Genomic DNA, 144,179 nt, shown 5'->3' with positions numbered 1-144,179 from the left:
TGAAGAATGTGGTGAGAGTCCTGAGAATGCCACATCTCAGAGATATTCATAGGCTTGAGTCTGAATAGGGCCCCTTTGAAGGATGGGACCTCATGAACCAAAGGGGCAGCAAGAGTCTGTATTAGCTCTTTTGCACTCCCGCACTAAAGCTGAAATGACTCTAGCATTTCTCTGCAGCAGCTATGTCTTTGATCCACACAAGCCAGATTGCTAAATTGAAGGGGAAACAGCGATTACAACGATGTTTTCACAACGCACTTCCATTACACGTGATTGTTACAACGACCGCGTTGTTTCTACGCGATCCATTACATTGCAAGTTGTTTCAAAGATTTGCTGTAGGAGGCGTGCTAACCTAAGGAATAGTATAATTTACTATTCCAACACCTTCCCTACTGTTGGAGTTGGAACAGTAAATTATACTATTCCTAAGTCCAGCGTGCCCCCTACAGCAAGTCGTTGAAACGACTTGCGATGTAATGGATTGCGTAGAAACAACGCGGTTGTTGTAACGACCTTGTTGCAATGGAATGCGTTGTTAAAGCATTCGTTGTAAAGGCCCATATTCAAATTGAAGTCACCAACAGGGTTACATGGCAAGGAAGTGGTTGAGGCATTTAGTATGGACCTGAATCATTGCCAGGAAGAGAGTCACTGATTTGAGTGCAGTACCAAACAGGGCCATACTGGCCATAACGGGTACCAGGCATTTCCCTGGTGGGCCGGAAGCGTGGGGGTGGTTTTGTACTGGTGGGGGCTGTTTTTGTTGCTGGGTTCGGTTTTGCAGTAGTGGTGCAAAATCAGCCCCTTGTAACAAAAGCGCAGCAGCAGTGCACCAGCAGTGCTCCAGCTCTGGCAATTACATCCAACGCCCATCCCTTGACCCCCCCAGGGGGCCTGTCAGATGTAATTGCCAGGACTGGTTTACAAACCCAGTCCAGCCCTGATGCCAAAGCTGCTCTACACTACTAAGTCAGGAGAGAAGTCAAGAGCGGCCAGTACCAAGCATTGCCTTTACTATGCAAATCTTTACCACACATATGTTTTTACCACGCATGCCTTTACAACTAAACTGAAAGTAAACATCAGGTAAGTGAAACCATAGATAGATAGATTGGGTAAGTGTGCTTTAAGGGTTTAGTGGTGTGTAAGGTTATAGGGTGATAAGGGTGATTTTAGGGATTAGGGGTGGGCAGGGGTATTGGTTTGTATGGGTATTATTAGGCACCAGGTATGGTTAAGGGGTATAGGGTGGTGATGGAGCAGAGTTTTGAGAAAGGAAAAAAGAAAGAAGAAAACTGCTCGACTTGACCACCCCCCGTAATACTTACTAACAGTGTGCAGTGAAATATTAACATACAAATCACATAAAATACACGGGAAACCGCTTTGCGCATGCGTGCACTAATGTGAACTAATGCATGAAAAGATTAGGCCACATTTTGCATCTTACACCTTACTTTAAAAATAACAAAAGGTAATGCCGCTTTTGCTTAAAGCTGTGCTAAGGAAAATATTAACATGGGATAATGCAAAGGTAGGTGGTAAACAGTGAAAAGTGCATTTCCATGTAATGAATAAATGCTTATGTTTTATTCGTCATAGTGAGCTGAAATGGCCCTGCATTTTCCTAAAATTGACATGAAAGATTGGGGGCTGGAGAAAAGCATGAATAACCTGATAAATAGACAGAAAATCTGAGCACTGCAGAAAGTGTGAAAAGCCAAGGTTGATCAGCTACAAAAAACATTGTTTTTCTGCCAAGAGACGAGACTGACCGTGGAACCCAAGACTTCTTCCGCGGACGTAGCAGAAAAGCTCATGTGAATGATGAAATTGTTACATGTATTATAAATAATGGAACAAGTCAAGAACTACGTAATGTAAACAATGTAAAGACAAAGAAGACTGTAGAATTATGAATGTGATCGTGGTGGTGTGATTAAACACGCCCTAAACCATCCAATGAGAAGTTGGATTTTATAAATTGTTTGAACTATTGTGGGTTGGACCTGTAGGTTTTTGGGTATAACTGGGGTATCGAGAGGGGTGTGGTTTTTACTAAGTTAGAACGAGGAAGGAGAGGAGCGCATTCAAAAGATAGAGGAGTGATTTGTTGCTGTCCGTCGGTTTGCAGAGAGGCCTAGCTGTTCCTGTCCCTTTCCTGTATCCTGAAATCTTTGTTCTCAGACTCTAATTCAGGGGACCCCCACTACCTCCTTGTCCAGGGGGGTGGTATTTCTCTGATCCTTTTGGTTAGTATATCTTAATGATTCGTATTTTGCAATCATTTGCAAATGTATTTTATTCTCTGAAACTTATGTCTCTTCACCTATCCACTCTTTCATATTAATTTTGATGAGTATGACTCTGTTTGCATTTTGCTGATGTTTTTCTCTCCCTCTTTGTGAGATTTTCATGGTTTGCTTTGTAACCTGTATGCCATGTGCATTAATTTTCCACATTATTTTGCGATAAACTTTATTAATCTTAGCGAGCGTCTGTGATTATTTAGCTAACTAGATAGTTAGATAGTACACCAACTTCTCAACTAATGGTCCATCGACCAGAGGAAAGAGAGTTGATATACAGGTTCCTGTTATGTATTTAGAAATGTTAAATATGAACCTGTAAAGAAAACCACTGATTACGTCATTAAAACTTGACCCCCCGCGCAACAGGGATTTCATGAGTTGGGTGAATGTGTATGGGCCATTGATATGAAGTGTTATTGAGTATTGATACCTGACTAAGTGTAGCACCGGATCAGTTTTCTGGTATCAGAGGACGGTTTAATTATTGATTAGTTTGGCAATATTTATTGATTATTTGATTATATGTTCTTAACATGAAAAGTTAGTGTCCTATTCTATGTTGTCTAGATGTACAGGTACAGAGTTACCTGGGAGATCCTGGGATGGAAATTTTTGCCTGAAATACACAACGGAAAAGTGTGGATAAAGAAATCACACTGCAGCAGTACTTTGTCTGTTGTTCTAATACTGTACGGCGGAAGGCTATGGGTGTTCTATTTAGGGACAATTTCGTATGTGAGTAGAGTAACTGAAATAGTGAAAGGTCCACTTTAAACTCTGGCCTTATCCCCAGAGGAGTACCAAAACCTCTTTTACACCAAAAAGTCCTCTTGTGAAACTTTGGCCTTATCCCTAGAGGAGTACCAAATCCACCTGTAGCTTGTTTGGGCGTAAAATAGCGCTGGTCGTTGTTTTACTCTAAGTGTAAGAATCTCCCGTACACAATCAAAAATATCTCTTTATTTATTGAAAGAGACAAGGTAGCATTGTTTTATGTTGTTACTAATGAGATTTTTGTTAAGAAAACTTAGAAAATACATTGTTGTATTATTTTGTAAAGGGAGTGTCAGTAGAAGGAGTAAAACTGACGTCAGAAAACGCCACGCTGGCATTGGTCAGATAGTGAGAGCTTGGAGAGCTGTTATTGGTAAACTCTTATGAGTTGTGTTGGTATTGGTTGAGATATTGCTTACGTAGGAGTGCTCTGATTGGTTGGTTGGTATGAGCCGCGCTGGTAGAGGACGAATTCTAATAAATAGAATAGGTAGAATTACATAAAGGTTTCCTTGTTTGTTTTGCTGAGATACATTAGCGTAAAAAGGTTGGAAAATGAAGTTGTTTAAGAAAATAAAGAATTTCTTTAAAAAGGACAGACCAATAGTGACTAGAAAGGGAATTCCTATTCCACCTCCAAGAACGCCTGCTTCCTTTATGATGTTGGAGTGAGGATACCATACGCGTACTTGGTTAGAGAATTGGGTGGAATAAACAAAGGATGATGGTGTTATAGCTTTCCTACAGCATGGTTCATTTAATGTAAAGATTTTACAGAATTTGAAAGATCGAATGAATTCACTGGAGCCATATCACAGACCTACACAGTATGACGCACTAGAGGAATGGGAAGTAGAGGCATTTGAAAGAGAAAGATATTGAGGCGGTAGGAGATACAGAAAGTTAATGACTAGATATCCTTTTGAGGAAACGGAAGATAAAATGAAAAGATGGAGGAGAGCTGTGATAACTGAGGGTTTGTACCTAGTTTTAGTTGCTGAAGACCAGGCAGGAGGTAAATGTAAAGAGAAGAAGAAAAATATAGAGACTTCGAGAGTAAGCTATGACCTAAACGATTCTGATGATGAGTTGTTAGATGACATTTTGATCAAAAGACCTCTACCATATCAGGAAAATTCAGGTGAAGTGACTCCAAATGCACCACTAATGGGAACCCCATTAATTCCACAAGTCCCAAAAATAACTAGAGTAGTACAAGAAAGTGAAATGGACATGTTGAATAAGGCAAGAGAAGAGCTGACTCAGAAAATAAATCAGTTGAGTTTGAATGTAGAAGCATTGACGGTACCGGTAACAATCGGTCCCATAGTCCCATTGTTTGGAGAAAAACAGAGTATATCAAAAGTACATATGTTGGCAGTTCCAAGGAGTAGTGTCAGGACTGAAATGGTAGCAAATGAGGATGGACAGGCTGACACAAATACTTCATTGTTAGATATTCCGGTTTGTGCGATGATAACTGAAACCCCTAAGAGAAGTATATAAATAGACCCGAGGAGAAGAGGGCCGAATGTCACTCCAATGACAGGGAGTTCAGTAGGTCCTTCACCAGATGAATTAGATGATTGGATAAAAGGAATGGAAAAACGAAAACCTCAACCACAGAGTATAAATGTGAGCCAATTGAGAGTAGATTTGGAAGAAATTATTATTGGTATAATAAGTCCAGACAGACTAGGGACTTACCAAGATGAAGAGCTGTTGTTTTTATGTAAAAATATTACTCGGAGAGCGAGAAATCTTCATGAGAAAATAACAGAGGCTGCTAGTGAATATGGAATTGACGTAGGGAAATTGAAGGTGTTGCAGAAAACCTACAGGTTGGATTTTACTGATAAGCATCTGAAAAGTTTAAATGCGTCTGGAAAAAGACTACAGGTAAAAAGAGTTGATGAATATTTCGAAAAATGGGGAGATGTAGAACGGTGGAAAGGTAGACGGACAAAAAAGAAGGAAGAAGCTGCTGTCAAAGGAGCATCTTTGTTTCCGTTGAAAGAGACAGAACAAGCTGAAACGGTGTTTCCGATGAGAGAAGTTCCAGGTGGTGTATATGTTCATGTTCCTTGTACGAGACAGGATATATTATCCTTCACAAATAATTTTCCCAAGTTAAAGGAGAAACCAGTTGAGTGGTACAAACAGGTAGAGAGGTTTGTGAAAGTTTCAAAGGTTTTGTTAAAAGATTTAGATGGTTTGTTTGAGATTGTCGTTCCAGCTGATTTATGGACAGACTGTAAGATCACTGGTGATTGGACAAAAGAAGAATATCCTAGAGATCCTAAAACAGGTGCACCATCAGATAAGGTGATGAAAAAGTATAATCAGGTAAATACTGACTTGAAAGGAAAAATGTCCCCTAAGGAAACAGATTGGGTTAAGATAGACAGGACAACCCAAGAATCAAAGGAGTCAGTACAGGCCGACTATGAAAGATTGTTGCAGGTATTTTAACAGTACAGTGGGTTTGAGAATATCGGAGACAAAGATATGGGACACTTTGTGTATCGTTTTGTCTTTGGATTGAAACCAGAGATTAGTAACATGATTCAGCAGCATTCGATCTGCTGACAGAGAAAAACAATTGACGAAATTTTTAGGTATGTGAAGTATTGTAGTGACGATATTTAATCGATTAAATTTACATGGTCGATTGATAAGTCAGTACTGGAAGAAGAGAATTACTACCGGTACCTAGGCGTTACAATTGGGAAAAGCAACTCAAAAAAAGAACATACCCTGACTATAAAAGCAAAGTCCCAAACACTGATTTACGCATATAGACAGCTTCAACAAAAAATGGGGGGTCCCAATTATACGCACCTCCTGAGGGTAATGTCTGCCCAAATTCAACCTACACTATCATACGGACTAGTCACTTGGCTCGGAGGTGAGGCCAAAATTTTAAACGAACTACAGAATAAAATCTACAAATCTGTGTTCAATCTGCCTAAATCAGCATCTGCGGCTCAAGTCCGCCTTGAATTTGGCTTACAAAATCAACACTTTCGCTCAATGTCAAGGTTTGCAAAATGGTGTCATAAACTTCGGCTAGCCCAACCCAAGTCCATGGACCACGTTTGTTGGCAAGAAATAAGCTCCCAAAACAGAGAGTCTACCGGAAATTCTTGGGCAATTTACCTGAACTCCTGTTTGCACGAACTAGATCTCCTAGAAACTTGGAACAAAGAAATCGAACATACTACTTTCTGTAAAATAGCCAACAGAGTGGCAAAAAGGAAATCTTTATTAGAGGACAAAACTACACTGGCTTCTCGACGCCACGCTTGGACCGTAATCTCTTCCTACTCTTATCAGAAACAGCAGACCTACTTAGCAACTCACTTTAGTCAACACTTAAAAAAAATCTTCATAGACTACAGACTGGGTCTGCATTATTCTAAAGATCTAAGACCGTCGTGGAAATATCAGAATGAAAGTCTCCAATGTAGACTATGTGGATACCATAATGAAACCCTAACTCATCTGTTTTGCGTGTGCCCAGCGCTAATGACACTGAGAAGGAAATACCTACGTGCTATTTGTCTCAATTTGAACATAAAAACATGCCGGCAAGCGATAATAACTTGGTTGAGTGGCTCCTCTCCCACTTTTGCTTGCCGGGGACTCAAATTCATGACAGAAGCTAAAAAACTACTCCCGGGCAAATGAGCGGCCCTACACTTTAACTAAAGTGGAACACAGTGATTAAGGCCGGACACTCTACCACGTGATTACATCTTAAAACGTGTTAGACTAAGAATTCAAAATCTATAAGTTATTCTTCCGGGGACTTGTGACCTGGTTTTAAAAAAAAAAAAAAAGACAAGACGAAACAAGTAATTTATGATCGCAAGCTTTACAATTGTTTTTATTAAATGTGGATTGTAATAATTTTTATTAATTATGCAATAAAAATTGACTGACTGACTGATATTTAATCGAGACATAAAAAGTTAAAAGAGAAAATGATGTGGGCACAATTGAAGGTAGCAGAGCAGCAAGAAGGAAAGAGTGGTTCTCAAACAGGTTATCAGATGAATGGCCAGAATCAAAATGGTCAGGTACCCAGTGGAGGTAGAGGTAGAGGTAAAGTGAGTAGAGAGAAGGCCAAAATGAAAATTCCTTGTTATGCGTGCCGAAAGTATGGACATTGGAAGAACAAGTGTAGATCTGTTCAAAAGAATAATGGGGTAAATCAACATTTAAATCCACAGATGCAGAATGAGGTGGTTGTGAATCAACAGCAGCAGGTAGATACTCCACAGTTAAAGGTGCCACAAGCTCCTATGCCAAATAATGTGAATGCTCAAGTGCAAATGTACAGTGCGAGCACTGGATTTCACGGAGGTGATCAAGTTGGTAAGAATCAAAATGCGCAAATGGTTCCGCAATACTGGTTGCAGTGCAATGAGAGTGATTGAGACTCCACTCAATGACGGTGCCTGAGAAGGGAGGAAAAGTGCTTGCTTGGCACATCTTTGGCGGTAGATCAATCAGGTCCATATGTTGACGGAAAAGTGGAAGGTAATGATATTACATTCCTAGTGGATACAGGTGCTACCCACTCTACTGTGAGAGCAGCAGAAATTCCAAACCTACCCCTGTCGGGAGAAACTATCCTAGCTGTAGGAGTCTTGAATGAGCATATTAGAACACCAGTCACAAATCCAATAGAAGTTCAAATTGGGAGTTTCAGAGAAATGCATTGTTTCATGGTATGTGACACGAGTCCAGTAAATCTCTTAGGAAGAGATTTACTGTGCAAAATGGATGTACCATCTATTGTACACCAGATGGTATTACATTTCAGACTCCTGAAGAGGACGTTGCATTCAAGATGATGTTAACGAAGCAAGGGACAGAAGTGGATGAGCTGTTTTCACTTCTGACAGAAGAGAATTTGACCGAAGAATTAAAGAGTACAGTAAGGTCGGACGTATGGGATTTTACAGGAATTGAGATTGGTCTAATGATAAATGTAGATCCTATTCAGATTACAGTGAAAGAGGGTGCTATATATCCATACACACCTCAATCCAAAATGAGTCTGGAAGTAATTGCAGGAGTCACTCCTGTGATTGACCAAATGATTGAGCAGGGAATTTTAAAAGAAATATTGGGCAGTCCTTGTAAATCGCCTCTTATAGGAATTAAAAAGCCCAGTGGAAAATACAGACTAGTGAAAGATTTAAGTAAGATTAATAAGATCGTAGTACCCTGTTGTCCAAAAGTGCCAAATCCAGCACTGATCCTATACCAAATTCCCTGCGATACTGAATGGTGCACAGTGATTGATTTGTGCAAAGCATTTTTCTCGATTCCTTTACATCCAGAAAGACAATATTTGTTCGCATTCCGGTTTGTAGACCGTGTTTTGGCATGGTGCTGAGTTCCTCAAGGGTACACAGAGAGTCCTTCAATTTTCAATCAGATTCTGAAAAGGTGTTTGGAAACTTTGATCATGCCAGGAAATTCTGTTTTGGTTCAGTACAGTGATGACCAATTAGTGACATCAAAGACACGAGAGGCATGTGTGACAGATACCATTGCCTTACTGAACCAATGGACGGTGGACGCAAAGTGTCACCAGAAAAATTGCAATTTTGTAAACAGGAAGTCCAGTACCTAGGGCACAAAATAGAAAAAGGAGTCAGGAAGGTGACACCAGAATGAATTAGTGTGGTAAAACAAATGAGCCTACACAAAACTCGGAGAGAAGTTTGAATGTTCTTGGCAATGGTTGGATACTCCAGGCAGTGTATCAGTGGTTTCTCATTGATTGCAAAGCCTCTACAGAGGGTGACTGTAAAATACGTGAAAGATCCGATTGTTTTGGATGATGGCAGTATAGAAGCTTTTACTAAATTGTCTTTGTCGAGCACCTGCATTGGGAATGCCAGATTATGCAAAGGATTTTGCGTTGTACTACTTTGAAAGAGATGGGTGTGCACTTTCAGTCTTAACTCAGAAACACGGAATGGCACGACATCCAGAAGCATATTTTTCTGCTACTTTGGATTCAGTGGCTGCAGTGTTACCAGGCTGTTTGAAAGCAGTAGCTGCTACTTGTGAGAGTCTGGAACAGAGTGAAGCAATTGTGATGGGACATCCAGTCCAGGTATATGTGCCACATTCGGTTGTGATTCTTTTGACACAGACAAGGACACAATACATGTCCTATAATCGGCTTACCAGGTACGAAAGAGTGATCTTGGGTGCTGAAAATGTGACTGTGGTGAGGTGCACAGCCGTAAATCCGGCAACCTTGTTTCTGAATTCATATTGTGAGGAAGTAAGGGAGGAAGCAGATCACGATTGTTTGGATGGGGGAACAACCTTTACAACGCAACTTTTAAAACGCACTACACTTACAACGCATTTTTTACAATGCAAAATCCATTACAACGCATGACATTACAACGCATGACACTACAACGCATTTTTAAAAACTACCTTTACAACGCATTCCATTACAACGCATACTACCATTACAACGCATACCATTACAACGCATAATATTAAATTGCATTTAAGGTAAGTATTAGTTAAATTGCATTTAAGGTAAGTATTAGTAATTTTTACCCCTATACTATCCAACACTTACCCTACTGTTGCACCCCCTGGAGTTAGAATAGTAATTTTTACCCCTATACTATCCAACACTTACCCTACTGTTGCACCCCCTGGAGTTAGAATAGTAATTTTTACCCCTATACTATCCAACACTTACCCTACTGTTGCACCCCCTGGAGTTAGAATAGTAATTTTTACCCCTATACTATCCAACACTTACCCTACTGTTGCACCCCCTGGAGTTAGAATAGTAATTTTTACCCCTATACTATCCAACACTTACCCTACTGTTGCACCCCCTGGAGTTAGAATAGTAATTTTTACCCCTATACTATCCAACACTTACCCTACTGTTGCACCCCCTGGAGTTAGAATAGTAATTTTTACCCCTATACTATCCAACACTTACCCTACTGTTGCACCCCCTGGAGTTAGAATAGTAATGTTTACCCCTATACTATCCAATACTTACCCTACTGTTGCACCCCCTGGAGTTAGAATAGTAATTTTTACCCCTATACTATCCAACACTTACCCTACTGTTGCACCCCCTGGAGTTAGAATAGTAATTTTTACCCCTACACTATCCAACACTTACCCTACTGTTGCACCCCCTGGAGTTAGAATAGTAATTTTTACCCCTATACTATCCAACACTTACCCTACTGTTGCACCCCCTGGAGTTAGAATACAAATGTTTACCCCTATACTATTTAATACTTACCTTAAATGCAATTTAACTAATACTTACCTTAAATGCAATTTAATATTATGCGTTGTAATGGTATGCGTTGTAATGGTAGTATGCGTTGTAATGGAATGCGTTGTAAAGGTAGTTTTTAAAAATGCGTTGTAGTGTCATGCGTTGTAATGTCATGCGTTGTAATGGATTGTGCATTGTAAAAAATGCGTTGTAAGTGCATGCGTTGTAAAAGTGTGCATTGTAACGACATACATCCGTTTGGATGTGACAGAATTGTGAACAAAACCCAGGCCTGACATTGAGGATGCCCCACTAGAGGAGCCAGACTGTGTTATGTTTGTTGATGGATCATGTTTGAGGAATGAGAAAGGGGAATTATGATCTGCCTATGCTGTATGCACCATAGCAGGAGTTTTAGAAGCATCCTGTCTAAAAGGGGAAAACTCTGCCCAAATTGCTGGATTGATACCTCTGATTAGATCATGCAAAATTGCCAAAAGTCTGAGAGTAACCATATTTACAGATCGTCAATATGGTTTTGGGGTGGTCCATAACTTCGGGCAGCTATGGATGCAAAGGGGATTTCTGACTTCTTCAGGTTCCCCAATCAGGAACAGCAAAACCGTGAAAGTTTTATTGGATGCTTTTCAATTGCCCAGAAAGATTGCAGTGGTCAAATGTTCCGCACATGAGTCAGGAGATGATTATGTGACAAAAGGCAACAGATACACCGATCAGGTAGAGCGTTGTGCACGAAATCTAATAGCCCTAAACAAAGAGATGGAAAAAGAAAATACAAATTGCCACCTAATGTTCTCTTCTTCATTTGAAACTTGGGATGAAATTAGACAGTTGCGTGTGACGAGGAAAAGGAAATTTGTATAAATTCAGGTTGCAGAAAGATAGCAGAGAACGAAGTGTGGGTTTAAATAGACCAAAGACCAGTCATGCCAGATTGCTTACTTTCACAAATGGCAAGGGTATACCATGGAATTGCACATGTTGGAAGAGATGCAATGATTAGGCTCTTCAAGCAGTGATGGTATAACCCAAAATTCAGAGTGATTACAGAGAGTCTGTGCCAGAGGTGGTCACCTGTCAACAACAAAATCTAGACAGAAAGACAGTTGTTAGTTGGGAACGAATTGGAAAGGCAGCAGGACCATTCGCCCGACTCTAATTGAATTTTATCAAGCTTCCCCCATGTAATGGGCTAAAATATGTTTTGGTTGTTGTTTGTTGGTTCTCTCGATGGCTGGAAGCCTATCCAACGAGAAGGAACGATAGTATCACTGTCGCAAAACTACTTATAAGAGAGTTGATCCCAAGATTTGGATTTTCCAGTCACTTTAGAAACAGATAGAGGAACACATTTTAATAACAAGATAATTCAGATGATTTGTGCAGCATTACAAATTGAGCAGAAGCTATATTTTGGCCTATCGACCCCAAGCATCTGGAGTGGTTGAGCAGATAAATGGCACAATAAAATCAAGGTTAGGAAAGGTGTGTTCATCCACAACACTGAGGTGGCCTGATGCTATCCCCTCGTATTGATGAGTCTCAGAAGCATACCTGATAAAAAGACGGGATTGAGTTCTCATGAAGTCCTAATGGGAAGAGAAATTAGACAAGTGTTTGTACCAGCGAACAAACTGATGAATGTATCTGATGATCTAGTGCTCGATTATTGCTGAGGATTGGCTGATCTGGTGGGATCTGTGTCTCACCAGGTTGGAGAAAATGCAACTACAACACAGCCAAATCAAGCTCATGATCTGAGTCCTGGGGAGTGGGTTCTCTTGAAGAAACACCTGAGGAAGTCGTGTTTAGAACCCAGGTGGAATGGACATTACCAAGTCATTCTGGTGAAGACGACAGCAGTAAAGTGTGGTGGCTTGCCAAATTGGATCCATGCGAGTCATACCAGATGAGTCCCAAGTCCGCTTGAAAGACAAGGAGAGCAGCAACTGGTAAACCAAAGACAAAAACTAGAGGCGGAAGTATGTGAAGCTGAAGAATATCAAGTGACAGATTCTGAAGACCGAACAGATGAAGCAAAATTCAAGTAGAGTGGGCAACGGCTACTGGGTCTCGTGAAACTGCTGTTGAAACAGAAGAAAGGGAAGCTACTGAAAGTCAAGAAGAAGAAAAAATAAAAGAAAGGCCGAGTAAAATAACATGTGAGCCAGAGAAAGAAGGTTAAGAACTGGCTCAAACTAAGAGAGCAAGGAAAGGTGACAATTGGCCAGGTGGAGTGAAAAGACTGAAATACACTCCTGTGCGGAGAAGGTCAAAGAAAATACCAGACCAAATTAATGAGATCTCAAGTCAAACAGAACAGGAAGAGTCAGAAGAAGATTCAGTACGAAAAACAAAGAGCGCAATAATTCCAAGCAAGAAATACACAGCACCAGAATGGACTTATGTAATTTTGGAAGAAATTGAGAGCACGTATCCAAGTGAAGAAAAAGACAGTGAGGACACTGAGCAAATTAATGGAAGCAAATTGAGGCCACCTTAAAAGGACTGTGAAAAACTAGGGTGCAACATTGTCAGTCAAAATGAATTGACAGACTCAGAAGACTTGAAGAAATAAATAAAAATAAAGGGGTAAAAACGAAAACCTTTAAGTGTAGCATTACACACGTTTATTTGTAGAAATCTTTGAGCAAAGTCTAGAGTTTATAGATTTAGATTTTTATGTTGTTTGGTAAAATACAAAATGGCCGAAGAAACAGTGACTGAACATCCAAAATCTAGCCTAAAACATAGATGTATTAAACCTTACTTATGTAATGTCTTTTTACTAACATTTATGTGGATATTATTAACTGTCATTGTGCCTATTCTAATGGTAGCTAATAACGGAAACCATACTAATGATGTAACAAGTGTAAGAGTGAGTGATGTTACTAAAGAAACTCCAAATACTAATACAAATACATGGAAGTATTTATCATCATAATAAATCAATTAGTGATTTCTCGTTAGTTTTTACTAAATTGGTGTATGAATATGTTAACACGCTGAATGTGAGTGATTGTTATGTGTGCATGTAATTACCTTTGTCTGTCTCAGAGGGGGTGACCTACCATTACCTACCTTTAACATATGGTGTATTGTGTAGTGCTTTAACTAGCCTTTTCTACGTGACAGGGAAGCTGGAGTATCATTATTCCAATATAGGTTTAGTATTTTCAGAACTACCTGTTATAAAAGAGCTGAACAAGGTTTTAAGTAGTAAAAATGCATGTTATATGGGAGAATTCATATTACCAAGACACTGGATATAAAACAGACTTACAAACATAATCTAAAATGTAGTTTGCAAGTTGTAGAAAAGGTGTTCATAGATATGGTAGAAGATAGAAGAGAAAGTTTCCAAAGAAAAGCTGCTGTACAGAAGTCCCAGGTACCACCGTGGGTTTTTAGAGAGGGAAATTATGAGAAGGTCGAGACATGCGCTGCAATGTCCCTGGATTGGTATCAAAAAGGGAAAATCTGCTTGCTTAGACCAAAAACTAACTATAATAATTACTTCATTGGTACTAGTGAGTGTGAGCATACTTTCCAAACTGGAGGATGGGGATTAAAGTGTGAATCTGATCCTGGTTTCCCAGGAGTCTATTATGTGTGTGGTAAGAAAGCCTACTACAGATTGCCTGCACATTGGTATGGTAGTTGTTATTTTGGAATTGTTTTTCCAAAAGAGTACCACGTAGATAGAAATAATAACAGAATCAATGAAGTAAAACAAGGACTAACACATAATAAGAGAGCGAGTTTTTCAGAAATAATAGGTGACATCTTTGGTGTACTGATGTCAGTTGGAGTCGTTCTGAATTCACATAAAATTCGAAAATTGCTTGGATGTGACAGAATTGTGAACAAAACCCAGGCCTGACATTGAGGATGCCCCACTAGAGGAGCCAGACTGTGTTATGTTTGTTGATGGATCATGTTTGAGGAATGAGAAAGGGGAATTATGATCTGCCTATGCTGTATGCACCATAGCAGGAGTTTTAGAAGCATCCTGTCTAAAAGGGGAAAACTCTGCCCAAATTGCTGGATTGATACCTCTGATTAGATCATGCAAAATTGCCAAAAGTCTGAGAGTAACCATATTTACAGATCGTCAATATGGTTTTGGGGTGGTCCATAACTTCGGGCAGCTATGGATGCAAAGGGGATTTCTGACTTCTTCAGGTTCCCCAATCAGGAACAGCAAAACCGTGAAAGTTTTATTGGATGCTTTTCAATTGCCCAGAAAGATTGCAGTGGTCAAATGTTCCGCACATGAGTCAGGAGATGATTATGTGACAAAAGGCAACCGATACACCGATCAGGTAGAGCGTTGTGCACGAAATCTAATAGCCCTAAACAAAGAGATGGAAAAAGAAAATACAAATTGCCACCTAATGTTCTCTTCTTCATTTGAAACTTGGGATGAAATTAGACAGTTGTGTGTGACGAGGAAAAGGAAATTTGTATAAATTCAGGTTGCAGAAAGATAGCAGAGAACGAAGTGTGGGTTTAAATAGACCAAAGACCAGTCATGCCAGATTGCTTACTTTCACAAATGGCAAGGGTATACCATGGAATTGCACATGTTGGAAGAGATGCAATGATTAGGCTCTTCAAGCAGTGATGGTATAACCCAAAATTCAGAGTGATTACAGAGAGTCTGTGCCAGAGGTGGTCACCTGTCAACAACAAAATCTAGACAGAAAGACAGTTGTTAGTTGGGAACGAATTGGAAAGGCAGCAGGACCATTCGCCCGACTCTAATTGAATTTTATCAAGCTTCCCCCATGTAATGGGCTAAAATATGTTTTGGTTGTTGTTTGTTGGTTCTCTCGATGGCTGGAAGCCTATCCAACGAGAAGGAACGATAGTATCACTGTCGCAAAACTACTTATAAGAGAGTTGATCCCAAGATTTGGATTTTCCAGTCACTTTAGAAACAGATAGAGGAACACATTTTAATAACAAGATAATTCAGATGATTTGTGCAGCATTACAAATTGAGCAGAAGCTATATTTTGGCCTATCGACCCCAAGCATCTGGAGTGGTTGAGCAGATAAATGGCACAATAAAATCAAGGTTAGGAAAGGTGTGTTCATCCACAACACTGAGGTGGCCTGATGCTATCCCCTCGTATTGATGAGTCTCAGAAGCATACCTGATAAAAAGACGGGATTGAGTTCTCATGAAGTCCTAATGGGAAGAGAAATTAGACAAGTGTTTGTACCAGCGAACAAACTGATGAATGTATCTGATGATCTAGTGCTCGATTATTGCTGAGGATTGGCTGATCTGGTGGGATCTGTGTCTCACCAGGTTGGAGAAAATGCAACTACAACACAGCCAAATCAAGCTCATGATCTGAGTCCTGGGGAGTGGGTTCTCTTGAAGAAACACCTGAGGAAGTCGTGTTTAGAACCCAGGTGGAATGGACATTACCAAGTCATTCTGGTGAAGACGACAGCAGTAAAGTGTGGTGGCTTGCCAAATTGGATCCATGCGAGTCATACCAGATGAGTCCCAAGTCCGCTTGAAAGACAAGGAGAGCAGCAACTGGTAAACCAAAGACAAAAACTAGAGGCGGAAGTATGTGAAGCTGAAGAATATCAAGTGACAGATTCTGAAGACCGAACAGATGAAGCAAAATTCAAGTAGAGTGGGCAACGGCTACTGGGTCTCGTGAAACTGCTGTTGAAACAGAAGAAAGGGAAGCTACTGAAAGTCAAGAAGAAGAAAAAATAAAAGAAAGGCCGAGTAAAATAACATGTGAGCCAGAGAAAGAAGGTTAAGAACTGGCTCAAACTAAGAGAGCAAGGAAAGGTGACAATTGGCCAGGTGGAGTGAAAAGACTGAAATACACTCCTGTGCGGAGAAGGTCAAAGAAAATACCAGACCAAATTAATGAGATCTCAAGTCAAACAGAACAGGAAGAGTCAGAAGAAGATTCAGTACGAAAAACAAAGAGCGCAATAATTCCAAGCAAGAAATACACAGCACCAGAATGGACTTATGTAATTTTGGAAGAAATTGAGAGCACGTATCCAAGTGAAGAAAAAGACAGTGAGGACACTGAGCAAATTAATGGAAGCAAATTGAGGCCACCTTAAAAGGACTGTGAAAAACTAGGGTGCAACATTGTCAGTCAAAATGAATTGACAGACTCAGAAGACTTGAAGAAATAAATAAAAATAAAGGGGTAAAAACGAAAACCTTTAAGTGTAGCATTACACACGTTTATTTGTAGAAATCTTTGAGCAAAGTCTAGAGTTTATAGATTTAGATTTTTATGTTGTTTGGTAAAATACAAAATGGCCGAAGAAACAGTGACTGAACATCCAAAATCTAGCCTAAAACATAGATGTATTAAACCTTACTTATGTAATGTCTTTTTACTAACATTTATGTGGATATTATTAACTGTCATTGTGCCTATTCTAATGGTAGCTAATAACGGAAACCATACTAATGATGTAACAAGTGTAAGAGTGAGTGATGTTACTAAAGAAACTCCAAATACTAATACAAATACATGGAAGTATTTATCATCATAATAAATCAATTAGTGATTTCTCGTTAGTTTTTACTAAATTGGTGTATGAATATGTTAACACGCTGAATGTGAGTGATTGTTATGTGTGCATGTAATTACCTTTGTCTGTCTCAGAGGGGGTGACCTACCATTACCTACCTTTAACATATGGTGTATTGTGTAGTGCTTTAACTAGCCTTTTCTACGTGACAGGGAAGCTGGAGTATCATTATTCCAATATAGGTTTAGTATTTTCAGAACTACCTGTTATAAAAGAGCTGAACAAGGTTTTAAGTAGTAAAAATGCATGTTATATGGGAGAATTCATATTACCAAGACACTGGATATAAAACAGACTTACAAACATAATCTAAAATGTAGTTTGCAAGTTGTAGAAAAGGTGTTCATAGATATGGTAGAAGATAGAAGAGAAAGTTTCCAAAGAAAAGCTGCTGTACAGAAGTCCCAGGTACCACCGTGGGTTTTTAGAGAGGGAATTATGAGAAGGTCGAGACATGCGCTGCAATGTCCCTGGATTGGTATCAAAAAGGGAAAATCTGCTTGCTTAGACCAAAAACTAACTATAATAATTACTTCATTGGTACTAGTGAGTGTGAGCATACTTTCCAAACTGGAGGATGGGGATTAAAGTGTGAATCTGATCCTGGTTTCCCAGGAGTCTATTATGTGTGTGGTAAGAAAGCCTACTACAGATTGCCTGCACATTGGTATGGTAGTTGTTATTTTGGAATTGTTTTTCCAAAAGAGTACCACGTAGATAGAAATAATAACAGAATCAATGAAGTAAAACAAGGACTAACACATAATAAGAGAGCGAGTTTTTCAGAAATAATAGGTGACATCTTTGGTGTACTGATGTCAGTTGGAGTCGTTCTGAATTCACATAAAATTCGAAAATTGCTTGGATGTGACAGAATTGTGAACAAAACCCAGGCCTGACATTGAGGATGCCCCACTAGAGGAGCCAGACTGTGTTATGTTTGTTGATGGATCATGTTTGAGGAATGAGAAAGGGGAATTATGATCTGCCTATGCTGTATGCACCATAGCAGGAGTTTTAGAAGCATCCTGTCTAAAAGGGGAAAACTCTGCCCAAATTGCTGGATTGATACCTCTGATTAGATCATGCAAAATTGCCAAAAGTCTGAGAGTAACCATATTTACAGATCGTCAATATGGTTTTGGGGTGGTCCATAACTTCGGGCAGCTATGGATGCAAAGGGGATTTCTGACTTCTTCAGGTTCCCCAATCAGGAACAGCAAAACCGTGAAAGTTTTATTGGATGCTTTTCAATTGCCCAGAAAGATTGCAGTGGTCAAATGTTCCGCACATGAGTCAGGAGATGATTATGTGACAAAAGGCAACAGATACACCGATCAGGTAGAGCGTTGTGCACGAAATCTAATAGCCCTAAACAAAGAGATGGAAAAAGAAAATACAAATTGCCACCTAATGTTCTCTTCTTCATTTGAAACTTGGGATGAAATTAGACAGTTGCGTGTGACGAGGAAAAGGAAATTTGTATAAATTCAGGTTGCAGAAAGATAGCAGAGAACGAAGTGTGGGTTTAAATAGACCAAAGACCAGTCATGCCAGATTGCTTACTTTCACAAATGGCAAGGGTATACCATGGAATTGCACATGTTGGAAGAGATGCAATGATTATGCTCTTCAAGCAGTGATGGTATAACCCAAAATTCAGAGTGATTACAGAGAGTCTGTGCCAGAGGTGGTCACCTGTCAACAACAAAATCTAGACAGAAAGACAGTTGTTAGTTGGGAACGAATTGGAAAGGCAGCAGGACCATTCGCCCGACTCTAATTGAATTTTATCAAGCTTCCCCCATGTAATGGGCTAAAATATGTTTTGGTTGTTGTTTGTTGGTTCTCTCGATGGCTGGAAGCCTATCCAACGAGAAGGAACGATAGTATCACTGTCGCAAAACTACTTATAAGAGAGTTGATCCCAAGATTTGGATTTTCCAGTCACTTTAGAAACAGATAGAGGAACACATTTTAATAACAAGATAATTCAGATGATTTGTGCAGCATTACAAATTGAGCAGAAGCTATATTTTGGCCTATCGACCCCAAGCATCTGGAGTGGTTGAGCAGATAAATGGCACAATAAAATCAAGGTTAGGAAAGGTGTGTTCATCCACAACACTGAGGTGGCCTGATGCTATCCCCTCGTATTGATGAGTCTCAGAAGCATACCTGATAAAAAGACGGGATTGAGTTCTCATGAAGTCCTAATGGGAAGAGAAATTAGACAAGTGTTTGTACCAGCGAACAAACTGATGAATGTATCTGATGATCTAGTGCTCGATTATTGCTGAGGATTGGCTGATCTGGTGGGATCTGTGTCTCACCAGGTTGGAGAAAATGCAACTACAACACAGCCAAATCAAGCTCATGATCTGAGTCCTGGGGAGTGGGTTCTCTTGAAGAAACACCTGAGGAAGTCGTGTTTAGAACCCAGGTGGAATGGACATTACCAAGTCATTCTGGTGAAGACGACAGCAGTAAAGTGTGGTGGCTTGCCAAATTGGATCCATGCGAGTCATACCAGATGAGTCCCAAGTCCGCTTGAAAGACAAGGAGAGCAGCAACTGGTAAACCAAAGACAAAAACTAGAGGCGGAAGTATGTGAAGCTGAAGAATATCAAGTGACAGATTCTGAAGACCGAACAGATGAAGCAAAATTCAAGTAGAGTGGGCAACGGCTACTGGGTCTCGTGAAACTGCTGTTGAAACAGAAGAAAGGGAAGCTACTGAAAGTCAAGAAGAAGAAAAAATAAAAGAAAGGCCGAGTAAAATAACATGTGAGCCAGAGAAAGAAGGTTAAGAACTGGCTCAAACTAAGAGAGCAAGGAAAGGTGACAATTGGCCAGGTGGAGTGAAAAGACTGAAATACACTCCTGTGCGGAGAAGGTCAAAGAAAATACCAGACCAAATTAATGAGATCTCAAGTCAAACAGAACAGGAAGAGTCAGAAGAAGATTCAGTACGAAAAACAAAGAGCGCAATAATTCCAAGCAAGAAATACACAGCACCAGAATGGACTTATGTAATTTTGGAAGAAATTGAGAGCACGTATCCAAGTGAAGAAAAAGACAGTGAGGACACTGAGCAAATTAATGGAAGCAAATTGAGGCCACCTTAAAAGGACTGTGAAAAACTAGGGTGCAACATTGTCAGTCAAAATGAATTGACAGACTCAGAAGACGAAGAAATAAATAAAAATAAAGGGGTAAAAACGAAAACCTTTAAGTGTAGCATTACACACGTTTATTTGTAGAAATCTTTGAGCAAAGTCTAGAGTTTATAGATTTAGATTTTTATGTTGTTTGGTAAAATACAAAATGGCCGAAGAAACAGTGACTGAACATCCAAAATCTAGCCTAAAACATAGATGTATTAAACCTTACTTATGTAATGTCTTTTTACTAACATTTATGTGGATATTATTAACTGTCATTGTGCCTATTCTAATGGTAGCTAATAACGGAAACCATACTAATGATGTAACAAGTGTAAGAGTGAGTGATGTTACTAAAGAAACTCCAAATACTAATACAAATACATGGAAGTATTTATCATCATAATAAATCAATTAGTGATTTCTCGTTAGTTTTTACTAAATTGGTGTATGAATATGTTAACACGCTGAATGTGAGTGATTGTTATGTGTGCATGTAATTACCTTTGTCTGTCTCAGAGGGGGTGACCTACCATTACCTACCTTTAACATATGGTGTATTGTGTAGTGCTTTAACTAGCCTTTTCTACGTGACAGGGAAGCTGGAGTATCATTATTCCAATATAGGTTTAGTATTTTCAGAACTACCTGTTATAAAAGAGCTGAACAAGGTTTTAAGTAGTAAAAATGCATGTTATATGGGAGAATTCATATTACCAAGACACTGGATATAAAACAGACTTACAAACATAATCTAAAATGTAGTTTGCAAGTTGTAGAAAAGGTGTTCATAGATATGGTAGAAGATAGAAGAGAAAGTTTCCAAAGAAAAGCTGCTGTACAGAAGTCCCAGGTACCACCGTGGGTTTTTAGAGAGGGAATTATGAGAAGGTCGAGACATGCGCTGCAATGTCCCTGGATTGGTATCAAAAAGGGAAAATCTGCTTGCTTAGACCAAAAACTAACTATAATAATTACTTCATTGGTACTAGTGAGTGTGAGCATACTTTCCAAACTGGAGGATGGGGATTAAAGTGTGAATCTGATCCTGGTTTCCCAGGAGTCTATTATGTGTGTGGTAAGAAAGCCTACTACAGATTGCCTGCACATTGGTATGGTAGTTGTTATTTTGGAATTGTTTTTCCAAAAGAGTACCACGTAGATAGAAATAATAACAGAATCAATGAAGTAAAACAAGGACTAACACATAATAAGAGAGCGAGTTTTTCAGAAATAATAGGTGACATCTTTGGTGTACTGATGTCAGTTGGAGTCGTTCTGAATTCACATAAAATTCGAAAATTGTCCTCAGTGGTTGATCGTTTATCAACAGATACTGCTGGTGGGCTCTTGATGATTGACACTGAAATGGTTGCGATCTGATCAATGTTTTTACAAAATCAACTTGCCCTTGATATCTCATTGGCAAAAGAGGGTGGAGTCTGTGGCATGTTGAAAATTCAACACTGCTGTGCATATATCCCAGACAAAAGTAAAGGAATTGAGGGATATATTAAGAATATTATGAAATTACATGAAGCTTTGACCCGACTGGAGGTTGACAGTGTCTGGGAGAGACTTGTTAAGAGTTTCCCTTCTGTAGGTAAATGGTTTTCTACCTTTGGAAGTAGCTTATTAGGAAAAATAATAATGCCAATCATTTCAGTAGCTGTAGTAGCCTTAGTGATAATAACAATATATAAATGTTGTAAGTGTAGACGTGGAAGAAAGGAGATGACAGAATCAAATGACAAACGAAGAGCAAGATAGAGAAAAAGATTAAATAGAACTAGAAGATATGAAAAGAAATTACTATGAAATGATGAAAGATTTAGACAAAAGAATGATGGAAGGAGAAAAGAATACTGAACTTTAGATAAAATAAAGATGGAAATTGGTATGGTGGGTATTTTGTGATGGCTTAAAGCCATCAAAGGGGGTATTGATGGAGCAGAGTTTTGAGAAAACAAAAAGGAAAAAAAAAAAGGAAAACTGCTCGAATTGACACCCCTGTAATACTTACTAACAGTGTGCAGTGAAATATTAACATACAAATCACGTAAAATACTCAGAAAAGCGTTTTGCGCATGCGTGCACTAATGTGAACTAATGCTTGAAAAGACTAGGCCGCATTTCGCATCTTACATCTTACTTTAAAAATAACAAAAAGTAATGCCACTTTTGCTTAAAGCTGTGCTAATAAAATATTAACATGGGATAGTGCAAAGGTAGGTGGTAAACAGTGAAAAGTGCATTTCCATGTAATTAATAAATGCTTATGTTTTATTCGTCATAGTTAGCTGAAATGGGCCTGCATTTTCTTAAAATTGACATGAAAAATTGGGGGCTGGAGAAAAGCATGAATAACCTGATAAACAGACAGGAAATCTGAGCACTGCAGAAAGTGTGAAAACTAAAGCTTAGGTTGATCAGCTACGAAAAACATTGCTTGTCTGCCAGGAGACGAGACTGACTAATGGTCCATCTACCCGAGGAAAGAGAGTTGATATTCAGGTTCAGTTATGTATTTAGATATGTTAAATACGAACCTGTAAAGAAAACAACTGGCTACGTCATTAAAACTTGACCCCCAGCTCAACATGGATTTCATGAGTTGGGTGAATGTGTATGGGCCATTGTTATGAAATGTTATTGAGTATTGATCCCTGATTAAGTGTAGCGCTGGATCAGAGGTAAGGGTTTTTTCAGGGTTAAGGGGTGGGTAGGGTATTGGGTGGCAAGGGTATAGTTAGGGTTTAGGGGTGGGAAAAGGTATTGAGTGGTAAGGGAGTTTTTAGGGTGGGTTAGGGTCTTGGTTAGTAAGGGTATTTTTAGGGTTTAGGGGTGGCTAAGCCTATTGAATGGTAAGGGATCGGATTTAGGAGTGGGTAGGTTTTGGGTGGAAAGGGTATTTTATTTTTAGGGTTTAGGGGTTAATAGGCATATTGAGTGGGAAGGCTGTTCTTAGGGTTTAGGGATGGTAAAGATATCGGGCAGTAAGGGTGTGTTTTACCGTTTTGGGGTGGGTAATGGTATCCATCCATCAAACAGTCAATCAATATTTGTACAGTGCTGCGGCATCACCCATGAGGGTCTCAAAGCCCTGGGAGGGCAAACTGCAGTGGCATAGCAAGGGGGGTTGTCAGTCTGCCCCAGGCAGCACGAGTTTTGGGGGCGGCAGCTCATCTCCGGGCCCCCCACTCCTGCTCTTACATGATTTTGCCGAAGGGGTGGCAAACGTGTGCAATATCACCAGCACCCCCCACGCTCTTCAGCGCAGCCACGGGGCAGCAACAGAAGGAACTGCCTCAGGCGGCAAAGTGCCTAGCTACGCCACTGGAATACTGCCTGTTTTGTTGGTTAAACATCCAGGTCTTGAGGTCCTTCCTGAACTGCTGGAGCAATGGTAAGGCTCTGGGGTGTAGGGGGAGGTTGTGCCAGGTCTTAGCCGCCAGGTGGGAGATGGATCGGCCTCCACTGAGTGTCCGACAGATGCGCTGGGTGGCTGCTAAGAAGAGGGATTCGAAGTGGAGTTTCCTGGTAGGTTGGTGGAAGTACAAACAATTTTTGAGGTACCCCGGTCCTTCATTGTGTAGTGCCTTGTAAGCGTGAGTGAGCAGCTTGACCTGGCATTTCTTTGCAGCTGGTAGCAAGTGGAGTTTCTGAGGTGTGGGGGATGTGATTCCATCTAGGGAGGTCGAGTCTGGCTAGTGTGCTGTGGATAGTCTGGAGATTCGTCATGAGTTGGGCGGTTATTCCTACATAGTGGGAGTTCCAGTAGTCTAGTCTGCTGGTGATGAGCACTTGCGTGACTGTTCACCTGATGTTGGGTGGGGGCCATCTGAAGGCCTCCCTGAGCAATCGGAGGGTGAGGAAGCAAGCGGAGGAAAAGGCACCGACTTGCTTCTTCTTGGATAGCTTGTTGTCGAGGATGATACCAAGGTAGCGGGCATGTTGTCTGTGTTAGGGTGTTGGGCCCAGCTCAGGTGGCCACCATGGATTGTCCCAGAGGGTGTCCTTGCCTTTCCCCGAAGATGAGTACTTCTGTCTTGTCGTTGTTGAGTTTGAGACTGTTGTGATTCATCCAGGCAACCATGTCTTTCATGCCTCTTTGAAACTTGTCCTTGGTGGTTGCTGGGTCATTAGTCAGGGGAAGAATGAGCTGGGTGTTGTCGGCGTAGGAGATGATATTGAGTCCATGCTCTTGACGATGTAACCTAGAGGTGTCATACATACTTAGAAGACGGTTAGACTGACTGATGAGCCTTGGGGTACACAGCAGGTAATGTTCTTAGGGAGCGAGGAGTAGGGCGGGAGGATGATCTTCTGCGTTCTTCCTGTGGTATTGTGTGGTAAGAGTGTGTTAAGGGTTTAGGGATGGGTAAAGGTATTGGGTGGCAAGGGTGTCTAAGGTTTAGGGGTGGCTAAGAGTATTGGGTTGTAAAGGTGTTTTTAAGGTTCACAAGTGGGGTATTGTGTGGTTAGGGTGTTTTCAGGTTTAGGCATGGGTAGGTGTATTGGGTGGTAAGGGTTTGTTTAGGCTGTAAGGGTGGAAATGGTTATTGGGTGGTAAGGGTATGTTTAGGGGTGGGTAAGGGTATTGGGTGCTAAAGGTGTTTTTAGAGTTTAGGGGTGGTGGTGGTATTGGGTGGTAAGGGTGTTTCCAGGGTTTAGGGGTGGGTAAGGGTATTGTGTGGTAAGGATGATGTCATCGGTGATGTAATTTGAGATCTCATCAGTGATGACATTGACTATGTTATGAGTGATGCAAACACAAGGAGATGATGGACGGAGTGCTGAAACTTTTCAAACACTCACCGCCAGTCACAGATCTGGGTTGAATCCATCATCATTCTTTAGCTCACTTTGCCACCCCAGTTCAGACACAGCTATATGCAAATCAGTCTTGACCCCTTGCCGCAAGGGAACAGTCCAGCCCAAACTGCCAAGCCATGTCTTCCCTGGACCGGAAACAAGCATCCTGGAACTGGTTTCGGGCTGACAGCCCTCATCAGCCAAGCTAGCTTGAATCCAGTGGCAAAGTAAGCAAGGGACCCACATCTGGGCATACCCTGCCAACATAGGGTGAACAAAGCAAACACAAGGAAATGATGGGCGGAGTGCTGAAACGTTTCACACACTCACCCCCAGTCATAGATCTGGCTTGAATCCATCATCATTCTTTAGCTCACTTTGCCACCTCAGTTCAGACACTGCTATATGCAAATCAGTCTTGATCCTGTGCCTCATCGGAACAGTGCAGCCAAACTGCCAAGCCATGTCTTCCCTGGACCGGAAACAAGCATCCTGGAACTGGCTTCGGGCTGACAGCCCTCATCAGCCAGGCTAGCTTGAATCTAGTGACAAAGTGAGCAAGGGACGGGCTGAAAGCCTGAAACCGGTCCTAGGATGCTTGTTTCCGGTTCAGGGAGGACCTGGCCAGGCAGTTCCGGCTAGACTGTCCCCATTGGGCTCAGGGTCAAGACTGATTTGCATATGGCTGGGTCCAAACTGGAATGGCATGGTGAGCAAAAAAACAATGGTTTTAGGCCCAGATCTCTGTACTGGGGTGAATGTATGACACTGTTCTGCATTCTGTTCAGCAATTGTTCTTTTTGCATTTGTCACCCCGAGTGGGACGGGTTTGCCCAGATGTGGGTCCCGTGCTCTCCTTGCCACTGGAGTCAAGCTATCCTGGCTGATGAGGGCTGGTAGCCCAAAACCGGTCCTAGTATGCCTGTTTCCAGTTCAGGGAGGACCTGCCCTGGCAGTTCTGGCTGGACTGTTCCCATTGGGCCCAGGGTCAAGACTGATTTGCATATGGCTGGGTCCAAACTGGAATGGCATGGTGAGCAAAAAAACGATGGATTTAGGCCCAGATCTCTGTACTGGGTTGAATATATGACATTTTTCTGCATTCTGTCCATCAACTGTTCTTTTTGCATGTTATGAGTGATGTAATATGTGAGGTCATAAGCAGTGCATTGCAGGTGCGCGAGTTATGATTAGCTCAATTAACTATAAGTGCTGAATTTCTCTGGATTTGTGCGTTTGAAATCTGAGCCTAACTATAACATTACTGTAACCTTTGTTGTTTTTTAGTGAATATCTAAATTTTTAGTTTAATCCTATTTCCCTGTTTTAAGTAGCAATGGTGTTTGCAGAATGGTGTAGAAAGGGGACGGGTCGTTAACCAGCTCTCAGGAATCCCGCTGTGTAAGACTTACAGAAAGTACCAGGAGGGCTTCTTGGTCCCCAAGGTCCTTTAGCATCTAACAGAACTTTATTCCCCAATCAATAGTGAGCCAGGAGATGCGTTTTCTGAGTAGTGTAGAAAGGGGGTGTGGCCTCCAAAGGCATCTTAGCAAACTGACTGTGTGGGACTTGCTTTAGGTAACAGAAGGGATAGTTGGCCCCCAAATACCCGCAATAACCAAGAAGACTTCATCCCCCAACTAGTACTGTGCCAGGTGGTGCATTTGCAGAGTGGTGGAGAAAGGACGTCCTTGATGATTGCATAGGTAGTGCCTGTATGATTCTATGAGTTCCATTGCCAAGGACACACTGCGAATACCGGGTGTTTCGAACAAAGTGTAAAACACCTATATAGACCTATTTTACATAATGTTTCAGTGTAGCTCTCTAGTAAGATACTAAGTTAACTTCCCCTTTGTATTCATTTGTCGAAATAAGTAGACCAAAAATGCATTTTCCTTCTTCACAGCAGCACTGAAGGTCGCAAAGACATCAGTAGTCACAAATACAAATGACAAAGTGTAAAAAAGGATATATAGACATATTTTACACAAAGTTTGAGTCTAGCTGTTTAGAAACATATTGGTTTAACTTATTTTAACAACACATTTATAAAAAACAACAGTTTAAAAAAAAGAACTCATGAATAGAACATAACTACCAAACACCCATCAAACTACCCATTGTTAACCAAACTAATGGAGAATTAAAAACGGCTGCAAAACTAGTGCAATGCACAATCTAGGAACATCACATGACCTGTAAAGTAAGGAATATCATTGGATAAAATGAATTCCGAAGTATACACCCACTCTGCGTTCTTGAATCTTTTTTTTTCCAGAACTTTATTTTGAGCAGGTGGTAGATTTTGGCTGGAGACTTTTTTTGTACTTATGTGGGACGACGTTCATGTTATATCATCTTATAACTTATCATAAAAAACGTCTTCAACTGCTAATGCAGAGGAAAGCTGGAAGACCATCTGCATCAGTGGCAGCTGCAACAATTCCCATCCAGAAAGTCCCTTCAAAGGTACAGATATGGCTCCAGAGTGTTCAAGAATGGCCACGTATTGCATGGACTGTATTGTTGTTGTAGGAACTGGTGAGCAGTGTGATACAGTTATTCTCAAAGTTGCCAAAAATCATACATGCACATTTTTGTTCCCCCTTTATATTTTTTGCAAAATTCTCAGTGCACATTTATCAAATTACTCCTGTCCCAGTTGCTTTTTTTGTTACCATAAAAAAGAACCATTTTTTTTCTTTCGATTTTACAAAACAAAAAAAAAAAAAAAAAAAACAGAACCATGTCACCAGGAAATAAAAGAATATCATTGGATGATACACTTTTCAACTAAAAGAATAAGAACAACACACCCATTTATCTATCTAGAACATTGATTTAGAGGAGTTCATAGTGAGCAGCAAGAAGGCAACACAAAGCTGAAGGACCCTCACTTCAATAGCAGCCACAACAACACTGAAGCAGAGAGTGCATTCAAAACTCCAATCTCAACTTCAAGATTTGCCTCCCCAATTTTCCACGATGGCATCATACTGCATGGATTGTGTTGTTGTAGTGAGTGCTGCAAAGAATAATACATTTTATTTTTTATTTTGGGCCCGTCATAGTTTTTCTACATTAGCAAACATTTTATTATCTTACAAAATGGCTATCTAATGTGATGTTCATTTCATTATCTTCTTATTTATTGTAATACTACTTACATATAATTTGCCGTATTGGCAAGTCAGACTGTTCCTTTAAAAATAAATACACAAGCAACTTTTGCCAGTTATCATTATTTTCTCTTTTCACTTTTTAAATATGTCAACAAGTCTGTGTTCAAACCTTTTAGTTAGTGCATCAACAACATATACAAAGTACTCTGTTTTTTTACACAACATTGTTACATTTTCTAATCTCTTCTTTAAAGCTATGAACTGTAATGTGTCCTGTTCTGCATCTCCTCCTCTTAACAACTCTTCATTTTCCCTAGAATCTTGCTCAGGACCAAAGAAACGAAACTGCGCATCACCACAGACCTTTTTTATGTCTGCTACACTATCATGCAAAAGTGCTCTAGTCATTTATTCGAAACATGAAGCAGAGTTTTCACATAGTACAGCCTCCTAAGTAAAGTTCGTAGGGGGCGTGGCCAAGATGGCGACCGGGTAAGACGTGCTTGGTTAGTCTCCCCACTCCCATCCGCCAGCCACGACGCTAGCCGACAATACAGCGGTGCAGGTGCCCCACGCTGACTGGGGACCTTACAGCAAACCCTCGGGGGCCCAAAAGAGGGGTGCCGGAACTGCAGAATCAACCCTGAACTCCGTGATAGCTGCTTAATCGGAGGAGCAAGATGGCGGCGGCTTCCTGATTCGGCATAGTGAAGCTGGAACCCCAGACGGGGAACAGCAGAGACGGGTCCAGCGACGTAGAAGTAAGAAGAGCTAATGTGACGCCTGTGCAAGTGAGATAAAGTAAGGGAGGTCCACCGTGGTGCGGAGTCCTGGAGGGGGCAGGAGAAGAAGAATGGCTGCCAGAGAGTTCCTGAGGGCTAATAGGAGAAGGCATGGAGAGCTAAAGGAGAAAAAAGCTCCGAGACCAGGACGCATCTACAAAAATCATTCAACCCGGCACGCAAGAAGGTGAGGCTCGGGCAAAGAGAGGTTAGAACCCAATAGTCACTCTTCCACAACAGCCAAGAGCTCCAGGGCATGAGCGGAGGCTTGCGCAGCATCAGCAGGGCCGTATTTGGTGAAAGAGAATGGGGCCTCAAAACAAGCGTAAGCTCGTAGGGGAAAGATGTTGATAAGGAGCAGAAGTCTGGATACGGAGGGTGCCTAGAGAGGTACTACACAAGTGGTGAAGAAGTGAGGGGGCAGAAGGCATCAGCCTTGGTGTGTAAAACCAGAGCAAGTCTGCAGCCTGTGAGAGGAGACCTAGGATCAGACACTCTGGGTTGGGGAGCCAGGCAATAAAGCAAGACAGCAACCTGCGAGAGGAGACAGTGAGCCGGACACACAGGGAGGGTGTGTCGGGCAGCTCACAGGAGGGATTGTTCCGACCTGGTGACGCACACATAAAGAGTGAGAGGATTGAAGAGACTGCCGCACACTGTACCTAGAATTTAAACATGGCAAGACCCAAGACTGAAGGGAGGCTAGAGAAGTCAGCACTAACTCATGAAACAAAGGGCCTGGAAGAACGCAGTGGAGGGCCCCTGCACCTGGAAGTCCATCGGAGTGATCAGTTAGGAGGAGACGGGTCGAGGCAGCATTCCGCATTCATAACCAAAAGTTAGAACCCGGGCCTTGAAACCCTGACTTACAGGAGCTGTACCGAGCATGGACACAAGGCATTGGCCACCTCAGCCCTGCAGCTCACAGGAGGAGGTATCAATCCGTTCGGGGCGTTTACGTGGATTGGTGGCAGTCATGTCCTCAGTGAGAGGAAAGAAAAACAGGAATTTAAAGGAAAAGCTGACCAAACTTCCAATGGTGGGTGGAGGAGAGGGGCGAATATCACCTACCATGCAATTGGTGCAAGATTCAGAGACTGCCGAAGACCCGGTCACGCTTTCTTCTGGAAATGTTATTCAATATGCCTCGCAAGGACTTGCAGGCTTTTTAAGCTGAAATCGCAAGCGAGATGAAGGAGGTCCGACGGGATGTTGACGCGGTTGGGGAGCAAGTGGCAAGTATTGAGGATCATGAGCTAGCCCTAGATGAGGAGGTGGAACAACTGCAGCAGGAGGTAGTTTGACTACGGGCCCAACAGATCGATCTCCAGACACACACAGAGGATTTGGAGAATCGATCTCAAAGAAATACCATTTGTATTAAAGGGGTTCTGCCCAAGGAAGAAGGTTCAGACATCACACAGTACTTACAAGGGCTATTTAAAAGTATATTGGAGGCCCCGTCGGACTTTGAAATCAAAATGGATTGAACACACAGGGTGGGTCTGCAAAGACGAGCGCCGGTGCCCCCACCGGACATCCTGGCCTATCTCCTGGATTTTCAGTTAAAAGAACAAAAATTACGGAAAGCAAAGGAAAAGTAGCAACTTAAATATCAAGATCACCCCATTGCCCTTTATCAGATCTTGCCATGATAACTTTACAAAAGCAAAGGGACTTCCGGCCGGCAACAACGCACCAGCGAAACCAAGGAGTTGCATATTCATAGGGTCATCCCTTTAAACTGATCTTCAGATGGCAGGACAAGCTGTGCCAACTTAGATCATTGCAGTAAACGTGTCTGGTTTGAGGCATTTAGCACTCACAACAAGAAGAGGCAGAGGGAAGTGGCGACAGGGCCTCTTGAGATCGATGACAACGGGCCCGTGGGGGCAGCACCATGGAGCGCACGATGAAGCCAGACCCCACGACAATAGCGCAGGAGAGGCAAGCACTTCTGGAGACATTGTCTAAGGAGAAGACTTCCCAAGAGGACAATTTAAACTTCAGGGGACAGATATGCGATCAGTGAAAGGTTGGGCAGGTGGCAGGAGAGGTTTCTGGGTGCAGGGAGGGTATTTGTTTGTCCACACTATGCACCCATCTTTTGGATTCCAAGGACACGTGGCCCGACCTGCAGGTCCTGGACTATATGGGGAATTTTTGTTTTTCCAGTTGGGGTTAGGAAGAGAGGGGTGGGGAACTGGTATTTATAGTAATGGTGTTACAGAGACAAAATATGCCTACTGGGGGTGAAGTGTGTGCCTTTAGGAAATGGGAGGAGAAGAGAAACAGCGAACCAGAGTTATACCAACACTGCAACATTCACACCCTCTTAATATGTCAAACTTCACATTGTAGGTCCTTACACTTAATGTGAAGGGCCTTAACACCCCATTAAGAGAAGTTCTATTCTTTCGTATAGGGAAAATTCGGGAGCGGGTATTTGCCTCCTCCAAGAGACCCGTCTCTTATCAAAGGATTGGCACCGCCTGCGGTCGCGGGCCTTTCTTCAACAATTCTTTTCATCTTTTTCGGACAAGAAAGCGGGAGTGGCTATCTTGATTGCTAAGCGCTTTAGGGGGGAAGTGAAAGATAAGGAGGCGGAAATCAAGGGGAGACTCTTAGCTTTTACATTTTATGCAAGGGAACACTCCTTGGTGATAGGATCGATATACACTCCTAATTCAGGACAGGAGAGGTTCCTGAAGGCAGCAATATCAGATGCCATGAGTATACAAGCACGCATGGTGGTGGTGGGGTGGGGGACTTGAATATAGTCATGGATGCGGCTAAAGATAGGTCAGGCAGTCACATCACACAAACTGGAGAGTTGTCAAAGGAAGGGAATCGATGGCTTCAGACCATGGGGTTGGTGGACTTGTGGCGAGAGGCACACCCCCAGGCTTCACAATATTCATTTTATTCTAACGCTCATGGAACATATGCATGCCTCATTTACCTACTGGGCACAAAGGAAATTAGCGAGGTGATAGGTCAATCAATCAGGGCATTTGTAAAGCGCGCTACATACCCGTGAGGGTCTCAAGGCGCTGAGGGTGGAGGGGGGGGCGCCGCTACTGCTCGAAGAGCCAGGTCTTGAGGCGTTTTCTGAAGGCGAGTAGGTCTTCAGTCTGACGTAGGTGGGTAGGTAGGGTGTTCCAGGTCTTGGCGGTCAGGTAGGAGAAGGATCTGCCGCCGGAGGTGGTTCGTTGGATGCGGGGGACGGTGGCGAGTGCGAGGCTGGCAGAGCGGAGCAGGCGGTTGGGGGTGTGGAAGCTGAGTCTGTTGTTCAGGTAGGCTGGTCCCGCGTTGTGGAGTGCTTTGTGTGCATGGGTGAGGAGTTTGAAGGTGATCCTCTTTTCGACGGGGAGCCAGTGTAGGTCTCGCAGGTGGGTGGTGATGTGGCAGTGGCGGGGTACGTTGACGATCAGTTGGGCGGAGGCATTTTGGATGCGCTGGAGTCGTCGTAGGTGTTTGGCTGGGATTCCGGCGTAGAGTGCGTTGCCGTAGTCTAATCTGCTGCTGACGAGGGCTTGTGTTACCGTTCTTCTTGTTTCGGCTGGGATCCATTTGTAGATTCTGCAAAGTGTGCGGAGGGTGTTGTAGCAGGAGGAGGAGACGGCATTTACCTGTTTGGACATGGAAAGGGTGTAGTCGAGGATGAATCCTAGGTTGCGTACGTGGTCGGTCGGTGTCGGTGCTGTCCCCAGAGTGGTCGGCCACCAGGAGGCATCCCCGGCTGAGGGGGTGGGTCCGAGGATGAAGACCTCCATCTTGTCCGAGTTCAGTTTCAGACGGCTGCTCCTCATCCAGTCGGCGATGGCCTTCATTCCGTCGTGGATGTTGGATTTGGCGGTGCGTGGGTCCTTGGTGAGGGAGAGGATGAGTTGAGTGTCGTCGGCGTAGGAGATGATGTTGAGGTTGTGGTGGCGGGCCACTTGTGCGAGGGGGGCCATGTAGATGTTGAATAGCGTCGGGATGAGGGAGGAGCCCTGGGGGACGCCGCAGATGATGTCGGTGGCTTTGGATCGGTACGGCGGGAGGTGGACGCTTTGGGATCTGCCAGAAGGATGTGGTCCAGTCAAGGGCCTTCTCTTGGATGCGAGTCTTTAGTGTGTGGTGGCAGACCGTGTCGAAGGCGGCCGATAGGTCCAGGAGGATGAGGGCTGATGTTTCGCCGTTGTCTAATTGACGCCTGATGTCATCTGTGGCGTGGATGAGGGCTGTCTTGGGCTGTGGTTTCGTCTGAATCCGGATTGGGACGGGTCCAGGAGGTTGTTGTCTTCCAGGTGGCGGGTCAGTTGCATGATGACGATTTTCTCGATGACCTTCGCCGGGAACGGGAGCAGGGAGATGGGCCGGAAGTTCTTGAGGTCCTTGGGGTCCGCCTTGGGCTTCTTGAGGAGGGCGTTGATTTCGGCGTGCTTCCAGCTGTCCGGAAAGGTCGCAGTTTTGAAGGAGATGTTGATGACCTTCCGTAGTTGGGGTGCGATGGCTGCGCCTGCCTTGTTGAATATGTGGTGTGGGCACGGGTCTGTCGGCGATCCTGAGTGGATGGAGTTCATGACCTTGCGCGTCTCGTTGTGGCAGACGTTGGACCAGGAGGTCAGGTGGTTGGCACTGATGGTGTTCCCAGAAGGGGTGGGGTCTTGTGTGGTCGGGTCGGTTGAGGTGTCGTGGATGTCGGCGATCTTGCGGTGGAAGAAGTTGGCGAGGGAGTCGCACAGTTCCTGTGAGGGAGGTATGTCGTTGGCGTTGGCGCTGGGGTTGGAGAGTTCTTTTACGATGCTGAAGAGTTCTTTGCTGTCGTGTGCGTTGTTGTCCAGGCTGTCTTTGAAGGAGGATCTCTTGGCTGATGAGGTGGTGGTGTCTGCGGGTGGCGTCCTTGTGGGCTGCGTGGTTTTCCGGTGTGCGGGCGTGGAGCCATATCTTCTCCAATTTCCGGCATGTGCGCTTGGAGGCCAGGAGCTCGTCGGAGAACCAGGAGGCTCTCTTGCTGGTGTGGTTGTGGGAGAGTTTCTTCAGTGGGGCGAGGGTGTTGGCACAGTCGTCGATCCACTGTCTGAGGTTGCAGGCTGCGGCGTCTGGGTTGGTGGGCTTGGTGGGTGGGTTCAGGGAGAGGGTGGTGGTCAGCTGGTCTTCGGTGATTTTGCTCCAGCAGCGGCGGGGTAGCTGTTGGGTGCGGTGGTGCATGGTAGGTTTCCTGTAGGTGAAGTGAATGCAGCGGTGGTCTGTCCAGTGGGGTTCGGAGGTGTGGTTGCATGAGCCGTGGGTACTTGTGGAGAAGACGGCGTCTAGCGTGTGGCCGGCGGCGTAGGTGGGTGCGGTGACGAGTTGTCTGAGGCCGAGGTTGGCGAGGTTGTCGATCAGTGTGACGGAGTTGAGGTCGTTGTTGTTCTCGAGGTGGAAGTTCAGATCCCCGAAGAGGATGTAGTCCGTGGAGGCGAGAGCGTGGGTGCTGGCGAGATCGGCAATGGCATCGCTGAACTGGGCCCGGGGTCCGGGGGGTCTGTAGACGAGCGTTCCCCTGAGGGTGGTGTTGGGGTCGGTGTGGATCTGGAAGTGCAGGTGTTCGGTGGTGAGGAGGGTGTCGTCTTCGTGGGTGGTGACCTCGATGGTGGATCTGTGGATGATGGCTAGTCCTCCTCCGGTGCCTTTGGCGCGGTCCCTGCGGGTGATCTTGTAACCGTCTGGGATGGCGATGGCGATGTCTGGAGCCGAGGAGTCGTTCCACCACGTCTCGGTCAGGAAGGCTACGTCCGGGGTGGTGGTGTCGAGTAGATTCCAGAGTTCGATGGCGTGTTTTCGAGCGGAGCGTGTGTTAAGGAGTATGCAGCGGAGGTGGTTGGGTCTGGTCCTTGAAGGTTTGGTGATTCTGTTGTAGGTGGGGCTGCAGTTGCGGCAGGAGAAGGGTCCGTGAGTGCGTTTCGGGGCTGCCTGGATGCAGTGTTGGTCTCGGCCGGAGTTGAGAGCGTGGAGGGAATCGGCGTCGTAGCTGAGTCTAGGGCCGGCGCGGTGGGGTGTGCGGGGTCCAGGGGTTCTGGCGCTGGGCGCAGTCCAGGAGCGGAGGGGCGCAGACGGGTTTGCCTCTGGCGCGCCAGCGGCGCGCCCGCACAGCGGCCTGCATTAAGAAGGGTGGAGGGAGGGAGGAGCAGCTGGGAGGCGGGTGGCGAATGGGAGAGGATGGGGGCGGGGCCGTAGGGAAGGCAGCGGCGGGAAAGGAGAGCGGGGGGCGGGCATGGGGAGAAGGGCACTGAAAAAAACCAACAGCACCGAAACAACAGAGAGTGAGAGGAAAAACAGGCAGGCTAAAGGCAGAAAGGCTTATGAAAAATAAAACGAGCAGAGGCTAAAGGCAGAATTCAATTTAAGGGCAGCAGACAAGCAGGAGGAGGGAAATCGGGAGAGAGAAAGACGGACAGAGGAAGAGGTCAGACTTGATACTTACCGCCCACCACTGGGCCACCAGGGATGAGGCACAGGCGGGAGCCTGCGGGTGGAGAAGGGCCTCGAACTTCCAGAAACAGCAGCAGCGGTGAGGGCAGCAGGCAGAGCACCAGCAGGGAACGCTGGCGCGGTGGGGGAGCGGACCTGGCCTGAGAACAGGTCAAGGTTCGCCCTTGATCTGGGCACAAAGGAAATTAGTGAGGTGATAGGTCAAGTAGACATAAGACCAGCGGCACGCTCTGATCATGACACAGTGACTGTCACCTTACAACTGCCACCACAACAGAAACACCCAAGGTGCTGGCGTTTGAAAGTATGCTTCACAAAGAGACAGTGGCACGACAACTCACTAAATGCATTCAGGAGTATTTAGAGATAAACGATTCCCCAGACATTTCTATTTCTACGCTATGGGAGGCCTTGAATGTGGTGGTGAGAGGCGAGCTTGTAGCTAGATCAGCAGCGGAGAATAAAGAGCGCAAGAAAAGAGGGAGCATTTAATGATGCAAGTTACAGAGTTGGAAAGGGATCATAGTCAGACCGGTGCACCAAGGGTCTGGTGTCAGTTGAAGACAGCGAGAGCGCAACTGGCGGGTTCAGACCTCGAGGGAGCTGAATATGCTGCATTGCGCTTAAAGTACTCCTATTACATAGGAGGGCATAGGACGGGGTGTATGTTGGCAAGTAAACCCATAGCTCATAGCCAAAAAATGAAGATCCAGTCTCTTAGGAATAGCAGGGGAGGAACCCACAGAAGATGAAGACATAGCACAAACATTCAGGGATTTCTATGTGGATCTATACAAGGGAGAGGCCATATCAGACCAACACATGTCATCATACTTGGAGGGGATGCACACTAGGGGTGGGCGCAATTTGCGTAGTCGCACTATGCAAAGCTCTGCAAAACAGTAAAAAATCTCGGCGAGCATGCAAAAGTTCCACAAACATGCGGAATTGCTTGTTCTGTACATCTGTGATGCTGTTTTCCTGTTCGCGAACGCTGTTTGCGTGCTAGGGGAGAAATATCTCGCGAACGAGCAGAACAGAATTTACCACCCAGGCTTAATCCACACGTCCAAGATAACTAACAATCAATCGAAAGCTCTGGATGCCCCTATTCGGTTCAAGGAAGTGATTGGGGTGATATCATGCCTTAAGATTCTCAAATTACTGGGGTCGGATGGATTCTCTGCAGCTTTTTACAAGACATTCCTTGAACTCTTAGCCCGGATCCTGATGCAATTATTTAATTCATTCGGGGGGCCGGGTTCGATTCCTTCTGGTACGTTTGGCGGCAGCCATTGTGGTCCTACCGAAATCAGGGAAGGACAAAAAGGTTTGTGGCTCCTACCGCTCTTATCCCTTTTCAATGTGGACTTAAAATTGTTCACGAGTATTTTGGCTACAAGATTAGACCCATTGGTGCCAGTTATAATTGAGCCGGACCAAGCTGGATTTATCCAAAACCGACAAAGCAGGGATAATACCAAGCGGATTCTTCATTTAATAGACAAGGACCAGCAAACAAATATGGACGTCCTCTTAACAGTCGACATTGAGAAGGCGTTCGATCGGGTAGATTGGGGATGCTTCGAAAGAACATTGACCCACTTCAGCATGGGGGACTGATTTCGATCTTTGGTGGTGAGTTGCTATAGCTCTCCCACGACTTCAATTAGGGTCAACTGCATCTCTTCTCGCCCTTTCTCCATTCAACGGGGTACTCAACAAGAGTGTCCTTTGTCTCCCCTCCTGTTTGCCCTCTACATTGAACCACTAGCCCAAAGGGTTAGAGGCAACCCTGATATTAAGGGCATTCCATTTGGGGGGGGGGGGGGAAATCACTCAATAGGCCTATATGCCGATGACATATTAGCCTCACTCGAGTCTCCGGGGAGTTTGCTCCCAGCTTTTTTAGAGTAACTAGAGACCTTTGAATGGTCCTCCGGGTTTCGGGTCATCGTCGGTAAATCACAGGCTCTCAATCTAGCCGAGACACCTGCAGGTCCGGTGATAACAGGAATTACGCCAAACTATCCTGACAGATTAAGAAGTATTTTAATTGCTGGAGACATCACCACCTGTCACTCCTGGTGCAAATAGCTGCCGTTAAAATGTCAATTTTACATAAGGCATTATATCTATCTCAGACATTACTGGTCTCACCACCTAAGGGAATGCTCACTTCACTACATAAAGATATACTCCACTTTGTCAGGGCAGGGACTTGACCAGGCATGCGAAGGGAATTAGGGTATTTGAAGCCGGAGGATGGGGGGCTTGGGGGTCCCAAATTTAATGGATTATTTCAGAGCAGCTCAAAAGAGATATCTGTGGAGTGGAGCAGAGATGATTCAGAAAAAGGATGGCTGTTCCAGGACAGGGCGCTAGCAGGACTCCCCATGTGGAAGGTGCCTTTCTTAAAGAAACCTGATATGACATGGAGTCTCCAGAGGTCACCTATTACAAAGTCAGTAACGGAGGTGTGGGACGGGGTGACCACTAGGAGGGAACTCCCGACATTTCCCTCTCCGATGATTCCACAGTTTGAGAACAGGGAGTTTAGTCTGGGGTTGAAAGGCAGGGCATTTACAGCATGGCAGGCTACGCTGTGCAAGGCGGCAGGACATTTGTTTGATGTTGAGGGTATTATTCCATTCCCACAGTTACGACAGGACTACACACTACCAGAGACAGAATGATTCCATTACTTGCATTTACGATACTGGCTGCTCCATCCCGATATTTACCAACAAGTCAGCCGAAAACTGATGAGATATGAAAAATGGCTGGTCACAAAAAGAAACGATAAAAGACTAATCTCCGAGCTATATGACATGCTGCGCCAATCGGCCCCCATACAACCTACACATAGTCAGGAACGCTGGGCAAAATAAATAGGAAGGGATCTATCAAGAAAGGAATGGGGAGAAATGTATTACAAGGCCAAACACACATCGCAAAATACGTCCAGTATAGAAACTGCTGCTCAAAATAGCCACCTATTGGTACCTGACGCCTATGCGCCTTAATAAAAGGAATCTAGACCGCAGTCCTACTTGTTGGCGAGGGTGCGGGGAGGAGGGCACCCTACTGCACTTGCTGTGGGTTTGCCCCCTTATGACAACTTATTGGCCCAAGATACTAAATTTAATAGACCAGCAGTTTGATACGCAGATCCCAAGATTCCCGGTTTATATAGTACTGGGATTGCCCACTCCTTTAACATTCCCATTGAAATCTCGTAAGGGTAGACAGATGGGACTAGCCCTGGGGCTGTACTTCAAAATATTCTGTCACACCGGGGAACACAGATAACACCTACATACTTAGGTTGGCTTCATAGATTATGGTACATTCCGGGGATGGAGCTAATACATGCCGTCCTAGCAAACTTCGAATCTGCATTTAAGGAGGTATGGAAACCGCTCCACACTTTGCTGTCAACGGAATTCAATGAAATCCCGGGACTGAAAAATTCTGCCTTCTCCGGTTAACGAATGCAGAAGATTCCCCCAACACAAATTGAAACCTAGCTTTGAGTAACCTCTGTATACCAGTGGTACAAATGTAATATGTAATAAGAATACCAGTACAGGGAGGGGTGGGGTGGGAAGTTGGGAAATGTTTGAATTTTCTTTATTTTGTTTCTTATCTTTAAAAATGTACGAACAGCAGCACATCACAAACAACATGTTGATTATTACGGAATGCACTCGCATTGGAAGACTGAAACAGGAGATGTATCAGATGTATGGTGTATAGTACGAATTCTTAGATGCTTATAAGAACGGTGTCTATAACAATAATACTAATAAAAAAGATTTAAACCTAACTAAAGATCGCATTGTTGAGTGGTATAACTTATTTTGTGTGTTAAACTTCGCCTTGGAAAGATACATAGGACTTTTCTTAATATATCTATGGATTGCTGTCTATTACTCCAAAAACGACTAAAATTCCATTTCTATACAGGACACTGACTAAGCCCTCCTTATACCTCTTCCGCATTAACTTATTTTACATTCCTAGATACCATCACCTCTTTTGCTATAGGACTACCATTCTTCATCTACATCTTTCATCAATAGCATGAACTAATCCGTTATCCTGGTGATAGCTTTCTTCTTTAAAGAAAGGCTCTGTACTAGAAGTATGTATCTATTCTCCACCAAACTGTGTAAACGTTACTTCTCTACACTAATCTTTTCTACTGGTTTTGTCTCCTCATGCACAACACTATTCAGTCAAGAGTCTTCATTCTATTTAGAATCAAAATGAAAGGCTTCCTCTTTGGAGCAAAGGCCTTATCAACTAGTCTCTCAACTTGTTCTTTCTGTATCACTGCATCTCTCCTTCTACACTTTTTTAAATTGCTCACTAAATTTACAACCAATCCACTACGAAACATCCTGGCTTTGATTTCGTTAAAGTGCTTCTGTCTCCTGCTTATGTTGTGTCCATGTTTGTTACAATCTTTTCTCTTCTTCCAATGTACACTTTGTCCACTCTTGTTTTGTCTCATAGTCATAATTGTATTTTCTTTATTTTATAATCTTTGCAAATGTCCACATATATTTTTAAGACATTAATTTGTCCTCCTGACAGTAGCTCTTTTTCAGCACTTGTGCAGCATTTTGCCCCTTTTGTAACTCATTTCTTCAAAGATACTGTAGTTGCTTCCGTTGCTTTTTCGTCTGAGCTGATGTAGGCATTGTAACTGTGTGTAGTTATGTATATCTTGTTCTGTTAAAAAAACTTGTTTGAAGTTTTACACTACCCAACCTACAAGCCACTTTACTACTGACTTACATATAATAGAAAAACAGGTTTTTTCGTATGTTGCAGTTTTATATCTACAGAAGAACCTAGCTATATTACTACATGCACTTACTTCAATATAGCAAACCCAAAGCAAAACACAAAACTTTATTAGTTACTTTTTAACATTTTAGCACCCTGCCCTACAAACCAGCTGCACCATATCTCACTTCTGACTTAAACATGGTAAAAGACCGGTTTATCCCTTCTGTTTTAAATTTAAAAATGAGGGAGCCAAGGGAGTGTATTGACAAGCCCCATGCACCAAAGCATCACTTTTGTTTACACACCATTTGCATAGTGTGATGCTCCATATTTATAAAACCATGTAAGGCCACTCTGCCTGGCTTTTCGTGGCCTTATAATTTAAATACAGGCCCTTTTCGCGCAGCGCTTTGCATGAAAGGTGCCTGCCATGGGTGTTGGTGTGGGTGTTCCCAGGCAAACACCCATGCATTTTGCCACATTCCTAGATTTACACCGATTCTTATACCTGAGAATACATCAGAGTTCCACGCCTCCCCAAGGGAGATATAGGGAGACACAACAAGGAGAAATTCTTTTATTTCTTCTCGTTTGTTCCTCTTTCTATGCATGTTGCTTTCTTCAGCACACATAGAAAGAGGAAAACCCCTCACTTGATTGTTTTTGTGCAGGAAGGTGAGCCTTCCTGTGCAAAAACAATCATCCCTGCAACCTAGGCATCCTTGCACCACGGTGCAAGGATGCCTCCATTAGAGCATGACAGCCAGTTGTGCATCAGTACAGGGGAGAGCCCAGTGATCCATCATATTGTTGTAAATATGACGCATCCCTGAAATTAATGCAGCACATCACAGCCAAATGGCTTGAGGCTCTTCGCCGCATAACCCAAGTTTAAAAGTACCTACAGTGTCTCAACACTGTAAATCCCAAAACACACCAAAAGAGCAATTTGCATGCCTCTCTACTACTGTGTCACTGGTGTATTTAGTATCTCAGTACTTTTCTACTTGAATGTATCATATTTAAATATTGGGAAATGCTGCATATAAAAATCTGCACATTAATCTATATCCAACCATATATCTTTCTAATTCTTCCGAGTACTTGCAAAGAGTGTTTGACAGGTTGCATATATAATTCCCCACATGGTTCTAAAAGATTACGTATTCCCCAGTAAAACTTGTAAATACATGGGTTTGTGGTTGAATACATCAATATTCCCTGGATGATTGAATGAGTGCCACGTTAGGGCCTAGGTGATTCCCTGAGGATACAAGAAGTGTATATATGATACCCTGACTATATCATAACTCCATGGGTCTTCCATATCTGCTTACTTACTGCCTGCATGTTTGCATGAAGATACCACTAGTATCTGGGTGTTTGGATGAGTGCATGAGTAGAACCTTAATGATTAGACAAGAACGTGACTAATGCTTCAATAATTCAATGCATGCATAGATACTGGTGGGATGATTAAATTAGTGAAATTCTAGTGCCTGAATGATTGCAAGAGTACATACGAAGTATAGAGGTGCATGGATAGTGCATACATGATTGTTTAAGCCCATTCAGAGCACCTAGCCTATTAGATGAGTTCATGAATAGTATTTCAGTGATTGAATGCTGCCCATTTGTTTTTGATTGAGTGAACAGGTAGTGCCTAGATGTTTAGATAACTACATAGGTAGTTCCTAGAGAATTGAATATGTGGATCAGTAGTGCCTGACTAATTGGATGGATGCATGACTAGAGTCTGAGTGACTGCATGATTCCATTGTTAAAGCTTGAGAGATTGGCTGAAATTAAGTGTACTGCTGGGGTGATTGCATTTGTGGAAGACTATTGCCTCAGTAATTAAATGATTGTATAGGAACTGGATGAGTGATAGGTTTACTACAATGGTAATCTTGACATAATTAAATGATTGTATGAGTAATGCCTGACTGTTTCATCAGTGTACGTGTGTGCCTCAGTATTTCAGTGACTGCATGGGTTGTAAGTGAGTGTTTAGATGTCTGCATAGGTTCTGTGCAAATGGTATAATGATTGCATAGTTACAGCCTTGTTAATTGCATAATTCAATAGCTAGCACCTAGTTGATAAGATGAATGTATGGGTAATGCCTGCATAATTCAATTACTACATCATTTCTGCATGCCTGATTGCAAGAGTCCATGAGTAGTGTCTGGGTAATTGAATAACTCCATGGATAGTGAATCACTGATTTTATGACTGCCTGAGTAGTGGCTGGGTGATCACATGAGTGCCTGAATACTGCCTGGCTGACTGTGAAAGTAATATTACTGCTGTTAGATATATCTCTGACTCGTTGGTTTTCTCTGTCTGTCAGTTTCAAACTACCTGTTTTACTGTATGTATGCTTTTCTTCCAAGCTATGTGCGAGACAAATCTAGGTATAATACTTGATGTATAATTGCATACTTGGCTCTCTGGAAACATACATTGCTTTTTTACTGAGTGTGCACATGCATCAGTAAGTTTCTAAAATGAAAACAACATTTTGAAAGGTTTCAAAGCACAAAACCTTTTGTGAATGGCTTACCTACGTCATTTCTCAAATACTTCTTCTGCTTCTAAAACATATATTCAGTATATCTCAAACAAAAAGTGCACTCGAAATTAAACTAGCACAAGAACTCTCAAGGCATTCTGCACTATCAATCCTTCGCAATTTTAAACAAACCATGTTTAAAGAAAACGCCAGCCTCCCCATGTACATTACATTTTCATCAGCCTTACTGAACATAGATCACCATGTAAACATATATGCAAATTCTTAATAGATGTACACCTTCAAGCCATCTTTCCAAAAAAGTATATCTCTCTGCATCTTCAAGTAAACTCAAAGGTCCCACCATATGTAATAGTATGCGCAAGCACAAAAAACATATCTTACCATCTAAACATATGCAAAGCGGTCATGTAGGTTAAAAACCACATTGACCAACCCTTATAGGAGGACAACATGGTCTCCTCTTTTATTTCTCCCTACACTATTCTTGTTTAATAATGTTACTAAAAAAGTACTACAACACCCAGAATGCAAATAACAGATGTTTCTATTCTGCACATGTTTAGAGATTTAACCATTCTTAGTTCCTCATTGCAACTTTCCACAAGACTATACTGTTATTTTTCAATAAAAAACACAATGTAATAGAGGCACTAATTCATTTTTCTTTTCCCAAAACATTCACCACTAAACTCTTAAACACATACCCTCTAATAGATACAGTTCATCTCTTATATTTTTTCACGTCATTGTGATACTCCTTTTAATCAAACTCCCATATACATCTTCATTTCTAATGTACTTTGAAAAGATAATTATAAAGTTATATACATACCAGTGAATTGTGTTGTAGATTATATTCTTGTTTTACCTCTTTCTGATAGTTTTGACACTGTTGAGATTTGTAAAACCTAAGCACAAGAATGGTTCACCACTCATTCAAAGCAATTCTAAAATGGCAACCTCTTCAAATTTTCCACTCTATCATCATGAGAAAGGTAGCAAATGAAATCATGTCTTTCATTTTTGACTACTGCCTCTCCACTTGTGAATGATTAGCGTCTGTTAAGCCTTTCCCTCTCTTTCAAAACGAGGTTCCTGTTCAGTGCGTTTTCGTGATGTTTTCGCAATAATCGCAGAAAATCGCACAAAAAACAGGAGTTCAAACATTTCTCACTTCATTTTTTCTGAAATTTATATACTACACAACAGTTTATTACATAGTCCTGAGTTGGAAATTAAAACTTGCAGATACTTAAATTGTGTCATCACTCCTCAACTTTAAAAAAAAAATGTTCTGTCTCTTTATCACCCTTCCCCAATACACTCTTACCTCAGTGTACCTAGCAACTCAGTGCAACCAATAGGTCACAAGTTCACAGCACATTCTAGAAGTAGCATGCTGCTTCCAAATAAGATACAGCAGGTGTGTGTTACTCCACAGATTCAAAAGCATATCCATGTGTGTTTCATTTCTTTTTTTAACTATCAGCCAATAATAAGACTTCTTGCTAAGGCATCCAACACACTACCTAATTTTTTTCCCTTTCATGCTGACAGCAACCAATGAAATATATATACGACTTCTCAATCACTACAGAGGAGAACATCAGTATAGACGCCTGTCTTGTCAAAGCAGGGCTCACACAATCTAGTGGAAAAAGCAACTTGAAACGTAAATCAAGATTGATACCAAAGGTCCCATTTGGTGCAATCGATGTCTTTAATGAAGCAATCATCACTGATTTAAAGAACCTGGCAAAAAGCAAAGATCAAAACAAACACCGCTATAATATCCCCAGGAAACAATGGGAAGCGATTCTATCTCTCAAAGGAGTTGATACTCTGGAGATCAAACCCTCCGACAAGGGAGGGAATGTGATCTTCAATAAAAACCATTATCAGAATAAAAAAGAGTTAAAAAAAAAAACCATTATCAGTCAGTTAGTCAAGAATGCTTTACTCGACAACTTAATGTCATAAAAGTAAATATTACATTCAAAAACCATTATCATAAGAAAGCCATGAGACAGGTCAATGACAGAGAATGTTATTTGTCCATAAAAAAAGTGGAATATGTGGAGTGTGTCAAAACCTTCCATCGACAGCTGTTGGATTGGAGGGATGTTGGACCAAGATGAATACCTATTCCTTCATTGTGAACAACCTGTCCTTCCGACCTTCCATCATCTCCCTAAAATTCAAAAGGCCTGGCCAACCCACCTGGAAGACCGATTGTGGCCTCTATTAATAGTCTTTTGGAGTACACATCAACATCTATTGACTATTTTTTAGCACCCTTGGTTACAGACATGGCCTCATATGTACAGGACACTCAGGACTTTCTGAGAATCATCGAGGGTATTACATGGGGGTCAGATATATTACTCATCACTCTTGATATTATCAGTTATATATTCATGTATAAACCATGAGGATGGTATCACAGCAGTCAAATGGTTCCTTAATAAGAGACCTCTTAGATTTCAAAAACACAATCACATGCTCCAACATATGATCAGTTTTTGCTTAGAAAACAACATTTTCACATTTGCAGGGCAATTATACGTGCTTTGCCCCCAGCTACGCAAATCTTTTCGTGGGTTGGTGGGAGAAGCATGTGGCCTGGGGCGAACAACATGAACAATGGATTGACAAAGTGACGTTGTGGGCTAGATACATAGAATCTTTTCATTGCGTGGCGGGGTAGCCGTTCCTCGGCCGAGGAATATATTTCCTCTTTAAATAACAGCAACCTGAATCTGAAATTTACAGGACACATCAGTGAAACAAAAGTAAGCTATTTAGACTTAAAATTTTACATAGAGGATGATAACTTACTTACTAGGCTATACAGGAAACTGGTGGCAGGCAATTCTGTCCTGCATGCTGGCAGGCACCACCCCAAGAGCCTGGTAAAGAACATTCCATACGGGGAACTCTTGCGCCTTAAACGCAACTGCACCACTAAGCCAGACTATGACCAAGCAAAAAATCTAGCCTTACAAAGATTCAAAGCCAGAGGCTACACCAATGCTGACTTCCGCCAGGCAGAGACCAGGGCAGACAAACTAAATAGGTCTGACCTGCTGACAGCTGATACATCTAAGAAAACCAAACAGGAGGGCCTAGCCAGGATGATTACACATTTCATTGAAATATTGTGCAGATCTTCAAGAAGAACTGGCACATTCTCCAAACAGATAACGTCTTGAAACACAGCCTCCCCAGACGTCTCCAGATAACGTACAGACGATGTCAATCCTTGAGTGACCATTTAATACATAGTCGCTATGATGTCACACCCTCCACAACAAAGATAATTACAGGCTTCTATCCCTGCATGTGCTGCAAGGCGTGCATATACAGTTGTAAAGTCACCAACTATAAAGATAGACTAGGGGATCCTAGACCTACCAGAATGATTAAGCAACTCCTGAATTGTAACTCGGAATACACTGTGTACTGCTTAGAATGTCCTTGCCAAAAAAGCTACATAGGAAGTACAATAGATCCAACTAAAAAACGCATCCTTGAACACATGCGAGCAATTACTAAAAAGGATGTAACTTATCCTGTGGCTCGTCATTTCGAGACTTTCCACCAGAGCAATCAAGACCTGAAATGTTATTGTATTGACCAAATACAGAAAAATGAGAGGGGAGGGGATATAGTCAAAAAATTGCATATCTTAGAGTCGAGATATATAACAGATCTCCAAAGAAAGACCCCCATAGGACTCAATAACGATCAGGAGATGTGGGTACATTTAGAGTAGGAAGAGGTATTCTAAACAGGTCCCTCTAATATCTGAGACTGTGTTATAATCCATAGCCGCCCCACTGCTCTTAAGCAACACCATTGCCCGTTCAGGAGAGACATTTTGACAAAATGTATATATGTATATATTTTTAATAGGCAACACATTTATCATGTATAAATATCATATTTAATGATGAATTATCAATAATGGATTAATAACTTTATTCATGTGTGTTTGCATAATGTCTTATAACTATTCTCCCGTATTATCTTGTTTTATGAAGTATTTTTCACGAGTATTACACATGGGTTTGATTTAATTTTTCACTCGTTTATGTTTAAAGCCACGTCAAAAGATAGCCGCCATGAAATCTGGTAATGAACCATGACTTAAAGCCCATTTTGTCTTATCATGAAATGCCCGTGACACAATGTTTGACTTAAATGTTTCCGTGATAACACAGAAAACTGACATAGAGGAAGGCGCAAGCTGAAACGCGCCTGTCGGTGCAGGGGGTCTGCACATTAAAACACTTTATTTTGACAAACGTCCGTGTGTGCTCTCATACTTGGCGTCCGAAGACTATCGCCATTGTGCTTTCAAGTTTAGCGGCTCACCACCACTGGAGTTTTAGCACCCGGGACGAGTGGAGCGGCGGCGGTGATTTCCTGTATTGCAATATATATATTTATATATTTTTTTAAATAAAAAAAAACTCTATTTTAACTGCTTTACCTTTGGAAAACTACCTCATTGAGCTTCGCCCTTCTCCTGACTACTACTGCTCCTTCACTTCAAAATGCTTAGAGTATGGGTTGTGGGCCACAGCTGTATCTATAGGGCTAAAGAGGCTGCAAAAAAGAGAGGTATTGACAGGGACTTGGGATTGCCAAATCTGCAGATTACTAAGTTTGGCAAGAGAGAGTTAAAGTTTCATCAATTCTTGGCTTTGATTAAATCCATTGTGGATTCCCAAGCTCATCACCTCATGATTGTGCACTGGGGTGGCAATGACCTAGGTACATTGACTTGGGCAGGGCTGGAAATCCTAATGAAAGAAAACTTCGCAAAACTGATGTCGCTTTACCCTCACACTGTCTTGGTGTACTTTAATATATTGTATTCACAAAGGAGCAAGAGAGGGAAAAGAAAGCCTGGTCGCCCTCCAATCATCAAACATCAACACAACAAAACCAGGTTTCTAAGGCACTTTTTATTAACCTTCCAACTTACATCAACGTGTGTGAATTACTACCATTTACTCAGTTGTATATATATATTTTTATAGTAGTCACACTCTGTGTAGTTGCCTTTCTTTTTTAAAGAAAACAATTTTTACAGATGACAGTCCTCCAATAACATGGTTTCATCAAACTAGCCTGATGTAAACGCCGCAATCACAAACTGTGAGAAATAATACAAAAAATGTGGAAAGCCAAAATGTGGAAAGACAAAATGACCTCTCACGTGCGCACCACCAATGGCATAACTGGTTGGTACTCCCCAGTTGTGCCCACTTTTATCATCATTGGCGGTCATTTTGTTAAAAAGGAAACAAAAAAAGTGTCCAAACAAAAATCAAAAATCAAGTGCAGTGAAGTGAAATAGGTCACATCCCTCAATGTAACCAAGTGTGATATTAATATTGAGAAAACACTCACAAAGCAATCCTTTATTATTTACTGAGTGTTTTTATCATATTAAAATGAATAGGTTGTCATTCATGCATACCTTTTCAAATGCCATTTGCCATTGGTGGTGCGCACGTGAGGGGTCATTTTGTCTTTCCACATTTTGTATCTACGATTATTCCACTGTATGTGTGTCTCCTGAAGGCATAGCACATCAATACGTTGTTTTGCCAACATCCCACGTTTTCTCCTATCATTAAGACTACAAATGTTAACTGAGCAGATTCGTAGCCTACCCGTCATCCTTATAATCAAAGGTCTCTGCAATCCATATCACACAGAGGAAAGAAGGCTTTATCCATTTCAAAAAAATATATTTCAACTGCCCCAATCCATCTTCCAGTCCTAAAGAATATGTTGAAGAAACAAAATACAAAACCCCTCCCCCTCACCCCTCTCCTCCTCCCACCCACACCAACACCAACACCCCCAACGAGACCCTCCCTTTCCACCCACCTCATGAGGCACAAGGGCCGTAGGCCCTCAGTGATGGAAAGCAAGCTACACCCCCCTCTCACTCCCCCAAGTAACCCCCCTCCCTTTGGCCAGAAAGAAGAGAGAAGCGAGAAAAAAAAGCAAATAATAAACCATCCCTGCATCAATGCATCAGTGCAGTGCAGCTGACCAAAGCTATATTCTAACTTCCCTTCAGTGTAAGCAGAAATTCTTTTGCCTGTACTTCGGATGTAAAGAATTTGGCGGCACCATTAACGACCACCTTAAGCTTTGCTGGGTTTAACAAAAACACTTGAGCCCCTTTCTCTTGAAAGCATGGAAAAAATTGGCGGAGCTGCCATCTCTTCTCTACTGTTCCTTGACAGTAATCAGGTCTTACAAAGAATTTGCACCCTTTTCCCTTCCGTTTCCTATCTGGCCGTGCAAGATCATATAGGGATTCTCGAGCCAAAAAATTATTGAGGCAGATCAAAATGGCTTGCGGTTTTTCTACTGCTTGGCTGTTCTTCTTATTCTGATTGAAAGGGAAACGGTGGGCTCTCTGGAGCTCGATTTTCCAATCCCATTGTTTCAAATCCGGGAATGGTTCGTTGAACAATTCCATGACGAACTGATAAGTGTCTTTACCTTCCTTGCCTTCCGGAATACCCAATATTCATAAGTTATTTCTTCTTGCCCGATTCTCCAAATCCATCAGTTTCGAAGTTGTGTCTGCCTTTTGTGCTTCCAGAGACTGAGTACGAGCCTTTTGTACTACTAGTTCATCGTCTACTACAGAAATTCTCACTTCTGCTTCTCCCATTCTTGTAGCAAAGTCTGAACATGCCTTGGCCACCCTTCGAATTGCGTTCTGCACTTTTCGATAGCCTCCCTGGATACGTGCACTCTCGGCCGGAGTTTCCTCCCTATGAGCTAAAATACTTTGATAAATAGTGGCAAGAGTTATTTCTTCAGACATGTTTTGATTTTGAGTTTGGGTTTGGTTTAGATCTCCTACTGCTGCCACACTGCTCTCGCTCAGATTCGGAGTAAAGGAGTAGTCCCAGATCATTGACCCACCTTGGTCAGAGATTTTATCCAGGGCATAAGAGTTAAGTTTTTTCTTTCAAACTGTTCCCCCCATTTGGGAGGTAAGCTCCCCCTCCTCAAAATCCGGGCCGTGACCACTAAGATCGCTTTCGTCTTCCCCCCATCCCTCCCAGGGCTCTCAACCCCTGAGGAGATAGATGGATCAGACATTGAAAAAAAAAATCCCCAGAATCCCCATCTATTCTGGCATAAGAAGCACCCAGCTCTAAATCTTGCTGGTCAGGAGTTGGCTGGATATGATGCTGTATAGCCTTTGCGTTTGAATTTAAATTTAATTTTAATGTTCCGGGCAAGTCATTCTGTGTGGTATTAACACAAACTACATTACCCATATGGCATTGTTCCTGAAGTCCCATAGCCTCACTGACTCTACCGGACTCCCCCTCAACAAAAGTCACAGAAGCATCATAATTAACATCAGAGCAAGCAGGCATTATACCATCAACCGGTAAACATTGTATCAGACAATTGCCATCCTTACTAAAATCTACCATTGCAGATACGATACTTTGTATTTCCATCTCCGGAGCTTTATGCCTCTCGCTCGTTATGAGCAATGTTGTGGGTGCCGTAGTTTTTTCCGGGGAACTGGCCATCAGTTTATCCTCTTTACCATCCTCGTTATTCTTAGATTTCTGGCGCTGAGCTTTAAACATGGAGGAGACTGTTTGCCTGGTGCGAGCAGGTACTTCCCCTCTGCTCGCTCTGTCAATGGTTCCGCTGTTTCCCAGCCGGGTATCGGATTTAACAGGCAGTACTCAGGATTTTTCCAGGCCCCCTGTTGATTTCTTGGGGCTGCCTGCGGCCCGCGAGTTTTAGCTCCTTTCCCGCTTGCTTTCTGTGCCATCGGAGTAACCTGATGGAGCCGGGAGACCTGCACGACTGCCCGGAACACAGGATTCAGCGGAACCAGACGCAAAGGTGCCGGTAGCTCTAGGCGCCACAACAGCCAGCGCCAGATCATGCCCACAAAGTCCATAGGATGCCAGGTATTTGCTTCTTTCACCACCTCATATCACAATAGAACATCGGATGGGGAGGGAGTGCTACTCGGGGAGAGTGCTGGAGCTTGCTTAACCAGCCGACTTGTCAACCACCATCTTGCCTACTTTGGGGTGTAAGTAAGAAGGCTAGCGCTTCTCTGCTATTAATGCGTTCAACTGTTGGTAGCTTCAGGCCTAGGTATGAAGAAAGCATTACCTCCTCGTCCAGTCTTCCTCGCCACATTATTCACAAATGAGCCTCCGGCTCCACACAGAACTCCAAGTAAAATTAAAAGAGCAGCGCTCTAGTCTCCCCTCCCTCCTCCAATATGGCCCCCAGTGTCTTCAGCCAATCCCATAAAGGGATACAGATCCAACATCACGACCTGTTCTTTTTTTCTGCACTTCTCCAAGTGCTGTGTCGCCTGTGTCCAGGTGAGTGGGGCTTGGTTCCTGCTTCAGCGGTGCCGTTATGCCCTTGGGTATCTAGTTTGGGGGTAGTAGTGAGTTGTTTTTCACGATGGTTTGTTGTGCTTTAGCTATATTGTATTTACCTCCTGCTTCTGCCTTTGCGCCTCTGGTCCTGCTTTAGCGGACTTTCAGTGGCGTTCGTTTGGTTTCTACAGCATGTGTCGTACAGTGTATTGATATACAGGAAATGTGACGCTATAACGCTGATTAACTCGAGGTTTGTTTCATTACCGGCTGCGCGTCCTGCTGAGCGGACATAGCGCGGCCGGATGCGTTTGATCTGGGGGCCCGAGGCTCCCGCTGTCATTCCTACCTCATGTTGATGCCGCGTGTGCATGCTGTGGGGGCGGGTGTATCCCGTCCGCGTTTGTTTTGTTGATGCGCGTTCCTTGTTGTTCCACTCTGTGTCGGTCCTCGCTTGCTCTGTATATGAGCATGCGCGCAAATGTTTTTCTTCCGGCATTTATGCTGGATTGTCTACTTACAGGTGCTGGCTTGTTTGGTTGCCTAGCAACCCCGGGGCCTTTTATGCCAGGCGTGTTGTCTTCTTCCATGCCTGTGTTTTCTCTTCCTGCGTTCACTGGTGTGTTGATATTATGGAGAGTGGTTCTGTACCTGATTCTGCTCCTGGGGCTTCTGGTTCTGGTATCCAGATTCCTTCTATGGATGTGTTACAGCAGATGATCAATTCTGCTGTAGCTGCTGCTATGCAAAGTCAGACGCCTGTTCCTCCTGCGAAGCGGGCTAAGGTGGATGACGCTGCGGCGGCTGATTCTGACATTGAGGAGGAAGTTGATGTCAGAGGTCGTTTTGTGCAGGGTGCCGACCTGAAGGAGGTGCTGGGTCACATTAGAGAGAACTTGGTGTTTCCTGCTTCTGTTGTTCCTCTGGAAGACGATCTCTTTGCACAATACCAGCGTCCTGAGCCTGATTCTTTGCCTTTACACTCTTCAGTCTTAAAGGTCCTGGAGAATGAATGGAAAGATGTGGATAAGGGTTCTTTTCCACGCTTTTTGAGTAAAAGGTACCCGCTACAGGACTTTGATGTGAAATTTCCTTCTTCGGTGAAGGTTGATTCATTGTTGGCCAGCATGGCGTCTCATGGAACTATAGTGTCTGAGGATTCTTCTCCTGCTGACCCGGTTGACCGTAAAGTGGATGGTGCGGTGAAACGCACTTTTGCGGCTGCGAATTTCTCTATCAGGGCGGCTGCCTATGCGTCTTACACTATTCAATCCTTGCTTAAGGATTTTCAGTCTCTGTCTGAATTGATGGACCAGGGGGCGGATGTTTCTTCTACCCTGGCGATGATGGAGCAACAAGTTCGGTTGCTTTCGGATGTCTCCTTTGACTCTTTAGGTGCAGCGGCTTCCGCGGCTGGGTCTTCAGTGGCTGCGAGGCGACAGTTGTGGCTTCGTTCTTGGAAGGCTGATGCTGTGCAGAAAAATCTCCTGATGAAGATTCCTTTTTCTGGGGTTAAGCTTTTTGGGTCAATGATGGATGACATGGTTAAGAAGACGGCGGAGGACCGTAAGCTCCTGGCTCCTGAGAGGGCGGGTCACTTCCGTTCCTTTGGTTCTCAGAGGGCTTTTGGCCCTTCTCGGAGGGGTCGAGCTGGTCAGCCCTTTCGTGGGAGGGGGCGTGGCCGGGGTGCTCCTTCCTTTGGAAAAACCCGCTTCTCCGGTTCCTCTTCCTCCTCCACTCCTGCACCGAAGTCGTGACTGGATCGCTCCTGGTATGGGTCCGGTTGGGGGTCGCCTCAGTTTCTTCCTGGAGTCTTGGAGACTGACTGTCTCGGACAAATGGGTGCTGCAGGTGGTTTCAGAGGGTTTGCGTATTGGATTTATCCAAACTCCCCCAGACTGTTTCAGGGCTACTCCTTGTCCCAGAGATCCTGTAAGGAGATTGGCGCTTTTGGAAGGCATCGAATCCCTGGTGGTAAAGGGTGCGGTGATTCCTGTTCCCTTCGATCAGTTGGGGTTGGGTGTGTATTCCATCCTATTCCTGGTGTCGAAGCGCACTGGGGATCTTCGACCTGTGATGGACCTGAAGTGGGTGAATACTTACATCCCTCACCAAAAGTTCAAGATGGTTTCCCTTCAGTTGATCCTTCCTCTGATATCTCAGGGCGACTTCCTTGCATCAATAGACTTGAGGGATGCTTATCTCCATATCCCTGTTCATCACGAATCTCAGAAATTTCTCCGGTTTTGCGTGATGGGTCAGCATTACCAATTCCAGGTAATGCCATTTGGACTCTGCTCTGCTCCCAGGGTCTTTACTAAGGTTCTGGCTCCTCTTATTGGGCACTTGCATGGGGAGGGCATTAGTGTTTTTCCTTATCTGGACGACATTTTAATTTCTGCTTCTTCTCTTCCTAAGGCGGAGTTGCATGTCCGGAGAGTGTGCCATGTCCTGGAGCATCATGGGTTCCTAGTGAATGTACCAAAGTCCTCCCTGGTTCCTGCACAGGAATTGACTTTCATTGGGGCTCTGTTCAGGACTCAGTTGGGTATGGTGTTCCTGCCTCCTCCCAGGATTCTGTCCCTGGTGTCTGCCGTTCGTGCCCTGTTGGTGGGGCATTCTCATCCTGTGAGCCTATGGTTGAGGGTTCAGGGTCTGATGTCGGCGTCATTGTTTTTTTTTTTTTTTTTTTGTTGAAAAGCTTTATTTCAAAATTCAGGACACAGCTATTCAGCCGACAGCCCGAAGGTTCGGCAGCATTGAGAGTTAGGTACAGTGATGTGTCCCCAATACAGTTCAAAGAGTAATGCAAAGGTCCAATTTTAAATAAACACAGAAAAAACTCACAACAAACCCCAGCAAGGCAGAACATTGAAAGCCCATGGCGAAAGCCCCCAGGGGAGGCCGGACCCCACTCATCTACTAGTTACAAGACTGTGTACGGAGGAAGAAGGGGGACAGCAGAGGCCCAAAACGGTTCCTAAAACCAAACTGTGCTGGAAAGTAGCTCAGGGGGAAAGCCGTTCCTCGGGAGGTTCCAGATCCGGGGCAAGACATATTCCCCCCCTGTATTGGTTCCACCGCCCCCAGATGGCGTGCCACTTCCGGGGGCGACCTCTAGAGCAGTAGACCGTCTTCTCCCTAAACATGCTCCAGTCCATGTTCTCCTTCCACGCGGTCAGTGTAGGGGGTCCCGAGGAGCCCCACAATCGCGCGATATCCCTTTTAGCTACCATGTTACCCAGAGTCACCCATTGGGTCTGCGCCTCATCGAGGTCAGTGGGCCCCCAGACGTTCAGGAGGCAACACCGCGCCTCCGGCTGTACCGCAGTGCCCGTCACCTCCCCCATAACTGCATGGACTCTCCTCCAGAACTCCACAATGACACCACATTCCCAAATGATGTGCAGGAAAGTACCCACCATACCACATCCCCTTCTGCACAGGCCGTCCTCCGAGAATCCCATGTGGACCAGCCTTGGCCCCGTCACATACACCCGGTGCAGTATTTTAAGCTGCACCAGCCTCAGACGCGACGGGATCGCAACCTCCTTAGGAGAAGAAACCGCTGACTGCCAGTCCTCATTATCCAACTCAAGGCCATCCCTAGTCCACTGTTCTCTCAGCCCCAAAAGCATATCTGCCCGGACGTTAATCAACTTCTTATATATGAGCGAGATCGTGCTCTCGGGCATATGACCATCAAGGACTCGGTCCTCAAGGGGAGAGGACTCCGGCACCTTCTCACCCTCCACGAGGACGGATCGGAGGGCGTGACGCAGCTGGATATACCTGAAATACTCTGAGGGCCCTAGCTCATACTCAGTCTGCAACTCCTTGAAGGACTTCACCCTCCCCTTATGCAGCACATCTCCCACCTTGGATATACCTATCAGGTCCCACTTATCAAAGCCCTTCGTATACCAGAGTCTTCCCAATCTCTTCGATTCAAACAATGGGGTAGCGAGGGTGAGCCTATCCTTCCAGCCCAACGAATCAGTCGCCATCTTCCATACACGCACCGCCACACCTGTGGGCCCCGTGAGGGACGAGTCTAAGGACCGCGAATACAACGCCCTGTAGTAGTTGCCGCCACGAAGCAGCCACCTATCCAGGGCATACCCAGGGCTGAGGGCAGGGCCATAAAACCCATGGTTGATCGCGCTCAGCTGCGTGGCCCAATAGTACCGTCGGATGTCTGGGAGCGCAATGCCCCCATCGTCCCATGGGAGCGTCAACTTTGAAATAGCTATTCGCGGCCGCCCATCCCACAGCAACGTCCGTTGTAGGCCTTCGACCTCCCGAAAGTATTTGGCCGGTACCCAGTCCAAGGTGTTCTGGAGGGCATAGAGGAAGCGGGGAAGAGACATCATTTTGAACAGGGCCGCACGCCCAACAAGGGAGAGCGGCAGCCTCCGCCAACCTTCAACATCTCGCCTCAAGCGCGCCAAGGGGGGGAGCAGATTCCTCTCATAGCGCACAGCAGGATCCATGGATATAAAAATCCCCAAATACACGAAACCCTGCTGGGCAACCTGTATCGAACATGTTCTAGGGATCGGTGGGACCTCTCCACTAAGAACGTACAAATACGATTTGCCCCAATTAATCACAAGCCCCGAGTTCCTACCGAACGATGCGAGTACGTCACAGACCACTATAAGTGACTTCTTAGGTGAGGCAAGATACAGTAGGATATCATCGGCATAAAGCGAAATACGGTCCTCGTGATCAGGCGACCACCGAAGGCCCCGTATATCCGGGTGCCAACGTATCCACGCAGCCAACGGTTCAAGGGCGAGGGCGAACAACAGAGGCGACAGGGGGCAACCCTGCCGAGTACCCCTACCAAGCTGAAACGGAGTAGATGCCCGACCATTCACCACAACATTCGCTAGTGGCCCCTCGTACAGCAACCGAACCCAACTCACAAAACCGCGACCGAAACCAAACTTGGCCAGCACGGCCCATAAGTATGCCCACTCCACCGTGTCAAAGGCCATCGTGGCATCAAGAGATGCCACAATAGCCGGTTCACGCAGCGTGCCCGCCCTGGCGATGACGCCATGAAGACGCCTAAGGTTTAATGCTGTGTTTCGGTGCGGGATGAAGCCAGATTGATCCGGGTGGACCAAATCGCCAAGCACCCTACTCAAACGGGTAGCCAGGAGTTTGGCCAGAATTTTCGGCTCAGCGTTGAGGAGTGAAATGGGCCGATAGGAGGCGCACCTATCTCGGGGTTTACCCTCTTTATGTATTACCACGATCGACGCCAGCCGCTGATCCAACGGAAGGATCCCATCCCCCCGCGCCTCCAAGAACATGGCGCGCAGGTGAGGGGCGACCCTATCCGGGAACAGTTTATACAGGTCGATCGGCAGTCCATTCGGTCCAGAGGCCTTACCCGAGTTTAACGCGCGAATCGCCCCCGCCACCTCGTCAACCGTTATGTCACCATCCAAATCATCCCTATCTATGTCAGAGAGGCAGGGCAACTCGATATCACGGAGGAGCTCAGACGAGTCCTCGGGCGGCCTGTCCGACACAGAGGAATAAACCCTACGAAAATACTCGGCGAAACACTTCACAATCCCCTCAGGTTCCACAATCGCCTCTCCCCACTCTCCCGTCAACTCTGGCACCACTCTATTGACCCGTTCTTTCCTGTCCAACCACGCCAGGAGTTTCCCTGCCTTATCACCAACGTCATACAGGCGGCCCTGTTGTTCCCTACTGAGGGTCTTAGCGGCGTTCGTAACCAGGTCCCTATACTCCGCCTGCTTCAAGCAAAGCTCATGCAGTGAGGACTCTGTAACCTCCTCCTCCATAGCCTCCTCAAGGGCCGCGATCTCCTCCTCCACTCGCCGCACCTCGCCATCCCTCCGATTCTTGGCAGCCACCACCAGGGAGAGGGCTTCCCCCCGAAGCACGGTCTTAAAGGCTTCCCACAGCGACACCGCCGAGTCCACGGTTCCCAAATTGTCCTTAAAGTAATTATCCACCTTCTTTACCAGGGCGCTGCGCATCTTGGGGTCTCGGAAATACCATGGGTTGATGGGGGCCACCCTCCCTCCTCCCTCCCGACCTAGATCCAGCCGGATCCACACTGGCGAGTGGTCAGAGATACCGCGTGCCATGTGCCTCGCCTCGGATATCAACGAGGCATGTGCGGCCAGAGTGAGCAGGTAATCAATCCTGGAGAGGCTACCATGTGCCCCGGAGTGAAACGTGTATTGACTCTGTGTGGGGTGCCGGAGCCTCCAGCAGTCTATCAGACCAAACGTGTCCAGGAAGTCTGGAAGCCATTTCTGAGCCCCCCCTGTGTCCCTGGGCGGGTATCTATCCAACAGTCCGGAGCCCACAGCGTTGAAATCCCCTCCCACTACCAGCATTCCCCCCGGGAGAGTCAGCAAAGCCCTGCCCAGTTCAGCAAGTGTGGAGGCCTGCAGGGCCGGCGGGACATAAACCGAAACCAAAACCAAAGTCCTTCCTTCCCACCGCCCCGCCACCGCCACAAACCTCCCCCTATCGTCAACAATGGTGGAGTCCACCTCAAAAGGCAACGATGCTCTAACAAGGATGCCCGCACCCCTGGACCCAGAAGAGAATCCCGAGTGTGCAATGAATTTATACCCCTTCCTATTCAAGGCATAGCACATATTACCTATGAGATGCGTCTCCTGCAGCAGGACAACATCTGGCATTGAGCGTTTCAAAAATTGCAAAACAATCCCCCTCTTGATGCGATCCCCCAAACCATTAACATTCCAGCTTATAACACTTAAGCCCCTACCCCCCATCCTCAAACGGAAAGAGGCCCACCCCACACCCGAGGAGCCACCATGGAACAGCCCTGAGGATAATCATCATGCCTTGCAGAAATAAACCCCCCAACAACAAACTCAAAATCCCCAAAACTCCCCCCACCCTGCACCCCTGCTGCAGCTTACAAAGCCCCCCCAACTTGCAGTGTGCCTGTCGCCCTACAAAAACAAAAAATCTACAAAAAGTACCCTAAGGGAGGAAAAGAGCACCCCTCGTCCTCCCGCAACCCTCCACAGTTACTGCACTCTGTTCGAATCTTCAAGTATGGTCAAATCAAGTCAGGCCGGCTCTGAGATCTCAGCCCTGTCCATCCCGGCCACTGTCTCCATGCTCGGCTGTGTCATCCCCCGTCCGTCGCCGGGGCAAAGCGTCCAGCCATTCGTCGGCCATAACAGGAGAGTCAAAAAAGAATGTCCGATCTTCATGCACCACCCGTAGTCTGGCAGGGAAAAGCATGGCATACTTCAGATCCAGTTCCCGAAGTCTCCGCTTCACCCCCAGGAAGCTCTGTCTCTGCACCTGCTGGGTGAAGTCCGGATAAAAATTCACCGACGCATTCTGGAAGGGGACTGGGCCCGTCACCCTCGAAGCTTGCAGGATAGCGTCCCGATCTCGAAAATGAAAGAGCCGGGCGACAATCGGCCGCGGCGGGCCACCCGCCTTAGGCCGCCCGCCCGGCACCCTATGGGCCCTTTCCACCGCAAAAAACTTCCCAAGGCCCTTAGGCTTCAGATGATTGAGGACCAAATCCTCCACAAGCAGGTCCGCCGAAGCCTCATCCGAGGACTCCGGGACCCCGATGACGCGCACATTGTTGCGCCTGGCCCGGCTCTCGAAGTCCTCCAGCCGGCGGGCGGCGAGGTCACTCTCGGCCCTCAGCTTCCGCACCTCGGTCTGCAGATCCGCAACATCATCAGTGAGGCCCGTGGTCTTGTGGTCCAGGTTCTTAACGCGCTCGTTCGTCTTGCCCAGGTCCGAGCGGATCAGATTGACATCTACCAGGATGGCATCCACCTTATGCGCCAGGGCCTCGAACTGTCTCCCCATCGAGGTCTGCATCCCGTCGAGCGCGCCCATGACATCCTGTAGGGAGAGCTCCGGTGTCCCAGGCGAGTCCTCCTTCTGGGCATCCGGCGCCTGGCTCGATCCACTCGGCGATGCTTTCAGGAGGGCGTAGCGGTCCATACTGTTGACTTGGGAATACGTTCCCCGCCTGGTGGACTTAGTCTTCAGCCGATCCCCTTCTGCTTTGCCCGACATAATGGACTCCGGGCAGTCCAATGCAGTTAATACTGTTCCCTCTCAGAGAGAGGGATAAGGAGTGAGCAGCCCGCCGAGCGTCCTTGGGGTAATAAAGCCACCCAGAGCTCTACAGTGTCCGGGCAGACAAAGGGAACGAAATCGAAAGTGAAAGTGCGAGGACCTCCGTCCGACAGTTCACACCTCGCCAGGCCGTTGTTGATCAACTAGGAGTCGGGCATCCTGCCAACTCTAGCCCCTGGCATCCCCGGGAGTTAGGCCGCAATCTTCCGCCAGTCGTAGGTCCGGTTCCCGATGGGCGATCCGACCGCGGGTAGCATCAATCGCCTCCCTGACAACTCAGCAACACGGTGCCATGCATACCATCAGGATTAGAGACAGGATAGTCGACGGAGGGCGCGAGGGTCTCGGGAGCTCTAAGCTCACGCGGCCATCTTGGTCTGTCGGCGTCATTGTTGACGGTGCCGTGGGCTCGTCTCCACATGTACCCGGTGGTGTCCCACGTTTTGTCGCATTGGGACCCCTGTTCCCTAGATATGACTGTTTTGGTTCCTATGTCGGAAGAAATTCGGGTGGTCCTGGATTGGTGGTTGGACGAGGGTCATCTGTCCAGGGGACGCCCCTTTCTGATTGTTCCCACCCGCGTGGTCACTACCGATGCCAGCCTGCTGGGGTGGGGTGCTACTCTGGGGGATTCGACAACTCAGGGGGTTTGGCCTCCGTCGGTGTTGTCATGTTCCTCCAACTACAAGGAGCTGAAAGCCGTCCTTCTGGGTTTGTTGGATTTCTCGAATCTGATTCAGGGTCACCATGTGCAAATTCGAACGGACAATCAAGTTGTGATGTCATATATAAACCATCAGGGAGGGTGCAGGGTTCAATCCCTCCGTTGCCTCAGCCGTCGGATTTGTTGTTGGGCGGAGTTGAATCTGGAGTCCCTATCTGCCATTTATCTTCCTGGTGTGGAGAACACTGTGGCGGATTGTCTGAGCCGGGTGTTTCCCTCCATGGGCTCTTTGTCCCTGACACATGTGATGTTCAGGAGGTTGCGGCGGATGTTTGGTTGTCCGATTGTCGACCTCTTTGCTTCCCAGGACAATTTCAAGATCCATTGCTTTTGCACAATTATGCCTTGCCGGGATGCATGGAGGGTGGATGCCCTGTCGTTCCCTTGGCCGAAGGGTCTATTGTATGCCTTCCCTCCTGTTCCCCTGATTCCGGCGGTCTTGCAGAAGATCAAGAGGGAGGGATCCTTTGTGCTTCTCATTGCTCCGGGTTGGATGCGTCGCCCTTGGTATCCCCTGATGTTGGAATTAGCTGTGTCTCCGGGGTGGGCCTTGCCATTCAGTCCTTATCCTCTGTTGGGTCCTCTTCTTCCTCTGCCTGTGTTCCGTTCCTTGGGTCTGCGGGCCTGGCTCTTGAGAGGGATTCGTTGATGCGAACTGGCTGTTCATTGGCTGTGGCTGGGGTCATTCAACAATCTAGGAGACCTTCTACTCTTAAATCCTATGCAAAACACTGGGATAATTTTGTTTCTTGGTGTCTGTGTCGCGATTTGTCGGTGGCCTCTTTGGATCCGGCTCGCATTTTGGATTTTTTGAATGATGGATTTGTGCTGAGCTTGGCCATTTCGACTCTTCGGGCTCAGTGGGCTGCGATTCAGGCGTTCCATGTCCTCCCTTTGGATTCTGTTTCGACATTGGTGGCTAGACTTTTTAAGTCTCTCTCTTTCCAACGCCCCCGTCCTATTATGTGTCCTCCACCTTGGGACCTGCCTTTGGTTTTGCGCTCCTTGCAGTTGGCTCCCTTCGAGCCTTTGGAGTCGGTGGAGTTGAAGTTTTTAACACTCAAGGTGGTGTTTCTTGTGGCGATTGCTTCTGCCAGACGTATGGGTGAGTTGGGTGCCTTCCTTCGTTCTGCTCCCTTTTTGTTGGTTTTGTCGGACAGGGTGGTGTTGCGCCCTCATCCTACGTTCATTCCCGAAAGTGGATTCTTATTTTCACAGGTCTTCTGAGGTGGTGCTTCCTTGTCTTTGTCCTGATCCTTCCTCGGATGAGGAATCCCTGTTGCACCTCTTAGATGTTCGTCGTGCTTTATTGATATATTTGTCACGCACGTCTTCCTTTTGCAAAGTGGACAACTTGTTTGTCAATTATGGTTTGTCACGTCAGGGACTGAAACCCTCCCTCTCGACGATCAGTCGCTGGATTAAGGAGGCCATTTTGTTGGCGTATGCTTCGGTTTCTGAAGTTCCCTCCCTTCCTGTTCAGGGGCGTTCCACCCGCTCTGTTGCTGTGTCTTGGGCCTCCTTCAAAGGGGTGTCCATGGAGGATGTTTGCCGGGCTGCTACTTGGTCTTCACCTCATACGTTCATGTCCCATTACCGCCTCCAGGTTGGGGGTGGGGGTTCTGTTTCATTTGCATCTTCTGTTCTGACTGCGGGGATGCCTTGAGAGGTTGTCTTTGATTACTGTACCTCTGTATATTAAATTTTGTTTGTCACTGCACTTTGGTGTGGTCTTTTCCTTACATGAAGCTGATTGCTTTGGTATCATTTGTGAATACTGTGGCGAGGAAGACTGGACGAGGAGGTAATGCCCCGATTACTTACCGGTAATCTTCATTACTCCGAGTCCTAGTCTTCCTCGCCACAGTATAGTTTCCCTTCCCTCCCGGCCCTGGTGGTGGCTTCATGTCTGCGGCTTTGTGTATCAGGTCGTGATGTTGGATCTGTATCCCTTTATGGGATTGGCTGAAGACACTGGGGGCCATATTGGAGGAGGGAGGGGAGACTAGAGCGCTGCTCTTTTAATTTTACTTGGAGTTCTGTGTGGAGCCGGAGGCTCATTTGTGAATACTGTGGCGAGGAAGACTAGGACTCGGAGTAATGAAGATTACCGGTAAGTAATCGGGGCATTCACCCGTGTAAAAAATGAGTACACATCTTTTCATATACTCCAAACATCCGATAGGACTGCTACTTGGTTTGCATGAGTAAATGACAAGTCTTGTGTCACAAGTCTCGTGCACAAGGAAATATTCTGGGTTGCTCAGGATAAGAAAATAAGGAGCACGCTTTCACACGGACACCACACAGAAAGAGTTCAATGTGCTGCACTTGCACTCTTGTGCTATAAAGGTAGGACAAGTACTAACTTCTTCATTCTTCATAGCAAAAATATAGCAGGCTGTTATCTGCCTTCTATCCTGGCAAGGTGCTTCTATCCCTATACTAAAGGCAAAGCGGAAAAGAAATTCTATTAGGCATATAACAAAGATTTTTTTATACAAGTCTAAGCCATCAAAAGGTATTTTTTTAAAACAAAAAAAGCATACAGCCTCTGGGAGCCTGCACTGTCCTGAAGGTTCAATCATATTTTTTCTTTAAAAAAAATGCTAACGTGCGGTCCTGCCCTCCATTGGCTTTGAACATTTTAAGGAAAGACTCACTTTGCTTTGTGGTCTTTCATACTCAACAGATCTTTAAAAGGTTTGTTTTGGTCTTGCAATAGGACAATTATGTGAGAATCTCCAGGAGAGGGGCTATGTTTCTGCCCATATAGTTAGAGGCAAAAGGACATGTTTTGATGGACAGAAACTGTGTGCTTCCATAAAAAAGTGCAGGCTCTCCACACAGCTGTGATCATTTGGTTTATTTATCCAGCTGAACATTCGGGGCACACATGACACTGTAATGTTATTAAAGTGTCTTAGATAACTAGATAATGTGTGTTGTTTTTCTCTGGCGGGAGCACAGACGGCAATATTTAACCTACAGAGAGTTTTGAGTCTGGCTTCACAGTGCAACTGTCACCTCAGCTTTTATCCGAACCAATATTATTGTGCAGTTCTTTTCTTCTGCACAAACACATATCCATTCCCGGATTATTTACTTGAAATGCTTCACATTACCATGCAACATTCCTCTATAGCCAGACCTATTGCTATTTCCAAAGCTTGCATTTAGTGCTAAGAATTGGAGAGGTACTGCGCCCAGAATGGCTAAAAAATAATTGTGAATCCCAAAGTCAATAGTAGGGTTGTTCCCCCAGTAAACTAACCTGGGGGAACATGATAAACTGTAACTAACTGATGACCTTTATAAAGCATTGCAGTGCAGTGGATGTGCAATGGTCAGACATGGGTGCTCCAGTCACTCTACTTCACAAGACATGGCAATATTTGCCCTCTGCTTGCTGTTTAACGTTGCTGATTTAGCCGCAATACATGTCAGAGACATCATGCATTATTCTGCATTAACAGTGCCGGACCGGCGTAGTGGGCAACAGGCGTTTTTCTGGTGGGCCAGAAGGGTGGGGACTGGTTTTTGAGAGGTTGGGGCCATTTTTGTTACTGGGGGCAAGTTTTGCAGCAGTGCTGCAATATCACCGCCCTGCAATCAATGCAGCAGCAGTGCTTCTTACTAGCCTCCCCCCACCCTCTCCCCGGCGGTCCAACTGAATTGCCAAGGCTGGTTTGTGTACCCAGTCCGGCCCTGTGCATTAATCAAAGGCTTGAGTGACGAGCGTTTAGATGTCTAGCCCATGAGCAGCTCCTAAAACCTGCTGACAGAATTAACTAGCAGAACCTCCTCGGGTACAAATTAGTATGGCTTTGTGCAGCCTCTGGAAGTTAGTGCACTCATCATTTGTCGCATGGGAGTGCTTTGGTCTACTTATTTCTCTTTCTTTTTTTAAGGATTCCCTTGCTGGTGAAAAGCATTAGATGTCCCTGATAATTTAATACCCTCACTGAGTTGTTCCTTGGTGTTAACACGATAATCAACCAAAGTTTCACCTGCTGCATAACTGTTTTATAAAACTAGAGCATGCGAAATTTGCATAATTTGCTTTCGCATAATTGCAGAAAATTGTGGCAAAATTGTGAAATTATGCAAAATGCAAAACCCTCATTTCACGCTATATTTTAGAGCAAAATGTGTCCAATTTTCAGAGAGAACACAATTTGCGCTAAAAAGAACGAAAGCACTGCGAACATGTCACTCCACACGTTCACAGCAGATATTTTCCACAAATGTGGTATAATTAGGTAAAGTGGTATAAGGAGGAAATTTCGGGAATTTCATGTAAAAACTAAGGGTAGGCGGACAACTCCGTTCCGCCCACGGAATGTGTGGAGATTTGCCCTTCCGCCTTCCGCGATAATAGGTGGAGGAACAGTAAAAATCTCCTCACACTCAGGGCATAACGGAAGTTGTCCGCCCGCCCTATAAAATACATAAAAAATACATGTTTAAATAACCTTAACTGATCGGCGGCGTCCCCGGCCTTCAAACCTCTTCCAGCGCGTCTTCTTCTGAGGACTGCGCATTCCTCCCTTACCAAAGCAGAGGGGCTTTAAAAGCCGGTATAGCCCTGCTACGAAGGGCTATAAGGCTATTAGAACATTCTGCCACTAGAGGGCAGAATGTTCTAACAAATAAAACGAAGCCTTCAGGGAGGTGAGGGGATTCAAATCCCCTCAGGCTCCCTGAAGCCTTTGTTCACAGCCAGAGCTGTGAACAAAGAAACATTGGAATGTTGGAGCTCCGGGCTTATACCAGCCATTATAAGCCCGGAGCACTCCATTGTTTTCAATGGAGCTTCCAACATTTCAATGTTCTAATATAGCCTTATAGCCCGCCGTAGCGGACTATACTGGCTATTAAAGGCCCGCTGCATCGTTAAAGCCCCGAGCCGAAGGCGAGGGACTTTAACAAAGCAGAGGGACTTTAAAAGCCGGTATAGCCCTGCTACGAAGGGCTATAAGGCTATTAGAACATTCTGCCACTAGAGGGCAGAATGTTCTAACAGATAAAATGAAGCCTTCAGGGAGCGTGAGGGGATTCAAATCCCCTTAGGCTCCCTGAAGTCTTTGTTCACAGCCGCAGCTGTGAACAAAGAAGCATTGGAATGTTGGAACTCCGGGCTTATACCAGCCATTATAAGCCCGGAGCACTCCATTGTTTTCAATGGAGCTTCCAACATTCCAATGTTCTAATAAATGTTAACTTTCTTTCCTCAGTGATTGTCTGGCAGTGATTAGATTGCAGATCTTTTGCCATTGTGGTATGAATTTTGACTTGGGAAAGCAGAATGGGGGGGGGGGGTCACAGTTATGAATGGTAGAGTAAGTGACAGTCTAAAGTCTGCTACTCCGTATCTATTATTTATTTATTTTTATAAATTCTGCCCCCAAAGAAATGGACAATCAGGATAAATACGATAGTAACGTTGTTCTGGCTTGAATAATTGCTCGACAATCACATTTTACAATTGCGTAGGCAGTTATGATACCTTTTACAGAGACCTATGGGTATCCAGTAAATCTTAAAGTACATAACCTGCAAGATAGCTCAGGTGGTTAGTGTGCTATTGCTACAGAGAGTTCAATCTAATCTCTGGTCACAGGGTTTGACCTTCTGGTTTATGCACCTGCTGCGTAAACCTTTGTAAAGCAGCTAAGAGTTAATGCTTTTCTTGTAGACATTCTGGTGTAACATGTAGGTCATAAATTCCAATACTGTAACATTTCATAACATAGCAAATTTGGGGGATTATGCACACTGTGCGAGCTACTTGTGAACTGCAAGGCTCAGATTTGAATCCTTACAGGTGCCAACTCGTACTTTTCTTCTTCTAAGGTTTATTAAAACAGGTTTCATTGAGTTGGGTGGCAATGAGCGCTAATTTTCAAATTCCAAAAATAAATTCAATTTGTAGCGAACATTGCTAAATCGGGAACTAGTAATGCTTAGAATGTGCGACGTTTATAAAAGGCAGAAATGCAGTTTGAGGGGGCGTGGCTAGGCTCCCAAGGAGAATGGCGGTGCTGGAGTAGAGCTCCGTCCGAGCCAGGGTTCACCGGCGGTTTCGCGGATCACACGCGAACATTGAAGGGAAGCCTCTGCAGCTTTAAGGTGACGGGCATGTCCTGAGCCCACCTATGCCGTCGTGCTGGAGTAGAGCTCCGTCCGAGCCAGGGTTCACCGGCGGTTTCGCGGATCACACGCGAACATTGAAGGGAAGCCTCTGCAGCTTTAAGGTGACGGGCATGTCCTGAGCCCACCTATGCCGTCGTGATGGTCTTCCTTCCGACTCTGCTGTCCCTTTTGGTCCCTGTCGCGGCTCTGTAACGGCCGCGACCGCCATTTTGTTTCCTACATGCCTGAAATCTCCTCAGCAGCGCATCTAGCGCGCTTTGAAGTCCTGGATGTTTCTACGGACCTGCATTGTTCATAGCACTATGGGCGACACAGATGCCACAGCCAAGTATTTCCAGGTGACTTTTTCTTGACTCGTATGGATTTTTTGTAACTTAATGGACATTTCTTGTTCTCCTCAAACCCGGCAGCCATTTTGGGACTTTATTCTGCTTCTCCTGGCTCTTGGTATTTTTGCTCTTTCTGGCCTGGCATATATATATTTTTTTTTTCCGCCAACTCTTTTTAGCTGCCTCTCTTTTATTTTTCACGCTCTTTTGATCCCGCAAGGTGCCTGTTTCGTTTCCAGTCTTCCGGTGTGTCCCCGGTGAACCTGCACTTCATAGACGAGTCGATGGCTGATTGTTCCAGCAAGGTCCATACGCGCAATTATATTAAGAACTCCAGGCTTTTCACGGAACTGGCCCATTTAGAAGCCTCCCAGTCTCTACCTCCCAGTGAGATGACGTCACATATGGAAGCCTCTTCACAGCCTTCAGCAAAAACGATGCCTAAGAGGTTGAAAAAAGATCCACCTTCGCCTCCCAAGTCCTCTTCGACCATTTCAATGGAGTTACTCCTTGAAGAGATACGGGCCTTGCGCCCTTTTATGGAAGAAACCAACGCTAAGTTGCAGGTTCTTACTGACAACGGGGCTTCGATGGATGAAAGAGTGTTGTCAGTGGAGCGTGATGTCTCTTCTCTTCAGGACTCTGCGGCCAAAGTCACCCATCTGCATGCGCAAGTCTCCTCTCTCCAGAAGCAGATGGAGGACTTGGAAAATCGAAACAGGCGCAACAATCTTCGCCTTTACGGCCTGGTGGAAGGATGCGAGGGGAGTGACCCCATCAATTTATTCAAGTCATTTCTTCCCAAGCTTTTACACTTGCCCGAAGATCCACCGCTCAATATCCAGCGTGCCCACAGGCTTGGACGAGCTTCCTCCTCTCTATCCACGCCAGCGAAGCCCAGGGGTGTAATAATGTATTTTCTGGAATATACAGATCTGCTGAAAGTTCTTTCAGCAGCCAGAGCCTCTCCTCATCTCACATGGTCGGGTTCCAATCTGTTCTTTGCGCAGGATTATGCCAGAGCCACTGCGAATCGACGTAAGGCCTTTTTGGACATGAGACCTGACCTTCGTTCTATTGGTGCCCGATACGGTCTCTTCCACCCTTGCTTTTTTAAAGTCACCTACAATAATAAAACCACGACATATGAGGAGCCTACGCGACTTCGAAGTTTCCTGAACTCTTGCAGCCAGTCTGACATGGAGCTCTCTGGGCCTTCCTCTTCTCTCCCACCGTGACTTTTTCCGGAGTTGTATTATGCTGTTCCAGTTTTCAGTTGTTGCTGATTTTTCTGACTCAAATGTTCTTTGACTTATGTGTGTTCTTGTTGAGTTTATACTTTTTACAGAAATGTTTTTTATTTACGTCATAGTTTCTTGGTCCGCCCTTTCCTTTGCCTGTCTAATGTCGTTTGCCGTTGCCTAACCTTGTTATTTTTCTTCCCTCGCAGCTCAGTGTTCCACGTTCTGCCTTGTTCCTCTGGTCGGACGTCTCGCTGACCCCGAGTGTCCTGCCTTCTCCAGTTGGCCCTACCTCCCTCCCCCGTCTCCACGTACGTTTTTGCATGTTCCTGTTCCTGATCGTACCTCCCCTAATTTACCCCCTGTAAGTATTCCTCATATCCTTTATGATATGTCTGTTTTTGTTCTATTTCTATTGACCTTGATTTTTCTCTTCCTGTCTTCAGGTTTATTGGTGTCATTACCTTTTTTACGACCTTTTTCCTCTTCTCTCTCTCTTTCCCCTTTTCTCCTCACCTTTCACTGGCTCCCTTGGTCATGCTTCCTTCTCATTATACACTCCATTCCCTTGTCACTTCACTTCTCCTTTGACTTATATTTACTTTCCTCTCCTTTTGGCCGCTCTCTCTCTCATCCTGTTTTTTCATTGGTCTCTCTGTGCATGTTCTTTTTTCTCTTTCATTGGACCCTTATTATTATTATCTCCGGACTTTATCTTGTCGTTTCACTGATCTTAGTAACACCTTGGTTTTCCTCTATCTTTATGGTATTTCTCAGTCTTCTCTTCCTCTTCCTGCTCCTGTCCATTCCATTTCTTCTCTATTCTTTTTCTTTCTTTCTTTTTCCTACGTCTTTTATTTTTCACAAGGCTTTCTCTCAATGTTTTATTCCCTCTTTGCATTATTGTTTTAATAATCTTTAATGTCAGTGCGTATTGTATCCTGGAATGTTAAAGGTCTTCACTCTCCCATTAAGAGGCAAAAAATTATTTCTCATTTAGCCAAATTGAATGTAGACATTGCCTTCTTGCAAGAAACAAATTTGTCTGATGTTGAAGCAGCTAAGCTCAAGAGGGGTTGGGTTGGTGATGTTTTCTCTGCTCCTGGGGATGGTAAAAGAAATGGTGTGGCTGTGTTAGTTCGCAAATCTCTCTCTCATTCTCTCTTGTCTTCTGAGTTAGATCCCGAGGGCAGATGGTTGTATGTCAAAATTTCCTCGAAGGGTATTCCCATCTCCCTTTTCAACATTTACGCACCTACTGGTGGTGACCCCGCCTTTTGGCGCACAATGGCTTCTCGTATTTCTGAATACGTTGATGATAATTTTATTATGGCAGGAGATTGCAACTTACCCCATGACCCCTTTTTGGATAGGCATTCCAAAGCATCCTATGTCCCTAATAAGTCTCACAAACTGTTTGTTCAGGCAGTGTCCCAGCACAAACTCGTTGATGCCTGGCGTTTATGCAATCCTACTACTAAAGAGTTTACCTTTTACTCCCCATCCCACCAATCCCAGTCCCGCATTGATTATATTTTTCTTTCCCATCATATCTCTCAGTCCCTCACTCACGCCGATATTGGCCCCATTTTGTTCTCTGATCATGCCCCTGTTTTGGTTAACATTGATGTTTTACCCAAGTCCACTGGGCCAAAGCGATGGCGCTTTAATAACACTCTCCTCCTTTGTTGATTTTACCACAGAATTTTTTGTCATCAATGATACGCCCGATGTGCCCAAGCATGTTATTTGGGACGCTTACAAAGCTGCAGCCAGAGGTTACATCATTGATTTTGTAGTTAAAAAGCGTAAAATCGCTCGCAAGCGTACTAGTGATCTCCTCCTTAAGATCAAAAAACTGGAGCACTCCTTTTATACCTCCCATTCGCAGGAAAGTTTGACTACTCTTATTGAAGCTAAGATGCAATTTAACAAACAGTCCACTGATGATGCTTCGTTATATCTGTTGAAATCTAGTTCAAAATGTTATGGGGGTAAGAACAGAGCAGGGAAGGTTTTAGCCAATTATTCAAAAGTTAAGCAACACAAACTGAATATTGAGTCTGTTTTTGATGCTAATTCTGTTTTAAGGCGCACAGATGCTGATATTTTAGAAGAATTTTCCCGCTTTTATGCTACGCTTTACTCTTCTGAAACTCACCCTACTCCCCAATCCCTTGCTACCTTCTTCTCCAGCATTCAGGCTCCCCCCAATTTTCCTGTTGACTTATCCACTCTTGAAACGCCCATCTCCAGTTCCGAACTACACACTGCACTTCAGTCGCTTAAGAAGGATAAGGCTCCGGGTCCGGATGGATTTACAGTTGAATTTTATTTGCAATTCTCTAAATTACTACTACCCAGATTACATTCTCTTATTGATTCTTTTGTCCTTAGTGGCACTTCCTCTGGCACTTTCTCAGACGCCCACATATGCATAATACCCAAAGAAGGAAAATATGCCCAGTATTGCAAGAATTATAGACCAATCTCTTTAGTCAACATTGATTACAAGATATACGCTAAATCCCTTGCCATAAGACTAGACCCCTTTCTTCCTGAATTTTTGGGCCCAGAGCAGTCTGGATTTGTTAAAGGTCATTTCATCACAGACAATACTAGACTTCTGTTTAATGTCCTGTCCAAATTCTCACGATTCCAAGATTCGTTAGCAGCAATTGCTTTGGACGCAGAAAAAGCGTTTGACAGAGTAGAGTGGACTTTTCTTTTTTCCGCCCTCAGATGGTTTGGGTTTGGTCCTAATTTTATTTCCTTTGTTTCTTTCCTTTATTCCAATCCCAGAGCGGCGGTCTGTCCTAATGGCCTAATCTCTTGTTTCTTCAACTTAGGTAGAGGAGTTTGTCAGGGCTGTCCCCTTTCCCCTTTCCTTTTTAATCTGGCCTTAGAACCCTTCCTCTCAACACTTCGCCAACATCCTAATCTGCACGGTTTCCAATGTTCTCAAACAAACATTAAACTTGCTGCCTATGCGGATGACATCCTTCTCTTTATTTCCAACCCTGCCATCTCCATCCCTGCATTTCTAACTGAAGTCCATGAGTACTCCCAAATTTCCGGTTATAAGTTGAACAATGACAAATGTGAAATTTTACCCCTCACAAAATTCACCTTCAAACCTGATTTTGTTACGTCCAATTTCACTTGGAGTACCTCACATATCAAATATCTTGGGTTGCATATTACCCCCTCCCTTTCAGACACTGTCTCACTATGCCTTAGCAAGTGTACCCAGAGACTGTCTGACCTTACTTCCAGGTGGCACCCGCTTTACCTTTCCTGGTGGGGTCGCCTCGATACGATTAAAATGATGCTCTCCCCAATAGTTCTTTACACTATTTCCAATATTCCAATTCCTATTCCAGCTAAATTTTTTAGGAAAATCAACACTATTCTTTCTTCTTTCCTCTGGTCAGGCAAAAAAGCGCGTATGTCCTTGTACAGACTACAACTCCCCAAATCAGAGGGTGGGGTCAATTTTCCAGATTTTCCCACTTACCACAAAGCTTTCCTTCTACGACAAGCTTCCCTTTGGTTGCGAGAGCCTGCTTATTCTCCCCCTTTATGGCTTGTTATTGAGCGCCTTTCTCTATCCCCCTTTACTTTCGCTGAATATCTCTCAATTTCTCGTAAACCCCAGCTCATTTCCACTCCCATCCACAAATTCACCACCAAGCTTCTTCTTTCCACTTCCCCAATCCCTCCCTCTTCTGTAGCCGATTTTCTCAATACCACCATTTGGTATAACAATAGCATCCTCATTAATCACAAGCCCTTTTATTGGAAATCTTGGAGACAAAAAGGACTGATCTGGGTATCACACCTCTTTTCTGGCTCTGATTTCTTACCTTTCTCCGTTCTTTGCCATAGCTTCAATCTCCCCTCTTCCTTTGCCCGTAAGTACCTCACGCTTAAGAATGCAGTTATGTCCACCTATATCCAACTTTCCAACTCTCCCGCCCAACCCGATCCTTCCAACCCCACTCTACGCCTCCACTCCTTGCTTCGCATTCATAATACTGCCTCATTAATTTACCGCTCATTTCACAAGACTCTCACCCCCAGGCCAAAATCCACGGTAGAGGAACAATGGGAATCCGATCTTGATATCTCTTGGCCCACTTCTCTTTGGGATAAAGTGTGGACCAAACTTCGCAAATCATCCAGGGCTGACTCCCTTACGCAAACCCTTTTTTTTATTTACAACAGACTTCTTTTTTCACCCCATATGTTGAATAAGAGGTTTCCTTTAGTCCCTGACCATTGTTCGTCCTGCTCGACATCCAAGGCTACTCTTTTTCACATGCTTTTTTCATGTACTGCTGTGAACAATTTTTGGAAACAAGTTTGGGCTAAGATTAATGCCATATTTCACACTACATTTCCCTTTTCCTTTGTCAATGTTTTTTTAGGAAGTCTCTCTTCCTGCTGGGCAGGTGTTGATTTTAATGTGCAGATTGTTGACTTGTTGCTAGCTGTTGCATTCCAGCAAATTACTGTAAATTGGAAAAATGTTGCTAATATCTCTTATAGAGCTTGGTGGTACAATGTATGCCATAATCACAGGCTAGATACCGTTCTTATCTATCCCCTTAGTCTGGCTAAAAAACGACATGACCTTTGGCTACCTGTGACTTTGTACCTTGATATTTGCGCTAAGCGCTCATCTCATTTGCCTCCCTTTCAGCAGGAGGGCCCCAAGCCTCCCTGATTGACCTTTTTTGTTCCTTTGCATTTTCCATAATTCATTTTATTGCATATTTTTTTCAGTACTGATTTCTGTTATATAGCCTCAATTATTTGTTATCTCTTAGTTTCATGTTTATTTTCACAGACATGTTTATTCTACTTATTATATTGCTGTTATGTTTTAGTTTTTCTTATGTATTGACAACTTTACTTTTCTAATAAAGACCTTTTGAACTTAAAAGAAATGCAGTTTGAAGCGCTGCATATAAAAACAATTTATGATAAAAAAAATATGCGATCATTGTGTTTTATAGAAACATGCATTAGTCGTACAATTGTTCCTTGGTGTTAACACGATAATCAACCAAAGTTTCACCTGCTGCATAACTGTTTTATAAAACTAGAGCATGCGAAATTTGCATAATTTGCTTTCGCATAATTGCAGAAAATTGTGGCAAAATTGTGAAATTATGCAAAATGCAAAACCCTCATGTGTCCAATTTTCAGAGAGAACACAATTTGCGCTAAAAAGAACGAAAGCACTGCGAACATGTCACTCCACACGTTCACAGCAGATATTTTCCACAAATGTGGTATAATTAGGTAAAGTGGTATAAGGAGGAAATTTCGGGAATTTCATGTAAAAACTAAGGGTAGGCGGACAACTCCGTTCCGCCCACGGAATGTGTGGAGATTTGCCCTTCCGCCTTCCGCGATAATAGGTGGAGGAACAGTAAAAATCTCCGCACACTCAGGGCATAACGGAAGTTGTCCGCCCGCCCTATAAAATACATAAAAAATACATGTTTAAATAACCTTACCTGATCGGCGGCGTCCCCGGGCTTCAAACCTCTTCCAGCGCGTCTTCTTCTGAGGACTGCGCATTCCTCCCTTAACAAAGCAGAGGGGCTTTAAAAGCCGGTATAGCCCTGCTACAAAGGGCTATAAGGCTATTAGAACATTCTGCCACTAGAGGGCAGAATGTTCTAACAAATAAAACGAAGCCTTCAGGGAGGTGAGGGGATTCAAATCCCCTCAGGCTCCCTGAAGCCTTTGTTCACAGCCAGAGCTGTGAACAAAGAAACATTGGAATGTTGGAGCTCCGGGCTTATACCAGCCATTATAAGCCCGGAGCACTCCATTGTTTTCAATGGAGCTTCCAACATTTCAATGTTCTAATATAGCCTTATAGCCCGCCGTAGCGGACTATACTGGCTATTAAAGGCCCGCTGCATCGTTAAAGCCCCGAGCCGAAGGCGAGGGACTTTAACAAAGCAGAGGGACTTTAAAAGCCGGTATAGCCCTGCTACGAAGGGCTATAAGGCTATTAGAACATTCTGCCACTAGAGGGCAGAATGTTCTAACAGATAAAACAAAGCCTTCAGGGAGCGTGAGGGGATTCAAATCCCCTTAGGCTCCCTGAAGTCTTTGTTCACAGCCGCAGCTGTGAACAAAGAAGCATTGGAATGTTGGAACTCCGGGCTTATACCAGCCATTATAAGCCCGGAGCACTCCATTGTTTTCAATGGAGCTTCCAACATTCCAATGTTCTAATAAATGTTAACTTTTTTTCCTTAGTGATTGTCTGGCAGTGATTAGATTGCAGATCTTTTGCCATTGTGGTATGAATTTTGACTTGGGAAAGCAGAATGGGGGGGGGGTCACAGTTATGAATGGCAGAGTAAGTGACAGTCTAAAGTCTGCTACTCCGTATCTATTATTTATTTATTTTTATAAATTCTGCCCCCAAAGAAATGGACAATCAGGATAAATGCGATAGTAACGTTGTTCTGGCTTGAATAATTGCTCGACAATCACATTTTACAATTGCGTAGGCAGTTATGATACCTTTTACAGAGACCTATGGGTATCCAGTAAATCTTAAAGTACATAACCTGCAAGATAGCTCAGGTGGTTAGTGTGCTATTGCCACAGAGAGTTCAATCTAATCTCTGGTCACAGGGTTTGACCTTCTGGTTTATGCACCTGCTGCGTAAACCTTTGTAAATCAGCTAAGAGTTAATGCGTTTCTTGTAGACATTCTGGTGTAACATGTAGGTCATAAATTCCAATACTGTAACATTTCATAACATAGCAAATTTGGGGGATTATGCACACTGTGCGAGCTACTTGTGAACTGCAAGGCTCAGATTTGAATCCTTGCAGGTGCCAACTCGTACTTTTCTTCTTCTAAGGTTTATTAAAACAGGTTTCATTGAGTTGGGTGGCAATGAGCGCTAATTTTCAAATTCCAAAAATAAATTCAGTTTGTAGCGAACATTGCTAAATCGGGAACTAGTAATGCTTGGAATGTGCAACGTTTATAAAAGGCAGAAATGCAGTTTGAGGGGGCGTGGCTAGGCGCCCGAGGAGAATGGTGACGCTGGAGTAGAGCTCCGTCCGAGCCAGGGTTCACCGGCGGTTTCGCGCATCACACGCGAACATTGAAGGGAAGCCTCTGCAGCTTTAAGGTGACGGGCATGTCCTGAGCCCACCTATGCCGTCGTGATGGTCTTCCTTCCGACTCTGCTGTCCCTTTTGGTCCCGGTCGCGGCTCTGTAACGGCCGCGACCGCCATTTTGTTTCCTACATGCCTGAAATCTCCTCAGCAGCGCGTCTAGCGCGCTTTGAAGTCCTGGATGTTTCTACGGACCTGCATTGTTCATAGCACTATGGGCGACACAGATGCCACAGCCAAGTATTTCCAGGTGACTTTTTCTTGACTCGTATGGATTTTTTGTAACTTAATGGACATTTCTTGTTCTCCTCAAACCCGGCAGCCATTTTGGGACTTTATTCTGCTTCTAGTGGCTCTTGGTATTTTTGCTCTTTCTGGCCTGGCATATTTTTTTTTTTTCCGCCAACTCTTTTCAGCTGCCTCTTTTTTATTTTTCACGCTCTTTTGATCCCGCAAGGTGCCTGTTTCGTTTCCAGTCTTCCGGTGTGTCCCCGGTGAACCTGCACTTCATAGACGAGTCGATGGCTGATTGTTCCAGCAAGGTCCATAAGCGCAATTATATTAAGAACTCCAGGCTTTTCACGGAACTGGCCCATTTAGAAGCCTCCCAGTCTCTACCTCCCAGTGAGATGACGTCACATATGGAAGCCTCTTCACAGCCTTCAGCAAAAACGATGCCTAAGAGGTTGAAAAAAGATCCACCTTCGCCTCCCAAATCCTCTTCGACCATTTCAATGGAGTTACTCCTTGAAGAGATACGGGCCTTGCGCCCTTTTATGGAAGAAACCAACGCTAAGTTGCAGGTTCTTACTGACAACTGGGCTTCGATGGATGAAAGAGTGTCGTCAGTGGAGCGTGATGTCTCTTCTCTTCAGGACTCTGCGGCCAAAGTCACCCATCTGCATGCGCAAGTCTCCTCTCTCCAGAAGCAGATGGAGGACTTGGAAAATCGAAACAGGCGCAACAATCTTCGCCTTTACGGCCTGGTGGAAGGATGCGAGGGGAGTGACCCCATCAATTTATTCAAGTCATTTCTTCCCAAGCTTTTACACTTGCCCGAAGATCCACCGCTCAATATCCAGCGTGCCCACAGGCTTGGACGAGCTTCCTCCTCTCTATCCACGCCAGCGAAGCCCAGGGGTGTAATAATGTATTTTCTGGAATATACAGATCTGCTGAAAGTTCTTTCAGCAGCCAGAGCCTCTCCTCGTCTCACATGGTCGGGTTCCAATCTGTTCTTTGCGCAGGATTATGCCAGAGCCACTGCGAATCGACGTAAGGCCTTTTTGGACATGAGACCTGACCTTCGCTCCATTGGTGCCCGATACGGTCTCTTCCACCCTTGCTTATTTAAAGTCACCTACAATAATAAAACCACGACATATGAGGAGCCTACGCGACTTCGAAGTTTCCTGAACTCTTGCAGCCAGTCTGACATGGAGCTCATTGGGCCTTCCTCTTCTCTCCCACCGTGACTTTTTCCGGAGTTGTATTATGCTGTTCCAGTTTTCAGTTGTTGCTGATTTTTCTGACTCAAATGTTCTTTGACTTATGTGTGTTCTTGTTGAGTTTATACTTTTTACAGAAATGTTGGTTATTTACGCCATAGTTTCTTGGTCCGCTCTTTCCTTTGCCTGTCTAATGTCTCTGTCGTTTGCCGTTGCCTAACCTTGTTATTTTTCTTCCCTCGCAGCTCAGTGTTCCACGTTCTGCCTTGTTCCTCTGGTCGGACGTCTCGCTGACCCCGAGTGTCCTGCCTTCTCCAGTTGGCCCTACCTCCCTCCCCCGTCTCCACGTACGTTTTTGCATGTTCCTGTTCCTGATCGTACCTCCCCTAATTTACCCCTTGTAAGTATTCCTCATATCCTTTATGATATGTCTGTTTTTGTTCTATTTCTATTGACCTTGATTTTTCTCTTCCTGTCTTCAGGTTTATTGGTGTCATTACCTTTTTTACGACCTTTTTCCTCTTCTCTCTCTCTTTCCACTTTTCTCCTCACCTTTCACTGGCTCCCTTGGTCATGCTTCCTTCTCATTATACACTCCATTCCCTTGTCACTTCACTTCTCCTTTGACTTATATTTACTTTCCTCTCCTTTTGGCCGCTCTCTCTCTCATCCTGTTTTTTCATTGGTCTCTCTGCGCATGTTCTTTTTTCTCTTTCATTGGACCCTTATTATTATTATCTCCGGACTTTATCTTGTCGTTTCACTGATCTTAGTAAAACCTTGGTTTTCCTCTATCTTTATGGTATTTCTCAGTCTTCTCTTCCTCTTCCTGCTCCTGTCCATTTCATTTCTTCTCCATTCTTTTTCTTTCTTTCTTTTTCCTACGTCTTTTATTTTTCACGAGGCTTTCTCTCAATGTTTTATTCCCTCTTTGCATTATTGTTTTAATAATCTTTAATGTCAGTGCGTATTGTATCCTGGAATGTTAAAGGTCTTCACTCTCCCATTAAGAGGCAAAAAATTCTTTCTCATTTAGCCAAATTGAATGTAGACATTGCCTTCTTGCAAGAAACGCATTTGTCTGATGTTGAAGCAGCTAAGCTCAAGAGGGGTTGGGTTGGTGATGTTTTCTCTGCTCCTGGGGATGGTAAAAGAAATGGTGTGGCTGTGTTAGTTCGCAAATCTCTCTCTCATTCTCTCTTGTCTTCTGAGTCAGATCCCGAGGGCAGATGGTTGTATGTCAAAATTTCCTCGAAGGGTATTCCCATCTCCCTTTTCAACATTTACGCACCTACTGGTGGTGACCCCGCCTTTTGGCGCACAATGGCTTCTCGTATTTCTGAATACGTTGATGATAATTTTATTATGGCAGGAGATTGCAACTTACCCCATGACCCCTATTGGATAGGCATTCCAAAGCATCCTATGTCCCTAATAAGTCTCACAAACTGTTTGTTCAGGCAGTGTCCCAGCACAAACTCGTTGATGCCTGGCGTTTATGCAATCCTACTACTAAAGAGTTTACCTTTTACTCCCCATCCCACCAATCCCAGTCCCGCATTGATTATATTTTTCTTTCCCATCATATCTCTCAGTCCCTCACTCACGCCGATATTGGCCCCATTTTGTTCTCTGATCATGTCCCTGTTTTGGTTAACATTGATGTTTAACCCAAGTCCACTGGGCCAAAGCGATGGCGCTTTAATAACACTCTCCTTCTTGATCCCAAATTCACAACCTCCTTTGTTGATTTTACCACAGAATTTTTTGTCATCAATGATACGCCCGATGTGCCCAAGCATGTGTTTTGGGACGCTTACAAAACTGCAGCCAGAGGTTACATCATTGATTTTGTAGCTAAAAAGTGTAAAATTGCTCGCAAGCGTACTAGTGATCTCCTCCTTAAGATCAAAAAACTGGAGCACTCCTTTTATACCTCCCATTCGCAGGAAAGTTTGACTACTCTTATTGAAGCTAAGATGCAATTTAACAAACAGTCCACTGATGATGCTTCGTTATATCTGTTGAAATCTAGTTCAAAATTTTATGGGGGTAAGAACAGAGCGGGGAAGGTTTTAGCCAATTATTTAAAAGTTAAGCAACACAAACTGAATATTGAGTCTGTTTTTGATGCTAATTCTGTTTTAAGGCGCACAGATGCTGATATTTTAGAAGAATTTTCCCGCTTTTATGCTACGCTTTACTCTTCTGAAACTCACCCTACTCCCCAATCCCTTGCTACCTTCTTCTCCAGCATTCAGGCTCCCCCCAATTTTCCTGTTGACTTATCCACTCTTGAAACGCCCATCTCCAGTTCCGAACTACACACTGCACTTCAGTCGCTTAAGAAGGATAAGGCTCCGGGTCCGGATGGATTTACAGTTGAATTTTATTTGCAATTCTCTAAATGACTACTTCCCAGATTACATTCTCTTATTGATTCTTTTGTCCTTAGTGGCACTTCCTCTGGCACTTTCTCAGACGCCCACATATGCATAATACCGAAAGAAGGAAAATATGCCCAGTATTGCAAGAATTATAGACCAATCTCTTTAGTCAACATTGATTACAAGATATACGCTAAATCCCTTGCCATAAGACTAGACCCCTTTCTTCCTGAATTTTTGGGCCCAGAGCAGTCTGGATTTGTTAAAGGTCATTTCATCACAGACAATACTAGACTTCTGTTTAATGTCCTGTCCAAATCCTCACGATTCCAAGATTCGTTAGCAGCAATTGCTTTGGACGCAGAAAAAGCGTTTGACAGAGTAGAGTGGACTTTTCTTTTTTCCGCCCTGAGATGGTTTGGGTTTGGTCCTAATTTTATTTCCTTTGTTTCTTTCCTTTATTCCAATCCCAGAGCGGCGGTCTGTGCTAATGGCCTAATCTCTTGTTTCTTCAACTTAGGTAGAGGAGTTTGTCAGGGCTGTCCCCTTTCCCCTTTCCTTTTTAATCTGGCCTTAGAACCCTTCCTCTCAAAACTTCGCCAACATCCTAATCTGCACGGTTTCCAATGTTCTCAAACAAACATTAAACTTGCTGCCTATGCGGATGACATCCTTCTCTTTATTTCCAACCCTGCCATCTCCATCCCTGCATTTCTAACTGAAGTCCATGAGTACTCCCAAATTTCCGGTTATAAGTTGAACAATGACAAATGTGAAATTTTACCCCTCACAAAATTCACCTTCAAACCTGATTTTGTTACGTCCAATTTCACTTGGAGTACCTCACATATCAAATATCTTGGGTTGCATATTACCCCCTCCCTTTCAGACACTGTCTCACTATGCCTTAGCAAGTGTACCCAGAGACTGTCTGACCTTACTTCCAGGTGGCACCCGCTTTACCTTTCCTGGTGGGGTCGCCTCGATACGATTAAAATGATGCTCTCCCCAATAGTTCTTTACACTATTTCCAATATTCCAATTCCTATTCCAGCTAAATTTTTTAGGAAAATCAACACTATTCTTTCTTCTTTCCTCTGGTCAGGCAAAAAAGCGCGTATGTCCTTGTACAGACTACAACTCCCCAAATCAGAGGGTGGGGTCAATTTTCCAGATTTTCCCACTTACCACAAAGCTTTCCTTCTACGACAAGCTTCCCTTTGGTTGCGAGAGCCTGCTTATTCTCCCCCTTTATGGCTTGTTATTGAGCGCCTTTCTCTATCCCCCTTTACTTTCGCTGAATATCTCTCAATTTCTCGTAAACCCCAGCTCATTTCCACTCCCATCCACAAATTCACCACCAAGCTTCTTCTTTCCACTTCCCCAAGCCCTCCCTCTTCTGTAGCCGATTTTCTCAATACCACCATTTGGTATAACAATAGCATCCTCATTAATCACAAGCCCTTTTATTAGAAATCTTGGAGACAAAAAGGACTGATCTGGGTATCACACCTCTTTTCTGGCTCTGATTTCTTACCTTTCTCCGTTCTTTGCCATAGCTTCAATCTCCCCTCTTCCTTTGCCCGTAAGTACCTCACGCTTAAGAATGCAGTTATGTCCACCTATATCCAACTTTCCAACTCTCCCGCCCAACCCGATCCTTCCAACCCCACTCTACGCCTCCACTCCTTGCTTCGCATTCATAATACTGCCTCATTAATTTACCGCTCATTTCACAAGACTCTCACCCCCAGGCCAAAATCCACGGTAGAGGAACAATGGGAATCCGATCTTGATATCTCTTGGCCCACTTCTCTTTGGGATAAAGTGTGGACCAAACTTCGCAAATCATCCAGGGCTGCCTCCCTTACGCAAACCCTTTTTTAATTTACAACAGACTTCTTTTTTCACCCCATATGTTGAATAAGAGGTTTCCTTTAGTCCCTGACCATTGTTGGTCCTGCTCGACATCCAAGGCTACTCTTTTTCACATGCTTTTTTCATGTACTGCTGTGAACAATTTTTGGAAACAAGTTTGGGCTAAGATTAATGCCATATTTCACACTACATTTCCCTTTTCCTTTGTCAATGTTTTTTTAGGAAGTCTCTCTTCCTGCTGGGCAGGTGTTGATTTTAATGTGCAGATTGTTGACTTGTTGCTAGCTGTTGCATTCCAGCAAATTACTGTAAATTGGAAAAATGTTGCTAATATCTCTTATAGAGCTTGGTGGTACAATGTATGCCATAATCACAGGCTAGATACCGTTCTTATCTATCCCCTTAGTCTGGCTAAAAAACGACATGACCTTTGGCTACCTGTGACTTTGTACCTTGATATTTGCGCTAAGCGCTCATCTCATTTGCCTCCCTTTCCCTTTCAGCAGGAGGGCCCCAAGCCTCCCTGATTGACCTTTTTTGTTCCTTTGCATTTTCCATAATTCATTTTATTGCATATTTTTTTCAGTACTGATTTCTGTTATATAGCCTCAATTATTTGTTATCTCTTAGTTTCATGTTTATTTTCACAGACATGTTTATTCTACTTATTATATTGCTGTTATGTTTTAGTTTTTCTTATGTATTGACAACTTTACTTTTCTAATAAAGACCTTTTGAACTTAAAAGAAATGCAGTTTGAAGCGCTGCATATAAAAACAATTTATGATAAAAAAAATATGCGATCATTGTCTTTTATAGAAACATGCATTAGTCGTACAATTGCATTTCATGCTCAAACACAGAATATGAGGACGCTCTCTATGGTTTATCCCTTGGCCAGCTTGGGCAGTGATAAGGCAGTGTGTTTCCCTTGATGGGCTGCTGCATTGGCAACCAGGACTATCAGTCTACGCTGGATTTGACTTTTGACCCTTGCATCCAGCAGGCATCACTGATTGTTCTGTAAGTGAGACTTTTAGAGATGGTGCACAATATCTTTTTGAACGCTGTTCCACTTGGCACACACATGGCACGCACCAGCATCACTGCTGTGTTGGCACATTTCAAGGGAGCAATTGGGAAGTGTTGCCAACCCTGAACCGTGTTCCAGATTTATAACAGCTGCCAGAACCAGAATCCCCCAGCTTCCCACTCTAAGCCAGCACCAATTGTCATTTTGAAGAGATGACACTCTAGAGTCTGTGACCTGGATCCTGCCCAGTGGTACCACGAACCTCCCCCACTCCAGCAGCAAACGTGGAGGTTGAAAAGGAGACCCATGGGATGGTAAGCTGGATCAGGCTAAAATGTTATCTAGTCCTTTATGGTCTCTTTCTTGAGGCAAAAGGCGCCTACACTGTACGAGAATGCCATGTCAGAGGTGAGGGGCCTGGCCGAGGCTTGAGTAGTAAAGAGACAGTGACAGAGGATTAATGAAAGGGAGAACAAATGAGAGATTTAGAGGCGCAGAAATGGAAGGGGCAGAGGAGAGAAAGTTAAGCAATCAGCATTAAATGGAGTAGAAAAGGAAAGCAAGAAGGGGAGAAACAGATGAGCGAAGGAAGTAATAAAAATTGAAAGGAAGAGGGTGAATTAAATAGTGGAATGGTAAAAAGAAGGTAGATCTAAGGATTCACTCGCCCAATTTGAGGAGGGAGAAATTCAATTTTCTGTCTGCTACCATGTACCTGCCACAATAAATGCAGATGCTAGACTCAGTGCGATGATTCCAGATTCTTTATGAGATGGTTGTATGACGTTGCAACACGTCATTACCACACATGCCTTTACTATGCATATAATACAGCATGTTAACCTTTATAACATGCAATGTTAAATCATGAACCATCACAACACAATTTTGTGATATTTAACATATATATTCCGTTTGAAAAGGCTCCCTTGAGCTACTGTTAGCTTGTGTTGATGCACCTGCACCCAGTTAGTGGTACAGAGACCTAAGAAGACTTTGGGGAGCACTTCCAGCACCCCTAAAATGACTTATTATTCTCTACTGGTGAAGGAATGAATCTAACATCACTTGCCTAGAGTTACACCACACACTCTGCAGCCAAAACGGTTTGAAAAATTGAACACTACTACTGAAGTGTTATGATTCACTACATTTACCATAATGCATTGGGGCAAATTGAGTGCTGGGATGTGAGGCAATGTGCTCCCACCCTAAATATATATATATTTCTTCCAACTTAAACGCACTCCGCAATAGATTAGTTAAAAGCACACCAGCTTTATTGCGTATGAATGTCTATTCTTGCCTTACGTGTTTCGGTACTTGTGCACCTTGATTACAGGCATCCATGTTGCAGCACAGTAATGATAAAAATACTTTTGTTTGTCTGCATGATTATCTATAGTAATGCCCTCTAGTGGGCACCATCAGTAGATCAACTTATGTTGCATGCTGGAATGCACCAAAATCTTGGTGTCTATCCTTTGAAACCCAAGTTTAGACTCTAGCAGTGTTTTGGAATGCTAAGGTACAATAACCCGAACATGGGACTCTTCTCTCAGCAAGTCGCCAACTGATTGTATAAACCCTTGTAATTTCTCGCCTGGACTATTTCAACGTCCTCTGCCCGAATCGAATAAACGTTGTTCAAAATGCCACCACTAGGCTTATTTTCTCCTTCCCTAAATTCAGCTCTGCTTCCCACCTTTTAGATAAGCTCTGTTGGCAATCATTTGAGAAGCATAGGAAGTTTAAGGCCTTATGCATCTCCTATAAAATCCTATACAAGCAAGGAGAACCCAGTCTAACTTCCTAGCAGTTTTACATGCACTCTAGATCATTACGCACCGGTGATCTAAACCTGGCTCACATCCCTCAACACATCACAGCCAGAATGGGAGGTTACTCCTTTTGTGTCCTAGCTCAAACCTTATGGAACTCTATGCTACCTTACTTCAGAAAGATCCAAAATCACCTACAATTCCAGAACACTTGAAGAACTGTCTGTTCTCCATCAAGGTTGATGTTCTCGCTCCCATCACTGCTTTGTCTCTTCCTGGATTGGCGCCAGGGAGCCTCTTTTGGGCCAGCCATGCACTTTAGAAATCATTTTAACATATCCTTGATACATCACATTTTTCAACTAAAAATTGACCCATTTTTTGCAAAGTGGTTAGCTGTGGATTTCAGGCCCTAGATAAGTTGGCACCTAAGGAAACCAAGCAAACCTGTACATGAGATGACTTGCATAGATCAAATGAGGTTTTTCTACTCCCAATGCCATTCAAACCTCAAACTTTACCTGACATGATGTAAATCAAGGGTAGTTACCTTAATCACACCCCTGGGGGGCGCAGAGAGACTGTTGCTCCCTTTATTTGGGGTGGGGGACATGGCCATGCCCATGTGGGCAGCCTCCACCCCTATATATGTTTTTTTAATTGCCTGGCATCTAGTGGGCTCTCTGCCTCCCCGAGCGGTAGATGAGTGGTAATTACCTTCATCTGCCCCATGGGTGGGAAAAAAGACTGTTTCCCCCTTTATTAAGGTCTGCCCCACTCCTCTATTTTTAATTGAAAAGTAAATCCCTGGTTGGTAGTGACCACCCCTTTATTTTTATTTTCAAAAGAAATTCTTGGTGCCTGTTGGGTTTTCTGCACCCCTGGGGCACGGACCAGGGCAATTCCCTCCATCTGCCCCCACTGAAATTGGGCTATTGGGCCAGGAGGACCACAAGGGGGATTGCTCTCTTGTGGCAATCCCCGAGCAGGGATCTCTTGGGCAGAGGTACCTTTGGAAAGGGGAAATCCTCCTCTTTCCAATGAGGCTTCTCCTGTTAGAATCAGTGCTCGAGGGACTGAAATACCACCCCCCCCAGCACTGATGCAGTGAAAGTAAAACAAGCCCATTGTCTCGTTTTACTTTTGCAATGGCGTCACCGTGCCTTATGCACAGATTGTCATTGTAGTAAAAAAAAATTCTGACTGCTCGGTAAGCTCTGCCCGAGCAGCCTGATTAAAAAAAGAAAATACTACCTCTGGTGTTGAGAGCCAGTTGGGCCTATAAGTGCTTCCCAAGTGTCGGCTGACACTTGCACTTATAGGGTTAATGCTCAAAAACGTTGTATATCTAGGGATGTGAAACCTCGACAGATCCTGACTGATCTCAAGCTGAGAACTGTTTGGCTGCCACCACCTCAACCTGGAAACGGTGGCCGTCATCTCAGGACTCTAGAGACAGTCCTGAGTCCTAACAAATGTTTTTAAAAAATACATTAAAGGGGCAGGGTAGGAATACTCTGACCTTCTTGGACAGGTGGTGGGGTCCCAGAAGACCCCTACCTGGGGCCAAAAACAATTTTTTTGTTCTGCCATGAAATCTCCAAGCATCTGGTAATCCGTGGTAATTTTTCTTACTTTGAAAAAGCCCTCGTTTAAAATAATAAACCTGTGGTAGTCCAGGGCCCGATGGTTTTATTTGGTTGGGGGGGCTCATGTGGCCCCCGCTAGCCAGGCTGATTATGGCCCCATGGACCCCATCCCTTTGGCTACGAGAAGTTTTTGTGGGGAGGGATGAGGTCCCGCAGTGCCCCTCCACAGACCGTTTTAAGCACTGGGACCCCATCCCCTGGGGCCGAATGTTTACTTTTGGGGGGAAGGGGCCATGCAGCCCCCTCCCGAGCCACTTGTGGCCCTGGGGACGCCGCTTCTGAGGGTCCAACATGTTTTTCAAGGCTTCTAAAGGCCCTGGGGACCCATCCTCCAGGGCTCCTAAGGTAAGTTTAGAGAGGGGGGCTGCTCAGTCTACTCCATGAGCCATTATTGGCACCAGGGTCTATGGCAGGACTGGGAACCCAAAGCAACCCTGGCAATTTTCTTGGACCAGCCCTGGGGAAGAACTGCCTTGCCACATCGCTGCAAGAATGGCCCTGCCCTTTCCCAGGGGAAACACCTGATGGCCGGAACGGCCAGTCCAGCCCTATTTTGGACCCATTGCCAGGGCCTGTTTACATGCTGTGTCCTGGGGAGCAAACACAATTCTGCTCCCAACTGGCTGGAGCTTTAAAAAATGCTTCCGCCGGTTGGGAGCAGCATTAGTAGCTGCTACCTCTAGGTAGGAGCAATGCCAGCACCCACTCCATGCAGGGAGCTGGCAGGGGCCACATGGGTCTTGGGGCTCCCCTATGCCCCCAATGAATGTATAGTGGGTGTCTCTGGTGTGCATCAGGGGCCCCATCTCTTTTGATGCAGGCCCCAGGGAATGGGCTCGGGGAGGCAGGCCATGCGGCTCCCTTCTCTTTATTGTAAGCAATGGCTCTGGGGATGGGGGTCATCAGGGTCTAAAAAGGCTTGGGGAGGGGGGGGGTTCAGCTTTTCTCCCCTTTAATTGAAAAAAATGTAAGAAAAAAAAGCCCTGGATGATGGACCCCCAGGGACTAACAAGGCTTGGGGATGAGGCCAAGTGGCCCCATCCACTTTCCTTAAAAAAGGCCCTGAGGGATGGGGTACCCAGGGCCTAAAGATTCTCCGGGAGGGGGTTTGTGCGGGTGGGCTCCCATGGACCTATAACTGCTTAGAGAGGGGAGCTGTGGGCCCTCTCCCCTCTCTATAAAAACAAATTCCCTCTGGCCTGGGCTGCCCCGGGCCAGGACTTGTGGCCTAACTCCCACACAGTAGTGATGAGGGCATATGCGGGACTGACCGTTGCCTGGCAGCAGTCCAGGCCCTGCGGCCAACCCTCCACCATACACGACCGAAGACACTACACACTGTGGGGTTGGCTGCATGCAGGGGGTTGCCAGCAGGGAATTGGATTTGCGAATGGTAAATAAATAATATTAAATTGACCTCTTACGCTGATGACACTCAAATAGTGTTATCCATACAAAAAGGCAAAGAGACTGAGAGCGGTCGGGACTGCTACAATTGTATGCAGTCCATTGCCGGCTGAATGTCAGCAAACTGTCTCAAGCTGAACGCTGGGAAGACTGAGGTGATTATTTTTGGTAACTTTCTCGTCACTAGATATACACATTTGTTTTTCTTTTGATATCTCAAACTACTGATCGGTTTACACCAAATCACAAAAAGGTTGCTTTCTGGACCAAGAGCTACTTTTCTGCCAAATTTGGTGTAGTTCAGTCCAGGGGTTCGAGCTGTAGGGACTAGGAATGAGTGACCTCTAGAAACATTCTCCTTCTGGGGCACAGTTTTGTCCTTTAAACCTTACCTTTTCACTATGTTAGCAGAAGCCCCGCTGTTTACAACCATGTAAAGCAGGGAACAGTGTCAAAAAGAAATAATGAGAAGAAAGCATGCCTAATTAGACTTATTAATAAATCAGGAAAAAATAATCTGATATGATTAGCATCAGTGCAGCATTTGCATCCAGATTTTCTGCAATTTGGCCTTGCCTTCTCGGAAATTAGCTCTCGGCAGCGCATGCTAATAAGGTGCTGGCTCTATTAGCCCTGCCACAAGAAAGGGACCTGCATGGAACCAAATAATTTTAATTAGCAGGCATGCATTATGGGATAGAGACTTCTTTCTTGGTAAATGAACCCACACCTTGAAAAGCATTTTTGATGGAGAGTTCTGTATAGATATTTACATTTTAGAGAGCGCCCATGTAGCCAGCATGCAAGAAGTAGTGGTACAAACTATGTTATGTGTTGTATAGTGTGTATGCTGCGTTCTTGCATTCTTCCTTGTTGCTCTGTTCTGTTGTGATTTTAATTGTAGGATTATTTTGTTGTGGTTATTGTGTGTTGATTTTTACAGTATCCATTGTCATGGGACTCTTTCCTCATTTGCCATCTTATGTCCCATTATATTTTATTGTATATTTATAAGAAGAGGAGATGTGTTGTAATTTAATGCATCCTCCCCAGCCTTCCACGTCCTTGCTGCACAGCCGGTGTGTGAGGTCACGTAAAATGTTGAGAGTGTTTGTGTTGGAAGGAGAGTCAGTTCAAGATATGGGCTGAGCAGCAAGAAGGCTGCTCTTGGTGAGGCTTTGTTAAAGACATGAAACTAAGATCGAATAAACCTATGTATAATCCACACTATGGCCTCGGAACTCTGAGTTTAACACTAAACATGGTAAATTTCAGTGCATGGACGAACCAAAAATTTGATAGGAGTGGCAGATAAGACGACCGATTGGGAATCTGTAAGCAAATATGGGCAGTGCCATTACTCAAAAGAATCTAGTATTTAAATCCCACCCCCCAGTCGTCACCAGTTCTCATAACTTTTAGTGGCTAACGGTGCGTTTGTGCGGGAGCGGATTTTCAAACCCAGGTTTTCGAACAGAGAGGGAGTCCAATATAATAGAAGCAATATTGTATTGTTGACAGCCGATCTTTAAAGTTTTCATTCTTTCTCTTCTATTTTGTGTTTTCTATTTTACACTTTCTAATCATGAATTCACACACTGCAGAAAAGGTGTGTTCCCCGCATCAGTGACAGTGGCATGGCACAAAATGAAGGCATTCCCCTGCAGAATGAGATGAGGGGCCCATGAGTCTACCACAGCTCACAGATATTAAGGGGCATTGGGCTTTATGGTGCCCGCAGAAGTGTTGGCGCACCCCTCCAACAAGCAAATTAGGCAGGGTAAAACTACAGTGTTTCAGTATTTAACAAATACTGCCTCCACCATATTGTCCTTTGTAATTAAAAAAAAAAAATGTTTTAAAACCTAAGAAGTTTTCACCATTGTTGGGGATCTGTTAAGTTTACAAATGCACCACTTGCTCCATTCAGTTCAGTCAGTGTGCAGGATGGGACTCTCTACATGCATGCTTCAATATGCCTATATTAATGGGGAGGCAGGAGGCCCCTGCCAATCCATTTAGCCAAGGCAAGAAATGTCACCATGGCCTACATGGCAAATCTGAGAAGAGGAAAGAGGGAGATTAAAAGAAAATCAGGAGAATGTATTCCACCCCCAATTAACTTCAATTGAAGCAGAGGCAATTTCCTGTGGGAGAGAGCAAAAATAAAGCCTTTTTTTGCTTTAAAAACTTGTCTCCCGTCTGAATCGGGCCAATTGGCACATATGCTATGGGCGAAGTAGCTATCTACCACCCTATTATCTAGCACTGCAGCAGCGTAGCCACTTAGAGGACTAATCCGACGATGTCCCATGCCCCTGATTGTCTAGCACACTACATAATATGGCCTTGCCCTATGTCTGTTCCTGAAGAAAAGGACTGGCAGGTGCCTATTGTCATGTCTTTTGTGTAACCCAGTAAGCTAATTTGACTCTATCTGGCAAGGTGTGCAAAAGATCGTACACTACAAATTCAGAATCCTTGGGATCAAACAATTGGTCTGGGTTGCTATATTCTTTCTGTGATGCAGAATGGTACTTGTTAAGATTGGTAAATGGATGGCTTTACGTTCTGGAAAGTGCTCAGAGAAACATTTGAGTCTACCAACTAGCCTACAGTGACCTTAATTTGGGAATGAACTTCAACAATCCCTCATCTCAGCTGAATTAGGATGGGTAACCAGGGCACAACCTTTCCAAGAGCCCCACTAACGCAATTTTAAATACCCCTTGTACTGCTTCATTTACACTGAGTGATGTAGGTATTGGTCACCAGTACTTATTTTTAGGGTCCAGGACAAATTTTCCATCATCAGACATTTACCAAGCTACATAGATAAGAAGAAACGGGATAAAGATGGGTGAACAGAAAGAGGGGAAAATAACGACCAATGGAGAAAGCGGGAAGTCAAGCAGTGTAGGGTGGTGGAAGACAAAGGCATGAAGTGCGACCTGGTCTGGTAGCAGCGCAGGGGTAGGGATACGGAAGGTCCTTCACGCCTAAAACTGACACTATATTTTAGTGGCAGCCACTATCAGCACAGGATGTCGTATAGCCATGACTCGATTAGGGTTGGGGTATAGATCTGTCAGTACCACTTTTTAGGGTGCTGTAAGGGTGGTCACACATGTACTTCAATGAAGCCCTGACCACCACCAAAAAGTGTAGGTAGATCCATTTTTGGTCCTGAGGAATTGCCATCAATAGATAGCCAGCAAGAAACATGTTGGCCTATTACACCAGCACATATCCCCACATACCTTAGAGTGTGAGTGTGCGTTTTTTCTAGTTTTAACCAGGGTAGTGACCACAACTCATTAAAATTGTTCTGAATGGACCACTATACCCTGTTTTAATTCACACACACACAGTATCATCACCTACACCCCTATCTCACACCAGGGCCCTCACACGCACTGCACCCAACGGCTTGAGGAATAAAGATCTCTGCCAAGTAGGCCCCATCAATGGCACCTGATAGGGTATTGCAGCGCCAACACGAGTAGGAGCAGACCCGATGATGAAGCAAGACACCTCCTTGTTGGGTGTGTGAGGGTCTTTTTCCAAATGAAAGGAGGAATCACCTCTCCTGCCCTTGTGAATGCCCAGACAACAGGGTCCACTTGCGAGATCACATACCTCCACCTGCTACACTCATTAGGAACTGCATACCTTGTTGGTTACATCAAGAAAAGACTGTCTAATGTTGGGTTAGGCAAATGCCAAGGCTAAGTCAGCACGGGATCCTAAGCAGTAGAGGTTGCTATCTGACAAAAGTGATGGGGCAGCGTGGGGGAACAATAACAAAAAAAAAAATAAGCCCTTACCTGCCACTTGCCACTTCGCCATCTCCGTGCTCCTCTGCTGCTAGTGCATATGGTCCCACACTCCCCTACGCCAATCCATACACTGGTCTCATGCTGGTAATACTATTACCCATTGGCTGTTTTTGCACTCCCCCTGGGACTCGAAGCCGCTGCTGGCTGTTCTTTACCAGGCAGTGCAGCCCGGGTTGGAGAGGGTTCAGTGTGCATGCCAGTTTGGCTGTCCTAAGAAAGCCAGCTAAACTGACATGAGCACTTGCAGCAGTGCCCACCACTCCTCCTCCATGCTTGGTTCAGTGTTGTCATTATGATGACCCCACCCCTAAGACTCGGCTCGTGAAGAAAAATAAAATGATAATAAAATAGTTTTACTATCATTTTATTTTTCATGCTTGCATCTGCTGGTAGGGGGCGATGCACCTCCATCATAACGGAGGAGCCGCTGCTGCTCCTAAAGAAACTTTGTACCCCTGCCCCTTTTTATTTTTTAAACAAATTGAGCCCTGTCTACTTGCAACTTTAACTTTTCACTCTCCCTTCAGATTCCCTCTAGATCCACCGTTTGATGTAACACGTGCACTATTTCTTCCTGCCTGGATCATTGACCTTCTCATGCTCCTTAGAATCACTACAGTCTGTCTCCTGCCAGCTTTTATAACTTTATTAAAAACAAAAGGATGGAAAACACGCTTTTGTTATGTGGCCTATTTTGATTTATTATTCTCCCATAATACTTGTAATGGCCTCACTCTACTTCTGAGACTGCAGAATTTATGGGCGAATTACTCAAGAGTGTATTAAAATCATAAGTCGTAAACCCCACTAAGAACTATCCACTGATTCAAGCTTAAGAAAAATACCACCATTCCCCTGAGGAGGAAAAGAAAGAAAGGCGAAATGGCATTTGCTCAAAAACATGCAGTTTGTGCACAACAATCACCAGCAATAAAAGAGGACCGGAGTTGACCCCATTCCACCACACATCAAATCAAATGAAGACACTAGGTGCACACATTCTTTTTACTGCACCCAGCATCTATCAAGAACTCTTTAGAGAGAGTGTGTGTCAAAAAGATCTTGTACTGTAGCCACCACACTGTGTACAATAGTTTTTACATTTCTTAGCCACCAAGAAGCCTGCATTGGGGGACACCTGCAGTCATGTAATTAATCAAGACCACGACCATGACTTCTGTAGTTTGAACGAGTTGGCAGTGAATTGACCACAAGTGCGCTACACAAAGGTCTTTTAATGTATGGATGGATTTTTTTTTTGGGGGGGGGGGGGGTTGCTAATAACATTGAAGCTGTTTGTCAAATTTTATCAAAAGTTTCTAAAAAAGGATTCGTCCACAGCTCCTTCCGGAAAGTTTTGAGGTGATCCGTCAACCTTGGGTTGAGAAAAAGGTGGGGGAGGGGGGCTTAAATGCATTTTCCCAATGCAATTTTTTTAATGGGAAAATCGAACAGTGACACAGCAAAAATTCATGAATTACATTAAACCAAATCTTTCAGAAAGCTAGATCTTTACCTCAGAAAATGTGCTTTTTGTGATTTGACGTAAATTCCATTCAGTAGCTTTTGAGAAATTAAGGTTTTAAAATGTATATGTATACGGAGATGTTAGTCCTGTGGCTCATCAGATCAAAAGATAAGATCTGATTGACTGCTTCACAAAATATTAGGTACCATTTTCGGAGTAGGATCCTCAGTACCTTGTCCTTGGAAAAGAATGAATAAACATATAGAGTGAAGGGTAGGGATACCCTGACCCCCTTGACCTTCTGGGTGGAACTAGAGTGACCCCCCATTTGAGGTCAAAAACATATATTTTTTAACATTAAAGCAGATATGCAGAGGGACTGCAGATCCATGTTAAAATAAAAATAAAAACATAGAGGCCTTCCACTCTTTCCAAATAAAAAACTTCGGAGTGGGCCAGGGCCCGGAGAGGTAGGCACATCATTTTTTATTTTATTTTGGGGGAGGGTGCCATGCAGGCTTCCCCTTCCTGAGCCATTTAATGCCCCAGAGGACTCCATATGATGGGGCCAATGTAATCTTTGGGCAAGGGTTCCTCAGGGACTGATGTAGAGCAGTGTCCTAAGGTCCCCATCCCCAGGACACTGTGGATTGCTCGAGTAGAAAGAAAACCTTCCCCCAGCATGGCAGGAGTGAAACACTAGATTGCTTGTACCAGACAGGAGCAGAAAGAAAAGATGCTCCCAGCCGGGGGAGGAGGGGCAAACTAGTAAAGCCAGCACCCACCAGCACCCAGGATGGGGACCGGATGGGGAACCGCTGGGCTGCGAGGAGCATTGACCTCCTCACGCAGCCCCCAGGCATGGCAAACATTGTAGGTGCCCTGGTTGGAACCAGGGCACCCACTTGCAAAAAAAGAGACTGGTCAGCTCCCACTGGCACCCAGGATTGCTGCTAGCAGGAGAGCTGACCAGGCTGAGAGGGCCATGGGCCTTTCCTTGTGGCCCCAGCAATATTAAAAGGTGTGGGTTCCATGGATGGGACATGGGTACCCATTTACAAAAAAAGGATTGCCAGCTTCCATCGCACCCTCGATGGATACTGGCATGTCAGCTGGTGGGGCTGCAGGGGTCATGGGCCTCTTCCCCTGCACTACCAATGAGTGGCCACCCAGGAATTCTTTTTAATGAAAACCGGCGTTTCATATTCATTGCTCCTGCGAGGGGAACCCTATAATGTCCTCCAAGGACTAGTTCTACCTATTTATATGTTCTTGTGGTGCCCCTAGAATAGGCAGGGGCACCACAAGCCATTTTGTTTTATGTTGTAAGGGGCTGTAGCAAACGTAGCTGCACCCAAAGAACATTTAAAAAAATCTTTCAGTAATACTCCTGGATCATTGAATACATGACCACAAGAGAACCTCTATTTAAAGCACTCTGGGCTGGAGGTATATGCTCTTTAGCTGGAGTGTGAGGCCCCATTGTAGTTGCTTCTAAGGCTGCCTGTTCTGGCCCGAAGAGTGTGGAAAGAAACTCAGCACGTTTATGGTGCTTGTGAATAAAAAAGATTTATTTAAAAATGTTGTGACCGTAAATATTATTAATCGTTGCTTTGTCCATGGGACTACATTGGATTACAGTTATTGATAAAGTACTGACTTATTGGCAAAGCTAATAGATTAATGTAGTAAATACGTTGTATTTCTCCTTCAAGTGCGTTTATTCATAGTAAATGCCCTCAGCAGTTACAGCTCACCAATACTGTTTTTTCCCATTCCCTCACATTACATTCTAAGTTCTACCTGAGCATTCCAGGCATGAATTACATCATCAACTCTACACATCTTCCCCTTACAAAAGAAACAAAGACAATAAATATCAACACAGCTACTTAAATCTCACAACAGTAACAGAATAAGGTTATGTACAATAGAGAGAATGAAAACTAACATCTTATTTTTTACTTTGGATAGTTGGGAATTTTGCAGACATTTACCACACTCCACACAGTCCCATTTTCCAAAACAATCACATTCCACTTCACGTCGATAACCTTGTGTGGTCTGGAGCATTTACTATCTCCTTTTGTTACTATTCCACTTTTCTGTCTTACAACCCAATTAACCATCTCAATGTGTGGTTTTCTCACACCTGTCTTTATATTACAGTACTTCTACGAACACTTCTGTTTTACAATAACTTCAGCTTTTATTGCTTCATGATCTACCCACACACGATCCTTGGCAACCAACCAAACTGGATTCTCCTTCCTACCAGATTCCCTTCCCTTCAAGGAAACAAAGCGAGAAACTCCAGTCCCAGTGTGGGAAGTAGTTCCCACACTGTTTTCTCAACTCCTTCTTTCAAGACAATCCATTGGCCAATGACAATTGCACATTGTCCATGATCAAGCGGTTCCTTCTCTCTACCATCTCATTCACTTGTGGCTTAAATAAAGCTACTTTCTTGTGAATGATCCTCCATCTTTCCATAAAATGTTTCGTCTCAAGTGATACAAATTGTACCCTGTTATCAGAAACAATCCCTCTTCTAAGAAAACCTCCTCCAGAAAATCTATCACACTCTCTGTAGTGATACTGTGCATTGATTTGATCACAAACCACTTAGTGTGTTAGTAAAAAAGTACCATAATAAGCTTGCATTCACTTCCCAATTTGTTTATGGGGCCAGGAAAATCCATAGTTAACCTTTCCCAAGGTCTTCCCGGTATCTCAACACACTTCAACTGAGGTTGCCTCACTGTTTTCACCTTATCACTGTTAGCACAAGTCAAACAATGCCTTACCACTTCTTCTACCATACTATCCAATTTAGGCCACCAATACATCTGCCTTAACCTCCTCTTGGTCATGGTCCTTCCATGATGCGCCTCATGTGCCAATTGGATAATCGCAAAGTCCTATAGGAGGGATAATACGGTTCCTTCTCATCTCATCACCTTATCATGAAAAATGCTTACTTCCTCTTTGACACCACGATATTCCTCTACCTGGACATCCTGATGCAGCTTTTGAATCCTCCCCTGCTTTACATTCTCTTTCACTTTCTTCAATACCAAATCTTCATCCATACCACTGTCCCATTCTTCTTTTTTCAATGCCATACCCTCTTGAATATCACACGGGTCACTCACATCACCGTCCTCAACAATCCCACTAGTAGGTAATCGAGATGGGCAATTCACCACCACACTTCTCAGCCCCCTCCAGTACCCCATTTTGAAATTGAATTCTAGGACAGATAGCATTCACCAGGAAATCCTAGGTGTGACTCCTCCTTCCAGACCCCTAACACCTTTAAACAAATGCACGAGCAGCTAATGATCAGTCCTGACTCTAAAAGGTAGGCCCCACAAGAAGTACTTAAAATGCCTGATGCCCCAACAACATGCTAGAGCCTCCCTCTCTATCACAGAATAGGACTTTTTTGCATCTTGCAATCTCCTGGAAGCAAATCCTACTACCCTTTCTTGATCCCTCTTCACTTGAGTCAACACTACTCCTAAGCTCACACTGCTAGCATCAGTGGTTAAATATGTTTTGGCAGTAACCTCAAAATTACCAAGGGAATAGTAATGGGAATGGGATGGTAGAGAGAATGAACCGCATGATTATGGACAATGTGTAATTGGAAATTACTTCAACCATACTTTCCGGTTTCTCATCATGAATAGTCAACACTACTTCAGTGATGTTTTCACATACATCTTCAACTTCCCTTACTCTTGCCGGGGCAAATCTTGCTCTACACATTTTAGCAAAGTGTCCTTTTTTTACAACAATTACGAAACACTATCCCACTTGCCGCACACTTAAAACTAGTGATAATGTGGCCCGGAGCACCTCATGGGAAACACTTTATTTCTCTTGTTACAATTTCTTTTTTCACACTAGTGCTGGATATGTCCTTTTTCACATCGCCTGTTGTGTTTTTTATCTTGTTTCCATTGGTAATTCGTACCTCCAGGACCTGAGCATGTTCACCGTCGACATCATGAATGACCTTCGACAAAATATCCATTTCTTTCAACTATTTTGCAGCCTGTTCATTCTTTTCGCCACCTGAACAGCTTCTGTCAGATAGAGACCTTTTGTCAATAATCTCTCTCTTACTCTCTTTTCGTTAGTACATCTCAACATCTGGTCCCTGATGAGCGAGTCACAAACATTTTCAAATATGTAAGTCAAAGACAAACATCGTAAAGTTGTGACATACATATCTTTTTCTTCTTCTACCAATTGTGCCCTTGAAAAGAATTTGTTAAGTTCCATCAGGGAAGAGGTGTGGCGCAGCGGCCAGGGCGACTGATGCCGGATTCTGGGGATCATGGTTCGATCCCCGGCACCGGTGGCAGGTCAGCCCAGCACCATGTGACTCTGGGCAATAGCTCACTTAATCTTCCCGACGGCCCCCAGTGCCGGGATGCCTACGAGTAGCTGTGCGCTTTACAAATGCTGGATTTACATTTACATCACCACATTAATCTTTGTAACAAAACGTGCATCCAACATTTGAATTGAAATCCCATAAACGTAAGTTGGATGACAATCCCCCATTCCTAGAGAAATTTCAGGAAGATTCTCATATAATCTTTTCCCCAATGATGTAACAATATAGCTTGACGCCTGACAGGGCCATATCTATCACCATCAATGGCCAACATAGATGTAAAAAACTGTTTTTTTCACTGTTGGATTACCAGGAATAGCAAGAGAAGTTGGAGGTGATGCCATGGCCTGATCACCCATTCTAGTAGCTGTATTAAGAATATAAAAAAATAATTAATTGAAATAAGAGGGTAAATTATTAAAACTAAGGGTGGGCGGAAATTGCGTAATCGCGTTACGCAAATCTTTGCGAAAATGCTAAAAATCTTCGCGAACACGCGGAAATATCGCGAAGACGCGGAAGTTTTTGTCCTGCCCGTTTGCGATGTTTTTTGCGTGATCACGTTGGAAATGTGTCGCCAACTTGCCCATGCGATCGCTAATGGGCGCAGCCATCTTGTTTTCACTTGTCTCGCCCACTCGCGATACTATTTCCTGTTCCGGGTCTCGCAATGCATGCTCGCGCTTGTTCGCGATAGGTATTTCCTGTTCTGGAACGCGTATTGCGTGTTCGCGATGCTTTGTGCGTGCTCGGGGGAAAATATCTTGCGAACTTGCCCATGCGGTCGCAATGGGCGCGGCCATCTTGTTTTTCACTCTATGCTATGGTTCTGGGGCCTGCTTTTCAGTCCTCCCTCTATCTTTTCAATCCTTTGTTTCTGAAAACTTTCTTTGATCTTTTTTATTTATTATCTCTCTCTCTATTTTCCTGACTCTATATTTTTTGTTTTTGTCTACTTTTTCTGTGTTTTTTAACTACTTTTTCACTCTTTTTCTAGTACCTGCTTTTTTCATTTCTTTTACTTACTTTTTTAATGTTTAACTTTTCTTTTCCGCCCCGCCTACCCCAGAACCATGGCAAAGGGCCACAGGGGGCATCGCAGCCTGAGCCGCGACCGCCTTCCTTGTGGAAGGCGGCGCCCACAAGGGGTGCAGGCACGGGCCTTACTTGGGGAGATGGAGTTGGCCGCACTGGGTTTTTTTGTGCAGCGCCACCTCCCCTTAACCCTGGCAGCAGGCGGCAGGCCTGGGTTCGGGTACGGGCTCCGGGAGCGTCGGGAGCGGTGGGGAAAGGTGCGCCGGGCAGTATTTCGCTGCTCGGGTGTCCGGCACAGCCAGAACCAGCTGACGCACCGGTGGTCCGATATCCTGGACCGGGAGCAGGACCTGCTGGACCTGCTAGGAGTGGAGGTCCCGGGTCTTGGTGAGTAGCTATTTAATTATTACTACTTTGTGTCTGTTCTTCTGCTCTGTGTTATATATTGCGAATATATTATTTTTTCGACCAGCTAGAATGCTGCTGCTTACACACATTACAGGTAATTTACGTTTAAAAGTCTTCTGTGATTGTTATGACACAGGTGCTCTGCTCTTGTTATTTGCAACTTTGTGTTTGCGCTTATGATTATGTAAGAGTTTATTTTAGAAAACTTAAGTTAGGTAATGCAAGAGTGACTCTAGTCCTTCCTTTTTCCTGTCACTAAGAGATAGGGGTGGATTGATACTTAGGTTTAGTTACTTATTATAAGTTTGTAATCTTTTAGTGGTCTGCGACACCCCCTCTATTACGTCACGTGCTGCTGAGTGCTGCTAGTGCTTACCCCAGTCCTTAGTAGAACCTTTTGTAGTTTGTTCAGTGAGTGCTAATAGGCTTAGCACTAGCAGAACATCTGCATCAACCAACCAACAATTTTGTGTATGCAAAAATACAGGCATATGTCCTCCATTTATGCATTTTTGAGGACTAAAAGAAGTTGAAATGCTTACTTAATGTACAATTGGCACGCCTGGAATAGGTGGACTCGGTCAGGTGTTACATACTACTTAGGCTTAGTTAGTATTCTGGAATCTGAATGGCACACTGGATTAGTGTAGATAAATAATAACTAGTCGGTCCGCGAATCCCCAGATACTACTTGTCGACCAGATTAGATAGGTCAATTTTATTGCAATTGTTGTTTACACAAATGTTTTTTTGACAGTCTTGTAAAAATATTTTATTTGTTTCACACCAATCATCAATGTTTGTCTCTTTCTTTCTTATATCTTTCATGATCAGCACCCAGGGGCAAGAAGACCGGGGCAGAGTCGGTGGGAGCAGTTCCAGTTGGACAGGAGGACCAGAACGAGGGCTCTTCTGCTGGCCCCAGTAAGTCTTCCTGTTTTTAATATTAATTTTTATTCACTAACTCTTACTGCACCGTATTTTTTTTCCCGAACTATTGTTTCTGTTTCCTAATGCTATTTTTTACCAACAATTGCCCTTCGATCTAGACCATCTGTTTCTAGATTCTTGTTATCCCTGCCTCTAACTGCCTCTGCTATGACTCTCTGTACTACTACTATTAGTCTGTCTGTAGCTAAGCATGCCCAGTTGGCCACTCTTTATTTAAAAGGTTTTAAATAAAACTCAGATTCACCAGTAGCTCTAGCCATTGATGAGTCCAGTCCTTTGGGTTGTCCTCTTGTACTCCTTCTATTCTTCTTAATCTTTGAGGCTTTATTAATCCTTGATGTTTTTCGACAATTCCCACCAACAAAATGCCAAACCAGATTTTACTATTTTGATAGGATAGGACATACTACTACTGTTGTAGGGATGTTCCACATACAGAACATTGCACAAGAAAATAGGATGTTGGTGATGGGAGGTTGGACCTTCCTCACACTCACACCTCAATCAGAACAGAACCCACCACAATCCCCTGCCCGACTAGTTATAATAGAGTTTCATTACTATTATCTCTCCAAACCCCCCCCAAGATACCCAATGAGTAGACAACCCAGAACATAACACTCCCGACCTCTCAGTCGTGGAAGCAATGCACATGCACAGTTTGCACACCCTTCCTTTCGCAAGCTCACCCGGATGAGTCCATCCACACCAAATACCACCGAGTCTATGTAAGTTCAAAAAATGTATTTGCAACTGACAAGCTCTGTACGTTGTTCTATAATGCAGCACCAACAGCAAAATGCATAAGATTAAAACTATAAACATTGTTGCACTTAGTTACACTTACAACAACTACAAGTCCATAGAACGAAGAAAAAAAAAAGCAAAATCATGATTGATAATAAGTGAACAGTGGTGGAAGCACCACCATTCCCTTTGTAGGAATAGGAATATAGTTTATATAAAATTATAAATGAAGATCTCTGAGTGAATTCTGTGGACCCCTCACCTTAGAAGAAGCTAGTACTGGTTACATCATAAGCTCTGCAAAGCTCTGGTTCATAGAAGGGAATCTTCCGTCCGTTAGGAGATAAATGGTGTGCGTTAGTATATTGCAAGCATTTCTCAGTCCTGGCAAAAAGTGTAGCATTTTGGATCAGCAATATGGACTAACACCAGAACTCCATAATAATAAAGTGGCTTGTTTTGATTGACCTTGTACGCAGCGCTTAGACAGTAGCAGTATGAGCTCATGTGGGCTCAAAGGCGTCACTCTTTCTACAACAAGCTGCGAGGTAACGACGCATGTGCTAAAATAAAAGACACAAAGGTAAAATGGTAGCATGGCTCGGGCTAACTAAGCAAATACTAAAATGACCCTAGGGACCATATAACTACTATTGTCTACTCTACTACTACCTGATTTGTACTAGTGATGTATGTTGTATATGTATGTATTACTATTAACTCATATTTCAATCTTGCTAGTGAAAAATAGGGGGAGGTGGATATGACACCTAAAAAATGTGTAATGTTTTTTCAAGGCGCACTACCAACCACCAGTGCCGGGGCCAGCGGCGAAGGCGGCGCGGCTGCTGACGGAGGAGAGGAGGATGCGGAAGTTGCAGGAGGAGCTGCAGGGGGTGAGCCAGCAGCAGTGGCGGCCGGTGGTAAGTTAGATTCCTAATCCTTACTTATTGACATTACAGTCACTGCAAGGGTGTACTGTATAATACAGTACAGTTGACTTACTAAGTAAGAAGCTGTTGTGAACGGTTGAAGACACCCTTTACTTATCATTAGTAAAAGCATTAGTGGCGGGAGTGTTGAGTAACCAATGGCCTCTTCTATCTGATTTCAACTCAGCTGTGAAAGTTTTTTGGAGAAGACTAAAAGTCAGATCAGATGACCTTGATGGATGGGTTGAACGAAAAGGGAAAGAAGAGTGGAAGGTAGGAGGACGGGCGAGATTTAAGATTTATGACTGGCAGAGAAGGATTCGTGGGATGCATGCAGCATGCATAGTTGGCTGATAGGAATCAGATGCATGGTTTGTTGAATGCCTGAAACTCCCACAAATGTCCACGAAAGTGGGAGGATAGATGTTATGTGCTTGCTAGTGCTACCGTGACACTATGTGTAGAAATATTTGTCTTACTGCTTTGCTAAGAGTATATTTTACAATAGTCTTGTTTTTTCTTCTTCATATATAGCTACTCCTTCCAAGGGAAAACCTGACCAGAAGGAGTTGGCAGCCAAGGCCCGGCGCCGGAAACTGGAGGCCATACAGACCGAATATCGTCGGCTGGTGGTCCTGGAAGAGGAGGAGGCGGCAGCAACTGCAGCCTCCTCCAATGCCCCGGGCCCCAGCCACCGCCCTCCAGTGATACGGCGCTACCGTCTGGCAGCTGCCCGCCGCCCCCCCTCAATCAGTGCTGCCCACCCCTGTGGATGCAACTGCCGTCCATTGAAGCGCCGTGTTGCCCGCCTGGAGGAGCAAGTTCGTGTCCTCCTGAAAAAAGCCCGCTGAACTTAGACCCTGTTATTATGCCCCTTTTTTAATTATTCTTGGGGTGGGTGGGAATCAGGATTGGGTTTTCTCTTTTGGACAATTGGACATTTTCTTTAAGGACATTGGTTGGGGTTAGGGAGAGTGGTGGGTCAAGTGTGGGATTGTTTTTTACATAGTTTATTTTTGTTAGGGTATTAAATAATATATGTCTACTTAAGTTTACATACAATGTTGTTAATGTTTTCTGGGTGGGGTTACTGTTTGACATCACACTGTATCCTTCTTTCCTTGCTGGTGCAGGGCCGCCTACAGCCAGTGTTTGATTTTAATAATTGGATGACTTTGTAAGACTGAAACAGATAGATGCGGCGCCCCTCACTGAGTGTCTTGTCCTACTAGTACTGTCAGTCTCTTCTACTCTGCAACTGGACTCAAAGGGGTGCGTGAAATTGAATTATTGAAAACATGTCCATTATTAATTATGCCTCCCCCAAATTGTAGTAATCTAAAGGGGAGCGCACCTCAACAAGATTTTGATAATCAGACTGGGTAGTCAGTAGTATTTTCAATATGGTAATTTGTGAAGAACAAAAGCAACCATTTATTGTGGTGCCACTCAGGTTAAAAATGCACCTTACTACCAAGATGCTAAGCTACACAGATCCTGCACTGCATTCACTGTGATAAACAATGTTATATACAAATATCCCCGCACTCAAAAGTAACAACTATTATTCATATTGGTGTATAACCAAAGAAGAAACCATTGGATGTTATCAAAGTATCACTGGCAACAAAACAGATTTGGATTCATACATCATGTGTATAAAATGTTTTAATTTAGAAAAGCTTTGTACAAAAAAACCATCACAATTCTAAAACAAGATTAAGAAAAGACCGATGTCCCCTAAGTAAATATGACTTTGAAAGACAGTTCATAAAGAGATTATTGTAGTCTCAAGGTCTTGATCCAAATGAGCAACAGCCGACACGTGTTTTGTCACGTCTTGTGACTTCCTCAGGGATCTTTTAATGTTTCTATATCTATTCAGGTATTTTGACTCTCGATAGTTTCTTCAACAGTGGACAAGAGTTTTCAAAAATTCAGGTTTCTATGGACGTCATCAACCTATTTCTTAAGTTCGGATTGTATGGGAGCTTGCCACCCCAGCTCGTTCAAAAAGTGTATCTCAAAAATGTTCTATATTGTATCACAAATTATACTTGGTATTATACGGTTTGCCGGGCCCACGCTTTTGGGACTTCATATAACTTCATACGGGCCTATTATAGCCTGTGAGGTGTTTGATGGTGATACTAAAGATTACAATAAAAACAATTACACAGAAGATGGTATGAAGACTGCAACAATGAGAACGAATAAAGTACACCATAGACCTCTTTTTGGACCATACGTACGGCGGGAACACGTATAATTTGTGATACAATATAGAACATTTTTGAGATACACTTTTTGAACGAGCTGGGGTGGCAAGCTCCCATACAATCCGAACTTAAGAAATAGGTTGCCGACGTCCATAGAAACCTGAATTTTTGGAAACTCTTGTCCACTGTTGAAGAAACTATCGAGAATCAAAATACCTGAATAGATATAGAAACATTAAAAGAGCCCTGAGGAAGTCACAAGACGTGACGAAACACGTGTCGGCTGTTGCTCATTTGGATCAAGGCCTTGAGACTACAATTATCTCTTTATGAACTGTCTTTCAATGTCATATTTACTTAGGGGACATCGGTCTTTTCTTAATCTTGTTTTCGAATTGTGATGGTTTTTTTGTACAAAGCTTTTCTAAATTAAAACATTTTATACACATGATGTTTGAATCCAAATCTGTTTTGTTGCCAGTGATACTTTGATAACATCCAATGGTTTCTTCTTTGGCTATAAACCAATATGAATAATAGTTGTTACTTTTGAGTGCCGGGATATGTGTATATAATATGGCTGCATGGTGATGATGGTTTTCTTTCCTAACGTACCATGGTTGTGGTGGTGGTAGTAGTAGTAGTAGACACTGGCAGCAGCATTTGCAAAAAACGAAAATGAGACAGTCAGTAGCCTGAGAGAGACTCTTTGAGGAGTAGTAGAATGAAGTACAGTACAGAACATACTGCCAAACAATAATATGCCCAAATACAACAAAACATAATGGTGGTGGGGATAGCCTAGTAGTACACAGAGTTATAAACTCTAGTTGTGTTGAGTCACTTGACTAGGCCTACAGTACACTGGACACAAGCGTAACTGTTAGTGCTGTGTGGGAGGATGACAACAAATGAAATCCATTAATCCAATCAATGCCGGGAATTAATGCTGATGTATTAGCCGGTTCCTTTGGTAAAAATATTACCTCACAAATATACTGCTCATGGGTGGGCAAGCAGAAGAAGATCTCCGCCCTGCCTTGAAATTGAAGTACTGTTGCTTTTGCCACATCCGCCCCAGAAAGCGTGTGATAAATTATTGGTGTACATTTAATGTAGTCATACCTCAATAAATCACACAGCCCGGGGGAAGAGGGTTAGGGTTTGTTGAATGGTTGGGAAGGGGGGTTTGGGGAAAGGTTTGAGAAAGAAAAACAGTACGCATGGACAAACATCAAACAACAGAATCTTTGTAGACTACCATATCCATATCAATATGTTAAGGGAGAAAAAGGAAATGCATGCATGATGATTGATGATAAGGAAAGACACGGATTACATACAGTTTGTGTTCAGTGATACCGGGCTTATTTTTACAAATAGCAAAGAAACTTTTAAAATATCTGTAGGCATGAATTTTAGACAGAGAGCAAACCTAATGATAATAATAGTAATAACAACAAGAACACACTGTTGTAGTGATTGTAGACAAAAAAATGAATCGAATTATTTAAAAGATGATGAAAGTTGATACTGTTACTGTGTTATCCTGGTCAAATGGTGAGTTGAATCTCGGCATTCCTCTTGGTCCTCCCTTCCATGGATGCTCCATCCATCAATCTTGGGTGACGCCACTGCCTGCATTGCAGACGTAGATTCATTGATAAGGTAAGTGTGCATTGTTTTCCCAAGTATAGCACAGGGAAAGGCCCGGCCTGTAATTGTAGATGCAAAAACAAAAGGGATATTGAGATTGAAACCAAGTTGAAAAAAATGGACAAGTTAATGGTGTAGTGCAACAAGAAAACTTTCCGAGGCGGCATGGATGCATCATGACGGCACCCTTTGCACATCCTCCATTTAGCGTACATTTTATGAAAGAGTTGGACAAAGCACATATCCAGCAACATAGCATTTTACAATTTACCGCAGTCATACCACCGCTACACTTGACTCCACCGCTACACAGACATTTCGGTCTGCTTTTGTTGTTGTTTACTTGTTTACCTTATATGCCACTCATGAAACGGCCTGACTTCTTCCATCAATCATCTCTGATCCGTGTACTGAGTGACTGTGAAGATACTATGTCACTATGGTCATCATGATGGTGTTGCTCAACTCAGTCTGGGTGTACCGAGTGAGACCCCTTCCTATATTCAAAATGCAATGTATCGGCCTGCAGTAAAAGTACAAATTTGTTATTAAAAATACAAGAAGGGAAAAGGGACTTGAGTTACTTTTAGTGTGTAGATTATTACATAAAGTACACAATGAAGTAACTTTATGCACAACAAACAACAACAAAATCACTCAGTCAGCGTCCAATGAATGGCATCATTCAGTACCTGTTCCTTCTCATCTTCAGTAAATGGGCAGTCTCTCTCTCTCACTGATCACAAAGGAGGATGGCTATAGTAGTCATCATCAATCATGTTCCACTTATTTTGGAGGGACTTGGAAATATTTTTTCTTTTTTCTTCTATTTTGCATCATCCAATCATCATCTGACTTCTTGAGGGCAATGGATTTAGGGAGATTCAGGAGGATGGAGGAGCAGGATTTGGAGGAGTGTACTGCTGTGATATGCAGCCAGCCAAAACTTGTATATGGCAATAAAACAATTAGAAGACGTGGTGATGGATTTGTTGTGATTCAAAGTTTCTAACAAGAAAGACAGATACACCAATAAAAGAAACTAAGTGAGGAAGACAGTAAGAACTGGAAGTGCAAGCCTAATTGTCAGGAAAGTATAGCTCGTCCTCAAACTCTGGGGGTTCAACCAGAAGTAGGTAATCATCATCTAACACACCAGTTCCATCACCTGAGCTGCTGTCCTCATCGTCCTCCCTTGATTCATGTATTGTGTAATTTGGTGGTATAAAGTGCTGATTCATTTTGATCATTGTTAACCTCTCCACGTTTTTGGGTGAGAGACTTGTCCTTCTCACTGATACAATGGAACCAGCAGCACTGAAAACACGTTCCCAAGAGACTCTTGCGACAGGGCAAGCCAGATAGTTTATCACTAGCCTGCTGAGCACTGGCCATTGGGCCCTTTTCCCATACCAATACCTCAATGGGTTTTGATCATTGTACACCTCTGTTGGGTCGTCCATATAGGCCTGGACCATCCACTCAATGTTCAGGGGTGCAAAACTTTTTTCGGGCTCTTTTCTTGTTGCATCAGCACTGGACTTACCAGTGCCTTGCTGTAAATACCAATCCTGTAACGATTTTACTGGGCCTGAAGATCCAGTTCTTGCTGTTGTAGATAGTGTTGGTGAGTGTTCTGAGCCAAACGCACTGCCCTCTGGCTGCGAAGTTGAACTTGATGCCGGATGCCCTGATGCAGTACTTGTTGTGGGTTTATCTAGCGGGCTTTTAATTAGCAGCCGTTCATTTTCCAACTTACTCGCTGACTCAGCTATCCAAATTTTTACCGGGCAACATCCATTTCTGAAAATGGAATTAATGTCTTCAGCGCCCATTTTGTCAGTGGATCCAGAATTGTGGCACAAATGTAATGTTTTTGTGACAGAATCTTATTTTGCACCCTTGTATTGTCAGCTAAGCGATGGGCTAAGCTCTCCACCAACTCATATGCTTTTTTTCTTTCCTCTACATCTTTGTATGCTTCAGACACCTCCTTCAGCTGATGCTCTAGCATTTGCAACAATGGGATAGCTTGGCCCATAGTACAGTCCTCCTTGCTGAATTCACGTGTGAAGACCACGAAAGGAAGAAGCATCTCAGTCAGGCATTTAACTAGGCACCATTGGTCCATCTGAAGGCTCATGCCTTTCACAGTATCATCCCCTCTTCGCATGACATATTCACTGATTGGCCTGTACTGCTCAAACAGACGGTCAAGCATGTAATAAGTTGAGTTCCAACATGTTGCCACCTCCTGGACGAGTGCTTTGACTGACATTCTATAGTCACGTTGAATGATCCTCAGCTGCTCCCGAGCTTTAAAAGAATGGCTGAAATGAGTGCATATTCTTCTGCAGGTGGTCAATAAGTTGCTGATTATGGCTTCTTTTTTCAGAAAGTCTTGAACAATAATGTTAATGCAGTGCGCCAAACACGGAACCCTGAAATAGGAAGCAAGCTCCATGGCCTTAAGTTCATTACTGCCATTATCTGTGGAAACAAAACCAATCTTAAGCCCTCTTGGGCACAGCCTTTCAAAAACCTTGCTGTGAAACTCTTCCAATATGTTTACAGCAGTATGAGATTTCTCCATGGCGAACATGGATACAGTTGCATGTTTCTCAGTAGCTTTAAAAATCTCAGCTGTGTCAACAGCACCTTTAGATAGCTTCTCTCTAATCCCCACAAATGAGACCCAGTGTGCAGTGATGCACATGTAATCAGTGGCTTGGCCACCGGTCCACATGTCTGTTGTTAGGTGGATATTGTGAACAGCACTCTGCTGCAAAGCTTGTCCAACCAATTCCAGCATATCATGATGTAGTGCTGGAACAGCAACTCTTGCGAAATAGGACCAGCTGGGAACCTTCCATTTAGGGCAGATGGTTGACACAAACTCAAGGAAACCCAGCCCTTCCACAAATGAAAAAGGGAGAAGGTCCAGCGCTAACATTTTAGCCAGCTTCGCATTGTACAACCGTGCCGTTGGGTGGTTGCATTGGTACTGCCCCTCCAACCTAAGCATGCTGTCAATGGCAGTCTGGATTATTTTCCTTTGTGGTGCAGTTTTCTTTAACCCAGTTAGGCTCAATGATGCACTTTGTTTCATAATCATTGCAGTACTATGTGGTCGCCTTGGTGTCTCAGCCTGACTAAGACTCTTACTGCAGTGCCACTGAGATGTTGCTGAGGAGGATGTGGGCGGTACTACTACACTACTGGGGACAGGGCTAGAAATGTCTCCCTCTTGATCACCTTCCACCGCGATAATATCGTCCCCTGATTCTTCATGCCCAACAACAATGGGTTGAGTTTTACTTTGTTCTATGCGAAGTAGGTGAGCCTCTCACACGATAGTGTGGTGTATTTTGAGATGACTTGTTTGGCCTCCGGTACCATAGTTTGTACCACGCTTACTCCGCCTAACAGCATGTCGACAAATTGAGCATATAGCAATGTTCTCCTCCTTACTGCTAACCGAAAAGAAGTCCCAAACTGGGGAGGAGAACTTTCTGGTGCTGCTGGATGTGCTACTTTCAATACCAGATGAACTGGAGGGTGTGCTTTGAATGTGACTCTGAGCAGCTACACTGCGACTTCTACCACTACCTACTGAGGTGGTGGTTGAGCTGGATGTAGGTCCCTGCCTTTCCTTTGCAAATGAAAATATGGAAGCTGAAGGTCGTGGTGGTGTTACCTGTGTTGGTGGAATCCGTGCTACATCCCTTGCAGCCATTTTGGATAGGGTAATAATGTTGGTCTCCATATCCTTTGGGCCGGGAGTGATGTCCGTGATGATTGGCTCGTCATCATCATCATCCCCATCTTGTACATCTACCTCCATAACTCTAAGGCTTTCTGGAACCTTCCTTTTCACTAGCCTTGTCTTGTGGCGTGCATCACTCTCAGACTGAGCTGGTGGCTTCCAAGTGGCATCGACATAATCAGAAGCGGGTCTTGAAGAAGAAGATGATGGAATAACTCTCCTTTTCCTTGCTGGGGGTCTGGAAGACAATGGATCTTCTGAAACAGTGTCTTGCCCCTCTTTGTCTGCAGGAAGCTCGATTTGCTGAAATGCCCCTACTTCAGGAGGAACAACTACTATTGTGGGCTGTTGTTGTGGCTGTTCCTGCAGCTGTTCTTGCGGCTGCTGCTGTTCTTGCGGCTGCTGCTGTACTTGCGGCTGTTGCTGTTCATGCGGCTACTGCTGTTCTTGTGGCTGCTGCTGTTCTTGCGGCTGTGCCTGCTGCTGCTGTTCTTGCGGCTGTGCCTGCTGTTGCTGTTCTTGCAGCTGCGCCTGCTGCTGCAGACTTATCTGCTGAGTTTCTGCCTGCATTGATTGTGTGCTACTTTGCGATACTGACATTTCAACATTGCTGCTCGTTAGTAGACTGGCTACCTCTGCGACACTCTTGGGCTTGGGCCTAGCTTGGTGGGTTTGGCCCACTGGTGCGGATGTGCTGCTCCCAGCGTGGTTCCCGCCGGACAACGATGCTGCAGTCGTGTGTTGGTTGGTCCCAAAAAACATATTTGCCGGCACACCAGTCGTGGTTAGTGCCTCTTGCTTTTTCTGTTCCTTCTTCTCACTGGCAACTTTCTTGGTACTGGAGAACCTGGTACCTTTCTTTGGGCCCATTTTCTTCAGAGATCAGACAGTATGCAGGTACACAAGTTGCAGAGATGTCTGTGGTCACAGTTGGACGTGATGTGGTGCGCAGCAGGACTTCTGTCTGACAGTACAACGGATGATGTTGATAGTTACCTCCTCCTCTGTTTTTTGTGCACCTAAAAGCAAATAAGCCAGGAGAATACCATCAGTGAAATGTTGCATTTGTTGTTGTTGTTCAAATACTACTCTAGTACAAACAAAAAAATAGAAGATATAGTGTAGCCATTTGTGAGACTTTGGCAACAAGGGCTATGGTATACTACTTACTGTGTACAGTAGACACACACTACACTCTCAGGAAGGATAAGGATAGGAAAGAATAAGAACAACCACAAAAATACAAATGTATTGTAAGGGAGCTGCTGCTGGCAAAGGGGATGGATGGAAGCAGTAAACCAATAGGAAAACCATGTAGACCCATATTAACTCCCACCAGAAAAGGCCACAAGCCATATGGACACTCACAAGCAACAAGCAGGAGGCCTGGGAAACAATGACCTGCCAAAAGGCCTATAAAGAAGCCAGGCAAAAGATGCATGGCAAACCACACTGCTATGCCTTTTTAATGCAATAAAATGCAAAAACGAAAATCCACAGGGCAAAACAAGGTCTACAGGGTGCACACCAACACCCTAGGCACACACAACAGAGGCACTTCTTTAACACACCCCCAAAAACAGAAATACCCCCAAAAAACACATTTTCCAACTCAATCCAATGCCATCCATGCCCTAAATGATATTTTAAAAACATTCAACACACACCAAAGGAACAGTTGCTTCATCATGCACCCACCCATGACTAGCTCTGGGCCTACAGGCTACCCCCAACAATTTAAAAAAAAGAATGATAAGTACCAAAATTGTAGTTGCAGCAACTGCAATGCCCCCAATCAAACAGACACAACACCAACTTACTTGTAAAATATCAAATTCAAAAGTCCTCAAATCCAATGATAATGATGCTTCAGACACAAAGAGTGATCCTTCCAGCTGAAATCCAAAGGCAGAATGAACAGGAGATGGACAAAGCACTGGGAGGAGCCTGATGGACAGGAACAGGAAGTTGGAGACTCTCTGGCACTTCCTCCCTCTCCCCCCCAAAAGTAATTTTTTTTAAAGGACTCCTTGCACAAAAAAGGACAGCCAAATGTCAATCAGAGGAGTTTTTTCCATCCAAATCATCATTTAGAGAAGGTTTTATGCAGCTAGAGTTAATATTCTTCTCCAAATCGAAAATTTGGCGTGTTCGCGATCGTGACCTTCACCACACTTCCGCCAGATGTTGATGGCGCGTCCAAAATGACGTGTTCCCGATCTCATGCTCTTTGTCGCAGTGGAGATTGACGTGTTTGCGACCTCACGCTCTCTCTCGCGGTGGAAAATGGCGTGTTCATGATCGCAGACTCTCGCGGTGTCTGATGGCGGGGAGAATGACGTGATTACGGTCACGAACTCTCACGGGATAGCGCGACCGGCTATCAACATCTCGTGGGCACGCGAACCGATTGGAAAACTCGTCAGCGGACGCAGGGATCCCGGTAAGGCAATCACGTGCGCGAGAACGCATTTTCAAAGCGAGAACATTAAAAAAATCTTCGCAACGCGGCAAATAGCGGAAATTTGGCCATTTTCGCTCTCTCCGAGGAACGCGAAAATGTCAAAATATCGCAATTCCGCGAGCGGAGCGGAATTTGACACCCACCCTTAAATAAAACAAACTAACACAACAAGCTAATATAACAATTATGTAATCTTCTGTTTTTCATTTGTAAATTTTCTCTCTTTTTTTAATAAGGGTTGAAAGTTTAGTTAAAATGAACACTTTGTCCTTCCTTTTTGTCTGTCTCCGAACACAACTCTGATATAGGAACGGACACATGCAGAGTCTGAACATGGCAGATGAAGAAACTCACGCAGTGAGCTAAACTGTTCTTGATATATATTTTTTCATTCGCTGTGAACACCGGCACCCGATCAGTGTTCCCGACTTATTTCCTGTGCCTCCGCGTTCATTGTTGTCAATGAACTTAGCAGCGCGATCAATCACGAGCACACGAAGGCAGCAGGCACTGACTTCACTGAGAGTTGCTAGATCAATATGAGTTGCTCGTGCAATACTGCACACACCAGCCTCACATGAAGCAGCTTGAGCAGTACCGCACGCGCTGGCATTGCATAAAGTTGCTCGTGCAATAACGATCAATTCTGATCTGGAAGGAAAATCTTGCTAATTTAACGAGGAGCCAACAATTACTCTCTCCCGTCAGATTAATAATAAACATAGAGGATTTCAAATTTCATCAAAGTGTAATCTTACCACCCCAGGAGATTTACACTACCGCTTGACCTTTTTAGACCAGGAGTGAGGACACCATTCAATCTGCCCCCTGACATAGTTGAAAATGTCAGTTACAAATTGATGTTTTAAACTCAAACAACCGTAAAATACACCAGTTGTAGTTAAGTGAGCTAACGTTTACTTGCACCCTTGCGATGCACAGCCTGTGACTTCACATATTACATTACTCATGGCATGTTCAATGACATCATTAATTTCATCACTCATGACATCTCAAATATCATCTTTGATGACATTGCTGATGACATCATCTAGTGAGTGTGTCAGTTTGCTATACGTTTCTAACGCTGAGAGGTATTTACTGTGGTCCACCTAAAGCAACTTAAGTATAGCTTCTGTATTACTAATGAGTATAAGTGTTTGCAGCATGGTTGGTCTCCTAATGGGACTTGCATGTGTGGAGGGTGTGTGCTGTCCTAATATGGGCCACAGGCATCTTATAGATCATCCACTGCCAAGTGCGTTGAGGCGTGGGCCTGAAGTTTCTCATAGGGCATTCACCAACATAGGATTTTGCCATAGTGGCCTTGTTTTGAAAAAAACAAAAATGCGCTATAAAGTGTTCCAAGAACACTAAGCGTCACTTGTTCCCACACCACCTGATACCTTGAAAATTCACTGCTCATGCTTTACAAGAGGATCTCATACATGTATTCATTCATAGGTCATGCACCAGAGAAATTTCCAGAGCATGCGTGTAAATATTTAGGCAGATTTTTTTTATTCAAACACAACTTTTATTGCTTCCCAAATGTATGTACCAATTAAATGATATTCAGTCAATGCTTTGTTTCCCAGGTATGTGTCTTTACTACTCTAGCATAATTGATTAGTCATTCTAGTTTCTCTCATCACGAAACCCAAAGGTTCTCAACAAATTTCTCTATCCATTCACCCTTATTCCTTGCAATTGTTCTCAATTAAGAAGCCTCTGGCATCACTATTTGTAGGTGCTATCCAATTCAGGGGACAAGTTCTTGGTTAAGGTCCCTGACACACATAAGGCGGAATTAACACCAGGTCCTGCAAGCTCCAATGCATATATCCATCCTCGTGAGAAGGTTCCTTTTATACTCTGAAAACTCCTTTATCAGGGAGGTCTTGACTGTCTGAGAAGTGTACCTGGACCTTCCACTATCGTTTCTCGTTCATTGTTTGTCTCTCCTAACTCCCTCCCCCTAAAAAAGTTCTCTTCCCTCCCCCATCCACAGCATTCTACTGGCCATGATATTTGCATGCCTTGCTTCCCCAAGGGCTTCTGCAGGCATGCTCCACTTGTTGTTGTCCCCCAGAGTCTGTCTTTCCTGTCTGAGCAAATTCAGATATTAAGCCTAAGTATTGTTAGAAAGGATCTTGAGTTTATGTTTGTGTCTCAGATATGTTCAACAGCAATCATAAAATAGTTATGCACTGGTGACCTCTTCCAACCGAACAGAGGCCCCTTAACAATCATGTAAGTCACCTATTCATCCATTGCATATTGTACACTACGTGATTTTGTCATGGACTTAAAATGCTTTGTTGGTTTTAGGCATAGTTTGGCCGATCACTGTGGGTCAGGGCTCCTTTACAGGGCACTCACTAGAAAGAACAGCATGGCAATAGAAACCCTATTATGCATATAGGAAATTTGAAAGTCTAATATTTCATTCCTCCCTGTGATCCAATAGCACTGGGTCACAGGGAGAATGTAGTCAATATACCAACAAGCTATCATCTATAAAATTCCCAAAGGAGTATTTGAGCTACAGAGTTGTAGTCTCTGTGCTTAAGTAATGGTAGTTCTTAAGGTAAAAGGAAAGGTGTGAATGTCAGAATTTAAACCCGGTAATTCGCTGCTATGGTGTAGAAATAGTTGTTAACAAAGCCTGTTACCTGCTATTCCTACAAAATAAAGGAATTCCAGCTGACTCTGTCAGGGCTATAACAGAGCATGGCAGAGCAGCTCCAGAAAGCAAGGAGAACAGAATCTGTAATATAAGGAAGAGAAGGCACAAAGTTGTGGGGTGGGGTGGGTGGCAGGAGGCCAGGTTTTTTTTCCATTTGGACCAGAGAGAAGAGGCCATGATATGTATGGCTTGCCCATTACAGTTGAAAGCAGAGGCAGATGATTCAGGGGCCATAAATAACATAAAATTATAGATAGAGAAAAAAGTGGATTACAGGAATGTTTTTCATCTCTGTGATCTGACTGACATAACGGATAACTTGAGCTTCTCTCTCATTGTCTATTTGATGTCACTTGCAAGCCCTCATTGAAAAACATCCCAGTAACTAACAGTTAACCTTCTATAATTCTAAATGTTATGCATGAATTATAAATCCAGTGGGTAACAGAACGTGTTAACCACTGTTACTAGGTCATAAAGGATTTCCAAGCTGCCCCTCTGAGAGCCTGTCAGAGCAGTGCTGGAAAGCAAGGAGCAATGCTTCTAGATGAGAGTGAGAGAAAAGCAGAGTGGTAGGGGTAGCTGGTACTGGCAGGGGGCCTTGTATTCCTGTTTATTTTTTTTGCCGTCAAGGAGGATAGGTCATGTTATTTCTCCTTCATTACTCCTCTGCCCCCTGCATAGTGGAAAATTGTTAAAGCAAGAACAGTTGATTTTGCCTATGAATGTAATAAGGACATTAATATCTTTATCCTATAGGTTTTGACTAAGAGGATAACATAAAACCGTTGTGACTGCCTATATAGGACTGGATATTCAGTAAACTAAATCAAACCTAAATAAGATCCTTAGGAGACTCGTGATTTACATTCATTACTCATAGACCTTATGATACCTTAATTAATATTATAGGTGTACATTTGGAATAAACTCCCCTACGAGGAGCTAACGTTGAACAGTGGCAACCGTGCAGTATCGATGCAGTATCTTGATGCATGAGTGGACCGGATCCTACTGGGCAGAGTCCCCCATTTTTCCGCAGTAACCTATAATTATTGAGGTAAGCGGGGAAAACCATACGACCACATCTTATTATTAAAAAAACTGTGTTGAGATTAGGACTATATCTAAGAGTTTTTCTCTATATATATATATTTCCCATTAGATCCCTATAGTCTGAATAAACTGGGACTTTTTGAGGACTACATTAAGAAACTTTCTTGCAACAGATAATATTCATACATCTGTTCTTCAAAGTGGACCGCACCCGCAATAGGGGTATGTATTATTGCTATTTCACATATAACAAGAAGATTAGGGTATGAATGGACATTATGGTTTCACTGGTTAACCCTGAAGCACCTTTTGTTATCTTTGGGTCTGGGTACTTGAACCATAAGGAGTATGTATGATATTTGTATGACTGGGATTGACATGAACTCGAGATTCGGTGAATTGGTCACCGGTAGCCGCATGCACTCACTGACAAATACTATTTGGGGCTCCTTGCCCGATAGATGTGTGAAAGCAGCGGGATTCCCGTCTTTATAAAGTAACACATGAAACATAAACCGCTGTGCATTAAAAATAATTTATTTTTTGTTAAACATTAGCCAATGCATGTAACAATGTTTGTGGATGATTTACAGCAGTGGAACCATTATTAGTATTGTGGTTATAAAAATTATAAATCACCTCTATGATCCTAAATGAGGTTTCTTTTTCATTGTTTTAATAGGTTTTTAAATTGTTCAAAAATATTGGAGAGCTTTTATCTTTGTCCTGAAGAAGGTGGATTTTAATTAGAATTTACCACCGAAACGCGTCGACGCCTGTACCACTCAGAATTGGTCTAAAATCCAGAAACTGTCTCACACTTGGATCTACTGTATTAAAAATGGACCTGTGATACACACATACATATTAATGTACACTGGAATTATACCATTCTGTGATGAATGTATTGATTTCACATCGTACCCTTGCTCTCTAACTTTTATGTTTTTAGACATTGTTTATGTTCTTCTTTTTTTGACTGTTTATATAAATTTGAGTATACAATAACAGATATGTGGATAAATTGTTATTAATAAATCACAATATTAATTTTTATTCAATTTGGTTCTTTGTCTTTGAGATATATGCGGCTATTGTTGTGGGTACTTTAGACCCTTAGTTGAGTTGGTTTGCATGTTCTGAGTGAACTTGACATGATTGTAGCCTAGGCGGTCTTATACACCCAAGAGAATCTCTCTTTTTTACATACGATTTTGGGGGCCATGCATAACGTGAAATGATAAAAAGTGAACCCGTGGCACGGTTACCCATTGTCGTGAACACTGTGACAAGGCTCACTTAGATGTCTTCTATTTTCATCATAGGCTTGTTTGTAGATTCTTTTAGTAGAAAGTGTGAAGTTTTAGTCTCATGCAGAGGTGTTAGTATTGTGTCAGTGTTCTATCTAGGCTGACATATTTTCATTGTTTTTCTTATGAGCTCATCCATAACATCATGGGTGCTTGAAGTAGAAGCTGAAATATTGTTATTGTTTTAGTCATAGGAGCATTTTTTCTGTATTATTAGACCTGTCCGCCTTAGGATGGTCTCGCCCCTAACATTTTGCCTTTCTCCTCCATTTTACTTGCCTTAGGACTCTGTGCACTTTATCACTGCTAACCAATCCTAAAGTGCATGTGTTCACTTGTTAAAACATGGTAAAATTGGCTATACCCCTATATTTAGTTTACTTCTAACTCCCTAGTAAAATGCTACTACATGTACCCAGGGCCTGTAAATTAAATGCTACTAGTGGGCCTGCAGAACTTCTTGTGCCACCCACCTAATTAGCCCTTTAAACATGGCCCAGGCCTCCCATTGCAGCCTACTTGTGCAGTTTTAGATTGCCACATTGACCTTGCAAATTAAACCTTTTGCCAGGCCCAAACCTTCTTTTTTTAATACCTATAAGTAACCCCTATGTTAGACCCTTAACAGCCCACAGGGCATGGTGCAATGTATTAAAAATAAGTTAGACATGCAATTTTAAGTTTTACATGTCCTGGAAGTGAAAAACTCCTACATTCGCTTTTTACTACTGCATGGCCTACTTATCCCGTAAGATAACATTAGACTTACCTAATCACATTTAATAAGCTGTAATTTCTAAATGGTAAAAGGTAAACAGTTCATGTTTGGTGTCTTTGGAATTGTAATGAAACATCCTCTCATGGTAAAATCGAATTTTAAATTGCACTTTTGAAAATGCTTCTCTTAGAAAGTTAAAACAAACAAAACACCTGCCAATACTGATGATTAATTCCAAATTGAAGTCAACGCGGCGCAAGAACAATCGATCAATGCATGCCGTAACTATTTAATAGTATTTATTTTTAGAACATCATTTTGTTCACTTTTTACTTTTTTACAACACAATGCTTTATGTAAAAAGATGCACAAAACAACACAGAAATATTTACCAAAGAAAACTTAGAAAAAAGTTTCGAAAAAATCACACAATAGCCTGCCAACGATTTGGCATGTCTCACCACTTACATTTGTACTTGATCATTCATACACCATTCCCCATTCACCAACAAGTCACATCCTACACACAATCACATGCCCACTCCTTGGTTCCCTGAGTATATATTTTCAAATTAATAAACCAAGGCACTGCTTGGTTGTGCACAACATCTAATCCCAATAATTTTGTTCAAAACAAGTGTTGTTTAAAAATGCACAACATAGACAACATTTTTAAAGTGCAATTGTTTGGTACATATAGAAATGTCTACACGTTTCGAACCCGCTACTCAGGGGTTCTCATCAGGACCAAGACACCTTAGGAAAAAGGAAGAAAAGAAAAAGAAAATGTTACTTTAAAAGTGACTGCCTAACTCACAAGCGCTACTACCATGTTACCCAGCCTCAACAGAACACTCTTACCGATTCCAAGCTCAAACAACGAGCGATGTTCAAGAGTTCTCTAGAGCGGAGAAACTACAGTAAAAGAAAAGAAATGAAAAAGGAGTCTGTCAGCGAAACACTCAATGTGAGCCATCTCATGAAAGAATGTGTGACATCTTAGAGAAGCACTTACTACATCGTTTACATGGAGTTCCGTGTTGTGGATAGAGGTGAGGCCTCTATTTGTTTATTTTTCCGTTAAAGGTTGAACCGTTTCAAAGGGCGTGCCCGGAGCTGCAACACAAAGCACCGATAGCTAAGAATGCAGCTGTCCGGATATTTTGAAAGTTAGCGTGTCACCTGAAACTCGACATACCTGCGGTTGACTTCGAGTAGATTTATGGCTTAAGAACGGTGCCCGCTCGGAAAATATACTCTTTGTAGGAATTATTTCTGAAAGAGACGCGAAAGCCTGATGAGTTTTTGGCTTTTGTGGGGGCATAATAGAGATGAAAATACACAACCACATTGCATACTGCCTACCTGCTCCAAGGCAGCTCTGGCTTAACTCTCAGCAAGATTCTCAGCTATGCGCCATCAGCACCGTCTGCAAGTTCGTTTGCTTCATTAGCGCTTACGTCCAACGCGCACGCTTTGCATTTTGGGGTAGGCCTTTGCTACGACTTCTGGGAATTATAGTCCATTCCTGAGTCATGGGTGCGAAACACCTAGATCAGTGTGGAAGGGTTAGTTTCACAAAAAGACGCTGAAGCTGGCATCTCCTGAGCTGCTGCGGACTTCATCAGACGGCACACTACAATTGATATATTTCAGATAATTCGTTCAGACCTGAAACTGCAGTGTCAAATTTCACAATAAGCATTGCTTCACGCTGAGATAGTTTCAGTTCAATATCGCCTCCTCTAGGATCTCGTTCAACTTTTGAAATAATTGTCCAGTGTAAATCTCTTTCTGTGTGTAATTCTGTATTCCAATGGTTGACCAATGGGGCAGTCTCCACATTCTTTCTGATTCGATGGGAGGGTGAAGCGGGACACAGCCTCACTAACATTTGAATAGGCGGTGTCCTGAGTCCACACAAAGGGCTGCATACTCCCTGTAGTTAGTTGGAGCGTGGCAGGGAAGGCAGGAAGCCTGTGAAATTCAAGAGAAAGCCTTTAGAAGCTTTTCTCACTTCAAAGGAAGGCCCAGGTATATATATTGGACCTCAAACATCAACTCTTCTGGCCTTTCAGGAAGAAGGACTGCTGTGCTTTCTGAAAGGATAGTACCGCTGTTTGACTGCTGTTCTGAAGGACTGATGGACTGCTGTGCTGATCTGTTGCCCTCATGCCTAGGTGAGATGACTAGACCTGCATCTGTAGACCCCAGCACGCCAGAGTGACTGCAAGGATTAGTTGGTGGGCCTCCTGACTAGAGCCTCCGGGACAGAAAGCTCCACTAACCTTGAATGCAGCATCTGAACTCTGCTGTCTGTGAGACCTACCATGCCCACTGATGCCACCATAGTCCTGGACCTGTGGAAGTGGGCCTAAAGGTACTCTGCCAGCCAATTTTTGGACCAAGCAGAACCAACTCATCTCCCCTGCTGCGTGGCACTATCTCAAGCAGAACAGGCGCATCACCTCTGCTGTGAGGGTTAACTCAGCGCAAGGCCTCTGCATTGAACTCGCAGCCCACATCAGAACAGCCATCTGTGTGAAGCTTTCCTGATGCAGACCCCGCAAATCAGTCATCAATGGAAGCCTCTACAACAACGCAGGGGATCACAGCCCCACAGCTCCTCGGAACTGCTGTATTGCTTTGACTGCATGACGCATCCTCAACATCAGACTTCACATCACAAGCCATCATCGACTGGATCCTCTGCAATGAAGCAGGACCTTGAGTCGTCACATCCCTGCACTTTGGAACCGATGCATCACTTCAGCTGCTCGGCGCGGGCCTCGCAATTCTCTACAACCGGGATTTAAGGTAGTCTTGTTCAGCAGGCCTTACTGGGTCCCTGTAGCCAGCATGCGTTCAATCATTGTCGGCCAGTGTGGGTACGCATAACATAAAATTATAGATGGGTTAAAAGCGAATTATGCTTCAGTCTTTTTGTCTATTTCATGTCACTCAAAACCACTCTATCAAACACACACCTGTAATTCACTGTTGCCCATCTATCATTCCATATGTTGTATATGGCGTCAATTGGAAGCCTTTAACGTGAGCAAACGGATCGGAATCTGGTTATTCATTGCACTGATGTCGCAAAAGTGGTTAACCAAAGTGGTTAATCCCTTTTTTGACATTGCACAGGAGAAGCACTTGCATCTCCTTTATTCAGTAGTCTACTCTCGTCTCCAGAGAGAAGAGCATGCAGAAGGAATGATGGTTGGTCCTCTCCTGGGTCTCCACAGATCCAAGGGAGATAGTACGATAAGGGCAGCACTGCACCTGTATCAAATGCCTTCTCCCCTGGTAGCAGTGGTCTCAGCAGACCCTCACTGAAAGGGAAACATTTTTGGCTGAGAGGGAAGTTGGTCTGTGCAGAAGGTGGGGTGGGTGGCACAATGCCAGTTTTTGCTTTTTTGGAAGGAGGAGGGTTTTCATACAGGGTGGTAGTGGTTGGTATCAGGAGGCCAAGTATGTATTGGGTACATGTTTTTTGAAGAAGAGTATATGCAGAGAGTTGTGTGAGTAGTGGCTAGAGGTCAAGTATTTTATTGCATTTGGAGATGGATGGGGAATGTGACTTTTTCAGAGGGTGTTAGGGTTGGTGGCAGGAGGCCAGATATGAACGTTTCAGCTTGGGGGTGGGGTATTTCAAGGTTGGTTTGGATGAGAGTAGGAGGCAAGGTTTCTTTTAACAGGTTACATATGGTTCACTCATTACTCCTCTGCCCCTGCATATATGCCCAACAGAAGTAGATGATCTGTACAGCATAATATTGTTTGTGAGTAAAATGGAAATTATACGGATGGTTTTCACCTTGGTGGTGATCTAGATAACTCAAGCTTTGATCTCATTGTCCATTGATGTCATTCAGATCCCCTTGGTGAAAATCATACCCGCAATTCATAGTTACCAATCTATAATTCTATGTGAGACCTGAAGTTCTTGATTAAGTAATTGAAAATGTAACAAACTATAGTGTTTCTTCTGTGTGTAGTTCAGAGTTAAACTGCACCACTTGAAGACTGTTACGATGCCTTGTTACTGATTTCACTGTACATCATAGTTCTACTGACATCATAATCTGTTCCTAGAAACGCTGTCTCAATTTTAATTTGGCTTTCTAGTGAGAGGCCATCCACTTGAGGAACGTCTTGAACAACTCATAATACTCATGTTTATGATCTTCTTTACCAGAAACTAAGATTATGTAATCCCTTGACAATATTTGTGTTTTTATGCATCACAGTGAGGTACAAATCTTTTAGCTACATCTGCTTTGCACCCCATTAGAAAATTAATTCAAACAGATTTATTATCACAAATTAAATCTCAAGTGTTTTAATCAACTTTGCAACAGACCTTTTAATATATCAAAACAATGTTCTTGGCTTGAAATAATTGAACTGCTCTCCTAGTATTTGACAATTCTGCCCTCTTCCTGGGTGCATGACTCCTGGGCACAACTGAATTGGTTATTGACATTGTTCGTTTTCAGCCTGTGTACAGGGCAGAAATCCAATGTTTTGAGGTAAACAAGAGTTTGTGCCCCCACATAAATTTCCTGGTGAAATGCGTGCAAGCAAAAGAACTTAGCATTCTACGTTTTTTAGCCCATAGCTGTAGAAAAAGCAGTAATTCCACATTATCACCCATTCTTGGTGTGTAGCAGTAATATCAAACCCAGTAAATAGACACTGCAGAATCACTATTTCAGAATGCTGTATTACCTCCCCAAATAACGTACAACTAGTAATGAGGCCAACAGCTTTTATTTTAGACTAACATATGTTTGTTGGGATCAAATATAAACTAACTGCTAAACTATGTTTTAAAAGCATCACAGTGTATATTCTGGGCCGAAGAACTGTTATTGAGTGCCAACATTCATTTGAGGACAGTATGTTTTTAAATAAAGATCTGAGAAAAAAGTCTGTTGTCAATTCTCTCTATCTAAGATGTTGCAAAGGTATTACTGCTGAAATAATTTCAATTCTCCCATTACTCCTGCAGTATCAGATCAGCAATATTGTAGGTAATCTCCCACTAATTACCAAAAGCGGTAAAGGACCCAGAGGTGGATAAAGCACTTCCGCCATTTGTGTTCAGGACAAAAAAAAATAAAATCCAATTTTGTATTTTAAAGATTGTATCTGGGATCTTCTAGTCCACAATTTCGATATCCATGCGTCTATCTAATTTGGAGTGTGAAATATGTTATCTTCTTGAGAAATACCTTGTTCACCCTTCCTATGTTTCCTATTCCTCCGTTACCTGAATATACATTTCTATGTCAGTTTTTGAACTGACACAGAGATACTTAATGATTTATCAGATCACTGTTTCTGAAGTTTGTCCTTACTTACTTTACTTTATTTCCTTTATTTGGTTAGAAACATTAATAACCATAAAAGTGCAAATACATAAAACAGTTAAAAATACAACATAAGATAAAATTCTGTGCTAATAATTACATCACAGCGAAGAAAACATCACAGTAGTAAAACAAAAAAAACCTGAAAATTAATTCAAAGATTTTCTCATCAGTGATTTAACGCAAGCTGTTAGAAAACAGACATGGACATCAGGCAATAATTGCAGGTATATCAAGGTGGGACACACTTGCTGAAAATTAAACCTTCTCATCAGGGGCACTCAAAATTGTAGCCTAGATTATTTGTAATGACTGCAGAACATAATAAAGTGCAATGTGTCTGGGGAGAGAAGCCATCACATTCACAAAGGCCAGGTTGGCAATAGGGATCTACTGGATTAGACACCCGCAGAAGATGGTGCAGCATGTTCACTCTAAAATGGGTGAATAAAAATCAGTGATGCGCATTAGGGACCATTTCATAAGTTTGGGCCCCAAAGCCATCACATAGGATTTACCATAGTTTGTAGACAGTTCTAAACCTTCCATTAAAAAAAAAGCCTATTCCAAAGTCGACGACAAAAGGACCGCATCATCTGCGTGAAGTAATGGAGGTATAAAACATGACCCCACCCTTGGGCAATCAAAGTTGGTTGATAATAGCTGCTTTCAAGACTATCAATATAAAGTGTGAAGAGGAATCTAACCACGATACATCCCTGGCACACTCCAGGCTTCCCTTTAAAAGGGTCAGTGCAGGTACAGTCACTATTATATCAAACCATTGATGACATATCAAGATGCAGGTTCCTTAAGATATACATAATCTTGCGATCCACCCCTATGAGTAGGCCAGAGCTTGTCTCTATTCACTCAATCAAAGGTGGAGATGAGGTCAATGAATGCGAGATCTACATGATCCAACCTACCGTTTTCGTACTTGCTCACAAACAACTATAGAGCCAGGCATTAGGTTGAATCTCAAATCAGAGACAATGCCATTCTCTTCCACCCAGATTGAAAGCTGATTTAGGATGACCCAACCCGTCACCTTTACTATAGTGTCTATTAATTAAATGGGGCGATAAAAATGAGGGTCTGCTTTGTCACCATTTTTGAAGACGGGGACAATCACCAAAGTGGGCACGCACAATTGCTGCATTAATGCTTTGGCTCAATATAGGAGTCCAAAACTCAGGGTTACTCTGGAACAGATTGTCAGGGATCCCACCTGGGCCTGGGGTCTTGTTACTAGTAAGGGCATTTTAAATTTCCTCTTGGACCGCAAAAAAAGGATGATAAGCCGGTTACGGATGAAGACTCAGTGGGGCCAGTCTCAGGACATATATATTGCTTCAGAATAATTGTCCTTCAGAACAGTAGTCCAGCAGAGTGGCAGTCCTTTCAGAAAGCACAGCAGTCCTTCTTCCTTATGGGCCAGAAGTGTACTGAATAGTTAATGTACGAGGTCCAATATTTATACCTGGGCCTTCCTTTGATGTGGGAAAAGCTTCTAGAGGTTTCCCTATGAAATGAACAGGCTTGCTGCCGCCCCTGTTCAGGCTCCAGACTAACTGCAGAGGGCATGTAGACATTTGTGTGGACAGACCACACCTTATTCAAGTGTAAGTAGGGCTGTGCCTACCTTCACCCTCCCATCGTGCCAGTGGAAGCTTTCCATTGTGTGTGGCTATCTAGGAGGAATACACAAAAAAAAACCAAATGTCATCTACACCCAGTTATGTGACCCAGAGGCAAGCTATAAGTACTATATGGATAAGTCACGAAAATGACTACCTCCTAAAAGTGGCATTTTCAAATTTGTAATTTTAACTCCGATTTTATCATGAGAGGACTTTTCATTACGATTACAATGACTCCAAATTTGTACTGATTACCTGTTACCATTTGGAAATTACAGCTTATTAAATGTGATAAGTCCCATGTTACCTTATTGGAGAAGCATGTCTTGCAGTAGTGAAAAGCAAATGTAAGAATATATCACAACCAGGACATGTAAAACCTAAAATTACAACTTTTTTTATACATTGCACCTTGTCCTGTGGGCTGTTTAGGGCCTACCCTGGGGTAACTTAAAGGTATTAAAAAGGAAGTTTTGGCCCTCACAAAAGGTTTACTTTGCCATGTTAAAATGGCAGTTTAAAACTGTGCACACAGTCTGCAATGGCAGGCCTGTGACATGTTTAAAATGCAACTTAAGTGGGTGGCACAAGAAGTGCTGTAGGCCCACTAGCAGAATTAAATTTACATGCCCTGGGTACATTTATTACCACTTTACGAGGAACTTATAAGTAAATTAAATATGCCAATTAGAGGTATGCCAAAGTTACCATGTTTTAACGAGTGAGCAGATGCACTTTAGCACTGGTTAGCAGTGGTAAAGCGCAGTCTTAAGGCCATCAAAAACAAGATCAGCAAAAATGGAGGACAAAGGCAAAACCTTTGTGGGTAGACCATTCTAAGGCTGACAGGTCTAATAATACAGATAACATGCTCCTATAACTAAAATAAAAACATGTCCGCTTTCACTTTAGGCACCCATTATGTTATGGCTGAGCTCATAAGAAAAACAATAAAAATCTGCCAGCCTAGAGAAGACACTGACATGATACTTACACCTCTGAATGTGATTAAAACTTCACACTTTCTACTAAAAGAGATAAAAGAGTCTGCAAACAAGCCTATGATGAAAATAGAAGACATCTAAGTGAGCCTTGTCACAGTGTTCAAGACAATGGGTAACAGTGCCACAGGTTTACTTTTTAGGTTGAGCACTCAAGACCTCTTGTATATACTTTAGTATATACTTATTTGTGTAAGTACCTTGTGGGCTCTGGAGATCAGCCCTAGGACTTGTCTGCTTCCGCTTAGAGACTTTTTTCTGTTCAACTGCCTCTATTCAATTGTCTTAATAGAAAGCGACCAGTAGAGGTCAGTAAAATACCAGAATTGCTTTCTGCTTGTTCAACTGCCTTCTGCTGAGGGACTTTCTTTTTTTCATTTTTCTGGCAACTGCCTCTATATAAATTTCTTGATAGAAAACAACCAGCAGAGGTCAGTAAAATACCAGAATCATTTTAGCATCCTCTAGATTCCAGTTCATAGAAATTGTCTTCCATGAGCACCCGTAGACAATAATATTTTTTTCAAATCTTGTATTTTCAGCGATATGACCACTGAAGGACCTGATTTTATATTAAAAACAGATCTTTGGACTATGCCATTTACTGCTGAAAGCCAATATTTCTCTCCATGTGTTCCCATACCTGGCGTGTCATGGAGTTTGGTGCTTACTTTCCCTCAGTTTTAAAGAACAGTAGATGTCTCAGCACCCAGGCTAATGTGCTGCATAGCTAAATACATATAAGGTCCCAAAGGCAAGACCGATTGCATTGCAAATGCTTGTTATAATTTCATGTTATGCATGGCCCCCAAAATCAACTGTTCTTGCTTTCACAATTTTCCACTGTGCAAGGAGCAGATGAGTAATGATGAGGAAATACATGACCTCTCCTCCCTGTCCGGAAAAAATAAAAAACTAACAAGATTACAAGGCCTCCTGCAAGTGACAGCTACCCCTACCACTCTGTGCTTTTCTCTCACTCTCCTCTAGAAGCATTGCTTCTTGCTTTCCAGCACTGCTCTGACAAGCTCTCAAAGGGGCAGCTTGGAAATCCTTTGACGTTGTAACGGCGGTTAACATGTTCCGTTTCCACTGTTGCTGTTTCGTAGCAATGAATTACTGGATTTATAATTCATGCATAACATTTAGAATTATAGATGGTTAACTGTCAGTTACAGGGATGTGTTTCACTGAGGGCTTGTGACATCAAATAGACAATGATTGAGAAGCTCACGTTATCCATTATGTCACTCAGATCATGGAGATGAAACATTCTGGTAATCCACTTTTTTCTCTATCTATAATTTTATGTCATTTATGACCCCAAATCATCTTTCTGCTTTCAACTGTAATGGGAAAGCGATACATATCGTGGCCTACCCTCTCTGTTCCACATGGAAATAAATACCTGTCCTCATGCCACCCACCCCACCGCACAACTTTGTGCCTTCTCTTCCTTCTATTACAGATTCTGTTCTCCCTGCTTTCCAGAGCTGCTCTGACGTGCTCTGTTATAGCCTTGCCAGAGTCGCTTGGAATTCCTTTATTTTGTAGCAATAGTAGGGATCAGATTTTGTTAACAACCATTGCTACACCATAGCAGCGAATTACCAGATTTAAATTCTGAAATTCACACTAGTGGTCCTCAGTGAGACACATACATAACAATTTAATTTACCAGCAGCAAATCCCTTTCCTTTTACATTAATAACTACCATACTTAAGCACAGAGACTACAACACTGTAGCTAAAAATACTCCTATGGGAATTCTATAGATAATAGCCTGTTGGTATATTGATTATAATCTCCCTGTGATCTAGTGCTCTTGTTGGTGCATTAAATATTAGACTCCAAATTTCATATAAGCATTATAGGATTTCTATCACCGTGCTGTGCTTCTCTCTCTAGTGAGTGCCCTGTAAAGGAGCCATGATCCACTGTGAACAGCCAAACTATGCTTAAAACCAATGAAGCATTTTAAGACCATGACAAAATCATACAGTGTACAATAGCCAAAGGATGAATAGGTGACCTCCTTGGTTGTTTATAGGGCTTCTTTCAGGTGGAAGGGAGGTCACCAGTGCATACATGACAACCATTTTATGGGTGCTGTTGCACATCTCTGAGGCACTAACATAAACTTAAAATCCTTTCTAACAAGACTCAAGCCTAATATCTGAATTTGCTCACACTGGAAAGACAGGCTCTTGGTGACAACAAAAAGTAGAGCATGCCTGTACAAGCACTTGGGTAAGCAAGCAATGCAATAGTCATGGCCAGTAGAACACTGAGGATGGGGGAGGGAAGGGAACTTTTATAGGGGGCGGGTTCTGGAGAGACTATGAAACAATGAACGAGAAGGGATAGTGAAAGCTACGGGTACAGTTCTCAGACAAAAACCAGACCTTCCTGATAAAGGAGTCTTTAGACTATAAAAGGAGTCTTCTCTCGAGGAAGGATATACGGATTGGAGCTTGCAGGACCTGGTGTTAATTTCTCCTTACTTGTTTTGGGGACCTCTACCAAGAACTTGTCCTGTGAATTGGATTGTAACCTACAAATAGTGATACCAGAGGCTTCTTTATTTGAAAGCCATTGCATGGAATAAGAGCGAATAGAGAGAGTGATTTGTTGAGACCCTTCAGGTTTGGTGATAAGAGAGAGACTAGACAGACTGTTCGATGATGCTAGAGTAGTGAAGAGACATGCCTGGGGAACGAAGTTTTGACTAAATTTGATTTGTATGGCACATTCATTTGGCGATCAATAAATGTTTTGGTTGTTCCAAAACAAGGCCACTATGATTATATGCTATGTTGGTGGAGGCCCTATGAGAAACTGCAGGCCCACGCCTCAACACGTTTGGCAATGGATGATGTATAAGACCCCTGTGACCCATATTAGGACAGCACACACTCTCCACATATACAAGTCCCATTAGGAGGCCAACCATGTTGCAAACATGTACACTCATTAGCAATACAGACGCTTTAGTGCAGGCAGGGAAACAGATCAAAAGTCTGCTCCCAGCAGGCTGGAGAATTTTCAAAGCTCCAGCCGGCTGGAAGCAAACTTTGTGTTTGCTCCCCGGCCCGGGGGATGGGGTCTCCAGCAGGGACACAATGGCCATACCAGACATCGGGCGCTTACCCGAGAAACTGTAAGAGTGGACTGGTTTTGTAGCGATGGGTGCTGGTTTTGTTAGTGGGAGCCGGTTTTGCAGCCGTGCTTCTCTATCATCCCCAGTAATGAAAGTAGCAAGCAAGCATTTCAAGCCTCCCGGGGCAAGGCAGTTCTTCCCCAGGGGCTGGTCCAAGAAAATTGCCAGGGCTGCCTTGGGTTCCCAGTCCGGCGCTGCTGGCTAAGGATTCGTGCTTTGACTCGTTCTTTAGTGGTATATAACACAAATGTTAAATGAGTATGAGAAAGAAGGGTAGGCCAGTAAGCAGGCATGGATAAATATATCAGTTTTAATGAGACGAAAGCCCCAATGAAATCAGCATAATTACCCGAAGTCCGAGTGGAGAGTAATGTCATGAGAGCAGGCACCGCGACGACCAGGATCCTGGAGTTTCTACCGAAGACGAACAGGAATGATGAATCGCAAACCAACAAACGGCAGCAGATGGAAGAGCTCTGACTACAAGTAAACAGCGGCAGCCACCACAAATAAAGGGTGATGAAGTGGGTGGGGCCACACGGGGGGGTCTTGCTTCGCCTTCCAGATAAGGCAGAATCTCCCACACGGTGGCTCAACACTTGGCGAAGCAGGAGACATAAAACACAACGAACACCTTCAGAAAAGGGTTTTATTTCACAAAATGCAAAGTTTCTCTTTTTAGAATAAGGCTTGGGGTTTTATTTCACACAATGCTCTCTAACAGAAAGACTTTCCCAGATGCCAAATGCACAACATTCAAATATATATATAGATATATATGTTTATATGCAAGCTATAATAACACACTTGGTAAATGCAACAGTTAAATGCATGAATAATACTGATGAATAAACAGACAGCAAATAATATGAGATACGACTCAAGCAAAATATAATATGCTGGACGTCCTGCAAGAGATCATAAAGATATATACACACTAGGTACATCAAATGATTACTTTGGATGTGCACCTCACTCAGTAACACATCACAAAGATAACACATCAAATGATCAAAGCCACTGGCCACACATCACAATGGCAATAATTAAAGCTCAAACACCTCAAATGACCACAGCACCTGGAACCATGCATCACAATGCCACTAGTCAGAAACAAATCGCCTCACCCGATCGTTCACTTGACATCCTGGCCAATTCTCGCTGGGGGGCCCGTTCACAGCTGGCCTGGACTGTCGACCTGTACTCTAGTTCCGTTTGTCTTACAGCAGTACGTCTACTCTGTAAGTGAGCACCAAACTCAACTGTCAACAAACACCAGCTTTATAGTCTCAAGACTCACGCTAGAAGGTTTCGAGAAACCTTCCCCCTGCGCCAGAGGAATTTTACTGGGACTGGCCAGCTTCGAAGCAAGCATTCCATGGCAGGAAAGAGTTCCCACGTTCCCAATCTACAATCTTGCATGTTCCAGCCTTTATCTTGGCGAAGCTCACGAAAGCCTTCCAGGGTACATTAAACAATCTCTCACAAAAACAATCCTTAAACATGATTAACCCAAACAACTTGCAATCGTTGCTGTGCGTGTAGATAAAGCTCAAGCCAGGCAGAGTCAGAATTCAGGATGACATGAGGCCATGTCAAAGCCAATAATAAGAACTTCCTAATACTTCCAATGTACAACACAATGCACATTTGTGCACTACTGCTTATAGCATCACATGCTTCATCTCTCAATGTACAACACAGTGAACATTTGTGCACCACTGTTCACAACACTGCACTTCGAGACCAAACAGTACATTCCACACCTCGTTCTCGCATGCTTTCAAATGCACATCCCACACGTTCTGTTCTTGGCAAGGCTGTCATACTTTGTAACAACTCCCACTGAAAGACTGCAAGATTACAAGAACTAAACCTTTAAGAGAAGCAAGGCATATGCAGGACGTTGTACATACAGGCTAGGGTAAAATAACACACCAAAGTCCATTAAAATAATGGTAGTCAAAGGTCATCACAGGGTGTCACGCCACAAGAGTGGCTCTAGCACTATAGGGGGTAGAAATTGAAATACAGTATTTAGAAAGAAATTACCTTTTGCCACCAGCCACCTCCAGCGTTGCGTCTTGTCACACCACTTCTCCTCTTCTTCCTGGGTCCCAGCAGCCCCTGGGACAGACTCTGTTATATCCTCCTAGTGTTATTGTATGTTACCCAGCCTAGCTGTCTCCCAGCTGCTCTGCCAGAGTGAGAGATGGTATTGGAATGTTGGTGTGACTGTGATGAATGGAATGCTTGGATGCCTGTGTGGATGAGTGATAAAAGTTGAAGATGGGCTGAGCAGCAGGCAGGCTGCTCCTGGTGGGGCTGGAATGAGGGCTGGCGCAGTGTATACACCTGGTTTTAGGACTGTTGTTTATATTTACTTACCTGCAACTTGGAACTAATAAAGAAACCTACAAAACTCTTCCTGGCTACCTGTCATAAGAAAGAACAGACTCCCTATCCAATCAGCACGGGGATTGGTTTGAGCAGGCAGTAAAGACATTCTGCTCAGATCAGGGAGTCTGTGGGATTTCTCCAGCATGGCTGCTCAGTGCAGCTGGGCTGGAGAAAACCTAAGTGTGTATGTGTGTTTTGGTCAGCCTGAGATGTAGGCCAAACACACATGAGCACTTAGGAAGTGGAGTGCACATAGCATTCCTCTTCCCTCCTCTTATGCCTTGGCCCCACCCCTCCCAACACCGCTGGCTCAGTGTCGGCAAATGCAAGAACATCATTTTATTTTACATTTGCTGGCTCTAAGCCAGGCAGTGGGGCTATGCTCCTCCATCATTGCGGAGGAGCCGCCACTGCAGGAGCAGACAATCCGGAACAAGCCAAAAGGTTTTGTAAGTAAGGAAAGATACGAGGGAACTCAAAAGGGTAAAAAAACAACAGAGGTTTGGTACGTAGTGTCGGTTGGATGAAGTATATGAAAGCTGAGAGCCAATATAGTAATGACTACTTGCAAGGCAAAGTTACTTGTCTGTAATGCGGTTAAATATGCTCTACCTTAATGACCTGGAAGTGTATTTGCCGCAGAGATGTTCCCACCCACTCAACGTTTAGCGATCTAGCTTTCTCTCTAACCTTTGCTTAGTTTTCCAAAGTTCCCAATCTCTTCCTTTTCTGATTTGGATGATTCAAAGGTTAACACGAGGTGCCAGAGACTTATCCCTCGACACCTTTATCTATTGGCATGGACTGAAGCCTGGCAACTCCTTGTGCAGACAAACGCAAGTATTGGAAAATACCAGCAGTGACTCCCAGCCAGTGTGGTTGCACTCTTCCTCTGTCCCTGTCCAATAGAACATATGAATTGCAATTTTTTTCCTTTTAGGTCGCGCCTGAGCCAGCGCACAAGTGCTGCTCTGGGGATGATTTGTTGTAGTTCAGTATGGGAGAGAAGCCCCACCCACTCCCCCGCCCATATTTTTCATTGACTTGGGTCTTTGTCCTTCATAAAGTCTGCCGTCTGATTCCTAAACAGGCTTGTTAGTCCCTCCTTAGTACAGCCATTCCTTCATTTGTAACCTCCCATGGCTACCGGGCCCTTTACTTGGTTGTTACACGGTATGTGTACTATTTATTTATTGAATTTTCCCTACCTTATGCACGACTATGTGCTTTGCTTACATTCAGCGGGCCATGCCCGCTTTCACTTCGAAGGAGCCTTTGTTTGCACTGCCATAGGTCTTGCGTTTAAACACGAGACCTATAGCATTGCAAATATTATTTTCACTGTTGACCAACACTGAGCCACTAGTGAGTGATTTTGTCACATGTGTATGGGTGGACAGGACTCCGTGCTGGGAGTGAGACCCCATCTGCACTCACCGGGACCTACCCTAGTTTTTACTCCCTCGTGGGTCAGGTAGAGTGTGCTGAGGCCACAACTTAGATTTATTTACAGTTCAGGAAGAGGTTTCTGAGGCCTGCCCGCCCACACCCCTGCAGGCTGCACGCTGTGTGCACTTATTTACACACCACCAAAACGCCTGCCTTTGAATCCTGCTTCTGACTTCCCTTGGGCCCTGGTGGGAGGTTGGCCGCCCCGACCTCATGTTCACTCCGTCCTACAGCCTTTCATGGCAGCTTGATCCTTTGCAGCTGCCCGGTACAGAGGCCGTCGGAGGGTTCATGCGCCTGCTGCAGAACACAGGTACGAATCAAGAGAGTGCACCCAACCTGGGGGTAAGTGTCCTTGCTATATGAACTCTTTTAGCCTTGGCCTTTTCGAGGACAGACATGGATGGATCTTAGGTGCCCGACTCACCATTTTCTGTTGTCCCTACAAGTTGCACAGTTTTTTTTTTCTATAATCAAACCTCCTAGAATCCGAGGCGCCACATGAATGCTGACTCTGCTGCCCCCAGAAGACACTCTGGTGACTCCTGGTACACGGGTAACCCCAGACCACCCCCTTCCCCCCCCCACCCCATCGGCTCCCTTGGGTTCAGGAGGGCCTTCTTAGTGGCAGCGTTTTTAGGGGGAGCAGTGTGGCAGCACCAGAGAAGACATGCATCTCTGACAAAAAGCAGCGCCCCCCTCCGTTACTGGGGACCCCTCCCCACTTATCAGTGCATTTTGTAGAAACCCATCCAGGGTTGCTTCATGTGAGGAGTTGACCCTGGAACTGGCATTCAAAATCGAGTGTTTATCTCCAGAAACAGTGACACCGAACGGAAGCTGGCTGGTCTGTCAGTGTTAAAATTGACCCTAAAACTATGGGTCAAGCTGTCAGTCACAGGAGCATCTCTCCTGTAGGTGTGCAGTGCCATGGCAACAGGATGCAAAGGGGAGAGGCATCCATGGTAAAGGGGCGAGTGGTGTCCGGACTACCACTCACCCTGTATCACATTCTGAAGGGCTACACTCATACGGGGCTCCAGTCTGCATTCATGCAGGGGGACAAATTCATACAGGGGGCACCAGACTACATTTATGCATGGAGACACCAAACTACATTCATACAAGTAGACTCCAAACTACATTCATGCAAGGCACACCAATCTACATACAAGCAGGGGGGACGCATTCATACGCGCGGCACCAACCTTCATTTATTCACATGGACACCAAACTACTTGATGCAGGGGGCAGCAAACTTCACTGATTTTAGAGGACACATTCATAGAGGGGGACACCAAACTAAATTCATATGGAGGGACACATTCATACAGGGAGACCTCAAACTACATTCATATAAGGGGACACATTCATACAGGGAGACTCCAAACTACATTCATATAGGGGGACACATTCACACGGGGGGGGCGGGACACCAAACTACCTTCACACTGGGGTCACCGAAGTACATTCATACAGGGGGACCAATTCAGACAGGGGTCCAACAAATTACCTTTATACTGGGGGACACATTCATACAGAGGGGCACCAAACTACATTCATATAGAGGGCACCCTACTGCCCCAATCATTTGTCGTTCTCTGTATGTGAGGGAAGCTTGCACCACTGCTGCGCTTGCTGTAGATTTCTCTGTATGTGTGGGCTGCTGCCTCCTGTGTTCCACATGGGGGGGGAGAGAGAGAGAGAGAGAGTGTGTGCGTGTGTGTGTGTGTGTAAAGGGGGGGCATAGGAGACTGTGCGCCTCTCCCCCTACATCTATTATTTGTGTGCAGAATGTGATCCGTGCTGGTACCCCTGATGTACTTCTTCTGTGTGTTAGTGAAGCTTGATGAAAGCTCTTCACTATACAAAAACCATTTGGCACTGCCTGTGCTTGTTTTCCTTCTGAAGTGTTGCTTTAGCTCCCAGAGCCAGGCAGACAGGCGCCATCTGAAGGGCCTCACTGCTGATTTGATGATGCAAGTGCCCGGAAACCAGCTCTCCCCTCGGCCTGGCGTTGAACACCCTCTCGAAACACTTGCCTTATCTGACTCAAGAAGGGCTTCGACATTTAAACTTCCCTTCCCCGGAAGCTTCTGAAATCAGAAGTGGGGGCCCCTGTTGGGACTTATATTAAAGAAAGCCAAGTGGCTTCCTTCTGGTTTGAGGTCTCCTGGTCCCGAATGTTGGGAGGTGAATGGGGGGGGGGGGGAGGTGAACGGGGGGGGGGGGCTGGGTCTGCTGCAGCTCCTTAAGCTTAATGTGTCCTCTGTCCTCCCTCCACCGATACCTACCTCTATGTAATTATTCCAGATTTCCTCTCTGTATTTATTTGTCCTTTAAATGTTTGCGGCAGTTGCTGCAGTCGGTGGTCAGCGGCTGAGGGTCTGAGCCCTGCTGGCTGAAAAACTAGGCCAGGACTCTGCTCACTTGGAGCCAGGTGACTGCGGAGCCTCTGAGACCACATGGACATGGCAACGAGAGGGCAGAGAATAAGAACTAGCCAAGGATAGCCGCTTTAGAGGGTGAAAACCAGGCGAGAGGGTGAGAACCAGGCTAGCACAACCACTCTAAAAGCAGAGAACCAGAACCAGCCCAGGAGACCCGCTCTTGAAGGTGATAACCAGACTAGCACAGCCGCTCTAAAGGCACAGAACCAGATGTAGGCCAGGAGAGCCACTCTTCAGGCAGAGAACCAGAACCAGGTCAGCAGAGCCACTCTACAGCCAGAGAACCAGAAGCAGGCCAGGAGAGCCACTTTCCAGGTAGAGAACCAGAAGCAGGCCAGGAGAGCCACTCTCCAGGCAGAGAAACAGAAGCAGGCCAGGAGAGCCACTCTACAGGCAGAGAACCAGAAGCAGGCCAGGAGATCCACTCTACAGGTAGAGAACCAGGCCAGGAGAGCCACTCTACATGTAGAGAACCAGAAGCAGGACAGGAGAGCCACTCTACAGGCAGAGAACCAGAACCAAGTCAGCAGAGCCACTCTAGAGGCAGAGAACCAGGCCAGGAGAGCCACTCTACAGGCAGAGATCCAGAAACAGGTGAGGAGAGCCACTCTACAGGCAGAGAACCAGAAGCAGGCCAGGAGAGCCACTCTACAGGCAGAGAACCAAAAGCAGGCCAGGACTCTACTCACATAGAGCCAGGAGACTGCCGAGCCTGAGACCACATGGACCTGGCGACAAGAGGGCAGAGAACCATAACCATCCCAGGAGAACCGTTCTAGAGGGTGAGAACTAGGTCTGTAGAGCTGCTGCACAGGTAGATAACCAGGCCAGGAGAACCCACTTAGAGGGTGATAGCCAGACAAGAGGGTGAGAACCACGCTAGCAGAGCTGTTCTATAGGCAGGGAACCGGGTCAGCAGAGCTTCTGTAGAGCCAAAGAACTGGGTCAGCAGAGCTGCTTTAGAGCCAGAGAACCGGGTCAGCAGAGCTGCTGTAGAGCCAGAGAACCAGGTCAGCAGAGCTGCTTTAGAGCCAGAGAACCGGGTCAGCAGAGCTGCTGTAGAGCCAGAGAACCAGGTCAGCAGAGCTGCTCTAGAGGCAGAGAACCAGGTCAGCAGAGATGCTGTAGAGCCATAGAATCAGGTCAGCAGAGCTGCTCTAGAGCCAGAGAACCAGGTCAGCAGAACTGCTCTAGAGCCAGAGAACCAGGTCGGCAGAGAAGCTGTAGAGCCAGAGAACCAGGCCAGAACAGGTGCTGCATGAACTGGAGAGGGACAAACATAATCGGACACCGAAGAGGTGCTATGATGTAGCATAATATGATGGCACATTCTGTTGCATTACTTTGTCATTTTACAACACAATAATACTGTCTGGGCAAAGGTTTCTCCATATTGGCACCTCTCTAGCACCCGAATACAGCTGCCAGCAACTAAATGGTGACAGTTAATCTTTCCAAAGTGTCTGCCCCTTTGGGGGAGCACGGATGATGCTTTCTAAAGCCTCTTATGATCCATGTGAGCTAGAATCAATGTTTGCAACTGATACAGAAGATGCTGAATCATGTGGCAAGTGTGGTAAATATGAAAATACTCCAGTGGTCCTGCCTGTGAGCTAAGACTTGTAGTGTAATGGCCTTGTTTTACTGACTGTGTTGTAGATCCATGGAACTGTCCCTCAGAAGAAAACTTGGGCAAAAAATAATCACGAAGTACTGATACTGTAGTACTGATAAAGTAAGGGTAGACCTGGAGACCGTGAGAGGTTAGTGCCGTCAGGAAGGAATGGGCAGTTCTGGACTGCATTGTCATTCTCCAGGTATGAATTCCCATGCAGGGCAGCGTCAAGAAGCTGGGATGGGAAATGGTACCCTACAAGAGAGCAGTGTTGACAGTTACCCCTGGCTATACAAGGAGAGGCGTCTGCACGGTTGTGCACAGTGAGCAGTGCAGCCACAAAGTTGTTCACAGCGAGCAGTGCACCTGGACAGGCAGTGTTGCTGCACAAGCACTGCTAGAATACACCACACCCATTGGTTTTAAAGCGCAGGCAGCTTTTGATGCGAAGTGAGCAGTGTACCTGCACAGTTGTGAGCAGTATGCCTGCACAGTTGTGAGCAGTATGCCTGCACAGTTGTGAGCAGTATGCCTGCACAGTTGTGAGCAGTATGCCTGCACAGTTGCGTGCAGTGTGTCTGCACAGTTGTGCACAGTGAGCAGTGTATCTACACAATTGTGAAAATTGAGCAGTGCTTCTGTACAGTGAGCAGTGCTGCACAGTTGTGCATATTGAGCAGTGTGTCTGCACAGTTGTGAGTAGTGCTGCTGCACAAGCACTGTTGGAAAGCACCAGACCCCTGGGTTTTAAAGCTCTGGCAGCTGTTGATGCAAAGTGAGGAGTGTGTCTGCACAGTTGTGACAGTGTGCCTGTACAGTCATGCACAGTGAGCAGTGCTTCTGCACAAGCACTGTTAGAATGCATCAGGCCCCTGGGTTTTAAGTGCTGGCAGCTGTTGATGCAAAGTGAGCAGTGTGTCTGCACAATGAGCAGTGGGTCTGCACATTTGTGAGCAGTGTCTCTGCACAGTTGTGCACAGTAAGCAGTGCTGCTACTTAAGCACTGCTAGAATGCACTAGGCCCCTGGGTTTTAAAGCGCTGGCAGTTGTTGATGCGAAGTGAGCAGTGTGTCTGCACTGTTGTGCACAGTGAGCAATTTTGCTGCACAAGCACTGCTAGAATGCACAAGGCCCTGGGTTATAAAGCGCTGGCAGCTGTTGATGCAAAGTGAGCAGAGTGTCTGCACAATGAGCAGTGTGTCTTACCCGATCACATGTTCATATCTGCCTGACAATGAATGTGTTGCAGTGCCAGTGCTGGAGGTCCAGTTCTTTTGTTTTCAATTTCACTTTTTTCTTTTGTTTAATGTGACAGGCAAATCGACGACAGATGGTGCTAAAGTGCCACTCGCTTACTGCTCATTTCATCTGGAGTGCCCCGCATTCCATGCAGTCATTCCTTGTGCACCCTCAGACTTGTTGAAATGGTATTGTCTGAAGTGGTCACTGTTGTATCGTTTCAAGATGGCCGCCATGTTTAGATGCAAAAACAACAATTGATGGACAGAATGCAGAACAATGTCATACATTCACCCCAGTACAGAGATCTGGGCCTAAATCCATCGTTTTTTTGCTCACCATGCCATTCCAGTTTGAACCCAGCCATATGCAAATCAGTCTTGACCCTGTGCCCCATGGGAACAGTCCAGCCCGAACTGCCAAGCCAGGTCCTCCCTGGACTGGAAACAAGCATCCTAGGACCGGTTTCGGGCTTTCAGCCCTCGTCAGCCAGGATAGCTTGATTCCAGTGGCATGGAGAGCAAGGGACTCACGTCTGAGCATACCCTACCCACTCGGGGTGACAAATGCAAAAACAACAATTGATGGACAGAATGCAGAACAATGTCATACATTCACCCCAGTACAGAGATCTGGGCCTAAATCCATCGTTTTTTTGCTCACCATGCCATTCCAGTTTGAACCCAGCCATATGCAAATCAGTCTTGACCCTGTGCCCCATGGGAACAGTCCAGCCCGAACTGCCAAGCCAGGTCCTCCCTGGACTGGAAACAAGCATCCTAGGACCGGTTTCGGGCTTTCAGCCCTCGTCAGCCAGGATAGCTTGATTCCAGTGGCATGGAGAGCAAGGGACTCACGTCTGAGCATACCCTTCCCACTCGGGGTGACAAATGCAAAAACAACAATTGATGGACAGAATGCAGAACAATGTCATACATTCACCCCAGTACAGAGATCTGGGCCTAAATCCATCGTTTTTTTGCTCACCATGCCATTCCAGTTTGAACCCAGCCATATGCAAATCAGTCTTGACCCTGTGCCCCATGGGAACAGTCCAGCCCGAACTGCCAAGCCAGGTCCTCCCTGGACTGGAAACAAGCATCCTAGGACCGGTTTCGGGCTTTCAGCCCTTGTCAGCCAGGATAGCTTGATTCCAGTGGCATGGAGTGGCAGACTCACGTCTGAGCATACCCTTCCCACTCGGGGTGACAAATGCAAAAACAACAATTGATGGACAGAATGCAGAACATTGTCATATATTTACCCCAGTACAGAGATCTGGGCCTAAATCCATCGTTTTTTTGCTCACCATGCCATTCCAGTTTGAACCCAGCCATATGCAAATCAGTCTTGACCCTGTGCCCCATGGGAACAGTCCAGCCCGAACTGCCAAGCCAGGTCCTCCCTGGACTGGAAACAAGCATCCTAGGACCGGTTTCGGGCTTTCAGCCCTCGTCAGCCAGGATAGCTTGATTCCAGTGGCATGGAGAGCAAGGGACTCACGTCTGAGCATACCCTTCCCACTCGGATGACAAATGCAAAAACAACAATTGATGGACAGAATGCAGAACAATGTCATACATTCACCCCAGTACAGAGATCTGGGCCTAAATCCATCGTTTTTTTGCTCACCATGCCATTCCAGTTTGAACCCAGCCATATGCAAATCAGTCTTGACCCTGTGCCCCATGGGAACAGTCCAGCCCAAACTGCCAAGCCAGGTCCTCCCTGGACTGGAAACAAGCATCCTAGGACCGGTTTCGGGCTTTCAGCCCTCGTCAGCCAGGATAGCTTGATTCCAGTGGCATGGAGAGCAAGGGACTCACGTCTGAGCATACCCTTCCCACTCGGGGTGACAAATGCAAAAACAACAATTGATGGACAGAATGCAGAACAATGTCATACATTCACCCCAGTACAGAGATCTGGGCCTAAATCCATCGTTTTTTTGCTCACCATGCCATTCCAGTTTGAACCCAGCCATATGCAAATCAGTCTTGACCCTGTGCCCCATGGGAACACTCCAGCCCGAACTGCCAAGCCAGGTCCTCCCTGGACTGGAAACAAGCATCCTAGGACCGGTTTCGGGCTTTCAGCCCTCGTCAGCCAGGATAGCTTGATTCCAGTGGCATGGAGAGCAAGGGACTCACGTCTGAGCATACCCTTCCCATGATGCAACATGTCTGCCATTGTGGGTCGGTACTGTACAGTACATAGCGTGGAATTTTCACAGTAACCCTCAAGAGTACCCAGAACATACTCACAAAAAGAGGTTACTCTCTGATGGATAGATTAAAAGCTTTTTACTTTAAAAGGGAAATAATTATTTGGTAGTAAATTAATTACCAGTCCATCTTAATATGTTGTTTATACTTACCCTTGATTAATGCATTTTTTTTTCTAGAAAAAGCAAGCATGTCCACGCGCGTGTTTTGCAATGTTTTCGCCCTCTCTTATATCAATATTTTTTACACTTGTGCATTGTGCTACAATTATCAAACACAACTGAGCTATATATACATCTACAAATATACAGTATACAAAAAATGTCCTTCAATGTACTTTTTTTTTGTATATCGAGCAGCGTTTAACAGTCTGGCTAAATGTCCTGAAGCCAGTGGTGTAACGAAACTTAAAGGGGCCCCCTGCAAGGTACGTAGAGGGGCCCCCTCAGGCCTCAATCAGGAGCCCTCCGCCCATAGTACTGTGCTGAGGGGGCCCCCTAGAGCTTGGGGCCCCTCTGCACCACGGGGGCTGCGAGGGCCTGTGTTACGCACCTGCCTGAAGCCTTATCGTATTAATTTAGAACCTATCAAAGTGGTCCTTATTCAGTGGCACACCCTAGTTTTCTTACTATGCCTGTAGCTATGTGGTAGGTGGGCATCATATATCCAATGTCGATGCGTTTCTGTCCCTTTTATTAGGTCGAGCCTGGGCAACGCATGCGCTGCTCTGCAAGGCATGCTGTATTGAAGTAGGGACTTGAAGCTCCGCCCACTCTCCACCTATAATTTTTAATTGGCTTTTGTCATTGTCCACTGTAAACTGTGACTATTCATTGGTCAAAAGGCTTAGTAGTGCCGCCTTAGTACTGTCTTGTCTCATTTTGTAACCTTCCATGGCGACCCCCCTGTTATATGTGGTGTTACTCGGGAAGCTTTAATTACAGCCTCCGAGCACTATTTCATTTGATGGTTTTAACATGCCTGCTATTAGGACCCGCCCTCTCGCAACGCATAGCACAGCACGTCATGCTGTTAGTGGCGGTCGTGCCTTTGCTTTATTTGCTGCAGGAAACAAGGCTGCATGATTTTTTAAATGATTTTTTGTAAAAAACTTCCTATTCATACATTTTTTTTTTTTAAATTGTCCCATATCAACTTGACAGACAAATGCATTTTTTCTAAAAGCGCCCCCATGCTGCGCTTTCACTTTAATGGCTGCCTCGCCACTTTATTTAGACACGACTCGTCTAAAGAAAGGGGCGCGGCCAACGTTAAAGTTAAAGCGCCGCATGGACGTTTTTACAAACAATCATTTGCAATACAATGGGTGTTGCATTTATGAAACTCGTAAATTTGATACCTATTGCATTGCAAATGCTTGTTTCTCTGCCTGCTGCTCTAATTCATTATCTCACGCACAACAGTTTTTCCTTTCTATCCCGTGCGCTTGTGATCTACGTTTTATGGCATTCACTCACCAGCTCTTTATTCATCCTGAATTGGACTCCTTTAATTATTCCACACTATACGCCCAGGGCCGGACGGGCCATAGCGAGCACCGGGCGTTTCCCCGGTGGGTCGCCATGATGGGGGCCGGGGGCTAGCAATATTGGCCCCCTGTAACAAAATCGGCCGAAACCGGCCCTAACGAACAACTCAGCCACACTCCCCACCTGCCCTCCTGGGGGGCCAGGCGAGCAGTTTGGCAGGGCCAGTTTCGGTTCCGAGTCCGGCCCTGTATACGCCACCCAATTGGGTTTCTCAGATTTTCCCCCCCTTGAGTGTTTTCACTATTTTCCAATCTCCTTTTGCACACACTTTACAACACACGTCAACTCTGCCTTCCCAGCCTCTGATTCCTTTGCTTCTTCCCCATCAGACTTGCACATCAATTAGCTTGCTTTTCTCTCTGTCTCTCTTGTCTTTTATCCTTTCATGTCATATCTTTCTTCTCCTAGGTAGGCGCCTCTCTACTGCCGCGGAGCATGTTTCAGCAGAGACGCATGTTTTTGACACCGATAACGGGCTTTGTGGTTCAAATGGAGTGCACCCCGCAGAAACAGAGTGCATGAAAGGGAGGACAAGATAAGCGAATTTTGTCTCTAGTTCCTGTTAACTTACCCAGACGTGTAGTCCATGAAAAGCTCTTATAACCTAAGAAGTTGAAACATGAAATACGCACTGCGTTAAACTCAACAAACATGGTGAATTCAGCAAGACGTGCTGAGAATGGAAACTAATGAAAACAAAATAAAATCTGTTTTGTTAGAGCCGAGGTGACCCCTAAGACACGCTGAACGATGTGAGGAATGGCTTGGAGAGTTTTAGCTCTTTAAACAGATCCAGAGGTTGTAAATTAAAGAAGTCACGTAAGGACCATCCTGCTGCCCAATCAATATGGAAAGGATAAAAAGAAATGCATTCTGGTTACCATGAAAAAATCCACAGACACAAAAGCAATAACGATGAGATAAGAATGGTCTTAGCGCCTCACTGATCTTGGCGCAATGTCAATACTCCGCTATCTTCACCCAGAGGGATCATAGTCTCGAACTTGGGCTGAAATTTCACTTTTATTGATAGAGAAGCAGGTTTTGCCCCACAATTAAAGACAAAGAGGAGCAGATTTCAAACCATGAGGGTTTATTTATCAGCTTAGAAAAGTTATATGTACAATCAAATTGCTTTAGTGAAATCGATATTCACCTGGATGCAGTTTACATGAATTTAATCCAAGTAGTGCATTAATCATACAGAGATTTCAGTCAGTCAGTCAAAAAAGTCTTTATTCGATTGTCAACATAAAAGACATACTATACATATTTAAAAAATTCATATAAAATGCAATATCAATATAGCAATACAGAATAAAAATATTAAGATCATATAAAATGAGAGATTTCATTAAACTACAGGCAACAGATGCAAAGTGAAGAAGAGACTCGTTTCCACAAAGGAAACTCCCTAATTCTAAGCCAAAGTTGTGGGTAGGTGGAGAAATTTCAGTAGCAATTGGTACCAGCAAAAATAGAATCAAAAGAGGAAGCAGATAAAAGTTACAGTTGGAATCGGAAGGAAAGGCACTGGCTCTCGAGAATACCTCTGCAAGCAGGAAAATAAGGAGCATTTCTCTCAAGAGATGACAGAAGACATCCGCCTGCCAAGGTGGACAGGGGCAAGTGCTCCGACTAACAAGCTTCTCACAGTTAAAAAATAAAATGTCAAACAAAATGATGCTCTCTTCAGTTTCCCATCAAACAATGACCAATCAAAACCGCGTTCTTTCCGTGCCTGGTTTCGGCCGCCTCCTCACAAAATAATATAATGTCAACTCCTTCTCCCACCGCAGCCTTCACAATATCACACAAAGGAATATCACCTCCTTAGCTTTCACATCTACTGCAAGTGCTGACGTTTTGGTCCATACCAACTAAACACTATACTACAACCATCAAAACGCAGCTTGCAAGGAATAACATTTTAAATGAGACCACGGTGACTTTGGTCTCTGAGACAGAATAAAATATTATGCACAGCAAGCAGAAATACAACATTTTATTTTAAAATGGCATGGAGCACCTAGGCTCACTCACGTTAACTTTACATTCACACTGGCTAATTAAAGTTAATCAATATATATGTATGCGGTTCACTCTGCTAAATCAAAGTGCGAATAACATAAAACTAATAAGTGATTTAATTTGATTACATAATGTATACATCATGTGTAAATCATGTATGCTAGAGTTAATGTGGTTACAGATTAACATGCTATTTAAGCACAAATAACAAAATCGATTTTGCATCATCACTGCCATTTGGTCAAACACCCAGACTGACCAGCATGTAAAACTCAATGGCGGACTATAAAGTTAGACTGACACATCTTTCTAAGTAGTCTGCCAAATATAGTGGGATATGTGGATAGGGTGAACATTACTTAAGGGCTCATTTCGACATTGTTGGATGCATGACTTTTCCCCCTCAAAAAAGGGGCAAGTGTGTTGTTCGCCAGATATGCAATTCCCCTGCTGTATTTCAAGTCAGAACAAGCATTGAAAATGCAATAGGTCTCGCCTTTGATTAAGTTAAAGCCATTTGCTTTGCTAATGGTATTGTATAGCAAAGCAAATGGCTTTAAATTAATGAAAGGAGAGACCTATTGCATTTTTAATGCTTGTTGACACTTGGTTCGCGAAACGTCCAACCGTTCCCTCCACCCAAACCCCCCTCCCCCTTCCACCATCACATTCGTTATTGCACATTATCCATCTGGCTATAACTTTGTTTTCAATATAAAACATTTGCTAGTCAATATCTCATAGAAGCTCCACTGATATATATATTGTGGTAGAGCTTGGACCAAGCTCGACAGACTCTTTCTTTTGCCTCGTCTTTGATTGGAATTGTTCAGGACCATTTTGTTACTGACTGTTCGCTGACTGGGGGTATCTTTCTTGTTAGATTAAACCCAGAAGCGGGTTGCAAAAGTTTTTGTATGTGTCAGTAGAAAGGGCTGAATGGGCTGGCATTGGCTGAAGGTTAATGTTGACAAACCTATTGCTTGTAGGTGTCTCTGGCTCTGGTTTTTGGGCCATTGAACTTGGCGTTTGGGTTCAATATAGAAGCCACTCTCTTAATGGATCTTTTCTCAGGTCTTGGCTTTTGGCTCTTCCTGTTTCAGAGATCCCTTTCCTACCTCACTCCATCAGAGCGACAGAGTGCTGCGCCTGCCTTTGCTGTCGGTTTGACTATGGAAATTCAGTGTAAATAGCCTTCCTACGGGATCTCTAAGGCATGTTTGAGTGGGTAGAATGCCTCTGACCGCCTGGTGACTAGAGTTCGAGTTTTGACTACCCCTGTCTTGCGCCAGTTCCACTGTATGTCTTTAATGGGAATTTTTCCAAGGCGTGTTATGTTTACCTTATTTGCACAAAAGTCTTGGTGGAGCCAAAAGTGAGTGCATTAAATCATTAATTCATGAATGCAGGCATTAATTAATGCATTCTTACTCTCTGCTTAATCTCAAAGACCTTTCAGCTTGATCGTTTTGCGTTGGGGCATATACGGCTAGCTGAGGTTACGTGCACTGTTTTAGAAGCCATGGCGGTAGCTGTCAAGTTAACAGCTTGCCACGAACGCACGGTGAGGCCTACCACTGAGGAGAACCTTTAAATCGGTACAATAGTTCGGCGACTTACAGCTCTTAGCAACGACATGTGGGTGGAATGAAGCACTATATAAAACAAGTTCTTGTTCCAATCATTAAAAGGTGACTTGCATGTGTGTTACAGAATAGTACAGCCAAAGTGTGTGTGGGGAGGGGTGTGTGTGTGTGTGTGTACACACATTTTTTGTAGCTCAAACAAACTGATTTGAAGGTTGATGAATCCCTTTGAAACGCGTCACTTCCTGGAGTCCATGGAGAAGTGCCCCTGATGGTGCCATTGCTAATTTCGGCTTCTTCCAGAGCGCCGCCTCTGGGTGCTTGGCTGTCGAGCT

The sequence above is a fragment of the Triturus cristatus genome, chromosome 11, assembly GCF_964204655.1.
Source record: "Triturus cristatus chromosome 11, aTriCri1.1, whole genome shotgun sequence".
Classification (NCBI taxonomy): Eukaryota; Metazoa; Chordata; class Amphibia; order Caudata; family Salamandridae; genus Triturus; species Triturus cristatus.
Note: the sequence above shows the minus strand (reverse complement) of the source record.